At 37.7% G+C, this 144,179-nt stretch overlaps 1 protein-coding gene across 1 annotated transcript; it reads left to right on the forward strand.

Annotated features, from left to right (window-relative positions):
* The first annotated feature begins 35,672 nt into the window (after nucleotides 1–35,672).
* On the forward strand, nucleotides 35,673–80,224 carry ZC3H12D (zinc finger CCCH-type containing 12D). Its single transcript, XM_053709111.1, has 5 exons — nucleotides 35,673–36,190; nucleotides 59,263–59,399; nucleotides 72,560–72,794; nucleotides 77,705–77,811; nucleotides 79,022–80,224. Exons 1-5 carry the CDS (start codon nucleotides 35,880–35,882, stop codon nucleotides 80,059–80,061), a joined length of 1,830 nt encoding a protein of 609 aa, XP_053565086.1. The 5' UTR covers nucleotides 35,673–35,879; the 3' UTR covers nucleotides 80,062–80,224.
* The last annotated feature ends 63,955 nt before the right edge of the window (nucleotides 80,225–144,179 follow it).

Consider the following 144,179-nt stretch of genomic DNA (forward strand, 5'->3'; position numbering starts at 1 on the left):
TGTGCCTACAAATCTCTTCCTTAATATGTATAGGTCCTCCATGTTATAAAGAGTGGCGCGTGGTATAGGTCTGATATAGCTGTTACCTCCAAGTCGAGGGCTCAAAGATGGCTGCCGTCCTGGGCCTCAACGGACCCGGTCAGGTTGCCAGGGTCATAAATTCAGCAAAAGAAGGTGTTCTTCTGAATGCTGGAACCCAGTACTCTTGTCTACCGTAGTTCCTCCACAAATTTGTTATCTGTATCTGATATAAATCGTCTGATTTGCCTAGAATCACCCAGAGCTCCTGAGTATGCGACTGTATGCCCTTAGTTCCTTCTTTAATTAACAGAATCATATTGTTGCTCTTTCTAAACTTAATGATTTTGCAAGATGCTTGGCTGATATCCCTTGATACCCCTGATAACCCCTGTTATTATAGAATCTGCAAAATACGATGAGTACATTTAATTTTGAATATAATAATCATCAAACAGATTAGTTAATGTGCCTACAATCTTTTCCTTAATAATTTTATAGAATTCGGCGGACAGACCATCTGGACCCAATGTTTTGTTAAATTTGGCTTTTTTGATGGCAGTTTTAACCTCGTCTTCTGTAACAGCAAGATTGATTTGCCGTAATGCTTCCCCAGATATTTTAGGTAGATTAATTTTTCTCCAGAATTTATTTTTCTCCAATTCACTTATGGGCTCCTTAGCATATACATTTTGGTAAAACTTATAGAAAGCGATACGAATTTCTATAGCTTTTGTGTGTACTTAGTTCCATCTTTAATTAACAAATCATATTGTTGCTCTTTCTAAAGTTAATGATTTTTGCAAGATGCTTGGCTGATATCCCCTGATACCCCTGATAAAAGGCTTTCGTCTTTAAGTCCTCAAATGCACATTTTTCTTTCAGAAAGATTTCCCTCTGAAGTTTGGCCTCAGCATATCTCTTCCATGCTATTATGTTTGGATTGTTTAAATATCTACTGTACATATTCTTGAGTTGATTTGCCTATTGAATTTCTCTATTTTTACTTTTCTTTTTCATTTTTATCATACATGCTTTAATTTCGCCTCTGAGAACAGCCTTACCCGCCTCCCAAAAAATTTCAGTTTTATTGATGTATGATTTATTTAATATATAATATTATTTCTATCTTTCACTTAACCAATTTGAGAACCTCTTGTTGTTTATCATGTAGTTTGGAAAGCAGAATGAATTAAGATTTTTCTCTATATTAAATAATGATTTAATTTGTAAACTAATTATAGCATGGTCTGATAAAAATATCTCTGCAATTTGTGCATCAATATCTAAAGACATCAGCTTATCGTCTTTCAGAAACATATCTATCCTCAAAAAATTTCTATATGATTTGGATTCACAAGATAAGCTACGTGTATCAGGATGTTGTAAACGCCATGGGGTCGATTTATGAAGCAACGAATGCTGCTTCCGACCCACTCCACTTCAGGTCCGCCTGAAGCAGAAGTTAAGAAGCAGCGGTCCTAAGACCGCTGCTCCTTAACTCGTCCGCCACCTCTGAGGTGGCGGGCAGCAATCAGCCTGATCGGATACGATCGGGTTGATTGACACCCCCTGCTAGTGGCCAATCGATTGGTCGCGAATCTGCAGGGGGCAGTATTGCTTTAGATTTAACATCTTACCTAATTCCCTCCGAAATGTTGCCTCCCTCTGATATAGATGTTTTTGTTTTAATCAGAACCTATATAAGATAGGGAGCAACGAGTAGTAGTAAATGGATCATACTCAGATTGGACAAAGGTAATCAGTGGAGTACCCCAGGCATCAGTGCTGGGCCCTATTCTTTTTAATATTTTTATAAATGACTTGGAGCTAGGATTAAATAGCGACATCTCTATTTTTGCAAATGATACTAAGTTAAGTAAGGTCATTAGGTCAGAGCAGGATGAACTTTCGTTACAAAGGGACCTGCAAAAATGAGAAGTATGGGAGGTAAATGGAAAATGAGATTTAATACGGGAAAATGCAAGGTTCTACATTTTGGAAGTTAAAATAAGCAGGCAACGTATTATTTAAATGGGACAAGACTTAGCCAAACACAGGAGGAAAGGGATTTGGGAGTAGTAATAGATAACAAGCTAAAGATGGGTGCACAATGCAGGGCAGCGGCTTCAAAGGCTAATAAGATACTAGCATGTATTAAAAGAGGCATTGACTTAAGGGAGGAAAGCATAATTCTGTCACTATTTAAAGCCCTGGTAAGACCTCACCTTGAGTATGGAGTGCAGTTCTGGGGACCAATCACAAAAAAAGATATTGCAGAACTAGAAAAAGTTCAGAGAAGGGCCACAAAGCTAATAAGGGGATTGGAGAATTTAACCTATGAAGAGAGGCTAGCCAAACTGGGTCTGTTTTCTTTAGAAAAAAGGCGCTTAAGAGGTGACATGATTACTTTATATAAATATATTCAAGGCCCATATATAGAGATGGCAGAAGGGCTGTTTATTCCAAGAAAATTGTTTGTGACCAGAGGTCACAATTTAAAGGGACAGTATACACTCATTTTCATATAACTGCATGTAATAGACACTACTATAAAGAATAAGATGCACAGATACCGATATAAAAATCCAGTATAAAATGGTTTAAAAACGTACTTAGAAGCTTTCAGTTTAGCTCTGTTGAAAAGGCAGTTGGAAAGCCCACTGCAAGTGTGAAATAAGACACCCCCCCCCTTCTTTTGCATATGAAAAGACCCTTTACACAAACAGGAGCAAGCTGGAGAAGGTACCTGACGGTATTCAAATAAAACTTTGTGGCTTGGTTAGGAGTCTGAAAATCAGAGCAATGTTATTTAAAAATAAGCAAAATTATACATTTTAAAAACAAACAAACTTTATGGGCTTTATAAATAGATCATCTATAAAACATTTATGCAAAGAAAAAATGAGTGTATAATGGCCCTTTAAGGTTGGAGGAAAGGAGATTTAATCTCCTGCAACGGAAACGTTTTTTCACTGTAAGAGCAATAACATTTTGGAACTCATTACCAAAGGAGGTAGTGAATGCCAATACCTTAGATACATTTAAAAAATATTTCAATACATTTCTGTCTATAAACAAAATTCATTGTACGTTAGTATTAAATGAGTCACCTTTTAGTGGGATTATTTAATCTTAACTGGAGCTTTTTGTATATATTTTAGATTTGTATAGGTTGAACTCGATGGACTTCGGTCTTTTTTCAACCTCATCTACTATGTTACTATGTTACTATGTTACTATCCATCTCTGGGTGCATAGTCAGATTAAAATCTCCTGCCAGGATTAGATTCTGACCCAAATAGGGTATTAATTTGCTTTTGATTTTTAGCCAAAATTCAGAATCGAATTAGTTTGGGCCATAAATGTTGCAGAAAGACCAGATTTTTTTGTCAATTTCAACTTGGATGATCAAATATCTACCTGTTGGATCCTATTCTTGTTTTATAATATAATATGAAATTCTTTTGTAGAAAAGTATGGCTACTCCGCATTTTCTTTTATAGCAAGGGGTCGCTATAATTTCGGATATCCAGTTAACTTTTAATTTAAGAATTTCTGTGTCTTTCAAATGTAATTCTTGAAGCAGAATAATGTCTGGACTATGGCGTTTAAGCATTTTTAAAATATTCTTCCGTTTAATGGGGGAGGTATATCGCTCTCCACATTCCACGAGACTAAGTTTAAGGTTGACTGCATTTAATTAAAATCAGTCTAGTTAAAAACAGATTAAGAGTTTTTTTTATAAATCTCTAAAAGCGGGGGGAGACCAGAGGCTGGATTGAAAAAACAAAAAGCCAATAATTTTTTTTTTTTAAAATCCCCAACACAATACTGCAACATTGCATATGAGGGTATGTTTCTACCGAGCCGATAGTATCCTCTAGAAAGCATATATATCATTTAAAAAATTATCTATCATACATATTTTCATATAAAATATAAAATAAAAGAAAATACCTGTACACATCTAACATATCCACTTTAAATGCAGACACACTCTGTAGGTCGATACTCTAAATCACCTTAATCTTTATCTGGTTTACACCTTGATATTATTTTTTGCACAGAAGGTTTTGGCCTCCTCTGCAGAATTCAAAGTAATGAGACTCTCTGCACCGGCTATTGTTATTTTTGCCGGATATTTTAAGATGGCTTTTATCCCTGCTTTTATTAAGCCTGTGCAGAATGGTGCCATAACTTTTCTTTTTGTTGATGTGTCAACTTAAAAATCTTTAAAAATTTAAATCTGTTTTGTGCCTATCATTACTGATTGGTTCTTCCTGTTCTGTCTCATTATATTGATTTTGTCCTGGAAGTTTAAGTATTTTATCATGACCATCTGGGGTCTTATATTACCATTAAAATATTTCTTACTGTTCCCGTTCTATGTGCTCTCTCTACCTGTACTTTATCTGTTTGCAACTGTAACCCCAATAATTGAGGCAAGGTACTTGCCCCAAAGGTTAATAAATCCTCAAATTCCTGACTCTCAGGTAATCCCTTAATCATGATATCATTACGACGAGATCTATCTTCAAGATCATCGATTTTAGCTTGTAATATTTTTATTTTATCATCATATTTTATGGTATTTTCTTCTTGTACGTTATATCTGTCCTCTAAATCAGAAACCCTCAGCTCCACCTCTATTATCCTTTTAGAAAATTGTTTAATTTCAAACGAGAGTCCGACTATCTCTTTTTTTAACTGAATCGAATTGGGGTAATAATAATTCAGCTAATTTATTGGGTGTCAATTGTTTTTCTTGGCTATTTGTCATGTGCGTTTGTGCTTCTAAGGGGCCTTCTAGGCCTATATCATAAGCCATTTTTTTTCTTTTTTCAGTGGCATGGCAGGCGATCTTGTTTTTGTCATAGGCAAAGGAGAAAGAACAAACGATGGCACTACATGGGTTGTTGCCTATAACACTATTAAAATTATGTTCCCAACAGACTTGTATGGAACTGTATAAACTTATATGTTAGGCCGGTACTGTACACAAAAAGAGAGCAAAATACACAGAAACCAGTGAATTACCGGCAAAGTGTGTACATATATAGCACTCAACAACACTGAATTGAGTCAATCAAAAAAACAGACATAGAGGAAAAGATGTTTATATTATACATCCGAATAGAGGGAATGTGGTTAAGACTTAACTTTTATTGGTTATATGGATAAAAATACAAAATTAAAAGAAAAACGTAAAAACACAGTAGGAATGATCCTTACACCGCTTATTACAACACTGTAATTATTAGATGGGATATTGGGTCATTAAAGTATATAAATGTACCCAGGTTATCAGGGACCACTGCTTCAGGTGTTAAGATTGCAGGGGTTGTAGTAATTGCGTCCCCCTTATATGGGTCTCGGAGTAATTCTATTAAGGTATGGGTACTTGGTATAAGGATGCTGGCGTAACTGCTGAGTAGGGTGAAATAACAAATAGGGTTGAAATGCAAGCAATTATTATAATGACATATTACTGGTAGTGCCTTCAGTAACACAGTTTATTAGAATAAAATGCTGGCCGTAAATACAGCCCATATAATTGAATGCTTTTGGACAATGCAGTTATAATTATCTGTGTTCCATAAAAGGCTGAACGCTCTAGTATTCCCAAGTGTGCAATAATAGTGCCAATGAAATACAAATGTAAGTATCTAGTAATCCCCATGCTAGGGAAACCACTGATTATCAGCAAGTTATTGTTATGTAACTGACCAGATCAGAAATGACTGAACACATATAACTAAAGGTTACTGAGGTTTATAATGGGAGGGGGTAGACACACAGGCAACTATTAAGATAGCAGAGTACTGAAGGAGTCCGTGGTAACACAGGTTATTCAAATTAGCAGCTAAACTAGGATACAGCCCGTGTATTAAGGGCTTTAAGGCCACACAGAAACAATTCTTTGTGTTTTATATTAAACACGGCCCTCAATTGCTCCTAAGTAGCAGAAATAAATGCTAATATAATATAATGAGTATCTAGTAACCTCCGTGATAAGGGGACCCCCTATTTGTGAGTTGTATATAGAGAGCGGCACAGGTTATTTAAATGTACTGGTAAACGTAAATAGGACCCATGCATTAAGGGTCAGAAATATACACATATAATGGATTCCTGTATAATTCAATGTGCCAGGCCGTTCTATATTACCCACTAGATGTAGCCCATAGTAACAGTGTTGGATCAGGTAAGCCCTGAGTAACAATGTAAGTGAATATCTATATAAAACAGGGGATTCAGTGGTTTCAAATAATGTCAACTAAATTTGGAGCTCCCACTCCTTCCAGTTGTCTATGTCTTGTAATTATTTGTGTAGATATTCTTGCAGTTTTATCCCCTCTAATGAAAATATTACGATTTGTCTGTAATAATTGTAAGCCTTGAAGTGACACTTGGTCTTCATCAAAATAAATATAGAGTATAGAAATCTAGGCAGGTCATTCATTTTTATTGAGGATAATTGTCCAATTCAGGAAAAGTGATAACTTTTCCAAGTCAAGTATTTTCTGATAGTTTTGTACATTTGGGTGAAGTTAGCTGTATATAACTCTCTAGAGTGAGGATTGAGTTGGACACCCAAACACTGTAATTCATTTTTGGCCCAGGAAAAATTTGCTTCAATCAGTTTTTATGTGTGGATGGTGGAGATTCCATAGCAGTTCCTTGCATTTATCAATATTTACTATGTAAAAATCTTGTATTATGCTATATAAATTAGTCAGGGAGAGTAATGGTTTGGTCAGGGTCATACCATTTAATATGGGTATAGGTTGGGATTAGGGTCCTGTCGCTCTTACTGTGGCTGATGGTGTAGAGTATATTTTCTTAGTAGTGTTCACGTAAGGTCCTGTAAGGCCTATCGTGTCCAAAACTGTGTACATATATTTCCAATCTATCCTGTCAAACACCTTCTCCGCATCCAAAGATAGGAGCAGAGAAGGGGTCTTAGTCAAATTTAGATGGTCTATAGTTGAAATTATACATCATACATTGTCAGGGGCCTCTCTATTTTTAATAAATCTGACTTGGTCAGGATGTATCAAGTGGGAGAGAATACTTTTCAGACGGTTGGCCAATATCTTGGTAGAAATCTTCATATCCTGATTGATTAATAAAATTGGTCTGCTGTTTTTGTGAAATTTGGGATTTTTCCCATGTTTTGGGATTACCACTATTTTAGCATGTAGTAAATCTGGTGGTATTGTTTAACCTTTTATAATATGGTAGCAAAATGTTACTAGATGTGGGATAAGGAGATTTCTAAATAATTTGTTGTATTCCCCTGGAAATCTATCGGGACTCGTCGCTGCTTTTCCAGGCCTTAACTCTTTAAAAGCTATCATAACCTCTGCTTTAGACATGTTAACGTTTAGAGTATCCAAATCCTCTTCAGCTAAGGTAGACAGATTTGCCCTGTTATGTCTAAGTTGATGCTAAGTTAGTTTTAGCTTAGTATGTAGTCATGGCAATATTGAAATACCCCGCTAGAAAGCATTGGCATTTTAGAACACAAAAATCAAACCAAAACACAGTCAGAAAAGATTGTGACTTATAGACAGGAGGGAAAAAGGTAATTTTTGATTTTATTTAAAAAAAATTAATTAAAAAGTTTGGATTTCAGAAGTCTAGATTTGTACTTTTAATAGACTTTAACAATTTCATTATTAAAATAAATTATAAAAATCAGAGATATTGAAAACACTTTTCACAATTGCTTATTTTGGTACTTGCTGTAAACTTATTTTTCCTATGCCAATGATGTGCTTTAGAGTAAAAGGGGTGATGAGGAGCTTGATGCTTTAAAGGGATACCCAATTATTTTCTTTCATGATTCAAATAGAGCATGTGATTTTAAACAACTTTCTAATTTACTTCTATTATCAATTTTTCTCAGTTCTTTTGGTATCTTTTGTTGAAAACCAGGGATGTATGCTTAGGATCCAGCCCATTTCTAAAGCACTATATCACAGCTGTTTTGCAAGAGCACTAGATGGCAAAACTATTTCCTGCCATGTAGTGCTCCAGATGCCTACCTAGGTATCTCTCTTTAACAAAGAATATCATGGGAACAAAGCAAATTTATAAATGGGAAACTTTTTAAAATTGGTTCCTCTGTCTGAATCACAAAATACATTTTTTGGGTTTTATATCCTTTTAACCTGCATTAAAGGTTAATACGTTAAAGCAATTTTCTTATTGCACTTTTACTTACATATAACCATGTGTTTAACCCCTGCAAAGTTATTAAACACATAATTAAAGTTCCAGAGCAGCAATGCACTGTTGGGAGCTAAACACAAATGGTGAGCCAGTGACAAAAGGCAAATATGTGTAGCAACCAATTAACATCTACATCCCAGTAGTGCATCACTGCTGCTGAGGATTGGTACACATCCTTTTTAACAAAGTTACCCAAAAGAACAAAGTAGAAGTGAATTTAACAATTACATGCGCTGTCTGAATCATGAAGGTTTAATTTGTCCCTTTAAACTTAAATCAGTATGGTGACATTATACTGCTAGAATTTTATGTGCTTGTTTTGGGGGGATTTAAATTTTTTTTAATGTTAGTGTTTTTAAATTTTTATAATGTTAGGTTTTTTTTCTAATGTACGTTTTTTAATTTTTTGCATTTTTTCGTGCACGGGAAAGACAGAACGTGTGACTTGTAATATGAAATCAATGACAATTCACCCCGCAAAAGACCATATTGCGAGCAGAAAAGCCATACCATACAACTTGTAATCTGGGCCCAAAGTGGTTCTATACAGAAAAGCTGCCACCATATTTGTACAAGAAGGCTGCATAGAAGCCCCCAATATGACTGTGCTTCACTTTAGAATGGGCATAGGGCACTAAAAACATAAATATGCCACTATTTAGTCTGTCTTTTTAACATAGATTAATCTATTTTCTGGTGAATTGATCAGTGTTTCATTAATCACAAAAAAATAAATGTTGCTTATATTTTCCTATACTATGCATGTAATTTTAAAAGATCTATCAGTCAAATACTTTTATCAGATGTATGTTGTTCTCTTAGTATCTTTTGTTGAAAAGCAGACCTAAGTAGGCTCACTAAAAGTAATGCACTACTGGGATCTAGCTGGTGATTGGTGGCTACACATATATGCCTCTTATCATTGGCTCACCAAATGCATTCGAATAGGTCCCAGTAGAGCATTGCTGCTCTGAAGCTGGCTTTAACTACAGGGAGTGCAGAATTATTAGGCAAGTTGTATTTTTGAGAATTAATTTTATTATTGAACAACAACCATGTTCTCAATGAACCCAAAAAACTCATTAATGTCAAAGCTGAATAGTTTTGGAAGTAGTTTTTAGTTTGTTTTTAGTTATAGCTATTTTAGGGGGATATCTGTGTGTGCAGGTGACTATTACTGTGCATAATTATTAGGCAACTTAACAAAAAACAAATATATACCCATTTCAATTATTTATTTTTACCAGTGAAACCAATATAACATCTCAACATTCACAAATATACATTTCTGACATTCAAAAACAAAACAAAAACAAATCAGTGACCAATATAGCCACCTTTCTTTGCAAGGACACTCAAAAGCCTGCCATCCATGGATTCTGTCAGTGTTTTGATCTGTTCACCATCAACATTGCGTGCAGCAGCAACCACAGCCTCCCAGACACTGTTCAGAGAGGTGTACTGTTTTCCCTCCTTGTAAATCTCACATTTGATGATGGACCACAGGTTCTCAATGGGGTTCAGATCAGGTGAACAAGGAGGCCATGTCATTAGATTTTCTTCTTTTATAGCCTTTCTTGCCAGCCACGCTGTGGAGTACTTGGACGCGTGTGATGGAGCATTGTCCTGCATGAAAATCATGTTTTTCTTGAAGGATGCAGACTTCTTCCTGTACCACTGCTTGAAGAAGGTGTCTTCCAGAAACTGGCAGTAGGACTGGGAGTTGAGCTTGACTCCATCCTCAACCCGAAAAGGCCCCACAAGCTCATCTTTGATGATACCAGCCCAAACCAGTACTCCACCTCCACCTTGCTGGCGTCTGAGTCGGACTGGAGCTCTCTGCCCTTTACCAATCCAGCCACGGGCCCATCCATCTGGCCCATCAAGACTCACTCTCATTTCATCAGTCCATAAAACCTTAGAAAAATCAGTCTTGAGATATTTCTTGGCCCAGTCTTGACGTTTCAGCTTGTGTGTCTTGTTCAGTGGTGGTCGTCTTTCAGCCTTTCTTACCTTGGCCATGTCTCTGAGTATTGCACACCTTGTGCTTTTGGGCACTCCAGTGATGTTGCAGCTCTGAAATATGGCCAAACTGCACGCTTGACTTTTCTCAGTTCATGGGCAGTTATTTTGCGCCTTGGTTTTTCCACACGCTTCTTGCGACCCTGTTGACTATTTTGAATGAAACGCTTGATTGTTCGATGATCACGCTTCAGAAGCTTTGCAATTTTAAGAGTGCTGCATCCCTCTGCAAGATATCTCACTATTTTTGACTTTTCTGAGCCTGTCAAGTCCTTCTTTTGACCCATTTTGCCAAAGGAAAGGAAGTTGCCTAATAATTATGCACACCTGATATAGGGTGTTGATGTCATTAGACCACACCCCTTCTCATTACAGAGATGCACATCACCTAATATGCTTAATTGGTAGTAGGCTCTCGAGCCTATACAGCTTGGAGTAAGACAACATTCATAAAGAAGATGATGTGGTCAAAATACTAATTTGCCTAATAATTCTGCACTCCCTGTATGTGTTTAACCCAATTGAAGCAATAGTGTAATAACAAAATGCTCACATTTTATTACACATATAAATAAATTGCTACAATTATTTTTAATTTATAGTTCTGATGTAAAACAACATGGAAATGCTTGGTATATGTTATTTTTTAATGGTAGTTCAAAACTTAAATTAAATATGGCCACCAAAAAATAAATAAAAATAAACTTTCTGTTGCTAAATGAAGAGTTCCTGGGCAAGGTGGTGCAGTCATTTTTCTATTGTACGTTGGGTGCAATGTTTGAAGAGAGCATATATACTGTTGTTTTTATATATATATAGTTTGAATTTCCCTTAAAGAGAGATGAACTCATTCAAGCATTTTCTGTTGCACTAAAATCTCCCTTTTCTTTTTTCACATCAACACAAAAAGTACAGATCACAACAGAAAATGTTTTTTCAATTCAATTTGCAGGTTTCATTTTATATAAATAGACAAAGGTCAATGTAAATCCCCCAACAATATGGTTCAGTATTAAATATAACTCAATTTATTTTTACACTTTGTATATTATTTAATTTATTTAGCAGTACATTTAGGGCCAGATTACAAATGGAGCACTAAATATTAGGGATCCACTGAGTAATACCAGCGCACGATAATGCGCTATTACAAGCGCAGCGTAGGGGGTAAGTAGCGCAGAATTGGCAGCAAATATAAATAAATATATATGTATACAGTATAAGCATATAAATATATATGTGTTAATATGAGTACATAAACATATAAACACATACATCAGTGGTGTATTTATGTTTTGTGCTGCCTTTTTTGGCCTTAATATATTTTTTTCATAACAATTTTAAAGTAAAGGTTAACCAGGGCTTGCAAAACACTTGCATACATTCAGGTGAAAGGGAGAGAAAGAAGGGAGAGAAAGGGAGGGAGGGAGATAAAGAAGGGAGGGAGGGATAGAAGGAAGAGAGGGAGGGAGAGAAAGAAGGGAGGGAGAGAGAGAGAGAGAGAGAGAGAGGAAGAAGGGAGGGAGAGAGAGAAAGAAAGAAGGGAGGGAGACAAAGAAGGGAGAGAGAGAAAGAAGGGAGGGGGAGAAGGAAGGGAGGGAGAGATGGGAGGGGGGAAAAGGGAGAGAGAAGTGAGGGAGAGGAGGGAGCGAGAGGAGGTAGGGAGAGAAAGGAGGGAGGGAGAGAAAGGAGGGAGAGGAGGGAGGGAGACAAAGGAGGGTGAGAGAGAAAGGAGGGAGGGAAAGAAAGAAAGAAAGAAGGGAGGGAGGGAGGGAGGAAAAGAAAGGAGGGAGGGAGAGAAAAAGGTAAGGCTGGATTTAGAAAAGGGAGGGAGAGAAAATATCTATATCTATCTATCTATCTATCTAATCTATCTATATATATAATAACCAGTGGAGGGACACAGACAGCATATTTTTTACTTTTTCAAGTTTTTTTTTTATTAAGAATTCAAAGAGGAACAATAATTACAAATGAATGTCGGTTAACAGATTACAAACAATTCTGTTTGCAATATGCTGGAAATAGCAGTAATAAATGTGAAAATAAGATTGTACATCGTGGATTCTTAGTTTTCAAATTTTGTAATATAATAAACAATAACATTAACCTTTGTGCCTCAGTGTCTTCAATAAAACATTTGTGTTAATCCAATAGTGTATCTGGTCATGGCAGGTTAGAATATGTAATCAAGTATCTAGCATGCCCCTATATAAGAAATCCTAACACTCTAATCGTGGACAGGTAATGGAGGTGGGTAAGAGGTGATTCTTTTTGTGTATTGTTCCCAGGTGTTTTGCAGTTCAATGAATGGGTCCCTGGTTCCAGTTTTATAACAGCTATATTCTTCTAGTTCTATCAAGTTCGTGACTTTGTTTCACCACATCTCAATATTGGAGGCTTCCGCTGCTTCCAGATTTTGGCTATGAGGATTTTAACACTGTTTATCATTATTTTTAAAAGAGGTCTGTAGTGGCTCTGGGGAAGTTTAATGGATTTGTTAAGCAACCAGATCAGAGGGTCCAATGGGAGAGAGGTTTGAAAAATATCTTCAATCTCCTTAATTATCTCTCCACAATGTGTTAATCTGGGAGCACCACCACCACATGTGGCTCATCCCACTGCCCACATGCCCACACCTCCGGCAGCTTTGGGGAATAATCTGTGGATTCTTTTAGGAGTCAGGTACCAGCAATGTAATATTTTATCATTTATTTCTAGGATGGAGGAGGATGTGGAAGATGATTTCGTGTTATGAAAGATATTTGTTGCGGTTTGAGGGGTTATAAGTTCCTTCTCCCAAGATTTAACCGAATGAGGGAGATTGCCTGGGGGAGGGTTGGTATATAGCTTGTGTATATATGTTAGACTATGACTGATGGGCGGGCTAGCATCAAAAAGTTTTTCTAGGTTGGTTAGTGGGCGAGTTAAATTGCATGATTGTCTGTGTGTAGCTATGTAATGGTGTGTCCTCCTGTATGTAAACCATTTGTGGGCCCAAGAGTGGCCCCTGTCTGTTAGTTGTTCTTGTGTGCAGATTACATCGTTATTTGTTAAATGGTGGATAGCGATGTCTGTCCTTGTGGGATCTGTGTGAATGCTTGTCTCCATGTCGTATAATTAGAATTCATTGTTATGAAGTAGTGAAGTTAGAGGGTCTGGTCTAGAGTAGAGAAGAGGGTTCATTTTATTTGCAGTTTCTCATATTTGTAGGGTCTCTTTTGTGATAGGATTGGAAACTGAACTAGTTATGAGTAGAGGGTGCCAGTATATTGTCGGTAAGTTTATTTCAGGGCTTAAGTTTTCTTCTAAGGTTATCCAATACTTATGTTTCTTATGAATCCTCCAGTCCAAAATTCTTTGTAAGAATATGGAATGTCTGTAGGCTTCTATATCAGGTACTCCCAGCCCTCCCTGTAAGGTGGAGCGTGACATTACGGATTTGTTTATTCGAAGAGGACACCTGTTCCATATGAATGAGCTAAATAATTGTATTATCTGTAAGGTATATTTAGGGGGAATTGGGATAGGGAGAGTATGCAAAAGGTATAGGAGCCTTGGAAAAGCATTCATTTTAATGGTATTGATCCTACCTAGCAAGGAGAGATTCTTATTCCAGGAGGATAGGTCTCGCATTAGGGCGGTCTAGAGATACAGCATATTTTTTAATAACTAAGTGACACAGTATATTTTACAAGATGAGGAAAAAGGAAGACACCCTGGGTCTTTAGAGTATATACACCAATTTATTTGGGTACAGGTATTCAGCCAGGTAAACTCTTTATCTGACGCGTTTCACGCATGTGTACATGCTCTTCATCAGAGATAATTGTTTCTACTGCTGTGGGTCCTATTATAGGTGGTTAAAGCCTATAGGGTTGAAGGGATGTGTATCTATATTGATTAATTGGTGATAGATGTCATAAATGTATTGACTTCAAATGTAGGTTAACCCTTATTTTATAAATATGTGGTCTGATGTTTGTCTGTTTTACTTATTGTACTGGGATGTTTTGAATTATGTTAAAAGATAAGAAACCACATTTGATTAGGAGCCACAGCAATTAGAGATATAGAGAACAGAGCAAACACTAGAATCTTATATTGATACAATTACTAGACTTTTGTTCTTACTAGCATGTTCAACTATTAACATATTTATCTAGTGTATAATTATAATGATCTAAAGTGAAATTGCTTAACTAAATCAACTAATAAACTTAAAATAACATTGCTTATAACATAAAAAAATGATATTGCTGATAACATAAAATAATAAATGAAAGGAGTTGAAAAAAAGTAGTAAAAAAATAGTTAAAAATAGTAAAAAAAGAAAAAAGTGAAAAAGTAAAAATGTGTATAAAAAGTAAATGGAAAAAAATAAAAAAAAGTAAAAAATATTGCATTATTGTTTACTATAAAAATAACATCAATTGTTAGTTATGTAACATTTGTGTTACTTCTTTTGTGTATGAACATTTGCTTTTTCTACCAAGGTATGATTCTTTCCAATCTTGTTATCCCCTCTTCTAATTTTGGGTATTTTAGTACATGTTTTTGTAATTTTTATTCTAATAGTAGATACCTTTCTGCTGTAGTCTAGTCATTGGGGCATATGTATCAAGCTCCGAATGGAGTTTGATGCCCCGCTCTGAGCAGGCGGACAGACATCGCCGGAAATCAGCCCGATCGAGTGCGATCGGGTGGATTGACACCCCGTGCTGGCGGCCCCTTTGGCGCGAGTCTGCAGGGGGCGGCGTTGCACCAGCAGCTCTTGTGAGCTGCTGGTGCAATGCTGAATACAGCGAGCGTATTGCTCACCGTATTCAGCGAGGTCTTGCGGACCTGATCCGCACTGTCGGATCAGGTCCGCCAGACCTTGATAAATAGGGGTCATTGTGACAGATATCACTAATTGTGACAGATACAGTCATACTCATTTGATTATTAACCTAATATCTTCTTCTGTACTTTATATTGTATTTTTTATTGATGTTACTGATGAATTCTGTAACCTATGAACTTTAATCTTATCTTGTTTTTATGTTTACAAGAAAGATAAAAAAAATGTCCCTGCATGTTTTTAAATGAATAAAGACTATGTAAGTATCTATATATGAAGACAACCGGGTTGTAAAGATAGACTTGTTGGTATCTATCAAGTATGAGTCCCACCTTGCTGCGGTACATGCTCAATATTTAGCGTTCCCCTCAGCATTCTCTGCTAACTTGTAGTTTATCCAACAGGCCATTCGGCAAAGCTTAAGAAAGATACCGGTCATCGTCTCACAGATCAGTGTGGTCGAACTTGAAGCGCCATAAGAAAAAAATGAGTGGTTCCAGCAAAATTAAGAAACTGTAAGTTAAAACGTAGCTTTTATTCCAGTACAGTAAAATATAAGACGTAGAACAGGGCGCAGCAAAACACGGTACTGTTTAACTAGTACCGTGTTTCACTGTGTCCTGTTCTATGGCTTATATTATACTGTACTTGAATAAAAACTTTGTTTTATCTTTTATACAGTTTCTTAACGTTGCTGCAGCCACTAATTTGTTTCTGTAAACAATAAAAAGCACTGGTGTCAGTGGGGGACACTTACCTTGAATATCCATCCCATGCTGCATTGTTTCTCTTCAGTCAGTGAAAACTACAGCTCCACCTCGCTTTGTCTTTTGGCCAGCCGCCAGATTAAACAATGTGCGCAGCGCAGCACAAGCGCGCCTGAGATAATAAAGCAATGCCTTAGGTGAATGGTACTTGCCGCTCTCCCAAATCTGCTGCCCCTCCCAAATCTGCCACGATAGGCACGGGCCTTGTTGGCCTAGGCCATAATACACCCCTGACTAGACATGTGCGATTCGGTTCAGTTCGATTCGGAAATTCGGCAAATTCGGAGATACGGATCGAACCGAATCTCTGAATTAAAATAGTGCCGAATCTACCGAATAAATCCGAATTACTTCGGATTTATTCGGATTTATTCGGTAGATTCGGATGGCCATGGATTACACTAGTATTGTACAGTATATTAGGTTATATCACTCTGCTATGGGTTACACCTAATGTACAGTACATAATACTAGTCTAATACACAGCACATCCCACCGAATACTTACCGAAATTCCGAACCGAACGTAGCTGGGTTCACACAATGTCTCCACAAAAGCTAAACCTTAGACCCCACCACAAATATTTTTCACAACTGAGCAGTCATTTTATCCCCTTGGTTGCTGGTAACATGTAGAGAGCAGTGATGTGACCCCTTGGCTGCTGGAGGTACACACCCAGCAATGATTGAACACCCGCATGGTTGCCTCAACTTGCCTGTAACACATATAATAGAAAATGCACAGTGTAGCTTCTTTTTGAGCCATATTTCTAATGCATAAAGGCCTAGAAGGCCCTTTAAATTTAGCTGACAGGGGTCTTTAAAAATACTGGACATTTAATAGTCCAGTATTTTTGTAGATATTTTAATGGACAGACTGCTAAAATACTGGACTGTCCGATTGAATACTGGACACCTGGCAACCCTAATATATACACACACACACACACACACAAGTATACATATACACAAAGGCGCATACACATACATACAAGCATGCATATATATACACACACACACAAGCATACATATACACAAGCATACATATACACACACACAAGCATACATGTGCACACATACAGACACAAGCATACATATAGACACACACACATACATATACACACATACACACACACATCTACACAGACACAAGCATACATATACACACACAAGCCTACATACACACACACATATGCCTTGCAAAAGTATTCACCCCCTTTGACTTTTTACCTATTTTGTTACATTACAGCCTTCAGTTCAATGTTTTATTAATCTGAATTTTATGTGATGGATCAGAACACAATAGTCTAAGTTGGTGAAGTGAAATGAGAAAAATATATACATAAAACTATTTTTTAGAAATAGAAAACAGAAAATTGACATGTGTGTATGTATTCACCCCCTTTGTTATGAAGCCCATAAAAAGCTCTGGTGCAACCAATTACCTTCATAAGTCACATAATTAGTGAAATGATGTCCACCTGTGTGCAATCTAAGTGTCACATGATCTGTCATTACATATTCACACCTTTTTGAAAAACCCCAGAGGTTGCAACACCTAAGCAAGAGGCACCACTAACCAAACAATGCCTTGAAGACCAAGGAACTCTCCAAACAAGTAAGGGAGCACCATCAAATCTATCATAACCAAATGGCAAGAACATGGCACAACAGCAAACCTGCCAAGAGATGGCTGCCCACCAAAACTCACGGACCCGGCAAGGATGCCATTAATCAGAGAGGCAGCACAGAGACCTAGGGTAACCCTGGAGGAGATGCAGAGTTCCACAGCAGAGACTGGAGTATCTGTACATAAGATGACAATAAGCCGTACGCTCCATAGAGTTGGGCTTTATGGCAGAGTGGCCAGAAGAAAGCCATTACTTTCAGCAAAAAACAAAATGGCACGTTTTGAGTTTGCGAAAAGGCATGTGGGAGACTCCCAAAATGTATGGAGGAAGGTGCTCTGGTCTGATGAGACTAAAATTGAACTTTTCGGCCATCAAAGAAAATGCTATGTCTGACTCAAACACATCAAATCACCCAAAGAACACCATCCCCACAGTGAAACATGGTGGTGGCAGCATCATGCTGTGGGGATGTTTTTCAGCAGCCAGGACTGGGAAACTGGTCAGAGTTGAGGGAAAGATGGATGGTGCTAAGTACAGGGATATTCTTGAGCAAAACCTGTACCACTCTGTGTGTGATTTGAGGCTAGGACGGAGGTTCACCTTCCAGCAGGACAATGACCCCAAACACACTGCTAAAGCAACACAATCCAATAGAAAATCTGTGGTCAGACTTAAAGATTTCTGTTCACAAGCTCAAACCATCCAACTTGAAGGAGCTGGAGCAGTTTTGCAAGAAGGAATGGGCAAAAATCCCAGTGGTAAGATGTGGCAAGCTCATAGAGACTTATCCAAAGCGACTTGGAGGTGTGATTGTTGCAAAAGATGGCTCTACAAAGTATTGACTTTAGGGGGGTGAATAGCTATGCACATTGACTTTTTCTGTTATTTTGTCCTATTTGTTGTTTGCTTCACAATAAAAAAAAAAACATCTTCAAAGTTGTGGGCATGTTCTGTAAATTAAATGATGCAAATCCTCAAACAATCCATGTTAATTCCAGGTTGTGAGGCAACAAAACACGAAAAATACTTTTGCAAGGCATTGTGTTTTTATATATATATATATATATATATATATATATATATATATATATATATATATATATATACACACACACACAAGCATAAATATACAGAAATGCACATACATATACACACATGCACATACACACACACAAGCATAAATATACACACATGCATATACACACATGCACAAGCATACTGTACATATACACACTAGGGTTGCCAGGTGTCCAGTATTAGACCGGTCTGTCCAGTATTTCAGGGTACTGCCCGGTAATATTATTTCCAAAAACCGGACATAGCCTTAGGTAGTTAAGATGTGTGTTTTTATTTTTTTAAATGCTTTTACTATTTAATTCTGTGGCCGCCGGAGTCCAGGCCGCATTCGGCTATAGCTAACCAGTACCATAAGTAACCCAGCAGTTACGCCCAGCCCTGGCAGCCAGTGTCCACCGGCACCCCTTCTAGCCCTAGACTCGTCGCTCAGCTGTAGCGAAACCACCCTCTGCCTCAGCCGGCGCTGTGCGTGCTGCCTTGCTGTGTGAGTGTGAGACAGTCGGACGTCACGTGATCACGCATGTGACGTCATGACAGCAAGAAGACCCGCAGGCTCTGCGATGTCTGCAGAAGTCTACACATGCATTGCTGCCTGCTGCTGTCTGCTGAGAGTCCTGTCTCACCAACTTGTTACCCCTCTTTTCACCTCATAGTTGTCCTCTTCTCCCCTCACACTGTCCCTGTGCCTTGTGTAGAGGTTTTTATGAGATATAATAATTTTAACTAGCAAACTCAGGTATGTAAGTTGCATTCTCTACAAGATTGCTTTATTTGTTGATGCAGTGGTAATAATTTATTGCTATATCTTCATAACAGAGTTGAATAAAGACTGTGTAACACGCATTAATTGTTAGTACTTAGTAAAGGGTTGGATAATTTATAAACTAGAGATGAGCCATATTCAGTCTGCTTAATGAGTGTTCATATATATATATATATACATATATACAGTATATATATTATTTATAAAATATTTTACCAGGAAGGATACATTGAGATTTCTCTCGTTTTCAAGTATGTCCTGGGTCCACAAAACATTGCCTTGATACAATAGGGTACAATAAAATACAAAAACAATAATAATACACAATATTTGCAAAATGTAGGAAATATATAATCAACCATTACAGGTGCATTCTGTTTTGAGATATGTAGAGAGGGATCTCCTAAAGGATTTTAGGCTTGGGGAAGGTTTGAAAGTGTGCGGGAGGTTGTTTCATAATTGTGGCGCTCTGTAGGAAAAGGAGGATTGAGCTGCTTTCTTTTTGTATTGAGGCAAGCTAAATAATGTGCTGGTACTGGATCGGAGGTTATGGAAGGTGGGAATAGCCGGGGAGAGCATTCTGCTCAGGTAGGGTGGGAGATTCCCAGAAAAGCTCTTAAACACAAGGCTGGAAAGATGGAGTGTGCGTCTGGATTCCAGTGACAGCCAGTTTAGTTCTTTTAGCATGTCACAAGGGTGGGTTATGTAGTTAAATTGTAGCACAAAGCGACAAAATGAGTTATACAATGTACTAAGTTTATGTAGGTGAGTTTGCGGTGCAGGTGCATATACTACATCCCCATAATCCATGATTGGCATCAGCATTTGCTGTACAATCTTTTTCCTTTACTATAGAGGCAGGAATTGTTTCTGTACAGGGAACCTAGTTTTGGATAGAGTTTAAATGCAATTATTTCTATGTGGAGGCCAAAAGATTGATTGGGGTCTAACAACATACCCAAGTATTTGAAAGAGTTGACTGCGGTCAGCGTACAATTTTATTTTGTTTTGATGCATAGATGGGAATTTTGTAGTTTGTGTAATTTAGGTCCAGATCCAAAGATCATTGTGACAGTTTTGTCAGTGTTTAGGAAGAGTTTGTTTTTTGAGATCCACTTTTCTACCTCTGTGAACTGGTCTTGGAGCACTGCCTCAAGCTACGGCAGATCAGATTTGTTTGCATAGATTACTGAGTCATCTGCGTACATGTGTACAGTTGAGGATTTGCAGACATTTGTCAGATAATTTATGAATAATGTGAATAGTAGGGGGCCGAGAAGGGAACCTTGGGGAACCCCACACGTGACTGGGAGAGGGAGGGAGTCGCTGTCAGAAATGGAGACATACTGTGATCAATCCGATACATATGATCGAAACCAGGTTAGCGGACGATCACCAATACCTGAGTTTTTCAGCTTGATCAGTAGTATGTCGTGGTCTACTGTGTCAAAGGCCTTTGCAAAATCAAGGAAAATTTTTCCAGTTAGGTCTCCTTGTTCCATGCCAGTTTGGATAACGTTGCAAACTTTTAAGAGGGCAGTTTTAGCGGAGTGATTTGGGCGAAAACCTTATTGAACAGGGGTCATATAGTTAGATTGTTGGTAATACTCACATACTTGCGTATGGACAAATTTTTCTAAGATTTTTGACAATACTGGGAGCAATGATATTGGGCGATAGTTAGTAACCAAGGTTAACTCCCCACTTTTATGGATAGGCACTACTCTTGCAGTCTTCCAAAGTTTGGGTATGTAACCAGACACCAAGGATTCGTTAATTAGGGTTGTGACAGCTTTAGCAATTGCTGGCGCACTGAGCTTCAACAGCATTGCTGGGATTTGATCAGGTCCAGACTGGTTTTTCATTTTTTAGATTATTAAGGTGTTTCTTAATGACATTGATGGGTACAGGTCTAAAATTGAACTTTTCTATATTGGGTCTTTGCAGATTTAGCGGGGCCAGATCCACATTTGTAGTTTCAGGATGCGTGTCATTTATTAGTTTGTCAATCAGGGTGGTGGAGCATTTGCTACTTCTAAGGGAAGTTGCAGGGTTTGGTTGTCCACTTTGACAGTGGAGGGTTGGGAGTGGATTGGGGGAGTGTATAAGTTATTTATGACTTTCCAAAGCTTTCTAAGGTTTGATATGTTATTGTTCAAGATTTTCACAGAAATATTGGGCCTTGGCCAATTTTGTTTGTTTAGTGCATATATTTCGCCATTGTCTATATACACAGTGATCGTTCATAGAGCAAGTATGCTTGTACTTTGAACACAAAGAATCCTGAAACTGGTACATTTGAATGAGGTCAGCTGTGATCCAATTCATATGTGCTCCTTTTACTCTCACCTTACGCAGCGGGGCATGCAAATTACAAACTTGTAGGAGTTCGGACTGAAAGAATTCAACTATATAAACAGTAAATCTTGGGGAATGCTTTTCACTAGGCAGTACATGGTGTGTGTATTTGTATTTTCTGAACATAGTATGCATTAGCTGTAACTTACGTTCCCTGTGTGGGATGGAACTTGTTGTAGTTTTATTTCTGGATTTTATTTTTGTCTTTGGAAACTATTTACTAGCAATACAAGAAAAGAATTATAAGTTTATTCCTGGATTGCAATATATATATACACACACACTTAAAAAAATTGTACCCATTTTCTCTCGCACCCCCAGTTATTTGTCCAGTATTTTTGTGGCGGGCACCTGGCAACCCTAATACACACATACACAAGCTCTTCCCTCCTGACCTGCGCGCTGCCTGCCATACGCTGAGAAGATGTGACGTTATCAGGACAATCACATTTCCTCCCATCGCTTGGCTGCAGTACAACAGGAGGCGGGGACAGTTCAACAGGAGCCTCAGACATTTCCGGGGACATAATTTTTCCGGGGACAGTCTCCTCAATCCGGGGACTGTCCCCTAAAATCGGGGACGTCTGGTCACCCTTATTTACAGGGAACACAGTTCCTAAAGATCGCAATGTAAAGGCCACTCTTGCCAACTTTACCCCCAACATACTGCCTAGTGCAGTTATTTTATTAAAAAAATAAAAATGGTACAATTTGTATTTTTTAATAAAATACACTACTCTGTATTTTGGGGCATATTCATAAAAATAAACCAGAGATCTGATCTCTGGTTAATTTTATAAGCGCTAATTGCTACCATGAGCTTGCGGTAGCAATAACTAGCCACTTGTAATGACTGCTAATTTATCGAGCTCCTGCAAACAGGCAAATTTGCCAGTTTGCAGGCGTGTGACAAATTAGCGCTCCACTTGTAATCTAGCCCTTAGAAAGCACTTTACATTATTTACATTTGTATTGCAATGTGTTTAAAATAGTTTTTTGCAGTGTCAGTGATTGAGCTGAGCAAGGCACTCATTGTGAATGCTGATTTTGCAACTCTCAGCAAATGCAATAACCCTGTTATGTCTGCAGGATTTGCTCATATCTTACTATTGCTGTCCTTGGGAGGTTGTCTAAAAATAATTTACAAACTTTCTATGTGTTATTATTTTTGGGAACAAAAATGCAGATCTGTGATAACAATTTAATTGTACTTCATTTCATTGTTTTTTTTAGAGTTAGAGTTTCCACTATGTTAAAGGAACTGTAAATTTTTATAAATGTCTGCCAAAATACGGTTTTGCACCCCCAGCGATGCTTTATTTCTGTTCTACTGTCTGACGCGCTCCCTAAACCTTTGTTTTTAACCCCTTAAGGACAAGGCCATTTTTCAATTTCTTTCCCTTAAAGGCAAGGTAAAGTTTGCAACGTTTGAAAAGTTGTTTACTTTTCTATTTAGCCTTGCAATGCAGTCGCTAAGTCCTTTTACATAATTGCGGTTTTATTTTCCTGATAATCATTAAAATATATAAGTACCGTTTATTGTTTTACTCCTCCCCGCTGCTACTTCCTATATTTCTGCTCTCATCTTAGAGACCCAACCCACCCGCACTCTACGTCAGAATTTTGCGCGTTCACGGACCTAAAATTATATGCGCATGCGCAACTTACGATACTTTCTATAGACAGACTCGTCTGCATTGCTTCCTCGCGATTACCAAGTGTAATACCGAGACGTTACTTGTTAGGCGCATGCGCAGTGCGGTCCGATGACGTCGGATAAGCTGTGTTCACCACCACATGGAGAAAGCGGTGATTGGACGCCACAAGGTGAAACAAGTGTCAATCAATTTAGTAGCAAAGTCGGGCGGACGAGGAATCGTTGCAGGACAGCAGGTAAATAATAAGATTTGAGGGTTAAAAAAATAAAATAAATAATAATGATGAATTAAACTTATGCTAAATTTTGATGTTAATGATAAATGCCTTGCCTTTAAGGACCAGGGCTATTTTTACATTTCTGCTGTGTTTGTGTTTAGTTGTAATTTTCCTCTTACTCATTTACTGTACCCACACATATTATATACCGTTTTTCTCGCCATTAAATGGACTTTCTAAAGATACCATTATTTTCATCATATCTTATAATTTACCATAAAAAAATTATAAAATATGATGAAAAAATGGAAAAAAAACACCTTTTCTAACTTTGACCCCCAAAATCTGTTACACATCTACAACCTTCAAAAAACACCCATGCTAAATAGTTTTTAAATTTTGTCCTGAGTTTAGAAATACCCAATGTTTACATGTTCTTTGCTTTTTTTGTAAGTTATAGGGCAATAAATACTAGTAGCACTTTGCTATTTCCAAACCATTTTTTTTTTCAAAATTAGCAAGTTACATTGGAACACTGATATCTGTCAGGAATACCTCAATATCCCTTGACATGTATATATTTTTTTTTAGAAGACATCCCAAAGTATTGATCTAGGCCCATTTTGGTATATTTCATGCCAACATTTCACCGCCAAATGCGATCAAATAAAAAAAAAGTTAACTTTTTCACAAACTTTTTCACAAATATTAGGTTTCTCACTGAAATTATGTACAAACAACTTGTGCAATTATGGCACAAATGGTTGTAAATGCTTCTCTGGGATCCCCTTTGTTCAGAAATAGCAGACATATATGGCTTTGGCGTTGCTTTTTGGTAATTTGAAGGCTGCTAAATGCCGCTGTGCACCACATTTGTATTAGGCCCAGCAGTGAAGGGGTTAATTAGGTAGCTTGAAGGGAGCTTGTAGGGTTAATTTTAGCTTTAGGGTAGTGTAGTAGACAACCCAAAGTATTGATCTAGGCCCATTTTGATATATTTCATGCCACCATTTCACCGCTAAATGCGATCAAATAAAAAAAATCGTTAACTTTTTCACTAACTTTTTCACAAATATTAGGTTTCTCACTGAAATTATTTACAAACAACTTGTGCAATTATGGCACAAATGGTTGTAAATGCTGTTCTGGGGTCCCCTTTGTTCAGAAATAGCAGACATATATGACTTTGGCATTGCTTTTTGGTAATAAGAAGGCCGCTAAATGCCGCTGCGCACCAAATTTGTATTATGCCTAGCAGTGACGGGGTTAATTAGGTAGCTTGTAGGGTTAATTTTAGCTTTAGTGTAGAGATCAGCCTCCCACCTGACACATCCCACCCCCTGATCCCTCCCAAATAGCTCTCTTCCCTCCCCCACCCCACAATTGTCCCCACCATCTTAAGTACTGGCAGAAAGTCTGTCAGTACTAAAATAAAAGTGTTTTTTTATTTTTTTAAAATTATTAAAAAAACAAACAAACATATTCTGCTTTGTAGGATCCCCCCTTAGCCCCAACCTCCCTGATCCCCCCCAAAGAGCTCTCTAACCCTCCCCCCACTAACTATATAGCCACCATTTTGGGTACTGGCAGCTGTCTGCCAGTACCCAATTTGCAATAAAATAGTATTTATTTATTTTTAACCTTTTTCTTTTTTTAACTTTTTCTGTAGTGTAGCTGCTCTCCTCCATACCCTACCCCATCCCCCTCCCAGATCACCCCCTGATCACCCCCAGATCACCCCTCCTCTGCACCCACCACCCTCTCCCCGCAAAACATTTTCAACCAGCAATTGGTTTCTGGCACCTCCAGCGTGCACCCGGCATCAACCACAGCCGGAAGGAAGTAGTGATGGGCCGCCCACCCAACTCCCTACAATGGCTCCCACCCACCAACGATCGGCACCATCACTGGCCGATGCAGAGAGGGCCACAGAGTGGCTCTCTCTGCATCGGTGTACCTAAAAAGGTATTGCAGTGATGCCTCAATATCGAGGCATCACTGCAATACCTTGAAAGCGTCTGGAAGCGATCAGGATCGCTTCCAGCCGCTTGAAACCCTTAACCACGTATTGAGTACGTCGCTGGTCTTTAAAGACCAGCTTGTGTAAGACGTACCCTGTACGACATGTGTCGTTAAGGGGTTAAACCTAGTGTTAGTGGGCAGTGTAATGAATAATGGTTTCTTCCAGTTGTTGCTGTTTATATTTGTTGCAGTTCATATATTCTAACACTAGGGACAAGCATGAGTTATAACAGTGAAATGGTTGTGTTATCTTCAGTTAATAAAAAGTTCTTGAAGTTGAACAAAGGTGCATTTATGAGTTCTGTGCATTCTATAACAGGAGATCTTTACAGGCGGTACATCCAATTAGATGCTGTTCTGCCCGCTACAGACACATTAAGGCCTAGATTTGGAGTTTTGTCGGTAACGACCCGAAAAACTAACGCCGGCTTTTTTCTGGCCGCACCATAAAAATAACTCTGGTATTGAGAGTCCACATAAAGGCTGCGTTAGGCTCCAAAAAAGGAGCGTAGAGCATTTTTAACGCAGCTTCAACTCTCGATACCAGAGTTGCTTACGGACGCGGCCAGCCTCAAAAACGTGCTCATGCACAATTCCCCCATAGGAAACAATGGGGCTGTTTGAGCTGAAAAAAAAACAAACACCTGCAAAAAAGCCGCGTTCAGCTCCTAACGCAGCCCCATTGTTTGCTATGCGGTAACCCTTCCTACGTCTGCACTTAACACTCTAACATGTACCCCGAGTCTAAACACCCCTAACCTTACACTTATTAACCCCTAATCTGCCGCCCCCGCTATCGCTGACCCCTGCATATTATTATTAACCCCTAATCTGCAGCTCCGTAAACCGCCGCTACTTACATTATCCTTATGTACCCCTAATCTGCTGCCCTAACATCGCCGACCCCTATATTATATTTATTAACCCCTAATCTGCCCCCCACAACGTCGCCTGCACCTGCCTACACTTATTAACCCCTAATCTGCCGACCGGACCTGAGCGCTACTATAATAAAGTTATTAACCCCTAATCCGCCTCACTAACCCTATCATAAATAGTATTAACCCCTAATCTGCCCTCCCTAACATCGCCGACACCTAACTTCAATTATTAACCCCTAATCTGCCGACCGGAGCTCACCGCTATTCTAATAAATGTATTAACCCCTAAAGCTAAGTCTAACCCTAACACTAACACCCCCCTAAGTTAAATATAATTTAAATCTAACAAAATTAATTATCTCTTATTAAATAAATTATTCCTATTTAAAGCTAAATACTTACCTGTAAAATAAATCCTAATATAGCTACAATATAAATTATAATTATATTATAGCTATTTTAGGATTAATATTTATTTTACAGGTAACTTTGTATTTATTTTAACCAGGTACAATAGCTATTAAATAGTTAAGAACTATTTAATAGCTAAAATAGTTAAAATAATTACAAATTTACCTGTAAAATAAATCCTAACCTAAATTAAAATTAAACCTAACACTATACTATCAATAAATTAATTAAATAAACTACCTACAATTACCTACAATTAACCTAACACTACACTATCAATAAATTAATTAAATACAATTGCTACAAATAAATACAATTAAATAAACTTGCTAAAGTACAAAAAATAAAAAAGAACTAAGTTACAAAAAATAAAAAAATATTTACAAAAATCAGAAAAATATTACAACAATTTTAAACTAATTACACCTACTCTAAGCCCCCTAATAAAACAACAAAGCCCCCCAAAATAAAAAAATGCCCTACCCTATTCTAAATAACTAAAGTTCAAAGCTCTTTTACCTTACCAGCCCTGAACAGGGCCCTTTGCGGGGCATGCCCCAAGAAGTTCAGCTCTTTTGCCTGTAAAAGAAAAAATACAATACCCAAGCCCCCCAACATTACAACCCACCACCCACATACCCCTAATCTAACCCAAACCCCCCTTAAATAAACCTAACACTAAGCCCCTGAAGATCTTCCTACCTTATCTTCACCATACCAGGTTCACTGATCCGTCCTGAAGAGCTCCTCCGATGTCCTGATCCAAGCCCAAGCGGGGGGCTGAAGAGGTCCATGATCCGGCTGAAGTCTTCATCCAAGCGGGAGCTGAAGAGGTCCATGATCCGGATGAAGTCTTCTATCAACGGCATCTTCAATCTTCTTTCTTCCGGATCCATCTTGCAGACCTCCGACGCGGAACATCCTGCTGGGCCGACGGACTAAAGACGAATGACGGTTCCTTTAAGGGACGTCATCCAAGATGGCGTCCCTCGAATTCCGATTGGCTGATAGGATTCTATCAGCCAATCGGAATTAAGGTAGGAATATTCTGATTGGCTGATGGAATCAGCCAATCAGATTCAAGTTCAATCCAATTGGCTGATGGAATCAGCCAATCAGATTGAGCTCGCAATCTATTGGCTGTTCCGATCAGCCAATAGAATGCGAGCTCAATCTGATTGGCTGATTGGATCAGCCAATCGGATTGAACTTGATTCTGATTGGCTGATTCCATCAGCCAATCAGAATATTCCTACCTTAATTCCGATTGGCTGATAGAATCCTATCAGCCAATCGGAATTCGAGGGACGCCATCTTGGATGACGTCCCTTAAAGGAACCGTCATTCGTCTTTAGTCCGTCGGCCCAGCAGGATGTTCCGCGTCGGAGGTCTGCAAGATGGATCCGGAAGAAAGAAGATTGAAGATGCCGTTGATAGAAGACTTCATCCGGATCATGGACCTCTTCAGCCCCCCGCTTGGGCTTGGATCAGGACATCGGAGGAGCTCTTCAGGACGGATCGGTAAACCTGGTATGGTGAAGATAAGGTAGGAAGATCTTCAGCGGCTTAGTGTTAGGTTTATTTAAGGGGGGTTTGGGTTAGATTAGGGGTATGTGGGTGGTGGGTTGTAATGTTGGGGGGCTTGGGTATTGTATTTTTTCTTTTACAGGCAAAAGAGCTGAACTTCTTGGGGCATGCCCTGCAAAGGGCCCTGTTCAGGGCTGGTAAGGTAAAAGAGCTTTGAACTTTAGTTATTTAGAATAGGGTAGGGCATTTTTTTATTTTGGGGGGCTTTGTTATTTTATTAGGGGGCTTAGAGTAGGTGTAATTAGTTTAAAATTGTTGTAATATTTTTCTGATGTTTGTAAATATTTTTTTATTTTTTGTAACTTAGTTCTTTTTTATTTTTTGTACTTTAGCAAGTTTATTTAATTGTATTTATTTGTAGCAATTGTATTTAATTAATTTATTGATAGTGTAGTGTTAGGTTAATTGTAGGTAATTGTAGGTAGTTTATTTAATTAATTTATTGATAGTATAGTGTTAGGTTTAATTTTAACTTAGGTTAGGATTTATTTTACAGGTAAATTTGTAATTATTTTAACTATTTTAGCTATTAAATAGTTCTTAACTATTTAATAGCTATTGTACCTGGTTAAAATAAATACAAAGTTACCTGTAAAATAAATATTAAACCTAAAATAGCTATAATATAATTATAATTTATATTGTAGCTATATTAGGATTTATTTTACAGGTAAGTATTTAGCTTTAAATAGGAATAATTTATTTAATAAGAGATAATTAATTTCGTTAGATTTAAATTATATTTAACTTAGGGGGGTGTTAGTGTTAGGGTTAGACTTAGCTTTAGGGGTTAATACATTTATTAGAATAGCGGTGAGCTCCGGTCGGCAGATTAGGGGTTAATAATTGAAGTTAGGTGTCGGCGATGTTAGGGAGGGCAGATTAGGGGTTAATACTATTTATGATAGGGTTAGTGAGGTGGATTAGGGGTTAATAACTTTATTATAGTAGCGCTCAGGTCCGGTCGGCAGATTAGGGGTTAATAAGTGTAGGCAGGTGCAGGCAACGTTGTGGGGGGCAGATTAGGGGTTAATAAATATAATATAGGGGTCGGCGGTGTTAGGGGCAGCAGATTAGGGGTACATAAGGATAACGTAGGTGGCGGCGCTTTGCGGTCGGCAGATTAGGGGTTAATAAGTGTAGGTAGGTGGAGGCGACGTTGTGGGGGGCAGGTTAGGGGTTAATAAATATAATACAGGGGTCGGCGGTGTTAGGGGCAGCAGATTAGGGGTACATAAGGATAACGTAGGTGGCGGTCGGCAGATTAGGGGTTAAAAAAAATTATTCGAGTGTCGGCGATGTGGGGGGACCTCGGTTTAGGGGTACATAGGTAGTTTATGGGTGTTAGTGTTCTTTAGAGTACAGTAGTTAAGAGCTTTAGAAACCGGCGTTAGCCCAGAAAGCTCTTAACTACTGACTTTTTTCCTGCGGCTGGAGTTTTGTCGTTAGATGTCTAACGCTCACTTCAGACATGACTCTAAATACCGGAGTTAGAGAAATCCCATTGAAAAGATAGGATACGCAATTTACGTAAGGGGATCTGCGGTATGGAAAAGTCGCGGCTGAAAAGTGAGCGTTAGACCCTATTTTGAGTGACTCCAAATACCGGCGGTAGCCTAAAACCAGCGTTAGGAGCCTCTAACGCTGGTTTTCACGGCTAACGCCAAACTCTAAATCTAGGCCTAAGTCTCTGCGCTACTGTATCTGACTTCTCAAAAAATAGACAAGCAGTGCTATAGGATATATGTGACTAGTTAAATTAAATTAAACTTTCATAAATCAGATAGGGATAGAATTTTAAAGGGACAGTGTACTGTACAATTGTCGTTTCCTTAATGAAACTTGCTATTCCAGCAGCAAAGCATAAAATGTACGCAAAATTACCTATTTAGGCTTATTTTTGCATATGCAATAGCTGGTATTTTTCTTTAAAACCCCAATCCATTAAAATGGGTTGAGCTTGCGGGGAAATCAGATTTCCTTATTTTATCACTTTTCTTTATACACAGATGCTTATTTATTTTTTCCCTGTCTATTTATCAAAGCCCAATACTTAGAGAGAACAGTTGAAAATAACATTATATTGCTTATCTCTCTTACATCACACTGGGAGTGTAATTTATTCTGCTGGTTATGATTACACAGTTTTTCTATAGCCATTACTTAAGTATAAATGCTTTCGGTATAGGTAGGTTACCACAAGCAAAATCAGCTATTTAAAAAGCCAAAATAAAGGTAAATAAGGTATTTGTAAACAATTTAATACACTGGAGACGGTAAAATGGATACTTGGAAACACATTAAAGGGGAGAAAATGTTAGGGTAAACCTTCCCTTTAAGAGGCTTTTCAGTTTATTTATATTACCATATTTACTTTATTCTCTTGGTATTCTTTGTTAAGAAGCATATCTAGGCTCAGGAGCAGCAATGAACTACTGGACTCTAGCTGGTGATTGATAGCTACACACATATGGTTCTTGTCATTGGCTCACCCGGTGTGTTCATTGCTGGTCTGGAGCTGACTTTCGGGGAAAATAAAACCTACAAAAATGTCTTTCATGATTCACAACACATTTCTAATTTACTTATATTATCAAATGTACTTGAAAAGCAGGTAGGTAAGTTTAGGAGTGTGTACATTTCCGGAGCACTGTATGGCAGCAGTTCTGCAGCAATGACAGCACTGGTGGTCCACTAGAAGATGTTGGTGGTTCTTGACACCATCAAGCAGGAATTAATATCCTCTGATGGTGTCACCCCCGTCACACCGCAACTCCCTACAGTGCCTGGCTGGACATCAGTGAAAACGGACGGGGAGGAGTTAAATTGCAATCTTCCCTACACACGTTGCGTAGTACAACTTGCGTAGCTAGATTGTATTTTTAACTCCTCCCACCTGGTGTGCTGCTCAGAGGAAGATGCTTCCATTCTAAAGCCAGCAGAGGTTGGTATAGTCTTGGCTTGAAATAGTGGAATTAAACTATATAAAAAAAAGAAAATCTTAAAAAGAAAAATTGTCTCTTATATTTTATTTATTTTCTTCCCTTTATCTGTCTCTTTGTAGTAGTTTTCCTAATTCCTTCAGATGGACTTACATCACTGCTTGCCTTCCTCCCCTCCATCTTTTTATTAAATATGAATTATTTTTCATTCTAATAATTGTATTCCACTTAAATATCAGTAATTGCCATCCAGCAGATCAGATCAGCCATATCCCACCAGTATTATAGTAATTGCCAGTGACATCAGTCATGGTTAGCTCACATACATATTGAGAGCTTTCTGATATAAACTTAATGTATGGCTCCAATGTCTGTCCATGACCATAAGTAGTTTTGAATAATTCCTAACTGGGGAGGTAACTTGAAAGTCTTGTGGTCCTTTTAAACATAATTATTTTTTTCCCACTTTCTGCCAATCTGTTTCCAGCTCAAAAGTTGGCACTCACCCTTCATCTGTCATTTGTAAGTATTCTCTCAGTTCTGTCATTCAGTTAATTCTAAAAAAATAATTCTTAAAAATGTGTAAATATACATAATGTAAACTTAGCTATGGTTATACTAGTAATGTACAGTATGTGTGTATATATATATATATATATATATATATATATATATATATATATATATATATATATATATATATATATACACACACACATTATAGAGGTTTGTACCTTTTTTAAAATAAATCACGTTAGTGGTCCACGGATTCAAAATTGTGAGTTTATGTCCCGGAGGTCTGAAAGGTTGGCGACCCCTGCTCTAGACAGTGCACGCTACCTATCTATATATCTCTTCAACAAAGAATAACTTGAGGACAATGCAAATTTGATAATAGATTAAATTGGAACATTTAAAATGCATTCTCTATCTGAATCATTAAAGAAAAATGTTGTGTTTCATGTCCCTTTAATTATGAATCTAACCCATTTGCCCGGGTCAAACACATAGTTATAGTACATCCCATTTACCAGAGAAGGGTTAGTGCGTCTGACAACGCTCTAGCTCAAACCTATACTTTCAATGGAGATTGCAACCATGCCAACTTTCTCTCATATTACAAGTTAAACGTTATAGTTTGCGCTCAAACAAAAGCCAAACCTGTGCTAGAATATTTAGCGCAACTTGAGACCTTAAGTAAAGTGTAAGGGTTAAAAAAAAGTTGTACAAAACACATATTAAACATATTAAAATAAACTATTACACTCATATATGCACTTTTTATGTAAAAACATAATTTAAATATTCATAAAAAGGTTTTAAAAGGGTTAAAAGGGATATGACTCCTGAAAAAATAACAGTGCACTGGACGGGCATCACAGCCCGAAAACGTTCACTCTAATGTTGAAATAAAAGCACTTTGATATTTACGGAGCGTGCCTCTGTTCATTGAACCACCAATATATATTTAATATTTTGAGTGCACCCCGGCATTTTTGGATCTATTATTGCGAGTGCTGGTAATTTTGGACTTTATATATATATATATATATATATATATATATATATATGCACACAACAAATGTTGGGCACAAGAGGTAGCATTTTATATGGCTGTCTAGCCAGTAGAGGGTTAATAACACAGCAATACAAAAAATATTTATGTATAATTAGAGGTAAAGCTTTCTAGACAGAATGGTATTGCAAATCCAGACATCTCTAAAACATAGAGAGCGCAATCCTGCCAAGTTTGAATTTCATCATTTGCAGTAATTTTTCATATTCAGTGACATCACAGTCAGTAAGAGACGTCATAAGAAAAGATGTCACATGAAGTAAAGCAAAATGCAAAACCAGACTTTTAAAAATGATAAAGTATAAAAACAATTATTTTACTTTAGGATTTGTACCAGTAAACAGAAAATAGTCTGCATCTCTAGTCAAAATGTATTAAAGTGTCTAATCTAAACAAATAATACATGTGCACAGATATTTAAAGAGACAGTAAAGTCCAAATTAAACTTGCTTGATTCAGATAGGGCATGTAATTTTAAACAACTTTCCAATTTACTTTTATCATCAAATTTGCTTTGTTCTATTTCTAAGGGCTAATTTCTAACCCCTTAACCCCTTGAGAGCCGTTGCAAATTGTCTCAGGCAGGTGCTAACGACGGCTCAGAGCCATCTCTAGCATTCTCCCACCTTGAGGGAGATCTGGGGGCTCCCACCCGCTCCTACCCATGCAATCTAGCCTGCATAGTGACAGGCATCGCCGGGGGTTCACGTTTCGCTTGATGACATCACCACGCAACTTCATTTAAAAAATACAATAGACAGTATAGGGAAATGTGGCATGCTGCTTAGAAGCCTGTATCTCAGGCATCAACAGCTACAGACCCCAAGACCCACCGTTGGAAAGGTAATCACCTAATCTTTCCAACGGTATAAGTCTTGGGGATCTGGAAAAAAAAAAAAAGTTAAAAAAATATATATTTAAAAAAATAAAAAAATGAAAGGGCCATAATAATACCCAAATGTTTAAACACTTGAAAGTGCTGCAGCATAGCTGTAAAAGGCTGACTAGAAAATATCACCTGAACATCTCTATGTAAAAAATAAAGATATTTTACCTCAAAAGTTTCTCCGTAGCCACATCCCATTGTAAAGGACTTCTAAGCAACAAATCAGTATGTCTGTCCCGGGACAGAGGAAGGAGCGAGCTTTCGTGCATATTCATCTTATTTCCCTATTCAGTGTAAAGAAGTTTACAATGAAATCTCATGAGAGTTAAGTCAAATCTCATGAGATCACAGTAAAAGAGTTCATGACCTTAGCACTGTTGATGCTGATTGGCTGCTGTTCATTTCTTCATTTGTTATTTTTTTTACCTGCAGCTGAGCAGCAGCTGAGTATAACATTTTACACAGAACTTACTCTGCTGAGCTGAGGAGATTGTGAGTTAAAATATCTTCCTTTTTTACATAGAGATGCTCAGGTGATTTTTACAGTTATACTGCATCAGTTTCAAGTGATTTAGCATATGAGTATTATGTCCCTTTAAAACCCATCAAATCCAGCTTAGCACCCAGGTGGGAAAGTGCTTAGCACTCAAAGGGTTAAAGGCCGCCTCTTATGAATTAGACAGTTTTTCACAGCTAGATGGCATTAGTTCATGTGTGTCTTATAGATAACATTGTACTCATGCCCGTGGAGTTATTTAAGAATCAGCACTAATTGCCTGAAATGCAAGTCTGTCTAAAGATCTGAGATAAGGAAGCAGTCTGCAGAGACTTAGATACAAGGTAATAACAGAGGTAAAAAGTATATTAATATAATCGTGTTGGTCATGCAAAACTGGTGAATGGTAAATAAAAGGATTATCTATTTTGTTAAACAATAACATTTTTGGTGTTTACTGTCCCTTTAAAAAAAAAAACTTTTACTATTAACATTAATTAAACATTGATCACTCAGAGAAGGTGCAGCAAGGAGTCCCTGCCTAGACCTGCTCAGAGTATGGCAGCTCCTCCCCATTCACTTGTGTGACACATACCCTAGGTCAGCTGCAGCCCTGTGAAGAACATAGGAATGCAAAGTATTCCTAACGCACCTTCAGCTTAAGCGAAGTCTAGCACAGTGTCGAGCTAGTTGGCGAGTGATAACTAATAGGCATTTCTTCAGTGCACCATAAAAGTCTATGGGGAGGAGTTAGCGCTGTTGCGGTATCCAAAGTCCTGCGCCTGAGTCTTTCACTCCCGTGAAATAAAAATAGCTCGTCACTTGTAATCTGTCCCTAAGTATGTTGTTGACATCAATATGCGTTTGAACAAAATACTAGATAATAAAACTAAACAGTGTAACACAATAAGTTTAACAGTTGTTGAAATTGTACTGAATGTTAATTAATCATATTTTTATGTCGCTGTGCATAATAGTAAAAACATTACAATGCTGTTTTTGGCAAGTCATCTACAGTGAGTAACTGAAAATCCCCTTCTTGTTATCGTTAAAATTAGTTGGATTTCCTGAACTGCTGCAGACAGAGAACAGCAGAAGCATGTGGTAGATTTTTATAGCACATTGTACTGCATAATAACTTGTTGTTTTTTTAATTTCAGGGTGAAGCTATATCTGGGGCATTCAAAGCCTTGAAAGACACATCAGATATTTAGATCACAAATAATGAAGGAAAAGCAAGAATTTTTGTGAAGATTTTCATACTGATCATCTGGCTCCTGGCTTACGATGGAACACATTTATTTCAATCTTAATTTAGTTTTTTGAAAAATCTCAGGATGTTATTTCAAACTTTGGAATGCTTGAAATTTTACTAAAACAGCAAAACTGCTCATATTTTATAACAACAAGTGATAGTCTATCTCTTCCACAGAAACAATTGCAAAGGAGAGTTTTAATTCGATTGGTACATCCAAATTGACAAAATGGAAGACCAGTATAACAAAATTGTCTTTTTTCAAAAACTTGGCTATAAGGAGCTGGACATTAGAAAAGTTTTGGAGAAATTTGGAGAAAAAGCACTGGATAATGACATTTTACAAGAACTTATACTTACTGGAGAGAGACCGTATATAGAGAATGTATCATCCGACCACTGCACTTCTGTAAGGCTTGTGGCACGTGGGTGCAGTGGAACTAGCAATACCAAAATGATTCATCTGGCAGAAGAGGAAAGCAGTGGTCCGACCTGCAACTTGCGAGCGATTGTCATAGATGGCAGCAATGTTGCAATGAGGTAGGAATTAACTTACTGGTGTTATGAATATCAAGTTTTAAAACATAAACTGATGCCTTGGTGATTTAGGTAATGATTTTAAAACTGGCATGGCTAGATATGCTTTGCGTTTTCTACTTCTGTTTAAGATAACAGTTTGCTTCAAAATTTTTAGTCCATGTAAAACAAAGGTCTGATTATAAGACTTTGGTAATTGATATTAATTCGAATTTTGTGATACTTGTCTACTGTTTGAACAACTTTACAATAATAATACAAAAAAATATGCATAGGTATTTTTAAAGCCTGAAATGCCATATAATTTGGTAGATTTAAAGAGATGAAGACATTTTGTGGCAGCCCCTTACTCTGTTGTACCTGACCAAGGTGAAACAGTCCCATAACATTTTTTGGGCAAGATTACGAGTGGAGCGCAAACATTTGAGCACAGTTTTTTGTGATAGTTTGCACAGGTTAAATTGCGCTCGTATTATGATTTGATCGTAAACGAGATCGCGTGAGCACAATCGAGATTTACACTAGGATGATTACCGTGACTTGAGAGTTGGGGTTAACTGTTTTGTGAAACATAAAAGTTGTACAAAACACATCCAAAAACACAAAGTACACTTACACTCATAATAACACCACCTAATAAAAATTATTTAAAACAAATATTACACACAAAAGTTTTAAGTGCCCAAAGGTATGTGGTCTCAGGAGTTAGAAAAAAAGGAAGGCAAAGGGCTTTAACCTAGAGATTCATACATATACAGTACTACAGTACATCTCTAAAGATATATATAATCTCTAAAGATATATATAATCTCTAAAGATATATATATATATATATATATATATATATATATAGCGGGGCAAAAAAGTATTTAGTCAACCACCAATTGTGCAAGTTCTCCCACTTATTTTCCACCATAATATGCAAATAAATGATTTCCAAATCAGACAATGTGTTTCCACATTTTGTCTCTCATAGTTGAGGTATACCTATGATGAAAATTACAGGCCTCTCTCATCTTCTTAAGTGGGAGAACTTGCACAATTGGTGGCTGACTAAATACTTTTTTGCCCCACTATATATATATATATATATATATATATATATATATATATGCAGCCAAAAGAAAATGCACTCTCAGGACTTTCATAAACAAGTTACTTTTATTTCTGTAACGTTTTCGGAGGTCTTGCCTCCTTCATCAGCATGAATAAAATGAAAACAAACAAACTCTTAGGGGTCGATCCGATAAAAATCGTCGCCCGCAAAAGCCGGCGACGCCAATAATTGCGCGGATTTGGTATCCTATATACGGCGTAAGCTAGAAGTTACGCGCGTATATTTCTGCCGTCGCCCGCAGTTTTTTGGGCCATAGGCAGGTATACCAAACCCGCGCAGTTTGGTATCCAATATGCAGCGTAAGGACTTACGTGGCGAAAATGGAGAAAACTTACTCCATTTTCACCTCGCCACAAAAAGCAGCCGTAAAAAGCCTTACGCTGACTATTGGAGCCCCGTAACTCCCTAAACTAACTAGAAAATAAACCTAACACCTAACGCATGCGCAATGTATATCTCCCTGTCAACCGCGATCTGCTAAAATAAACCTAACACCTAACGCATGCGCAATGTCTATCTCCCTGTCAACCGCGATCCCCCCCCCCCCCCCCGAAATCCCTAATAAAGTTATTACCCCCTAAACCGCCGCTCCCGGACCCCGCCGCCATCTACATAAACTAACCCCCTACTGTGAGCCTCTAAAACCGCCGCCATCTACCTTATCTATCCCCTAATCTGACCCCTTACACCGCCGCCACCTATATAAAAATTATTAACCCCTAATCTAATCCCCCTATACCGCCGCCAGCTATATTAATATTATTAACCCCTAATGTAAGCCCCTTACACCGCCGCCATCTCTATTAAAATGATTAACCCCTAATTTAATCTACCTACCCCGCCGCCAGCTATATTATCTATATTAACCCTAAGTATATTATAGTTAATATAGTTATTACATTATATATATTAACTATATTAACCCTAATTATATTAGGGTTAATATAGTTACTATAGTATTTATATTAACTATATTAACTCTATCTAACACTAACACCCCTAACTATATTTATATTAAATTAATCTAATTAATTTATAAACTAAAATATTCCTATTTAAATCTAAATTCTTACCTATAAAATAAACCCTAAGATAGCTACAATATAATTAATAATTACATTGTAGCTATGTTAGGGTTAATATTTATTTTACAGGTAAATTGTTAATTATTTTAACTAGGTATAATAGATATTAAATAGTTATTAACTATTTAATATCTACCTAGTTAAAATAATTACCCAATTACCTGTAAAATAAATCCTAACCTAAGTTATAAATACACCTACACTATCAATAAATTAAATAAAGTACAAACATCTATCTAAAAATACAATTAAATTAACTAAACTAAATTACAAAAAAAAACAAACACTAAATTACAAAAAATAAAAAAAAGATTACAAGATTTTTAAGCTAATTACACCTATTCTAAGCCCCCTAATAAAATAATAAACCCCCAAAATAAAAAAAATTCCCTGCCCTATTCTAAATTAAACATATTTCAAAGCTCTTTACCTTACCAGCCCTTAAAAGGGCCTTTTGTGGGGCATGCCCCAAAGAATTCAGCTCTTTTGCATTCAACAAATACAATCCCCCCCCCCATTACAACCCACCACCCACATACCCCTATTCTAAACCCACCCAAACCCCCCTTAAAAAAGCCTAACACTACCCCCCTGAAGATCTCCCTACCTTGTCTTCACCACACCGGGCCGAACTCCTGATCCGATCCGGGCGATGTCGTCCTCCAAGCGGCAAAGAAGAATTCTTCCTCCGGTGATGTCATCCTCCAAGCGGCAAAGAAGAATTCTTCCTCCGGCGACGTCTTCCTCCAAGCGGCAGCAAAGTCTTCATTCTTCCGGCGGCATCTTCAATCTTCTTTCTTCGCTCCGCCGCCGCGGAGCATCCATCCCGGCCGACTGCTAAACTTGGAATGAGGTACCTTTAAATGACGTCATCCAAGATGGCGTCCGCCGAATTCCGATTGGCTGATAGGATTCTATCAGCCAATCGGAATTAAGTTAAAAAAATCTGATTGGCTGATTGAATCAGCCAATCAGATTCAAGTTCAATCCGATTGGCTGATCCAATCAGCCAATCAGATTGAGCTCGCATTCTATTGGCTGTTCCGATCAGCCAATAGAATGCGAGCTCAATCTGATTGGCTGATTGGATCAGACAATCGGATTGAACTTGAATCTGATTGGCTGATTCAATCAGCCAATCAGATTTTTTTAACTTAATTCCGATTGGCTGATAGAATCCTATCAGCCAATCGGAATTCGGCGGACGCCATCTTGGATGACGTCATTTAAAGGTACCTCATTCCAAGTTTAGCAGTCGGCCGGGATGGATGCTCCGCGGCGGCGGAGCGAAGAAAGAAGATTGAAGATGCCGCCGGAAGAACGAAGACTTTGCTGCCGCTTGGAGGAAGACGTCGCCGGAGGAAGAATTCTTCTTTGCCGCTTGGAGGATGACATCGCCGGAGGAAGAATTCTTCTTTGCCGCTTGGAGGACGACATCGCCCGGATCGGATCAGGAGTTCGGCCCGGTGTGGTGAAGACAAGGTAGGGAGATCTTCAGGGGGGTAGTGTTAGGCTTTTTTAAGGGGGGTTTGGGTGGGTTTAGAATAGGGGTATGTGGGTGGTGGGTTGTAATGGGGGGGGGGGGATTGTATTTGTTGAATGCAAAAGAGCTGAATTCTTTGGGGCATGCCCCACAAAAGGCCCTTTTAAGGGCTGGTAAGGTAAAGAGCTTTGAAATATGTTTAATTTAGAATAGGGCAGGGAATTTTTTTTATTTTGGGGGTTTATTATTTTATTAGGGGGCTTAGAATAGGTGTAATTAGCTTAAAAATCTTGTAATCTTTTTTTTATTTTTTGTAATTTAGTGTTTGTTTTTTTTTGTAATTTAGTTTAGTTAATTTAATTGTATTTTTAGATAGATGTTTGTACTTTATTTAATTTATTGATAGTGTAGGTGTATTTATAACTTAGGTTAGGATTTATTTTACAGGTAATTGGGTAATTATTTTAACTAGGTAGATATTAAATAGTTAATAACTATTTAATATCTATTATACCTAGTTAAAATAATTAACAATTTACCTGTAAAATAAATATTAACCCTAACATAGCTACAATGTAATTATTAATTATATTGTAGCTATCTTAGGGTTTATTTTATAGGTAAGTATTTAGATTTAAATAGGAATATTTTAGTTTATAAATTAATTAGATTAATTTAATATAAATTTAGTTAGGGTTAGATAGAGTTAATATAGTTAATATAAATACTATAGTAACTATATTAACCCTAATATAATTAGGGTTAATATAGTTAATATATATAATGTAATACCTATATTAACTATAATATACTTAGGGTTAATATAGATAATATAGCTGGCGGCGGGGTAGGTAGATTAAATTAGGGGTTAATCATTTTAATAGAGATGGCGGCGGTGTAAGGGGCTTACATTAGGGGTTAATAATTTTAATATAGATGGCGGCGGTGTTAGGGGCTCACTTTAGGGGGTTATAGATATAATATAGCTGGCGGCGGGGTACGGGAGCGGCGGTTTAGGGGTTAATAACTTTATTAGGTTGCGGCGGGGTAAAGGAGCGGCGGTTTAGGGGTTAATAGCTTTTTTATTGTTAGGATAGTGAGAGGGGATAGCGGATAGAGGGTTAGACAGTGCGGGCTATGTTAGGGAGGCGTGTTAGACAGTGCGGGCTATGTTAGGGAGGCGTGTTAGACAGTGCGGGTGTTTTAGACTTTAGTCAGGTTTTATAGGCGCCGGCAGATTCTAACGTGGCGCAAGTCACTGGCGACGCCAGAAATTTGTACTTACGCAGATTTCTGGACATCGCTGGTTTGTGAGACTTACGGCACGTTAGCATCTGACGGCGACCTATATGGGATGGCTCGAGTTGCGAGCTGAAACTGCGGGCGACGCCGGTTCCCTCGCTTGCGCCGCAAACTGCAATCGATATCGGATCGCGCCCTTAAATAGTGACATACTCACTCCAAATCATTTCAAACCACTATCTGTACTGGCGCCAAAGTTACCGGTGTTGGACCGCATAGTGCGTTCCAAACGTGCTAAGTGGCGGAAGTAGTGCGCCAAACTACTTCCGGTTGTCAAAATTCTGTAGCCGTAAAAAATCGGCTTAATATGTGTAAATGCCATTATTATAAAACCATTATGGCATATTATCTTAGAAACATAAAAAACTCTTAGCGTGCAAAAGATTGTGCTATTACACTAAATAGTGATAGTAAGTGTTTGACTACAATATGTGTGTTTAAAGAAGGTGTATGTATTGAAAAAAGAGGATGAAAAGATCTATTTATGAGTCGCGCCAGCTGGCATATTGTGCTATATACATGTTGCTGTGTTAGCTTATATTGAGGATATTAAGCCAGTCTACCCAATATTCATAGAGGAGTCTCATATGGAGATGTTCAATCGGAGGTATACATCTCCATATGAGACTCCTCTATGAATATTGGGTAGACTGGCTTAATATCCTCAATATAAGCTAACACAGCAACATGTATATAGCACAATATGCCAGCTGGCGCGACTCATAAATAGATCTTTTCATCCTCTTTTTTCAATACATACACCTTCTTTAAACACACATATTGTAGTCAAACACTTACTATCACTATTTAGTGTAATAGCACAATCTTTTGCACGCTAAGAGTTTTTTATGTTTCTAAGATAATATGCCATAATGGTTTTATAATAATGGCATTTACACACATTAAGCCGATTTTTTACGGCTACAGAATTTTGACAACCGGAAGTAGTTTGGCGCACTACTTCCGCCACTTAGCACGTTTGGAACGCACTATGCGGTCCAACACCGGTAACTTTGGCGCCAGTACAGATAGTGGTTTGAAATGATTTGGAGTGAGTATGTCACTATTTAAGAGTTTGTTTGTTTTCACTTTATTCATGCTGATGAAGGAGGCAAGACCTCCGAAAACGTTACAGAAATAAAAGTAACTTGTTTATGAAAGTCCTGAGAGTGCATTTTCTTTTGGCTGCATATCTTCTACAAATTTGCACCCAGGCAGTTTTCCTTTGTGGGCGAGTTCTGGTGTTTTGGATACCTATATATATATATATATATATATATATATATATATATATATATATATATATATATATATATATATATGTGTGTGTGTGTGTGTATATATATATGTGTGTACATATGTATTTATGTATTTATATGTGTATATATGTATTTACAGACATATAAACACATATGATAGACATATATAAGTCCATTGAAGCCCTTTGCAGTTAAGTAGAGGAAAACAATTAAAAAACATATTTATGCATTTTATGCAATATTCATATTTAATAAAGTGTTGTACTGTGTATTTACTGTTAATATTTGACATTCCAATGTTCTAGACATAGTAGAATATATTCTATGTATTTTTAAAGATATATATATATATAAATATACCTATATATAATCATTTATTATTATATATATATATATATATATATATATATATATATATATATAGTTATAGATTATATTGTACCAATATACCATCAGATATATGTAGAAATATGTATTTTTGAATAAATAGAACATATTTTGCTATGTGAAGAACATTGGAATGTTAAATATTCATATTTTCATGTCAGGTTAGTGCTTTTGTGAATATGCGGTCGGGTTAGAGCATATGAGTACGGTGTTAAGTTTTTTTCCCCACTTTTTTTCTCCATTGACTTTTCGAAGTAAGCTGTTTGCGCTCATCGGGTTAGCACGAGAGCATAAACTTTTTACTTACAATTCATAATATGAGCGCAATTAGCACTTTAGTGCAAGCACTGAATAGTGCCCCACTTGTAATCTGGCCCTTTGGGTATAGTAAAGGCTGCTTCATAAAGTCTTATTCATAAAATAGCATCAGCTTAAACACCTTCAGTATGATTTACTGGAATCTATGGGGTTAAAATCTGTGTGCTGGCACCATCAGGTAGGCATATTGGTGTTTAGGCAACCCCACCTTGCTCAGTGTGTTATTCATACTTGATATAGGAAGGTGCAAGAGTAACATGACAATATACTTGAGGAGCAGTGAGGGTATGGATAATGGAGTGCTTGGGTTGCAGTTTGTAGTTAATGAATACTAGAGATGTTATAGTTGTACATCCACCAAGTTCCTTTTTACTTTAAAAAAAAGGTGTGTGTAACATACAAAAGTTAATGTAGGCTTCCCAAATAACATAATAGAAATAAATCGCTTAAATAGGTAATACGGTATAAGTATATTCACTGACAAATCTAATCCAACATTAAAAACCAGTAACATATTCCATACTTTGTGGCCTACGTCATAAAAATAGAATTGTAACTGCCATAGTTTCAAATTAATCAAAACTTTATTGAAATATTCAAAACTGAAATGAAACACGCTTGGGGGAAAAGTAAAATGTGTTTTATTGTTGTGGACTTAATCAATTGTTTCATTGTATGCTTCAGGGATTATGGACATAATGCCTACATGTAATAAAAAAACAGGTATAAGTGCTACTATGTGATACCCCTAGGATTATAACCCTATAAAATCCAAATCGCTCTACTATTCATTCAGTTAAAAATACTCAGTCTCTGTGCTCCAAAGAATTCTGCAGGTCAAAACGCTGCTCTATGCCAAGCACCTTGCTGTGTTAATTTAATTAAGCAACAGCCGAAACGCATTATATGCGGGAGGCCATTTGTGATTTTGAATGCAATGACCAATAAACATATTGTTTTCTGAAGAGAGGCGAAATAAGTTTTTTTGTGTTGGTGTCTGCTATGGATTCCACAGTCAGATTACGTTATTTTTATTAAACAATAGATGTATTTAAAAATAAAGAAAAAAACCCCACAGGTATCTATCCATGGTAGTAAAATTGTTCATACATTAGATAATGCATAAAGATGTCCTCCGATAACCTATGGCTGATTGTAAAGGAATCTCTACGTAAAAGGGGCATAGTTCTTTAGTGAAATATAGTCACAAGAACCATGTCTAAACATGTGTTTGTAAAATATGTGAATTTTTTTTCTTATTTCTGTTTTATTAGTTCAAGTATTTTCCGTCCACTGTTGCTAAATAATGGCGAGAATGAATTCGCTCAGGGAGTTTCTCTTTAATTTGAATTATACACTATTTTTAAACCTACGTTTAGAAACTTTGAATATGTTAAAGAAAAGATGTTCTTTAATAACATTAATTTTCTCTATTTTGTTTTGTTTTTCCAAAAGGTTGGTTTTCAACTTTTGTTGTTATTTTCCTCAGTTGGTTTGTCTAATAATGGGTAAAGAAGACAGTTGTGTACATTTTTAAAGTAATGAAGGTTTTTAAAAATTGAGGAAAACATATAGATAACTATTTCATGCAATGATACCAGAATTTATTAAAGGGTCAGTATTCACTATTCTGTGCTTTTTTTCTCCTTTAATGGGTTCCCAATGATCCATTTACCCTGCTGGAGTGATTGCAAATGAATGTGAAGTGCAGGGCAGCATGTTAAAGAATGTTATTGCTTACATAAAATAAACGTGACTTTTAAAGCATTTCTTTTACATACAATTTCCTACTGTTAGTAAGTAAACAGTGTAGCCCCAGCGCTTGGTGTATAAACACCTATAGCTCCTTGGAGAGGGTGCATAGCTTACCCCAAAGGGGTTAGTACAAATAAAATATTACTAGGAATGCCTAAAAAGTCTAAGGTGATATAAAAGAGTATTAACATTTAATTACTCAAAACCATAAAAATAACAGGTATATACAATCATAAAATTAAAACATATGTTAGCATCTAAACTCAACAGTTGGACATGGATCCATGTAAAAGAGTTAGTTAAAACATGAGAGATGTCCAGAAGAAAGCACGTGTATGGTATTAGTCTATCACTCCAAGTGTAAAAAGATAATTTGTGTGGAAGGTGAGTTGATCCTTAAATGGTGATTCCCGGTAGGTGTGCAGAACTAGAATAGAATAAAAAAAAGAAAAAAAAAAAAAGTAAAAAAGTAAAAAAGAAAAAAATGAAAAAGATAAAAAATGAAAATAAAAATAAAAATGAAAATAAAAAAAGTCCCAATCCAGGGGGAAGGGAATAAAAAATGAAGAGCGTCAATCCTTATTGGATAAATGCAGAGGAGTCCAAAACTATCCCTCTGTGTACCGTGTCCTTGATTCCTATAAATAGAAAAGTGAAATAGTGCAATATAGCTACGATAAATATAAGGTGCTCAGGATTAGGCTTACCATATAGTGTCAACATGTTTTGGCATGTTAATAGTTAATAGTGTCAAAACACGTTGACACATAGGGGGGTAGTTATCAACGTGTCAACTTTCCTGCCTTCGCCGGCCCAATACGCCCGCCTAAGCTCGCCTCACATCGCCGCCGCTGACCTGAAAAATTTCGCCTAAGTTATCAAATAAAGCTGTCAAAAAGCCGCGGGCCGATGAGCAGCGGACTGTGAGAGTTATCACACATCTGATCTCGCTGCTCTTCGGCTGTTTGACAGCTTTCTTGCTAGCCTGTCACTAAGCACTCACACTAAACTACACTGTTCTACCCCCTATACCGGCGCCCCCGGAGCCCCCCGCAACTAAATAAAGTTACTAACCCCTAAACCGCCGCTCCTAGACCCCGCAGCAAGTCTTATAAATGTATTAACCCCTAAACCGCCGCTCCCGGACACCGCTGCCACCTACATTATACCTAGTAACCCCTATCCTGCCCCCCCTATACCGTCGCCCTCTATAATAAAGTTATTAACCCCTATCCTGCTGATCCCGCACCTCGCCGCAAATAAAAAAATAGTTTAACCCCTAAACCACCGCTCCCTGAACCCGTCGCCACCTATATTAAATTTATTAACCCCTATCCTGCCCCCCCTACACCGTCGCCACCTATAATAAATTTATTAACCCCTATCATGCCCCCCACTACACCGCCGCCACTGTAATAAAATTATTAACCCCTAAACCTAAGTCTAACACTAACCCTAACACCCCCTAACTTAAATATTAATTAAATAAATCTAAATAATATTTCTCTTATTAACTAAGTTAATCCTATTTAAAACTAAATACTTACCTTTAAAATAAACCCTAATATAGCTACAATATAAATAATAATTATATTCTAGCTATTTTAGGATTTATTTTTATTTTACAGGTACCTTTCAATTTATTTTAACTAGGTACAATAGCTATTAAATAGTTATTAACTATTTAATAGCTTACCTAGCTAAAATAAAGAGAAATGTACCTGTAAACTAAAAACTAACCTAAGTTACAATTACACCTAACACTACACTATACTTTAATAAATTATTCCTATTTAAAACTAAATACTTACCTGTAAAATAAACCCTAAGATAGCTACAATATAATTAATAATTGCATTGTAGCTATCTTAGGATTTATATTTATTTTACAGGTAACTTTGTATTTATTTTAGCTAGTTAGAATAGTTATTAAATAGTTATTAACTATTTAATAACTACCTAGCTAAAAGAAATAAAAAATTACCTGTAAAATAAATCCTAACCTAAGTTACAATTAAACCTAACACTACACTATCATTAAATTAATTAAATAAATTAACTACAAATAACTACAATTAAATACAATTACATAAACTAACTAAAGTACAAAAAATAAAAAAAATAAGTTACAAACATTTAAAAAAATATTACAACAATTTTAAGCTACTTACACCTAATCTAAGCCCCCTAATAAAATAATAAACCCCCCCAAAATAAAAAAATGCCCTACCCTATTCTACATTAAAAAAGTTCAAAGATCTTTTACCTTACCAGCCCTTAAAAGGGCCTTTTGTGGGGGCATGCCCCAAAGAATTCAGCTCTTTTGCCTGTAAAAGAAAAATACAACCCCCCCACATTAAAACCCACCACCCACATACCCCTAATCTAACCCAAACCCCCCTTAAAATAACCTAACCCTAATCCCCTGAAGATCATCCTACCTTTAGTCGTCTTCACTCAGCCGAGCCACCGATGGAACTGAAGAGGAGACCCGGACCGGCAGAAGTGATCATCCAAGGGGCGCTGAAGAAATCTTCCATCCGATGAAGTGATCCTCCAAGAGGCGCTGAAGAAATCTTCCATCCGGGCAATGTTATCTTCCAAGAGGCGCTGAAGAAGTCTTCTATCCGGGCGAGGTCATCTTTCAAGCCGGGTCTTGAATCTTCATCCCGCCGACGCGGAACATCCTTCTTTCCCGACGGACTACCGACGAATGAAGGCTCCTTTAAGGGACGTCATCCAAGATGGCGTCCCTTCAATTCCGATTGGCTGATAGGATTCTATCAGCCAATTGGAATTAAGGTAGGAAAAATCTGATTGGCTGATTGAATCAGCCAATCAGATTCAAGTTCAATCTGATTGGCTGATCCAATCAGCCAATCAGATTGAGCTCGCATTCTATTGGCTGATCGGAACAGCCAATAGGATTGAACTTGAATCTGATTGGCTGATTCAATCAGCCAATCAGATTTTTCCTACCTTAATTCCGATTGGCTGATAGAATCCTATCAGCCAATCGCAATTGAAGGGACGCCATCTTGGATGACGTCCCTTAAAGGAGCCTTCATTCGTCGGTAGTCCGTCGGGAAAGAAGGATGTTCCGCGTCGGCGGGATGAAGATTCAAGACCCGGCTTGAAAGATGACCTCGCCCGGATAGAATACTTCTTCAGCGCCTCTTGGAAGATAACATCGCCCGGATGGAAGATTTCTTCAGCGCCGCTTGGAGGATCACTTCATCGGATTGAAGATTTCTTCAGCGCCCCTTTCATTCGTCGGTAGTCCGTCGGGAAAGAAGGATGTTCTGCGTCGGCGGGATGAAGATTCAAGACCCGGCTTGAAAGATGACCTCGCCCGGATAGAATACTTCTTCAGCGCCTCTTGGAAGATAACATCGCCCGGATGGAAGATTTCTTCAGCGCCGCTTGGAGGATCACTTCATCGGATTGAAGATTTCTTCAGCGCCCCTTGGATGATCATTTCTGCCGCTCCGGATGTCCTCTTCGGTTCCATCGCTGCTCGGCTGAGTGAAGACGACTCAAGGTAGGATGATCTTCAGGGGATTAGTGTTAGGTTATTTTAAGGGGGGTTTGGGTTAGATTAGGGGTATGTGGGTGGTGGGTTTTAATGTTGGGGGGGGTTGTATTTTTCTTTTACAGGTAAAAGAGCTGAATTCTTTGGGGCATGGCCCTTTTAAGGGCTGGTAAGGTAAAAGAGATTTGAACTTTTTTAATGTAGAATATGGTAGGGCATTTTTTTATTTTGGGGGGGTTTGTTATTTTATTAGGGGGCTTAGATTAGGTGTAAGTAGCTTAAAATTGTTGTAATATTTTTTTAAATGTTTGTAACTTATTTTTTTTATTTTTTGTAACTTAGCTTTTTTTATTTTTTGTACTTTAGTTAGTTTATGTAATTGTATTTAATTGTAGTTATTTGTAGGTAATTTATTTAATTAATGTAATGATAGTGTAGTTTTAGGTTTAATTGTAACTTAGGTTAGGATTTATTTTACAGGTAATTTTGTATTTCTTTTAGCTAGGTAGTTATTAAATAGTTAATAACTATTTAATAACTATTCTAACTAGCTAAAATAAATACAAAGTTACCTGTAAAATAAATATAAATCCTAAGATAGCTACAATGTAATTATTAATTATATTGTAGCTATCTGAGGCCTAGATTTAGAGTTTGGCGGTAGCCGTGAAAACCAGCGTTAGAGGCTCCTAACGCTGGTTTTAGGCTACCGCCGGTATTTGGAGTCAGTCAGGAAAGGGTCTAACGCTCACTTTCCAGCCGCGACTTTTCCATACCGCAGATCCCCTTACGTCAATTGCGTATCCTATCTTTTCAATGGGATCTTTCTAACTCCGGTATTTAGAGTCGTGTCTGAAGTGAGCGTTAGAATTCTAACGACAAAACTCCAGCCGCAGAAAAAAGTCAGTAGTTAAGAGCTTTATGGGCTAACGCCGGTTTATAAAGCTCTTAACTACTGTGCTCTAAAGTACACTAACACCCATAAACTACCTATGTACCCCTAAACCGAGGTCCCCCCACATCGCCGCCACTCGATTAAATTTTTTTAACCCCTAATCTGCCGACCGCCACCTACGTTATACTTATGTACCCCTAATCTGCTACCCCTAACACCGCCGACCCTATATTATATTTATTAACCCCTAACCTGCCCCCCACAACGTCGCCGCCAGTTACCGACAATAATTAACCCCTAATCTGCCGACCGCCACCTACGTTATCCTTATGTACCCCTAATCTGCTGCCCCTAACACCGCCGACCCCTATATTATATTTATTAAGCCCTAATCTGCCCCCCTCAACGTCGCCTCCACCTGCCTACACTTATTAACCCCTAATCTGCCGAGCGGACCTCACCGCTACTATAATAAAGTTATTAACCCCTAATCCGCCTCACTCCCGCCTCAATAACCCTATAATAAATAGTATTAACCCCTAATCTGCCCTCCCTAACATCGCCGACACCTAACTTCAAGTATTAACCCCTAATCTGCCGACTGGAGCTCACCGCTATTCTAATAAATGTATTAACCCCTAAAGCTAAGTCTAACCCTAACACTAACACCCCCCCTAAATTAAATATAATTTAAATCTAACAAAATAAATTAACTCTTATTAAATAAATTATTCCTATTTAAAGCTAAATACTTACCTGTAAAATAAACCCTAATATAGCTACAATATAAATTATAATTATATTATAGCTATTTTAGGATGTATACTTATTTTACAGGTAACTTTGTATTTATTTTAACCAGGTACAATAGCTATTAAATAGTTAAGAACTATTTAATAGCTAAAATAGTTAAAATAATTACAAAATTACCTGTAAAATAAATCCTAACCTAAGTTACAATTAAACCTAACACTACACTATCAATAAATTAATTAAATAAAATACCTACAATTATCTACAATTAAACCTAACACTACACTATCAATAAATTAATTAAATACAATTCCTACAAATAAATACAATTAAATAAACTAACTAAAGTACAAAAAATAAAAAAGAACTAAGTTACAAAAAATAAAAAAATATTTACAAACATTAGAAAAATATTACAACAATTTTAAACTAATTACACCTACTCTAAGCCCCCTAATAAAATAACAAAGACCCCCAAAATAAAAAAATGCCCTACCCTATTCTAAATTACAAAAGTTCAACGCTCTTTTACCTTATCAGCCCTGAACAGGGCCCTTTGCGGGGCATGCCCCAAAGAATTCAGCTCTTTTGCCTGTAAAAAAACACATACAATACCCCCCCCCAACATTACAACCCACCACCCACATACCCCTAATCTAACCCAAACCCCCCTTAAATAAACCTAACACTAAGCCCCTGAAGATCTTCCTACCTTATCTTCACCTCGCCGGGTATCACACCGATCGGTCCTGGCTGCAAAATCTTCATCCAACCCAAGCGGGGGCTAGATATCCATCATCCGGCGGCTGAAGAGGTCCAGAAGAGGCTCCAAAATCTTCATCCTATCCGGGAAGAAGAGGCGATCCAGACCGGCAACCATCTTGATCCAAGCGGCATCTTCTATCTTCATCCGATGAGGACCGGCTCCATCGTGAAGACCTCCAGCGCAACATTACAGAGATTTCCACCCCTTCAACCCCTTCTCCTTCCAATGAATCCCAGCCAATAAAAGATGACAAATGGAAACTTTTCTCAAAGAAAAATAGAGACAAAAATTTACATAATACTAGATATTCCAAGCAATCTAATCCATCAAATGGGATGAATTATTATGATAAAAAACATATTAACAATACACATAGAAATTCTAATACAAACTACGAAACTCCTGACTGGAGATCAAGAGAAACTAACCAACAGAATCAGCATAATAATGAATGTAGACATTATAAAGAGAATTATACATCTAATAGAAATTATAAAGAGAATTACACAACAAATAGAAATGGATATTATAATTCAGGGAACCAATACTCCAATAACTATCATCCAGAAAATTGGAGAAATAGAAGGACATCTGTTAGAGAAGGTTTTGTTAATCATTCTTATGGTAGTGATACCAATAGATCAAGAATGAATAATCACAACAATGACTACAATTACACTAGACCCAACTATAGACCAACCCAGTCTAATCACAATTATTGGAACACCCCTCAAAAAAGATATGAAAGAGAAGATACATGGCAGATACAAACACATAATAGATTTAATCCACTATTAAATGAACCACAGTATAACAATGGTGATGAGTACAGACAAAATCAACCCCCAATCCAAAGGGGATCCTTTAACCAACAGAACCCCTCTAGGTCTTTTTTAGAGGAGGATCCCAAAATAAAAGAAAGATTAAAATTAAAAAAAGAGCAAGAGAGGATGCAGAGGAAACAGACCATCTGGAACAACAAAAAAGAATGAGATAAAAGATTATAAAAATATCTTTAATCTAAGTTCTGTAACATTAAAGGAGGAAGAATATAATGTATTACAAAAAGGCCTATCCTTTGCACCTTCAACCAAGATAAATAAATTCAATACTTTAATCAACATAAATCAATTTATCAGAAGTGCAACCCAGAAAAGATACTTTCTTAAAAATCCTATAACAAGAGGTCTCGAACAAAATCATCTAAATAGAAATAAAATTAATTTCCAACAAACAAATTTGAAACTGAAGTCTAATTTCTATCCCACCACAGAGAAAGGAAAAAACCTTGAACTTTTTGAAAAACTGGTAAAGGAAGATGTTGAAAAAATAAATACAGATAAACAAGTTAAGAGGAATCTAACGAAAAAAGAAAGGGAAACTATAAATACACTAAAATCTAATAAGAATATTGTAATAAAACAAGCAGATAAAGGGGTGGCATTGTCATCCTAGACAAAGAGGCCTATAAAAAAGAAGCTCTGAGATTATTAGAAGACCCCCTCACATACAAGAAAATTACTTCAAATCCTATCAATAAGCAAAAAAGAGATTTAGAAACCCTATTAAAAAAAGCATACAATACAGGTATTATCAATAATAAGGAATATGATTTTTTATTTGTTAATCATCCCATCACTCCCACCTTTTATTATTTACCCAAAATTCACAAAAGCCTACAGAACCCACCAGGTAGGCCTATTATTTCAGGGACTAATTCATTAACAGCCAATCTTTCTGAATACATAGATTTTTTTCTCCAGCATTATGTTTTAAAATTACCTTCCTACTTAAAAGATTCAACAGATTTCCTAAATACTCTGCAAACAGTGAAATGGAAAGAGAGCTATACACTCATCACTTGTGATGTCTGTTCACTGTATACCAGTATAAAACACAGTTTAGGTTTAAAAGCTATAGACTATCATCTAGTCAAAGAAGGTGAACTCCGCTCTGAACAAATAGATTTTATTAACACCTGCATAAAATTCATTTTAGAAAACAATTCTTTTATTTTTAATGATCAATACTTCCTACAACTACAAGGGACTGCGATGGGCACCAAGTTCGCCCCAAGTTATGCCAATTTATTCATGGGACATCTTGAAGACATGGTCATCTACAACGGCACTTGGGAGGCGAACTTGGTATTCTATCGTAGATTTATAGACGATATTTTTATCATTTGGGAAGGGGATCTAGAATTATTTGAGTTACTTTTAGATGACCTCAGCACAAGCACTTTTGGCCTCAACTTTACTTATGAACATAGTAAACACTAATAATTATGTACACAGTCAAAGTTGTCACTATAGAAAATGGATAGAGAACATTCCATCAAACCAATTCTCTAGAATTAGAAAGAATTGCACTACATTAGCCAATTATGATGAACAGTCATCATATTTAGAGAGGAAATTCCTTGAGAAGGGTTACAATAAAAGTAAAATAGAGTCAGCTAAAATCGCAGCTCGAGATAAGAATAGAAGTGACCTTTTAAAGAGAAGGGATAAGACCAATACAATTAGTAACAATACAGGTGTGGACCCACTCTGGATACCATTTATAACTGATTATAACATTCACCATAATCACATTAGATCCATTCTCAATAAACACTGGTATATTTTACAGAGAGACCCAATTATCGGTGAATTATTAAAAAGGCAAGAAATTTAAAAAACATATTAGCCCCCAGTGCTTTTAAAGATTCAAAGAAAAAATTTATTGAAGGGGATTTTGAATCCCACAAATTAAAAGGGTTTTACCCGTGCATAAATTGTAAAGCCTGTAAATTCAGCAATAAAACAAAGTGGATAAAGTCTACTATCACCAATAAAGACTTTGAGATAAGGGACTGTATCAGATGTACTGACATCAATGTGGTATATCTGATACAGTGTCCTTGTTTTAAACAGTATTTGGGGGAGACCTCACGCCCCCTCAAAGACAGAGTCCGTGAACATCTCTTAAACATCGAACACGGATTCACAGGGCATTTACTATCTAGACATTTCAAAGAATGTCATAATCAAAACACAATGGGTCTAAAATACTGGGGCATAAGAAAAATCACTAACAATTGGAGAGGTGGTGATCTCAATAAAAAGTTGCTACGTGCTGAAGCTGAATTGATATTTCAATTCAAAACCTTAGAACCATTTGGTTTAAATGCAGAGCTAGATTTAAATTCTGTAATGCATTAATAAATCGTATGTAATTAAAAACAAATAAAAACTTTCTTACATATTATATCTAGTTTCAGATTGAACAATATAACTTAGGGTTTAAAATAAACATGAGTTTTCACTTTTTACTTATTTTATTTACTATTGATTATTTATTTATCTATCATCAACTATATATTCTTACATTAGACAATAAGAAAATACAAAAACTATTTAACATCTTTAAATAGTCAGTTAGTTCAACTAAGCTAGGGATTTATACACTATTAAGGGTGACCATTTTTAAGTATATAATCTTCCCCAATCATAATATTCACTAAACACAAGATCAAAATGACATCACTAGTTTGTATATTTGCCGTAATATATATATTTTTCACATATTGGCAATATTATTATTTTTTTTTTTTCTTTATATATTAGATTTTTTTCACTCTTATTTATTATATATCAAATTACACTGATAAGATCAGTTTCCACAATTTATCTAAATTTATCAAATTCATTAAATTTATTAAATTTGTTATATGTATATAAGTTTATGCAATCATTTATTCACAACACAATAAGATCCTTTTCACATTATAGATCACTGCAAGATAAAACACATGTTTTTTCCCCAGATATGAACTTGATAAGGAATTTTATTTATGTTTATTTATGCATAATTCACCATAACAGTATTTGCTTTTTATTCACATTTTTATTCACATTTTTACACATGTGATTCATACATGTGTATATATATTATTTATGCTCCTTTTTAAAAATGAGAGTCTGCTATTTATGGAGAGACTGTTTGAACCATGGAAAGGATATATCCCTTTAAGAAAAAACTGAGCACCTAACAAGGAGGAGTCCTAAACAATTATCCTCAATAAAAGGAGAGCAGCAAGCAGTCTGAATTCATCTTGAAAAAGGCTACATCAGCTGAAACGCGTTGATCCGCAACACTGTGATTGTTTTACTACCAAGTCTATACTAACATACAGAGCGCTCTGTTGTTTTCCACTTTGGAACTCTACTAAAACAATCCCAACTGCAATGTAACATTGTTTCCTATCTTCTATCATCAAGCTGGGCTAACTGTGACTCCTAGAATCTGCAGATATCATCGACACGCTGATCTACAGACCACCCGGTAATCCGTGCATCTGATTGGAACAAACCATCACGTGACCCCGCATACGCTGCACAATCCAGCAAACCACAGTACACGCTGGAGCTATACTGTTCACCAGAAATTTAATCTCCTGTCTATCAAGGGTCTAACGTGTTCACATCTAACCAACTACACTTGTACACGGAGAAGCATAACAGAAAATAGCTTTGTATTCTGGGTGAGTCAAGCTTGTAAAACGAATCATTTATGGCACAGACTTTTCTACTTTAACGCAGATTGTCCTTTTAGCCACCGACTGAACTTTTACTTGAATGTTACATTGATCCAGTCACACAGACTGACTCTGCTGCTTTCCATGCTCTCACTTAACTTTGCTATTTTTTTAGCCTGCATTTTTTAATCATTGAACTTTGTTTTTTTTTTTATTCATTTTTTAAAGCCCACCACGGACTTTTATTTCTATCCCCTGATTTTCTTACCACCGGTGGGTTTTTATTTTACTTATTTATTTATTATGTATTTTTAAATGCTAGTTTACATGTACTAGGGTTTATTCAAATATATTAAAATATATTTTATTGTATTAACAACATTTATGAGCCATTTCTTAACACTAGCTTATTTTTGCATATATTAGCTTTATTCTATCCTCTATTCTATCATATTAGCAGCTTTCATTAGCGCACCCTGTATCTGGTTTTTAATAGTTACTGTTTAGAGGTATTTTGGAACTAACCTCTTTTTTTCAGGGTAGCCATTTTTGTGCTAATTCACAGACCTCCTTTTTACCTTACTTGGAATACAAGGGATTACTCTGCTATACTACACTGCGGACAGCAGATTCTCTGTGAATAAGGATGGATATTTGCTTTGCATATAATACTTATTGCTCTGCCCCAGCATGAACTGCCACTGCTAACTTTTCTTACCGCAACTTATCACAATAAAGGCAGCTGCATTTGCAGGACTGAATCTCTTCACTATAGCTTGATTGAACACAGGTCTTTTTACTCCTGCGTGAGGAAGGTATATATATTATTTCTTTATGTTTGGTGCAGTAACCTTATAAAATTTTTGTTATAGGCAATAAAGGGTATTTGTATATACTTAGCACAGTTTCATGTCTGCTTAATGAGTCAATCTCATCTATTCAGATATATACTAATTATTAAAGAGTGTGTGCTGGTTTAAAGGTACTCCTTTGTTGTTCTTCTCTTATAAAAAATAAATATATATATATATATATATATATATATATATATATATACGTGTAGATATATATATATGTGTGTAGATATATACCTATATATATATAGGTATATATAAAATTATCTATCTATCTATCTATCTATCTATCTATCTATCTATCTATCTATCTATCTATATATATATATATATATATATATATATATATATATATATATATTAGCAAAATACCATCAGATATATGTAGAAATATGTATTTATGAATAAATAGAACATAATATTTTGTTATGTGAAGAACATTGGAATGTGAAATATTCATATTTTCATGTCAGGTTAGCGCACTTGAGAATATGTGAGAAGTGTGAGTAGGGTGTTTTTATGATCCATTGACTTCTGTGGGGGAATACGTTAGCGTGATTGTGACATTCTTAGTTTGGCTTAATGTGCGCATCGGGTTATCGTTCAAGTGAAAACTTTTTACTTTCGATTTGTAATACAAGTGGTACCTGACACTCGCATAAGGCTTACTTCTAGCGGAGTTAGCGTGGGAGATTTAAATACTGCTCTACTTGTAATCTGTCCCTATGTAGGTAAACTATTGTGAGGGTTTTCTGGTAAGCTTTATAATACATTAGAATGCAATATAGCAGGATGTAGTTTAGCACATGCATGGACAGTTGCTTCCTGGTAAATTAAATCAAATAGTTTTATTGGCCAGCAGAATTGATTTGACATCTGCATATAAAGAGAGGTTATGGGGCATATTTATCAATGTGGGAGCGGACATGATACGAAGTAGCGTATCATGTCCGCCGCACATCGATAAATGTCGTCAGCATACGCATTTATCATTGCACGAGCAGTTCTTGTGAACTGCTTATGCAATGCCGCCCCCTGCAGATTTGCGGCCACTAGCAGGGGGTGTCAATCAACCCGATCGTATTATATCAGGTTGATTTCTGTTCGCTGCCTCAGAGCAGGCGGACAAGTTATGGAGCAGCGGTCTTTAGACTACTGCTTCATAACTTCTGTTTCCGGCGAGCCTTAAGGCTCGTCGGAAACAAGGGGCATCAAGCTCCATACTGAGCTTGATAAATATGCCCCTAAGTGTTCTCTTTAACATGTTTTTTGATTTTGTATTATTTTTGAATATTTTGGAAAATTATTTGCATTAATAACTCAAAGTTATATGGTGAATCTATAAAATGTAGTTTATTTTAACTAATGATATGGCAATTGTTCTAAAGAATTGCATCTTCTAGTACAGGTATACTGCTATTTTAGTATTCAGTTGATTCAATAAGAAGACAAACATCTCATCTATATAGTAGTTAGTGCCTTAACCACTCCAGAACTAGGCAGGTAAATATGTCTGGACAGAGCAGCAGGGGTGTTCCGGTGGACGGTCAGAAACTCCAGATTGTGCAGTGTGGTAATCCTTAACCACTGTTATCCCAGATGTACCTGGAGTGCCATAGCGTAAGGCGGATCAGACCAAAAAGTAAAGTATAAGAGAAAGAGGTTGCAGGCACTACTGGTTAGTTAAAATTGAAAAATGTATTCATTTTGGTTTAAAACATGAAGTGATCCCAGACAGGGACACACACAAAAGTGAGGTCTTACGCGTTTCACGGCCCCTAGTGGCGAGTGGGATCACTACATGTTTTAAATCAAAACAAATACATTTTTCAATTTTAACTAACCAGTAGTGCCTGCAACCTCTTTCTCAAATATGTCTGGACCCCAATCCGAATGTGCCAGCCATAACCCCTATCAAATGTGATTATGTGTAGAAAAAGCATCCTGTCCCCAAAGGCTTACAAATGTACTGTAGACCATTATGGGATTAGGAACCATGAAGCCAAACAAATACCTCTAAAAAGACACATCTGTAACCTTAGAGAGACCATAACCCCTGTCCATTTGCAGTATGCAAGCAATTAAGGATTGCATTTATCTTGTGTAGTTTTGGTAAAGGGGGCCTTTTTTGTCTGCATTAGGCTTCCCTGCATGCCTTAATGGATAAGATGATATTAGCTGTTTAGAGCAGTTTGAGCAAGATAAGCACTGTAGTTAAAGTTGTAGAAAGCTGAATTAAATATAAATTGTATAAAGGGCTCTATGTATGTGTTACTATAACTGTTGTGAATGTAGCCATTAAGGCTAAGAGCCAAATCACAATATTCATGCAAAGCTACACAACATAGAATGACACCATGATGTAGTCCCCTTCTTCTTGAGGTTGCAGACAAGAAAGGTCAAGCTGCGGGTTTTGGATTATACTGTTGCTACTAAAACAGTCCTCATGTCCCTGGGTGATCTAACTTGTAACCATGCAGAAGAACCACTGACAATAAGTCTCAAGCCTTTTAGAATGTTTTTGTGATGATGTCTTAACTCCAGTCTTGTCTAGGTGAAACTCATATCTTCCTTAGTAGAAGACTGTTGCATTATATACTTCACAAATAATAATTCATTTCTTAAGAAATTGGTAGCTAAATAATGATCATGTAATACAATAACATGAACAAATGTATGTATCCTTCTCCTACTGAATAAAATAATACTAACATAATAATTATATATACCATTGTCTGGACCTCTGTCTAAGGGGGTAGGGTGTATTCTTAACAGTATAGGTGATACAACTGGTGATCAATTATTAAGTTTTGCAGTCCCCATGCAGTGCTTTTAAAGACCTTGAACCAAACGAAGTTAGCTTCAATAGTGATAGCAGAGAAACATCTTATCATTGTTATTAGTTATACTAGGGATAATATTCATATAACAAAAAAAAAAAAAAATATATATATATATATATATATATTTAATTAAAGAAAGTCATAAAGTGTATAAATAACTATAAACGATGACATTTAAATGTAGTTTTCTTCACTTTTCTCTAGTCATGGACACAAGGAGCACTTTTCTTGTCGAGGTATTCAGCTTGCGGTAGAATGGTTTGAACAGAGAGGACATGACTACATTAAGGTTTTTGTTCCTTCATGGAGGAAGGAAAATCGAAAAGATGCAGCCATAACAGGTAATTACGTTTCTGTTAAATTTGTAATTAATCATAATAATTAATTTGCAAAACTTTTAGATACCAACATGATGCATCCACTGCCTGCTAGCTCAGCACATGATGTGATTTTCTGTTGAATATCATTAGATACAATTTTTTTCTAAAGGATTGTGATTGACTTCTAAATGTTAAAATGATTTAACATTGTTGTTGTAAGCCTAGTTTACAAGGTAATTAAGAACATTTCAGGTATACACCCTTGAAAAGCCTGGTGGAATTCATATTTCTGGTCTTCTTTTCTTGGGCCAATCAGGACAGATGTAAATGAGCTATTGGTTCAGACTAATTTCACCAGCCTCTCTTTGAGCAAGAGGAACAAGCATAACCTTCAAATATATTTAAAAAAAACAAACAAAAAAATAGGGGCCTAAATAATTTTTATGGGAACAGAAAAAGCCACAATTTCTCTTGTAAGGTGTATCCAGTCCACGGATCATCCATTACTTGTGGGATATTCTCATTCCCAACAGGAAGTTGCAAGAGGACACCCACAGCAGAGCTGTAATATAGCTCCTCCCCTAACTGTCATAGCCAGTCATTCTCTTGCAACTCTCAACAAGCTAGGATGTTGTAGGAGAGAGTGGTTAAATATAGTTAGTTTATTTTCTTCAATCAAAAGTTTGTTATTTTTAAATAGTACCAGAGTTGTGCTATTTTATCTCAGGCAGTAAATAGAAGAAGAATCTGCCTGAGGTTTCTATGATCTTAGCAGGTTGTAACTAAGATCCATTGCTATTCTCAGATATGTCTGAGGGGATTACACAGATGAGGTAACTTCAGCGAGAGAATGGCGTGCAGTTTATTCTGCTATCAGGTATGTGCAGTTATAATTTTTTCTAGAGATGGAAAACACTAGAAAATGCTGCTGATACCGTATTAATGTAAGTTAAGCCTGAATACAGTGATTTAATAACGACTGGTATCATACTTACTCCCAGGGGTAATACCCTTATGATATTGCAATATAAACGTTTGCTGGCATGTTTAATCGTTTTTATATATGCATTGGTGATAAAACTTTATTGGGGCCTAGTTTTTTCCACATGGCTGGCTTAAATTTTGACTAGAAACAGTTTAACTGAGGCTTTCCACTGTTTTAGTATAAAAGTTACAGTTGGTGCAGTTAAAATTACAAACTGTGACATCCAGCTTCCCTCAGGAGTCCCCTGTATGCTATAGGACATCTCTAAAGGGCTCAAAGGCTTTCCAAAGTTGTTTATTGGGGAAGGTAGGACTACAGCTGTGGCAGTTGGTTGCACTGTTAATTTCGTCGGCTAAAACTAGACTAAAATGACTATAAAACTAAAGAAATTCTAATGACTAAAATACGACTAAAACTAAAATGGCATTTTAGTCAAAAGACTATGACTAAAACTAAATCAAAATTACATTTTAGTCAAAAGACTATGACTAAAACTAAATCAAAATTTGCTGACAAAAACATTTTATGCAAGGTGTTATAATCAATCCATATCCAATTACTGCTCTTTTGTAAAATTTACGAAACTTCATTTTATTAAATTTTAAGAAAAATAAAGACATGTTATATATCACAACAGTTAAATATGTTAAATCTGTATTGCATGTTAAAACCTTAATAAATATTATAAATATTTATATTAAACCTTAATAAAAACAGTTTAATAAACCTTTACTCCAGGAGTATATAAAGTTTGGAAGTTCTAGAGCAGTGCTAATATCGTTGCCGAAATTTTTTCGAATCTGTGAACAATCAATTGATTCTTCCTATAGAAATAAGCATAACCTATGAACATGGGTTTAAGTTATGCTGTGCCTGTGCTAGCTGCAGAAACTTTTTGTTGTGTTGAGTTACTTGATACTTTTTTAAATTATTAACAGAGAACTGTTAAAGTTTTTATATTGTTTAAATAATGCATTACACTTTAACTACACCCCTTAGATTTTAGTAGACTAGTCGACTAAATCTATTGGAAAGATACTGGAGATTTAGTCGACTAAAATCTACTGGAGATTCAGTCGACTAAAATACGACTAAAACTAAAACAATTTAGATGACTAAAATACGACTAAAACTAAAATGGCATTTTAGTCAAAAGACTAAAACTAAGACTAAATTGAAACTTGCCGTCAAAATTAACACTGGTTGGTTGTGACTGTTAAAAAAAAAAAACAAACAAACAAAAAAAAAACGTCTATTTCGTTTTTTTGGTCCGTTTTTTGAACTAAGGGGTTAACCATCCATTTGCAAGTGGATGCAATGCTCTGCTAGCCTATTACATACACTGTAAAAAATTTGTTTCTCTTAAAGGCACAGTATCGTTTTTTATATTTGCTTGTTAACTTGATTTAAAGTGTTTTCCAAGCTTGCTAGTCTCATTGCTAGTCTGTATAAACATGTCTGACATAGAAGAAACTCCTTGTTCATTATGTTTAAAAGCCATGGTGGAACCCCCTCTTAGAATGTGTACCAAATGTACTGATTTCATTTTATGCAATAAAGATCATATTCTGTTTTTAAAAAAATTATCACCAGAGGAATCTGACGAGGGGAAAGTTATGCCGACTAACTCTCCCCACGTGTCAGACCCTTTGACTCCCGCCCAAGGGACTCCCGCTCAAATGGCGCCAAGTACATCTAGGGCGCCCATAGCGTTTACTTTACAAGACATGGCGGCACTCATGGATAATACACTGTCAGCGGTATTAGCCAGACTACCTGAACTTAGAGGTTAGCGAGATAGCTCTGGGGTGAGACAAAATGCAGAGCATACTGACGCTTTAAGAACCATGTCTGATACTGCCTCACAATATGCAGAAGCTGAGGAAGGAGAGCTTCAGTCAGTGGGTGATGTTAATGACTCAGGAAAGATACCTGATTCTAATATTTCTACATTTAAATTTAAGCTTGAACACCTCCGCGTGTTACTTAGGGAGGTTTTAGCTGCTCTGAATGACTGTGATACCATTGCAGTGCCAGAGAAATTTTGTAGACTGGATAAATGCTTTGCAGTGCCGGTGTGTACTGATGTTTTTCCAATACCTAAAAGGTTTACAGAAATTATTAATAAGGAATGGGATAGACCAGGTGTGCCGTTCTCTTCCCCTCCTATTTTTAGAAAAATGTTTTCCAATAGACGCCACCACACGGGACTTATGGCAGACAGTCCCTAAGGTGGAGGGAGCAGTTTCTACTCTAGCAAAGCGTACTACTATCCCTGTCGAGGACAGTTGTGATTTTTTAGAGCCAATGGATAAAAAATTAGAAGGTTACCTTAAGAAAATATTTATTCAACAAGGTTTTATCCTACAGCCCATTGCATGCATTGCCCCTGTCACTGCGGCTGCGGCGTACTGGTTTGAGTCTCTGGAAGAGGCTTTACAGGTAGAGACTCCATTGGATGACATACTTGGCAAACTTAGAGCACTTAAGCTAGCCAATTATTTTATTTCTGATGCCATTGTTCATTTGAATAAACTAACGGCTAAGAATTCTGGTTTTGCTATACAGGCGCGCAGAGCGCTATGGCTTAAATCATGGTCAGCTGACGTGACTTTAAAATCTAAGCTACTTAACATTCCCTTCAAGGGGCAGACCCTATTCGGGCCTGGTTTGAAGGAGATTATTGCTGATATCAAGGGAGGAAAAGGTTGTGCCCTTCCTCAGGACAGGTCCAAATCTAGGGCCAAACAGTCTAATTTTCGTGCCTTTCGAAACTTCAAGGCAGGTGCGGCATCAACTTCCTCTAATAATAAACAAGAGGGAACTTTTGCTCAATCCAAGACGGTCTGGAGACCAAACCAGGCCTGGAAAAAAGATAAGCAGGTCAAAAAGCCTGTTGCTGCCTCTAAGACAGCATGAAGGAACGACCAAATTAGGAAAAAGAGCGGCAGGCACTGCAAAAACCAAACGGGCTCACACTAAAGTTTGAAAACCAAAAAAGATACTTTAATGTAAGTTATCTCAAAAGTATACAGATATGGCAAGACACAAGTACAGGGGGGTGAAAAAAGTGTGACAAGAGAGGCCTGACGCGTTTCGCGCCCCCTAGTGGCGCTTAATCATAGGCTACAGCACTAGGTAAGAGATACCTATTTAAAGGGAAAACCATTAACCCTAGATGTGCAAGGAAATATTTTAAAAAACATTATAAGTTGTTAAAAACATTGGCACACTTACAATGGGATCAATATACAAAATAGTATATATATATACAAGTTCTATGAACACCAGCAAGCAACAAGGTTTGAACTTAGACTGCCTAAATTAATATATATTAATAAATATTAATGTACAGAGAGGGGTTTTGTCTGAGTTAATAAGCTGTAAGCTTGAAAACTGAAATGGTCAATTTGCTTAATTTTAAAAATGAAGATGAAAGAATGAAAAAGGTATATATAGATAATTAACTATATTATATGTCTATCTAACAGAACTTAATTGTCTATTAGGTAATTTACATCACATTCTTTGTTCATTCCAAAGGGTTGACGTGTGTTTAGTTTTATTATCCAAAATATTTCCTTTTTATCTAATATATGTTGTCTATTACCTCCTCTAATAGGAATTCTGGCTATGTCTATAATCTGAACGGACATATCTGCCAAATGTGTGAAATGTAAACCATTAAAATGACCTGCTACTGCAGAGTCCTTACAATAATTTTTGACATCTCTCATATGTTCTCCAAACCTTGTTCTGACTTCACGAGAGGTTTTTCCCACGTATTGACATTTACAAATATTACAAGTCAGAAGGTAAATAACAAACTTAGTTTTGCAGTTAGCATAAAAATCTATAACATATTGCTTATGATCTACACTAGAGGAGAATTGAGTGCCTTTAATAAGGTTAGGGCAAGTATTGCAGTCCCTACTTCCACATTTGTGGACTCCCTTTCTAGATAGCCAATCCCCTGACGGGATAGTATCCAAGACCAAACTAGGAGAAAGTACCTTCCCCAATGTCTTTGGTTTTTTCGGGACATATCTGAAATTTTTTACCAGAGGTTTAAGGATGTCATCTCCCAATAATAAATGGGAATGTTTCTTTAAGATTTTAATCACAGCATTGTAATGCATTGAGTATTCTGTGGTAAAAATAATACTCTCATTAGTGCCCAGTTTAGACTCATTTTTGTTGTTAATAGGTTTATTCTTATACTTTTTTACTGCTAGTCTCGATTGTTCAAGTTTTCTTGGGTTGTAACCTCTCTTAATTAACCTCTCTTTCAATTCTAGAGACTGTGTTTCATATATAAGATCGCTTTTCGTATTCCTGCGTAACCTAATAAACTGCCCTCTTGGTATAGCTTTCTTTACATGTTCTGGGTGCTGTGATGCCGCATGCAGAATGGTATTTCCTGCTATTGGTTTCCTGTATGTTAGGGTCACAATTTGATTATCTATGATTTTCAATGTTAAATCTAAGTAATTGATTTGCAACCCATTTAATTCACCTGTAAATTGCAAACCCATTAAATTATCACTTAGATAAGACAGTAAATCATCCAAAACAACAGATTTCTTCTCATTGTTAACAATCATAACAATCATTAACAAAATTTTCTCTAAAGCTGAAAGTGATATTGAGGAGTCTAGCTTAAAAGCCAATTTCAAAGCCTTACAAAACATTCTAATCTCTGACTTACGTTTGATGTGGGATATTGTTGCATTTAATAAATATGTGGAAGCGGAGAGAATCCCAAGGGGTCTTAGAATTAAGAAATATCCATCTTTTGACTTTGAAGATCCTCTGGATATGGAGGATTGGAATATAGCACTCACAGAGTGCTCATTTAAACTCATCAAGGTATTGATTAGAGTTAAAGAGAAAAAAAGAACGAAGCTCAAAGCTGAAGTGGATAATATTAAAGAGGACCTCAAACCTTTGGAAGTAAGCTCCAAATATTTAGAGCATAAGAAGAAACTGGATGAGACCCTTAAGAGATGTGATCAGGAACAAGCCTCTAGAAAGGGAACAAAATTTATACGAGACAAAGATGACTATGATCAGGATAAAGTCTATAACTGGGCAGAGGTGCGCCAACAGCAACGTGAACGAAAAAACAAATCGTGGAAAATTAAACAACAGATGAAAAATAAGCACAAGGATAAAGAAAATGATAAGGATCTAATTAGGCAAATTCCGAAATCTATTCTTAAAAATAAGAACAAGAAAGCCAGGAAAGTGGCATTCAGTGCTTCAGAGGGAGAGTCCACGGATTCAGAAGCTAACATCTCAGCAGTTTCCTCTATTTCTTCTTTCTGCTCCTCGACTGCTTCATCTTCTTCTCCTGCTTCTTCTCCTCCTTCTTCTCCTATTCCTCTACCCTCATGTGCTTTTTTACAGGTGCAGTTGGGGGAAGATTCGGAAGAACAACCGGTGACACGTTTGAAAATAAGGAAAAGCTCAGAAAAAGGAAAAAATACAGAAGAAGATGGCGTAAAGGAAGAAAAAAGAAAGATCAAGATGAAAAGGGGGCAGAAGCAATAATTCCAACATCATCATACACGGAAGAAGGACTTAATGTTATTAATATTTCAAAACATCAGTTGAAAGATAATGAAATTGCTGTGTTATCAAAAGGTTTGGGCTTTGCTCCAACTAATAGGCTTTCATGCTTTAATACACTTTTGGATGTGAACAAATTCATACGAAAGCTGTCTCTGAAAAGGTTTTTTGCTTTGTCTAACACCAATGATAATCAGGATAATATAAGGTTGCCTATTCCGAAATCTAATGTAGTTTCTCCACATTTACCATTTATAGATGCATGCTCTGTAGCAACACTTAATGAGTTATACAATGTGGGGGGCACTGACCAGGAGAGCTCAATAGAAAAACTAGAAAGACCAAACAAATATAGGTCTAAGTTTTATCCTATCAATTTTAGGGGCCCTATGGTCAATGCCTACCACAGATTAGTCCAAGAGGACATACTCAAACTTGAAGCAGATGTCAGTGCAGGCGGCGATGCTGCCGCCCGGAATCTGAAATTCACAGAGCGTTCAGCTATCAATACTTTGAAAAATAACGATGACATTGTCATTAGAAATTCGGATAAGGGTGGCAGCATCGTTGTCATGGACAAATCATACTATTTTGAAGAGGCCCAGAGGCAGCTCTCAGATAATAGTGTCTATAGGTTGTTGCCATACAACCCAGTACATACTTTTAAAAAAGAAATGGCTAAGCTTGTTGCCGATGGAGTTATCTTGGGCATTTTCAAAGAAGAGGATGTAGATTTATTAATTCCAGAACACCCAATTACTCCCCTGTTCCATCATGTACCCAAAATACATAAGAACATACAACATCCACCGGGCAGGCCTATTATTGCGGGCATAGGGTCTTTACTGGAACCTTTAGGAGAATGGGTTGACACTATACTACAACCGATTGCACAAAGACAACTTAGCTACTTAAGAGACACATCTCATTTGCTAACAACATTGGACACCATACAATGGCAGTCCAACTATAGTTGGATAACTGCAGATATAGTTTCTTTATATACCAGCATACCCCAGCACTCAGGTATTAGTGCTGTGGATTATTTTTTAAAGAGAGAAACAAACTTGAGTGATCAGGAAAGATACTATATATGTGAAATTTTACAATTTTTGCTCTCACATAATTATTTTATGTTCAATAAAGAGTACTACTTACAAATAAGGGGGACCGCCATGGGGGCAAAATTTGCCCCGGCATTCGCCAATATTTATGTTTCATGGTGGGAATTAACATATGTTTTTTCAAGTAATAACCCTTGGATGGATGAAGTAGTTCTTTTTGTTCGTTACATAGATGATTTGCTTATGATTGTTAACAATGAGAAGAAATCTGTTGTTTTGGATGATTTACTGTCTTATCTAAGTGATAATTTAATGGGTTTGCAATTTACAGGTGAATTAAATGGGTTGCAAATCAATTACTTAGATTTAACATTGAAAATCATAGATAATCAAATTGTGACCCAAACATACAGGAAACCAATAGCAGGAAATACCATTCTGCATGCGGCATCACAGCACCCAGAACATGTAAAGAAAGCTATACCAAGAGGGCAGTTTATTAGGTTACGCAGGAATACGAAAAGCGATCTTATATATGAAACACAGTCTCTAGAATTGAAAGAGAGGTTAATTAAGAGAGGTTACAACCCAAGAAAACTTGAACAATCGAGACTAGCAGTAAAAAAGTATAAGAATAAACCTATTAACAACAAAAATGAGTCTAAACTGGGCACTAATGAGAGTATTATTTTTACCACAGAATACTCAATGCATTACAATGCTGTGATTAAAATCTTAAAGAAACATTCCCATTTATTATTGGGAGATGACATCCTTAAACCTCTGGTAAAAAATTTCAGATATGTCCCGAAAAAACCAAAGACATTGGGGAAGGTACTTTCTCCTAGTTTGGTCTTGGATACTATCCCGTCAGGGGATTGGCTATCTAGAAAGGGAGTCCACAAATGTGGAAGTAGGGACTGCAATACTTGCCCTAACCTTATTAAAGGCACTCAATTCTCCTCTAGTGTAGATCATAAGCAATATGTTATAGATTTTTATGCTAACTGCAAAACTAAGTTTGTTATTTACCTTCTGACTTGTAATATTTGTAAATGTCAATACGTGGGAAAAACCTCTCGTGAAGTCAGAACAAGGTTTGGAGAACATATGAGAGATGTCAAAAATTATTGTAAGGACTCTGCAGTAGCAGGTCATTTTAATGGTTTACATTTCACACATTTGGCAGATATGTCCGTTCAGATTATAGACATAGCCAGAATTCCTATTAGAGGAGGTAATAGACAACATATATTAGATAAAAAGGAAATATTTTGGATAATAAAACTAAACACACGTCAACCCTTTGGAATGAACAAAGAATGTGATGTAAATTACCTAATAGACAATTAAGTTCTGTTAGATAGACATATAATATAGTTAATTATCTATATATACCTTTTTCATTCTTTCATCTTCATTTTTAAAATTAAGCAAATTGACCATTTCAGTTTTCAAGCTTACAGCTTATTAACTCAGACAAAACCCCTCTCTGTACATTAATATTTATTAATATATATTAATTTAGGCAGTCTAAGTTCAAACCTTGTTGCTTGCTGGTGTTCATAGAACTTGTATATATATATACTATTTTGTATATTGATCCCATTGTAAGTGTGCCAATGTTTTTAACAACTTATAATGTTTTTTAAAATATTTCCTTGCACATCTAGGGTTAATGGTTTTCCCTTTAAATAGGTATCTCTTACCTAGTGCTGTAGCCTATGATTAAGCGCCACTAGGGGGCGCGAAACGCGTCAGGCCTCTCTTGTCACACTTTTTTCACCCCCCTGTACTTGTGTCTTGCCATATCTGTATACTTTTGAGATAACTTACATTAAAGTATCTTTTTTGGTTTTCAAACTTTAGTGTGAGCCCGTTTGGTTTTTGCAGTGCCTGCCGCTCTTTTTCCTAATTTTACCATTTGGGCGATCCTGAGTCATATCGCAGGCTACGGCACTCTCTCAGCTTTTCTCATTGGAGGACTTCATGTAATTTTTCTACTTGCCGGTTCCGGTTCCGGATGCAGCTACACCGCGCTCACCTTGGTTTCAGCATGAAGGAACGACCCCCTATCCGGTAACGGATCTAGTAGGGGGCAGACTTTCACTCTTCACCCAGGCGTGGGCAAGAGATGTTCAGGATCCCTGGGCGTTGGAAATTATATCCCAGGGATATCTTCTGGACTTCAAAGCTTCCCCCCCAAAAGGGAGATTTCACCTTTCACAATTATCTGCAAACCAGATAAAGAGTGAGGCATTCTTACACTGTGTACGAGACCTCCTAGTTATGGGAGTGATCCATCCAGTTCCAAAGGAGGAACAGGAACAGGGTTTTTACTCAAATCTGTTTGTGGTTCCCAAAAAAGAGGGAACCTTCAGACCGATTTTGGATCTAAAGATCTTAAACAAATTCCTCAAAGTTCCGTCGTTCAAGATGGAAACTATTCGTACCATCCTACCACTGATCCAGGAGGGTCAATATATGACTACAGTGGATCTAAAGGATGCTTATCTTCACATTCCGATACACAAAGATCATCATCGGTTTCTCAGGTTTGCCTTTCAAGACAGGCATTACCAGTTGTAGCTCTTCCCTTTGGATTAGCTACAGCCCTAAGAATCTTTACAAAGGTTCTAGGGTCGCTTTTGGCGGTTCTAAGGCCGCGGGGCATAGCAGTAGCCCCTTATATATACGACATCCTGATACAGCCGTCAAACTTCCAAATTGCCAAGTCTCATACGGACGTAGTACTGGCATTTCTGAGGTCGCATGGGTGGAAAGTGAGCGAGGAAAAGTGTTCTCTATCCCCACTCACAAGAGTTTCCTTTCTAGGGACTCTGATAGATTCTGTAGAAATGAAAATTTACCTTGACGGAGTCCAGGTTATCAAAGATTCTAAATTCCTGTCGGGTTCTTCATTCCATTCCGCGCCCTTTGGTGGCTCAGTGTATGGAAGTAATCGGCTTAATGGTAGCGGCAATGGACATAGTGCCGTTTGCATGCTTGCATCTCAGACCGCTGCAACTATGCAGGCTCAGTCAGTGGAGCGGGGATTACACAGATTTGGCCCCTCAACTGAATCTGGACCAAGAGACCAGGGATCTTCTTCCCTGGTGGCTATCTCGGGTCCATCTGTCCAAAGGTATGACCTTCGCAGGCCAGATTGGACTATTGTAACAACAAATGCCAGCCTTCTAGGTTGGGGTGCAGTCTGGAACTCCCTGAAGGCTCAGGGATCGTGGACTCAGGAAGAGTCTCTCCTTCCAATAAATATTCTGGAACTAAGAGCGATATTCAAGGCTCTTCAGGTTTGGCCTCAGTTAGCAACTCTGAGGTACATCAGATTTCAGTCGGTCAACATCACGACTGTAGCTTACATCAACCATCGAGGGGGAACAAGAAGTTCCCTAGAGATGTTAGAAGTTTCAAAAATAATTCACTGGGCAGAGATTCACTCTTGCCACCTATCAGCTATCCATATCCCAGGTGTAGAGCACTGGGAGGCGGATTTTCTAAGTCGTCAGACTTTTCATCCGGGAGAGTGGGAACTCCATCCGGAGGTATTTGCACAACTGATTCTCCGTTGGGGCAAACCAGAACTGGATCTCATGGCGTCTCGCCAGAACGCCAAGCTTCCGTGTTACGGATCCAGGTCCAGGGATCCCAAGGCGACACTGATAGATACTCTAGCAGCGCCCTGGTCTTTCAACTTGGCTTATGTGTTTCCACCGTTTCCTCTGCTCCCTCGACTGATTGCCAAGATCAAGCAGGAGAGAGCATCAGTGATTCTGATAGCACCTGCGTGGCCACGCAGGACCTGGTATGCAGATCTAGTGGACATGTCATCCTTTCCACCATAGTCTCTGCCTCTGAGACAGGACCTTCTACTTCAGGGTCCTTTCAACCATCCAAATCTAATTTCTCTGAGGCTGACTGCCTGGAGATTGAATGCTTGATTTTATCAAAGCGTGGCTTCTCCGAGTCAGTTATTGATACCTTAATACAGGCACGAAAGCCTGTCACCAGGAAAATTTACCATAAGGTATGGCGTAGATATCTTTATTGGTGTGAATCCAAGGGTTACTCATGGAGTAAGGTCAGGATTAATGGGATTTTATCTTTTCTCCAAGAAGGTTTGGAAAAAGGATTGTCAGCTAGTTTCTTAAAGGGACAGATTTTTGCTCTGTCTATTCTTTTGCACTAGCGTCTGGCAGATGTTCCAGACGTTCAGGCATTTTGTCAGGCTTTAGTTTGAATCAAGCCTGTGTTTAAACCTGTTGCTCCACCATGGAGCTTAAACTTGGTTCTTAAGGTTCTTCAAGGAGTTCCGTTTGAACCTCTTCATTCCATAGATATCAAACTTTTATCTTGGAAAGTTCTTTTTTTTTTTTTGGTAGCTATTTCCTCGGCTCGTAGAGTCTCTGAGTTATCTGCCTTACAATGTGATTCTCCTTATCTGATTTTTCATACGGATAAGGTAGTCCTGCGTACCAAACCTGGGTTCTTACCTAAGGTGGTATCTAACAAGAATATCAATCAAGAGATTGTGGTTCCATCCTTGTGTTACACAATCTGGACGTGGTCTGTGCTTTAAAGTTTTACTTACAAGCTACTAAAGATTTTCGTCAAACATCTGCTTTGTTTGTTGTCTACTCTGGACAGAGGAGAGGTCAAAAGGCTTTGGCAACCTCTTTTTCTTTTTGGCTAAGAAGCTTAATCCGCTTAGCCTATGAGACTGCTGGACAGCAGCCTCCTGAAAGGATTACAGCTCATTCCACTAGAGCTGTGGCTTCCACTTGGGCCTTTAAAAATGAGACTTCTGTTGAACAGATTTGCAAGGCGGCGACTTGGTCTTCGCTTCATACTTTTTCAAAATTTTACAAATTTGATACTTTTGCTTCTTCGGAGGCTATATTTGGGAGAAAGGTTTTACAGGCAGTGGTTCCTTCCATTTAAGTTCCTGCCTTGTCCCTCCCTTCATCCGTGTACTTTAGCTTTGGTATTGGTATCCCACAAGTAATGGATGATCCGTGGACTGGATACACCTTACAAGAGAAAACACAATTTATGCTTACCTGATAAATTTATTTCTCTTGTGGTGTATGCAGTCCACAGCCCGCCCTGTCATTTTAAGGCAGGTAATTTTTAAATTTAAACTACAGTAACTACTACACCCTATGGTTCCTCCTTTCTCGGCTTGTTTTCAGTCGAATGACTGGCTATGACAGTTAGGGGAGGAGCTATATTACAGCTCTGCTGTGGGTGTCCTCTTGCAACTTCCTGTTGGGAATGAGAATATCCCACAAGTAATGGATGATCCGTGGACTGGATACACCACAAGAGAAATACATTTATCAGGTAAGCATAAATTGTGTTTTCTAGAGATTGCAAGAAACGACAGCAAAATAAATATTGAAAGTGTATGTCAAATTTCTTTTACTATGTTTAATTAAATATTTTAATATAATCTCCATGTGTCCCTTTTGAAGACCATAGTAGACTAGGCATATTATGCATTATGATAAGTAAGTCACACTTCTTCCTATTTCCATTTCTAGATCAACATATTCTGGAAGACTTGGAGAAAAGAGCCATTTTAGTTTACACCCCATCTCGAACCACAAATGGCAAAAGAATTGTTTGCTATGATGACCGTTACATTGTTAAGTTGGCCTATGAAATGGATGGCATTATTGTATCCAATGATAACTATCGTGACTTACAGAGTGAAAATGCAGAGTGGAAGAAGTTAATTGAGGAAAGGCTGCTTATGTACTCTTTTGTAAATGACAGGTATGCTTCTTTAGGTCTACCTTTTTCTTTTTTTTCTTTTTCATTAACAATGCTCCTAACTGTTCTGCATATTGTGAGATTGTCATGTTTGAGAAGCTCTGTTCCCTTTTCCCTCCTATAGATGTGAACAAAAAAGAAAAAGTAGCATTCTCAAGCACTAACATTCTTTCAATATTAATTCCCATATCAGAACCTATCTCTGTGACCAAAATAGGGTAGGGAAATAAAACATAACCTTTAATTAACCACTTAAAATATTTGTGTATGTTAAAAACTACAAAAGTATAAGCACAACTCCAGGGAAATAGAAAGTCCAAAACAATACACCATAGAATAATTAATCAAGATAAGCACAACATGGATAAGCCTTTGGTGAAACACGCTTCAGGCATGTGAGCCCAACTCAAGGAGAGGTTTTTGTATTTTAATTGGAAGGAATAACCAACTAATTTTAAATAATTAACATATATAACCCATGTGAGCACAGGAAGATCGCCATCCCATATTTTATATACGAGTCACAGATGTTTATCTTTCTTAACTCATGGTTTCTGCATTAATGGGGATAATTATCCTTGTTGTGCTTGCCTTAATTGCTTAATCCAAGGTGTATTGATTTGGTATATCTAATTCCCTGGTAAATTGTGCTTCTACTGTTGTAGTTTTTAAGTGTTTTTAATATATATATAATTATTTTAAGTGTTTAATTAAAGTTTATTTTTTTTCTACCCTTTTTGGTCAGATAGTTTCTAATATGGGGATAAATATTGAAAGTATGTGAGTGCTTGAGGATGCAACTTTTCCATTTTTTCTTTGGTTGCATTCTAAGTTATTGTATTAGCATCCATCACTTACAACAATAGGGGACATATTGTTGGTTTTGTATACCCTAGGTAGGATTAGATATTTTTACCTTTTCAGCCTCCTATAGATGTCCCAGTTTCCAAAGTGAAACCAGGCAAATGTGATGCATTTTTAGTTAATCTAACTAAATGTAATTTCATGGTAAAACCACTAAACCATCAGAACTAAATGATTAAACACTGAAAGGTCCTCCATTATTTGCAAAGAGGTTATGAGGAATTAAATTATATATGTTGGGATAAGATACATATATATGGTACATGTATATTTAAATATACATATTTAGGCTGGAAAGATAGCTCATTGTGCTAATGCACTTTTACAGAGATCTGTTCAGTGTCCCTTTAACTAAAAATGTTATTAAAAAACAATTGGTGAAGTCCCCCCCCCCCCCCACCTTAAGCAGCTGCAATATAAAAAATATTATACCACCAGTATAAAAAGTTTAATTCAATATACCACCAGTATCAATTGTTTTGTAAAAAGTCCAAATAGAATGTCAGTTGATAGAAGTTCACATTAATGTTTACAGAAACACATACACCTTTTGGATTAATGTGTATCTTTCCAAGCTATTTTTCAAAATATAAATTTTCAAGTATGTATATCTTATGTATAAAAATCTTATAGTCCATTTCCAATCTGTCAGTATTACATATAGTAATGTGCTATTTCAGTCATAATAAATACTTTAGATATGTTGCCTCCCAGGGGTCAAGTAGGTCTGTCTATCTGGTTCGCTTCCTGCAGCAAGTCTACACACCACACCTTCTTCTCAAGACCTCCTCCGGTGTTCTCACCTGATGCGGTCTGGTCACGCGACCCAGCTAGCTCTCAGTTTTTTCACAGCATAATGTGCCATATAGCAACCAAATAGGATATATGTTCACCCAATGGTCTAGTGCAATTAACCTTATGTGGGGGCCAAAAAGAGTTTTTTTTAAAAAAAATCATAATATTTTATTGAGGTTTTAGTGGATGACAACAAATAACACATGAACTTTCGAATAGAAGCAGGTGTTCATGTCAATTACAGGTCAAAATAATAAAGTACATAAGTAAGTGAGCATACATTGGATATAACAATAAAAGAATATTAACCTGCCGAAAAGATACACAAAGTAACACATGGGCATTAACAATAAATGACAAAAATACAGTTGTACACATATAGCAGAAACCTACTTTTTTCCCCTGGATAATATACCTCTCAATACAAAGGGGATCACTCTTGGACCTGGCTAAGCTTGTGGTACAAAGTAGAGGTAAACTAGCATTTGTACTGGTCACTCTTGGACCTTAGTACAAGTATTTTAAAGAAATTGGCAACTGATATTACAGATAATATATGTAATATTTTGGATGATATGAGAAAATATAAAGTAATGATATAGATAAATGTTTAACTAAATAGCAAGAGAGTAATAAATGAGTGTAAAACAACTGGTGAGCAAGATAAAAACTTGACACTAATACTGTCTTGTATAATAAATATGGTGGGCTGTTGATTACTAGTGTACGGTGCTAGTAATGTGAACTCTTACCGGAGCGTAACATGAGACCACATTCAATTTGTTATTATAAAGCTATACTTTAGATATTGGAAATATGTATTTGATGAAGGATAATACTTTTGAAAGTTAAAGTCTACAGTGAACATGAATCCTTCTACACAGTACATGTCAAGAACAGAACTTCAAATTGCATTAGTTTAGGCGCATGTCAATAGCGCAAGAAAATACAAAGCAAACAGAACTATATATTTATTTAAAACCAAAGCCATCTGGAAGGAGATGGACCGCTCATTGAAAATACCTAAAAGCCTATGATGGTATATGTCTATTATTAATAACATGAAGTAATTGAAATATGGGAAGACATATAAATCAACTGTTATCCGTGTGAGGAAGCAGAATTAGTAAGACTCGTCCTTATAAGATATATATCACCATATCTTCATTAAGTATTACTAAACAGATATTTATGTATTAATATTCATAGCCAAAAGAACATGCCACCACATGTACATATATACGAACTAGAATCATATATTGATAAACATGAACTATGTGACTGATCTAAGCAACATCATACAAAGTCCATCTTACAAATATTCAGCTTGGAATTGCTGTTTAACTATCACCCTTTGTCCTATCCCACAGTCATCAAGCTGGAGTATGAATTGAGGGTAAATATGTGAGAGATTAGAATAGGGGGGACCCTCCAAGACCAAACGAAGAACCAACAGTACCAGTTCAGAAAGGACCGCAAGGGACTATGTAGTCCCCAGAATACATTTAAGGCAGTTGAAGATCAGCTTGTAAACATGGATATCAGGATGCCAAGGAAGCTCCAGGTCACCCCACCAGGAGTCGGCTGCCCTTCCCCCCGGGGTACTACAAGAGCATACCAAAGTCTCCCTCCAGTGAAAATAAGCTTGAGTGTAGTGAACTGACTTCCGAGCTCTGGAAGCATTTGTGTCAGCTTGAGAGCCTCCTTGTACATGCCAGGTCATCCTCTCAGACCTTAAGGGAGGTAGGCTATATTCTGACTGCAACTCTGTTTGGGCTGTGTATCTTTCACTGGGAACTATGTACTCCTCTTGTAAAGTTTGTTGCTTAGATAGTTGTTGGCCATTCTGTGGGGTAGGTATCTCTTCAGACCTCTCCGTAGCTGGTAGTAAGGCATTGTAGACCTGATCGCCATGTTGGAGAGTCTTAAGAAGATCTTCAAATTTTTGGCACATGTTAGACTCCAAATCATCTAGGAGGGTAATACTTCATGAAACACCTTTATTATGAGCAATTGTGCCAACAGTGCAAAGTTATCTCCCATTGTTGCAGGGAACATGGAAAGTTATCTGCCAGCAAGCGAGATGTATGTTCCAACACCAGTAATATGCTAAACTCCTTGAAGTGATCATAGATCTACATGTTCCATATAAAGTGCACCTTCTTGTTTGTTGGTAATATAGTACTGTCCAGCCACTAATAGTGTCAAGTTTAAATCACAGCAGGATGAAACTGCTTGAACCCAGATTACCAGGGGGGGTTGAGAATTGCAGTATGAGGCCTCCGTCATCAAATTCCAATGATCTGGATTAGACTCTCTGACTTAGAAAATGTAGGCTAATTTATCATTCGACTCAGTAACTCCTTTTGCATGAGCAGATATCAATTGGTAAGCAGGATGACATAATTGAAGGATGATAATCTGCGGATTATCTGAACTGTAGACAGAGCTTCTAATTTTTGCATCCTGACATGGATGCTGCCCAGATACGCCCCCCAAAATAACTTTAATCCAATGTGACTATGGCTATATATATATATTGCAAAGTTCCCAGCAGTAATCTGGTTTTTATTATCACTTTACTGTTGTGAACTTTGCAATACTAAATTGTGCAACACCAAGGTATCTTGCAAATATTGGGGGTATGTATCATGTGTGGATCTATACAGCTGTAATTTAAAAGTAGTCCCACTGTTTTGTTAATATGTTTATATGCATTTTTAAGCAATTACAAGTTCTGTCCATAAATATATTGAAATACTATTCTGTTGTGCCTGTCAAAACTGTGTGTTAATAGATGTTAAACTCATAATTTATAATGTCCCTGTAAATAGGGTGTGCATTAGACCTGATTCTGAGAAGACCCAAACTCCAACAAATAAGGAGCTGTACCACTTAATAACACAGTCAGTTTCCTTTCCCAAATATATGTCACTTCCATGCTACAGTGATTTCTATTTGTCTTAAAAAGCACAGCTGAGATGGCCAGGTGTGTGTTTTTCAAAAAAGCAAGTTGCTAATAAAGATCAGGGCCATAGGCCTGCATGTGTTACTTTGCTTTTTTTCAAGTTATTAACCTGTCAGTCAAAAAATAGAGGATGTAATGGAAATTATCGTATTACTTTGCACACACAGTCTGGGAAACTCAACACAATGTGATCTCCATTACTAAAGTAATCTGAAATAATTCTCTATGTGTTGTAGACAGTTGTCCTTTTCAGAAATGTAATCATTTAAAATATTTCTTATTATAGATTTATGCCTCCAGATGACCCATTAGGGCGTCAAGGTCCATCTCTGTATAATTTTCTACGGAAAACACCTTCTCCGTTTCATTCAGACAAAAGGCTTTGTCCATATGGTATGTTTTATTTTTTCTATAATGCATAGAATTTAATAGTACTATATAAAGATTCACAAAAAAAGGGAAATTGAGATAAAAATTAAACTTTCATGATTTAGACCTAGTGCACAATGAAATAAAATAAAAAAATACAATTTACTTCTGTTATCAAATGTACCCATGCCATGTATCTCACAAATGGCCTCTTTTATTAAACTCTTTGAATATATATTCTTATAAAAACCATTATCAAATTAGCATCACTACAATTTTATAAGAATCTTATACCGCAAACAACATGCGCTGTTATTACTTTGTAGGGTATTTCCTGTGGCCAATCAGAGGCTGCTCTAGGGGGAGAATTTGAAACTCATCTGAAAGTTATGAAATACAAAGACAATCCTAGGATATCTGCATTCTGCCCTCAGGTCTCAGTTCCTCTGGTGCAGGATTAAATGCCCAATTTACTGAGTGAAATTACAGGAATGGGAAACGAAAATTCTGATTGCAGATTGTAATGATTTTCCCTATGTTAATTAGACTTTTCTCAATTAAAGTTTCTGTTTAATCTCCCATTTACAATAAGTTTGAATATCAAAATGATTTCCTATTTTATTTAAAATTGTTAATTATGTCCTTGATATACTGAAAAAATAAAGGGATAGGAAGTCAAAATTAAACTTTTATGATTCAATAAGAGCGTGTAATTGTAACACAGTTTTAAATTGACTTCTACTTTTAAATTTATTTTGTACTCTTTGTATCCTTTGTTGAAAAAGAACATACTCTACGCTATTGGGAGCTAGGTGGTGATTTGGAGCTTAATACATTTGACTCTTTTTCATTTGCACACTAGATAGCTAGGTCCCAATAGAGCATTGGTGCTCAGGAGCTGACTTCAACCATGTGTTTAATCTCTTTATACAAGTTAAACACAATTATATACAAGCAGTTGTGAAATAATAAAATGCTCTAACATATTAGAGTTTTTTTCCCCTTTTACATTCCTTTAAAGAACTTTTTAATGAGCAAAATTGATTGAAAAACATTGCCTTAATTGAAACTTGTCTGAATTATCAATAATCTAAGCAAGCGTTTCTTTAAATTTTATTCAGTTTGTGTTTTTAGTTTCAAAAGTTATTTTTGAAATACACATGCTCTCCAATACTAAATAATACTTTTTATAATTATATTATATTAATCTAAAATGTAATGTTTTTCATTGAAGGGAAGAAATGCACTTATGGAATGAAGTGCAAATTTTACCACCCAGAAAGGCTAAATGATCCACATCTGTCGGTTGCTGATGAACTTAGAGCTAAAACAAACCAAGTTTCCACACAATCAGGAGTAGATAAGTTGTTAAAGAAGGGTCTTCATGACACATGTTATGCCGCATGCTCGGAGCCAAATGTTTGGAAGAGGCCAGAGCAGCTTCAGAGAATGAGAATTCCATCTCCGGGTTTCCAGATGAATCAGATGAAATTTCCTGAACAAAAGAGACAGCTGGGACATGATATGTATGAAAGGAACAACTGTAGCTACCAACATGGAGTGGTTGGCCACAACCTCCCAATGCAAAATCATACAAAATGCAGAGATTTAGAGGCAATTGAAAATTCCTTCTCAGGTATGTATGTTACAACAAAACCTTATCTGCACGAAGCCTCTGAGCAACTTAAGGGCAGAATGGCACAAGTACCATGCATATGTGATCAATCTAGGAATAATCACACATCAATTTCCATACCTCATACACATAGCTTGGATTGTGTCTGCATGAAGCAATGTTGCCTACAAAGAACTTTCATGTCAGACAGCTCTTCACACAACATGTATCAGCACAAAACAATGGAGCATTGCTGCTCTTTAAATCAATCTCAGGTACCACAGAATATTTTATTTCCAAATTCAAGCAAATTTGGCATGGTCATCCAGAGTCCAGTAACACCCACCATGTTGTACCAACATGATAAAGAATATATTTATAGTCAGCAAGTAGAAAAGTGGCTCAATCTTGGCCGCCTTCCTTATCAACAACCTTGTCACATAATGAAAAATGGCTGTTACCCTCTAAGCTTGGAAAATGGTAGGAACCACTCTAAGGATGTACAATACAAAATTCGAAAAGAAATTCACACTGCATTATGCGGTATTTTCTCTGTTGATGAGGTAAATAATGCTATGACTCTCTTACCCACCACTACTGACACCAGACTCATAATTGAACAGATTCAGAGATCTAGAAGTTCACAGGCATTGGGTTGAACTAAAAAAAAAATGAAAGGAAAACACAAAGAATATGATTGTGCTCACAACCACCAATTATTTGGCAGTTATTTACTGCATAATATTGGGCAACCACATATTGAATTAAAAATTCTGATATTCATGATTATTCCAAATAAATCTTGGATGTCATACCATGAATAGCCATAGATCGCTCACTGTTAATAATTTTATGGATTATTTATAGATGCTTTGTTATTTTTTGACTTTGCCAAATACTGATATGTTGATTTCATTATTGTTTATGTCTATGTGTTTAGGTGATTAGGTCCCTGTCATTGCGGATCATTTACCCTTTTTCTCACTATGTTATCAGAGGAAGGGCAGTAGCCTTGAAATTTTACTCTCCTTGTTGCTCCACTGCCTTTTCTATAATGCAATACATTTTATTTATTGGTGTGCCTACCAATTTTCTTTTGAGGAAAAATATGCGGCTCAAGCTTAGTGAAACTAAGTACATTCTTCCAATTGCGCCAGCAAAGTCACTTAAAAACAGGGTGGCTAAAAATCAATGATTTAAAAAAAATAAATGATTTTTTAAAATTTAAATTAGATTTTTTTTTAATTTAAATCTTTTTTTTTAAATAAAATGCTTTTTGAAGAAGAATCTATGTAACAATTGTTTATATTTAAGATACATTCTAATCCAAATGTTATTCATCCTGAAATATAGATTTGTTTTTAATTATATAGCAAAATACTGTATATTCATGGATGTAATGTTTTGTATGTGTGTAAATTAATTCCATTAATCCATTCACAATGTCATGCTCACCCAAAAAAAGGTTTCTGTCAGATTGATTTGGACAATTTTTCTATCTTGAAGATATTATCACATACTATTGGTTTTGTAGTTCTCAAAACTGTGAATTTGTGTCTGTAGCAATAACATGCACCTTCTTCACAGCAAAATGTTATACATTTGACATACAGGGTTGATAAATAAACCTTAAAGGGATATAATCATGAAATATAACTTTTGGGATTCAGATTTCAGACTTACTTCTATTATCAGATTTGCTTCATTCTCTTGGAATCCTTTGTTGAAGGAGAACAATGCTCTACTGGGGCTTTGCTGAATACATTGTGTAAGACAGTGACAAGCAGCTATCTCACAGTAGTGCACAGTAGGCTTTTCAACAATGGATATCAAGAGAACAAAGCAAATTAGATAATAGAAGTCAATTGGAAAATTGTTAAAAATTGCATGTTCTAAAGATCGTGAAATTGTAAAAAATTGCATGTTTTTTCTGAATAGTCAAAGTTTAATTTTGACTTTATTTTTCCTTTAATTCCATTGCCCCCCTGCAAATCTACTGTATGTACACAGAATTAACCCATACTAAGTTTTAAGAAGCTCACTGAATAGAAGATTTTTTGGAGTGGAATAGATCTGCACAAGGACCTAAGTGTGAGGAGGGAGGGGCAAGCATTAAAAATGAAAAATAATGTTATTGTTTTAGTTAAATTAAACTATTTCAGTTGTTTTTATTAAAGTAATTATTATTGTTCTCTTTCTAATAAAGTACAGGTGAAAAGTTGATCAAATATGAATGATTAACCAATTAAACTGGAGATAGTTCACCTCTGAATAATTTCAGTCATTTCAATGGATTTATCTATGCATATCTAATGATATATAACCAAATCAGTAATGGTCTGATATAACTGGAAAAAATAATCCGAAAACATATTATTCTAAAAATTAAAACTGATTTAAATCAATCTCATTGACTAATGATCTAAATAGTGATCTAAATCATGATTTAAATCAATTTGATTTAAATCAAGTTCACCCTGCTTAAAACTCAGAAGAACTGATTAGTAATCATACTAGTTAGTCACAATATCCCATATCATTGGTCCCTAGCAAACTAAAGTCATCAAGATGCAGCCAATCAAAGAGTGCAAAATAAGTTTCTGGAATGAGATCCAGCAAACATTTACAAACCAAACAACTTTAACTTTTTACTTTATTGTAACTGTACAATACATGCAATACTTATTCTGTTTTTGGTTTCTATGTTTGCATTATGTAAAACACTTATCTCCATATCATCTTTCAAATGATTGGTAGATATAGGGCCCCATTGTCCTAAGTAAGGAATCAGACAAATTTAAATACTTTAAAGATATTTATTTTATGCATTAAAACCTGTGTTTCATTTCTTAGTAAATATATTTTTTATCTATATTACATATTCAAGTATTTTTTATTGAAATGTCTTTTTCCTTTATATGTTAGTTCGTTATCAGAGATCTAGCACTTTCAAACAGAGAAAGCCTTTTGACAATTCACATCCTATTGAAATAAAAGATATTTATCAGGGCATACAACTGTAGTCTTATGTTTGCGTCTTTGTGTTATTTATTTATTTTTTGGCACACAACCTATCTCCAGTATTGGAGAATGTAGTACACTCTGCCTTCATATTGGTTCACCTCCCAATCTAGCCCTCTTGTGGTACTGCAGCAGGAGAGGCGGGGCCATGATTGTGCAGTGAACATGATGAGGCGTGATGTAGGCAGGGTCAGGCGGAGTCAGAACATGCCATGGACGGACATTCCATGGCAGTCCCTGGAAACCAGGACACTGACTGGGGAAGCTGTGGGGCGAATAGAGAGCAGATCTTCCTACCCCTGATAATCTTTAAAGATATGGGATGGTTGGGAGGTCTGTATTAGGGGCAGGTTGATTGTACTTGAGGCATAAAAAAAAACAGAGCTCTCTTTTCAAAGACACATTCTTGTGCATTTATGTATTTATGTAGATTGCAAAATGCTTCTAAAACTGTGATTTTTACATTCCATTTTTATGTCTCAAAAGCAGGAATACGGAACGTTTTCATATTGATTTAAACTGTTATTATATATATATATATATATATATATATATATATATATATATTGGTATAAGTATTGCTTCCCCAATTACTATAAGATAATAGCAGAAATTAAAATGAATCACATTTCCTTCTAATGGCAGTGAGGGTTCCCGAAAACATTCATAACCTATGGGAAATACTTCACCTGGCCACTAGGAGGAGGCAAAGACACCCCAAACACAACATTGAAATATCCCTCCAACGTCCCCTACCTCAGTAATTCTTTGCCTCGTCCACAGGAGGTAGGCAAAGATGTTGCTCTGCTGAAATCTGGATTGTATTGCTCCAAATGGATTGTGTATAACCATATATTTCCCCTGTCTAAACCTCCCTCATGATTTTACGACACCCCTCCTCCCCCTGCTTTCAGACCTATGTAACACTTTCTGTCTTTTTAGCCATCCTATGTTTTAAAATATAATCAGTAAATTCAATCAAATTGGTCAGTATTTCTTTAGACTTGAAAAAGGAAGACATTCTTCTGAAAGCTTGTCATCTTATAAATGTATAGTTAGTCCAATAAAAAAGTATCATTGCTCAGTGCAATACTCTTGTTATTTTGATATCTAAATCTCTGGACTAACACGGCTACTCCAATCGATATATATATATATACATACACAAACATGGAAGGGGACTGCACTCTCAGACCGAACCGATTACACATCCCATGACCCTGCAACATGCACAGCCCTGGGTGCACAATAGCACTCTCAGGAAGCTACACTGTCCCCAGAATCACAGGCAGTTAAGCCCAGGCAGGTCTGGGTGCAAGGCCCATAGGGGAAATTACTAAACAAATTAATACAGCACACAGAGAAAGTCCAGCACTCACTTACAAGCTCTCCTCAGCTTAGATTAAAAGCAAAAATGGAAGAGTTAGTTACCACATCTGGCCAAATGGGATAAGCCCAGGTACCACGTCAAGGTCTCTTCCAAAACCTAAATCCCTAAACAGCCACACAATGCAAGCTCTCAATCCAACAAACTGGGAACAAGTGAAGGGTGCACAGGCTTATGTAATCACCCTAGACATATACAAAACACGGAAGGTGACTGCACTCTAAGACCGGACCGGGTACACATCTCATGACCCTGCAACATGCACAGCCCTGGGTGCACAATAGCACTCTCAGGAAGCTGCACTGCCCCCAGAGTCACAGGCAGTTTACCCCAGACAGGTCTGGGTGCAAGGCCCATAGGGAAAATGACAAAACAAATTAATACAGCACACAGAGAAAGTCCAGCACTCACTTACAAGCTCTCAGCTAAGATTAAAAGCAAAAATGGAAGAGTTAGTTACCGCATCTGGCCAAAGGGGATAAGCCCAGGTACCATGTCAAGGTCTCTTCCAAAACCTGAGTCCCTAAACAGCCACACAATGCCAGCTCTCAATCCAACAAACTGGGAACAAGTGAAGGGTGCACAGGTTTAGGTAATCACCCTAGACATTTACAAAACACGGAAAGGGACTGCACTCTCAGACCGGACCGGGTACACATCCCATGACCCTGCAACATGCACAGCCCTGGGTGCACAATAGCACTCTCAGGAAGCTGCAATGTCCCCATAGTCACACTGAGGTGGCCTTATCAGCAGGGGTCAAGTCCTACAAAAAAAAAGTGTGGAAACTTACCACAACTTCCACCCTCCCTCACAAAGAATATTGTTTTATATATATATATATATATACAGTATATATACAGTGGGGCAAAAAAGGATTTAGTCAGCCACCAATTGTGCAAGTTCTCCCACTTAAGAAGATGAGAGAGGCCTGTAATTTTCATCATAGGTATACCTCAACTATGAGAGACAAAATGTGGAAACAAATCCAGACAATCACATTGTCTGATTTGGAAAGAATTTATTTGCAAATTATGGTGGAAAATAAGTATTTGGTCAATATCAAAAGTTCATCTCAATATATATATCCTTTGTTGGCAATGACAGAGGTCAAACGTTTTCTGTAAGTCTTCACAAGGTTGTCACACACTGTTTCTGGTATGTTGGCCCATTCCTGCATGCAGATCTCCTCTAGAGCAGTGATGTTTTGGGGCTGTCGCTGGACAACACGGACTTTCAACTCCCTTCAAAGGTTTTCTATGGGGTTGAGATCTGGAGACTGGCTAGGCCACTCCAGGACCTTGAAATGCTTCTTATGAAGCCACTCCTTCGTTGCCCGGGTGGTGTGTTTGGGATCATTGTCATGCTGAAAGACCCAGCCATGTTTCATCTTCAATGCCCTTGCTGATGGAAGGAGGTTTGCGCTCAAAATCTCACAATACATGGCCCCATTCATTCTTTAATGTACATGGATCAGTCGTCCTGTTCTCTTTGCAGAGAAACAGCCCCAAAGCATGATGTTGCCACCCCCATGCTTCACAGTAGGTATGGTGTTCTTTGGTTGCAACTCAGCATTCTCTCTCCTCCAAACACGACGAGTTGTGTTTCTACTAAACAGTTATACTTTGGTTTCATCTGACCATATGACATTCTCCCAGTCCGCTTCTGGATCATCCAAATGCTCTCTAGCATACTTCAAACGGGCCTGGACATGTACTGGCTTAAGCAGGGGGACACCTCTGGCACTGCAGGATTTGAGTCCCTGGCGGTGTAGTGTGTTACTGATGGTAGCCTTCGTTACGTTGGTCCCAGCTCTCTGCAGGTCATTCACTAGGTCCCCCCGTGTGGTTCTTGGACATTTGCTCACCGTTCTTGTGATCATTTTTACCCCACGGGGTGAGATCTTGCGTGGAGTCCCAGATCGAGGGAGATTATCAGTGGTCTTGTATGTCTTCCATTTTCTAATTATTGCTGCCATAGTTGATTTCTTCACACCAAGCTGCTTGCCTATTGCAGATTCAGTCTTCCCAGCCTGGTGCAGGTCTACAATTTTGTTTCTGGTGTCCTTCAACAGCTCTTTGGTCTTCATTATAGTGGAGTTTGGAGTGTGACTGTTTGAGGTTGTGGACAGGTGTCTTTTATACTGATAACAAGTTCAAACAGGGGCCACTAATACAGGTAATGAGTGGAGGACAGAGAAGCCTCTTAAAGAAGAAAATACAGGTCTGTGAGAGCCAGAAATCTTGCTTGTTTGTAGGTGACCAAATACTTATTTTCCACCATAATATGCAAATAAATTCTTTCCAAATCAGACAATGTGATTGTCTGTATTTGTTTCCACATTTTGTCTCTCATAGTTGAGGCATACCTATGATGAAAATTACAGGCCTCTCTCATCTTCTTAAGTGGGAGAACTTGCACAATAGGTGGCTGACAAAATACTTTTTTGCCCCTCTGTATATAGTATATATATATATTTATATACACACACTATACACACACTGTATTTATATTTGTATATATATATGACTTTGGCTAATAAAAGCAAATGGTGCAGAGTCTTACCCGCTTAAGGTGCAATTGTTCTATTTCTGCTGAGGGGAGCTAAATAACCCCAGAGCAAGCCATACAGAAATGTAAGCACCATGTGTAATAAAAGATAATAAAGATAATATTCATAACAGGGGTGATAACACAGTAGGACTGCTGACAGTCTTAAATTTAGTGTATTTTAGGAAATGTTACTGCCCATTACTAAAGGATCTCACTATCCCTCTAACCAGACTGTGGTCCAGCTCCTCCCACCAGCAGCAGCAGTGTTTATTGAAGTGTTTCTGTTCTCTGTCCAGAGGGAACTCTGTTCCCGTCCGACTTGACCCCTGCTTATCAGCATGAAAAGTGTGTGCTGATACGGTTTTATTTTATGAAAAATACGAGTATCTGGTGGTTTATGGCCCCTTTTAAGTGTCTACCATTTTTGGCTATCTACATAGGTGTAGTGCTGTGGCTCTCTTTTTTTCTAGTACTTATATATGGCAGAAGATTCTCCATATTCTTTTCCTTAACAGCACCTAGGCGTATACTGTATTTTTTTAAATTTATATGGTAAATGCTCCTAGCAGGGGATTTATTAATTCCCCATACTTGTGTATTACATTACAATGCCCATGTAGCTTGGTGGTCTTGCAAACAAGAGGTTTGGGTTCAGCTACGGCTTTTCCCTCTTGCACATCCTTCAGGGCTTAAAGTGACACTCAGGTTCAGATGGGGCAGGCAGTCATAGACAACTTTCCTATTTACTTCATTGTGTGCAGTTTTGTTGTATCTGCATTTTGGGTCTGCAGTTCCTACTGAGTATGTGCAGAAGTTTGCAGCATATCTGCTGCTCATTTGAAGTTCAGACTAGTATATTGAATTGTCTTGTTGTTGTGTATTGGTTGATTATACTAATCTACCCAACTCAGAGCTCTGCTTAGCAATCTCACTCTAAATCTGACATTGTCATTACATTGTTAATGCAATGTATTTACTGGTCCTTTCAACATAATTTTTCTTATATGATAAAGGGGCATATCTGGTGATAACCAGTCTTAAGTACTTAAATCTTGTATAGGATATAATCTCAGGGTTTAGAGTATCCTCTCCTTGGTGCATTATTATATTGCATATGTCTGTACAACAATATGTTTTTTTTTTCTGAATTATGATTTATTTGTATCTAACTCAGTAGTTAGCTCTACAATCAAATGTCAGAGCTATGACTTTATATTTTGTATTAATGTAATTTTTAGTACTTTGCACAAAGTTCAGTTTTTCCCCCTGTTACGTGTACTTTGCTGGCATCTAGTGGCCATTGTGAATACAACTGCTTGGGAATATTGTATTTTTGTCATATTCAGGGGCCTGTGAGAACTGTTAATTTTTTCACCTTTTTAGTGTTGCCAGAGTCAGATAACCAATGCTCTCTCCTTGATTTCCTTAAAGGGACACTGAACCCAATTTTTTTCTTTTGTGATTCGGATAGAGCATGCAATTTTAAGCAACTTTCTAATTTACACCTATCATCAATTTTTCTTTGTTCTCTTGCTTTCTTTATTTGAAAAAGAAGGCATCTAAGCTATTTTTTTGTTCAGAACCATGGAAAGCACTTGTTTATTGGTGAGTGAATTTATCCACCAATCAGCAAGAACAACCCAGTTTGTTCACCAAAAATGGGCCGGCATCTAAACTTACATTCTTACATTTCAAATAAAGATACCAAGAGAATGAAGACAATTTGATAATAGGAGTCAATTAGAAATTTGCTTAAAATTGCACGCTCTATAGATAGGGAAGATAGGGAGGCTCCTCTCTATAAATTGCAAGGTCTCTAAGTATCTTCCCCTTATGGGGAATCCACTATTCCAAGCTGGGCTGGACTCCGCAATTTTTAAGAACTGTCAATCAGTAGGGCTGAACAGGATTACACAATTTATCGATGGAGAGAAAAAATGTATCAAAACATTTGAAGAAATTAAAAATAGCTTTAACCTCCCTAATAGGGAGTTCTTTGCTTATTTGCAAGTAAGGAATTACGCATTAGAGCTAATGAAGGAGGCAAAGTGGCAATGGGAACTAGGAGGTCTAGAGGAATGGCTCATGTTAGTTAAGAAGAGTCGTATGTCCATTTCTCACTGTTGTTATCTTTTAGGAGCTGGAGAAGGGAGACATATCCTCGAGAAAATTGCTCAAGATTTGAGCTTAACTTTGGCTCAGGAAAATATTGATTATAAACTCGTACAAAAATCCATACATAAAGTGGCCCAGGCCACCCTCTCAGCAACATGGAGAGAGGCACACCTTAAGTTATTACATAAATTTCACTACACTCCGGAAAAAGGTCATTAGCTCCACAATATGAATTTTCATAAATGCCCTAAATACTCCTTGGTTGCAGCAGATCTCATACATATGTTGTTTAGTTGCCCGTTGATTAGGCAATTTTGGCGCAATCTAGAATTCTGGATCAATACTTCCCTTAAGATTTCCCCTCTGGAGCTGTCGGTAAGTTTGATTATGTTTTGTTTTGATAACCAGAAAGAACAACAATTAAATGAAAAGATAATAATTGTCTCTAATCTGGCAGCTAGGTACTTAATATTTAAAAAATGGAAGACTAGAGAAATACCTAGTGTGGCAGAAATAAAAAACTATCTAAAAAAACAATGCATCCTAGAACGGCGAGACACTAATATAAACAATGAGCCTGACATTAGAACATTTTTTTGGTAAGTGGGCATCATTTATCAAGTCTCTCCCGATCACAGAGATAGACTACATTATATTTCCCTTTCAGAATACAGAGTTGGTACTATTAGGGATATGGTAACCAGAAATGATCCGTAGGAGTGACTGGGGGAGAGGAAGAGAGGGGAAAACTTCTCCCTTTTTTTTTTCCCCCTTCTTTTTTGTGTTCCTTCCTAGGGTGGTTTTGGAACTTATAATGCTTCAGCAATATATATCTGATATTAGAAGATTTAATGGAAATTGCTGTGAGTTAGATCACGCTAATATTTTTACTTTTTTGCTCTTTTTGTTGTTTTTTGAAGGTCTAATAGTTATGATCTTAAGTGCATTAGTAATATAACAATGCTGATATAATTTTGACTAATAATTGATTCGTCTGTATGTTGATCTTAAAGTATATTAATAATACAACAATGTGGACATAATTTGTGATTATCATTTGTTGGTGGAAGTTGTGTCTTGTAGGACATAAATAATATGTTGGAATTCTTATTTTTGAATGTATATATATGCTGAAACAATAAAAAAAATTGTAAAAAATTGCACGCTCTATCTGAATCACAAAAGAGAAAATTTGGGTTCAGTGTCCCTTTAATGAAGGAGACTTCTCTGCTGAAGAGAATAATTATATCTGGCTTATTAGCATTTTCAGGTGCTTCTTGTACTTATATCTGTGGTGGAATATATATACATATATAGGTTTTGTTTACCTGACTTACTGCACTTACGAACAGAAATATGAATGGATTAATTTTCTTTATTCCTGAGAAAACTATTATTTGAGATGAGAACTTAAACATTGCAAATGTGAAATTCTCTCATTCTGCAGTACAAAAAATAACTTTCTAGGTATTCCTGGGAGATCTGCAGTATTTTTTTATGTCGTGGCCATGTCGACCCTTTGTTGTGGCGTTCCCATTTTTTCTTCTTCTCTATACGCAGCCCTTTTGGTCTACTATTTATCTCCACTTAACTGGTAGCTATCAGGGTACTATGTTACTCAATGTTAGTGACATACCAACTCTATCAGTGTTTTAGTCATTCTTACTCTTTATTGGAAAAATTAGAATGTTTATCTATAATATCAGAGACTCCTTTTCCCTGTATCTGGTTTAATATTTGTACCAGTACTTTAATATTCTGTCTTATTTCATAAATAAGCATTCTTGTAGTTTAATAGCCTTACTCAGCGTTTACATGCATTTTTATTCGGAATCCAATAAGTGTTGATTACAAATGCTTACTCATTTTATGAATATATGGTGAGTTTTGGCTTTACATATACCTAATCTCTGATGAGGACATCATGATATTTGTGATGTAATAGCATTTTGCATGTTTAGTCGCACTTATTCTGATACAAAGTATATTTAGTTCCGAGATCTATTGGCATCTCAACTGCTTAACCACTCTTTGTTTGTGGTAGAGAATAAATGCATAGTTTTTCCTCTATGAGATTTCCTACTATTTTTCATGTGATCAGTCTTCCGGTGACTCTGTAATAGGCTCTGGGTTAACCCTTGGGAGACCAGAGTTTTATGTTCTGTTGTGAGCAGCCTTAAAGAGGCTTACCCATGCTTTTTTCTTCAAATGAAAATACTTTCTATGGTGCTTTTTTAGCCTTGGGAAGGCTTTGCTGTTCTTTTTTTGGTGGAAAGAATGTTAGTTTTTCTGAGTAGATTGTCTCCCCACTCAGGGGTATGATCCCTACTCTAGGAGGTGTTCTGTGAGGTCAGCCTAGGTGTGGTTGTCAAGAGATAGGCCTTGGCTTTCTGTTTCCTTGTCAATTTCTGAGGTTTGGGTTGAAAGACACTCAGTCAGAGCTAGTGGCTGCTCTGGCGGTCCCCTGGTATTTATCTCTAGTGTTCTGTTCCCTCTCTTCATGCTGCTGCCTCAGTGGTATCTCAGCTCAATATAGAGAGACTTGTCTCCATTCTTCTGGTTTCTGAGCATCCTCTCAGGCTTTGGTATGAGTAGTGATTTACCCTTTCTAGGCAATTATGTCCAAGGCAATAGGTTTCATTCCCAGATGGTAACATTGTGACCTAATAGGTCAAACTGTTTACAGACCTAAAGAAAATGTCATCAGTTCCTTTGTGGGCTTCTTGGTTGTAGAGCCGTGGTTAACCTGTCTGCTTTGCTAGCAGAAGGCGGAGAGTTTAACGGTTGGCTCTGGGGCTGGACCTTCTAGTGAAAGGTCTTTTCTTCTATCAACCTCGGTACTTTGAGAATGTTTGCTGGAGGTTGATCGGCTAGTCTTTGTCTCAGAGGGGTTCTCTGAGAAGGTGACCAATTCTCCCTTCTTGGATGCAAGTCTGTTCCTCGTTGTATTTATCTTATGGTCTGTACTTATGGAATTTCTTGCCTTGGTTGAGTATTCTACGTATCCTGCAGTTATTTCAGGATGATCTGGAGAAGTGCTTGTCGACTTTCTCGTTCTGCCAGCTACTCTGGTGTTGTTTAGGTTATTGCTAGGTTTAGTCCTATTTCCATCCTGTTTCTCCTCTATGGAGCCTTATCTGTGTTTTGAAACTATGCATCTGTTGATATCAAGTTGTTTACTTGGGATGTTATCCTTATTAACTATTTCTCTCTTTTCGGAGTGACTAATTTATCTGAGTCAAATCTGTCCTTTTTCTTTATCTTTTTTTTAAATAAAGATTGTTTCATAATTTGGAGGTGGTTAGAGCGTTATCGTTCTTCCTTTTCTTGCTTCTTAGGATAGAAGGCCTCAGTTGTTTCTCTTATCTTCTGGCTTTGAATCTTAATTGCATGGCTTCTCAGGAATGGTCCAGCAACTTCTATCTTGAATTTGACTAATTTTGCCTGTGCGGTACCTTTTTCTTGAACCTTCTCGAATGAAGTCTCTGTTGTACAGATTCTTAGGTCTGCTACATGTTTCTATTGTATATAGATTTATTGTTTTTGTTTCGGCTGAGACATCTGTTGGGAGTAGGATGTATTAACAGTTTGAGATGAAAATAAAGATCTTAAAGGCTATGTTAAGAGCAACAGCACTGGATTACCAATAGCTTTGTATTCTGTTAACTCCACAAATATTTTGCATTGAAACAACTCATCACTAGTATAGAACAAGGTCTTCTCTAATAACCAACAACCTGACTACTTATTTGAGTGCATTACTTCATAAAGCCAAACGTTACCTATTCTAACTCTCTTTGCTACTATTATGAACATTAGACATGTGCAATTTGTTTCAGCCAAATCTTGTTTTCGGACGATTTTTGGCTGACTCAGAGACACCATAGCTAAAATCCTGAAAAATCCTGAAAACGAATAACTGTTTCCGAATTTTTGGATCTATTCTTTATTCATATTCATCTAATCTAATTCTAAAAACTGCTGTCCACCCACATCGCTAAGAGTACACTAAATAAATCTATTATCTCCTAAACCGCCACCTCCCCACATTGTCAACATTAAATAAACATATTAACTCCTAAACTGCCGTCCCCCCACATCTCCAACACTAAATAAAAACCTATTAACCCCTAAACCGTCGTCTCCCCACATTGCCAACACTAAATAAAGCTATTAACCCCTAAACCGTCACCCCCACACCGCCAACACTAAATAAACCCATTAACCTCTAAACCTCCATCCCACATCGCAACTACCTAAATAAAACTATTAACCCCTAAACCGCCATCCCCCCACATCGCAACTACCTAAATAAAGCTATTAACCTCTAAACCACTGTCTCCCCACATCCCAACTACCTAAAAAAACTATTAACCCCTAAACCACCGTCCCCCCACATCGCCAACATTAAATAAACCTATTAACCACTAAACCTCCGTCCCCCCACATCTCCAACACTAAATAAACCTATTAACCTCTAAACCATTGTCCCCCCACATTGCCAACACTTCATAAACCTATTAAACTCTAAACCGCTGTCCCCCTGCATCGCAAACACTAAATTAAACTATTAAAGGGACGGTCAACACCAGAATTTTTGTTGTTTTAAAAGATAGATAATTCCTTTATTACCCATTCCCCAGTTTTGCATAACCAACACAGTTATAATAATACACTTTTTACCTCTGTGATTAACTTGTATCTAAACATCTTCTGACAGCCCCCTGATCACATGACATTTTATTTATTATCTTTTGACTTTCATTTTAGCCAATTAGTGCAGTGTCTGCCACAATCCACGGGCATGCTTACAATGTTATCTATAGGGATTACCTGAACTAGCTCCCCCCGCTGTGAAAAGCAAATACAAAAGCATGCGAATAGAGGCGGCCTTCAAGGGCTCAGAAATTATCATATGAGCCTTTCTAGGTCTAGCTTTCAACTAAGAATACCAAAAGAACAAAGCAAAATTGGTGATAAAAGTAAATTGGAAAGTTGTTTAAAATTACATGCCCTATTTGAAACATGAAAGTTTTTTTTGGACTTGACTGTCCCTTTAACTTCTAAACTGTTGTACACCCACATCGCAACTACCTAAATTAAACTATTAACCACTAAACCTAACGTTAACATAATTAAAATACAACTAAATTAAAGTTACAATATTACTAACTACCTAGTTTTATTTTTATTATTATACTTTATTTATGAAGCGTCATCATATTCTGCAGCGCTGTCCATGGATACAGTTCATTTAAATAAAACAATAATATAAAACTTGTAAGAGACAGGACAAAATTTACAAACACATACAGGAGGAATTGAGGGCCCTTTTCCCGTGGGAACTTACGATCTAGAAAAGGTAGAAGGTTGAGAAACAGGAGGTGATGACTGCAAGATTGAGAAAGATGTTAATGCAGAGTTAGATGAGGGAAATGTTGTTAGGTAAGAGAAATATTATTGAGTTGGGTGGTAGGCTTCTCTGAACAGAAAAATCTTCAGAGAGCATTTAATGGAAGAAAGATTAGGGCAAAGCCTGACAGCACGAGGGAGAGTGGTCCAGATGGTAGGTGCTGCACGACAGAAGTCCTGCAGTCTAGCATGAGAATAGGTGATAGTCGTAGATGCAAGGAGCAGGTCATTGTTGGATCTTAGTGGGCGGGCTGGAGTATACATGTTGATTAGAGAGGATAGGTAGAGGGGAGCGGTGTTGGTGAGCGCTTTGTATGCAAGGGTGAGATTTTTTAATTTAATTCTGCTGTGAATGGGGAGCCAATGAAGGGACTCGTAGAGAGGTGCAGCAGATACAGAGCGATGGGAAAGGTGGATCAGTTTGGCAGAGTCATTTAGGATGGATTGCAGGGGGAGAGGCGGGAAAGAGGAAGGCCAGTAAGTAGGTTATTGCAGTAGTCAAGTCGGGAGATAACAAGAGAGTAGTTTATTTGCTTTGTGGTGTTAGCGCACAGAAAAGGTTGAATCTTGGAAATATTGTGTAGATGGTTGCGGCAGGATGTAGAAAGCGATTGTATATGGGGGACAAAAGACAGATTTGAGTGAAGTGTAACTCCGAGGCAGCGGACTTGGGGTGATGGGGAAATGGTGATGCCGTCAACAGGGATAGAGAAGTCACAAGTCAGCGTAGAGCTTGAGGTGGGGGATAAGAAGGAGCTCAGTCTTGGACATGTTAATCTTTAGGTGGTGAGAGGCCATCCAGGAAGAAATACCAGATAAGTAGTCGCTGACAAGAGAAAGGACAGAGGGAGAGATAGTAGGGGTGGAGATCTGGGTGTCATCAGCATAGAGGTGATATTTGAAACCATAACTGTTGATAAGTTTACCCAGCAAAGCAGTATAAATGGAGTAGAGGACCCAGAACAGATCCTTGAGGTACTCCATCAGACAGAGGCATTGGAAAGGAGGTGTCACCGGCAAATGACACAGAAAAAGACCTATGAGAAAGATAGGAGTGAATCCAGGAAAGAGCAGTGTCACAGAGGCCAAAATAGCTAAGGATCTGTAGGAGGAGGGGGTGGTCAACTGTGTCAAAGGCACCTGAGAAGTCAAGTAAGATGAGTATAGAATAGCATTTATTACACTCATAGGCCTGTAGTTATCAAGCCGTCAACCTCAAATATGGTGGAAATCCGCAGCGTATTTGTGGTGAGGCTGATTCACCCTAGTTATCAAGCCCTACACACCGGCAAAAGTAGAATTTAGTGACGTAAGCTTCGATCCGCCGGACTCAGTCCGACACAGATCGATTCTTATGTCACTACAGATGTTCACAAGTTCGGCACAATCTGACTACTTTTGCTAGTTATCAAAAAACTAGCAGGTACGCTCGGCACTTTTCTGGCCCAGCGTACCTGGTTTTCAAGCCGCCGCCCTGGAGGTGACGGATCCCATAGGAATCAATGGGAGTCTGACCATAGCGAAAGTTCATGTTCGCTGCTGCCCGACATCCCATTGATTCCTATGGGAGCTGTCTACACCTAACTCCCTAACATATACCCTGAGTCTAAACACCCAAAATCTGTCTCCCCCTACACCGCCGCACCTAAATAAATGTATTACCCCCTAAACCGCTGCTCCCGGAGCCCACCACTACTCTAATAAACTGATTAACCCCTAAACCGCCGCTCCCAGACCCCGCCGCCACTATAATAAATATGTTAACCCCTAAACCGCTGCTCCCGGACCCCGCGGCCACTTACATAATACCTATTAACCCCTATCCTGCCCCCCTACACTGCCGACCACTATAATAAATTTATTAACCCCTATCCTGCCCCCCCTACACCGCTGCCACCTATAATACATTTATTAACCCCTATCCTGCCCCTCCTACACAGCCGCCACCTATAATACATTTATTAACCCCTATCCTGCCCCCCCTACACCGCCGCCACTATAATAAAATTATTAACCCCTAAACCTAAGTCTAACCCTAACACCCCCCTAACTTAAATATTAATTAAATATATCTAAATATTATAACTCTTATTAACTAAATTAATCCTATTTAAAACTAAATACTTACCTTTAAAATAAACCCTAATATAGCTACACTATAAATAATAATTATATTGTAGCTATCTTAGGATTTATTTTTATTTTACAGGCAACTTTCAATTTATTTTAACTAGGTACAATAGCTATTAAATAGTTATTAACTATTTAATAGCTACCTAGTTAAAATAAAGAGAAATTTACCTGTAAAATAAAAACTAACCTAAGTTACAATTACACCTAACACTACACTATACTTAAATAAATTATTCCTATTTAAAACTAAATACTTACCTGTAAAATAAACCCTAAGATAGCTACAATGTAATTAATAATTACATTGTAGCTATTTTAGGATTTATATTTATTTTACAAGTAACTTTGTATTTATATTAGCTAGTTAGAATTGTTATTAAATAGTTATTAACTATTTAATAACTACCTAGCTAAAAGAAATACAAAATCATTATCACTATCATTAAATTAATTAAATAAATTAGCTACAAATAACTACAATTAAATACAATTAAATAAACTAACTAAAGTACAAAAAAATAAAAAATAAAAATTACAAAAAATAAAAAAAAATAAGTTACAAACATTTAAAAAATATTACAACAATTTTAAGCTACTTACACCTAATCTAAGCCCCCTAATAAAATAACCAAGCCACCCAAAATAAAAAAAATGCCCTACCCTATTCTACATTAAAAAGTTAACAGCTCTATTACCTTACCAGCCCTTAAAAGGGCCTTTTGCGGGGCATGCCCCAAAGAAAACAGCTCTTTTGCCTGTAAAATAAAAATACAACCCCCCAACATTAAAACCCACCACCCACACACCCCTACTCTAACCCAAACCCCCCTTAAATAAACCTAACACTACCCCCCTAAAGATCATCCTACCTTTATCCGTCTTCAGCCAGCCGACCACCGATGGAACAGAAGAGGACATCCGCAGCGGCCGAAGTCTTCATCCAAGGGGCGCTGAAGAAGTCTTCCATCCGATTGAAGTCATCATCCAAGGGGCGTTGAAGAAGTCTTCCATCCGATTGAAGTCATCATCCAGGCGGCGTCTTCAATCTTCATCCATCCAGAGCGGAGCCATCTTCAGACGAGCCGATGCGGAGCCATCCTCTTCTACCGACGGACTAACGACGAATGACGGTTCCTTTAAGTGACGTCATCCAAGAGGATTTTATCAGCTAATCGGAATTAAGGTAGGGAAAATCTGATTGGCTGATTTAATCAGCCAATCAGATTGAGCTCGCATTCTATTGGCTGTTCCGATCAGCCAATAGAATGCAAGCTCAATCTGATTGGCTGATTGGATCAGCCAATCAGATTGAACTTCAATTTGATTGGCTGATTAAATCAGTCAATCAGATTTTTCCTACCTTAATTACGATTGGCTGATAGAATCCTATAAGCCAATCGGAATTCGAGGGATGCCATCTTGGATGACGTCACTTAAAGGAACCATCATTCATCGTTAGTCCGTCGGTAGAAGAGGATGGCTCCTCGTCGGCTCGTCTGAAGGTGGCTCCGCTCCGCTCCGGATGGATGAAGATTGAAGACGCTGCCTGGATGATGACTTCAATCGGATGGAAGACTTCTTCAGCGCCCCTTGGATGATGACTTCAATCGGATGGAAGACTTCTTCAGCGCCCCTTGGATGATGACTTCAATCGGATGGAAGACTTCTTCCACGCCCCTTGGATGAAGACTTCGGCCTCTGCAGATGTCCTCTTCTGTTCCATCGGTGGTCGGCTGGCTGAAGACGGCTAAAGGTAGGATGATCTTCAGGGGGTAGTGTTAGGTTTATTTAAGGGGGGTTTGGGTTAGAGTAGGGGTGTGTGGGTGGTGGGTTTTAATGTTGGGGGGGGTTGTATTTTTATTTTACAGGCAAAAGAGCTGTTTTCTTTGGGGCATGCCCTGCAAAAGGCCCTTTTAAGGGCTGGTAAGGTAATAGAGCTGTTAACTTTTTAATGTAGAATAGGGTAGGGCATTTTTTTATTTTGGGTGGCTTTGTTATTTTATTAGGGGGCTTAGATTAGGTGTAAGTAGCTTAAAATTGTTGTAATATTTTTGAAATGTTTGTAACTTATTTTTTTTTATTTTTTGTAACTTATTTTTTTGTATTTTTTGTACTTTAGTTAGTTTATGTAATTGTATTTAATTGTAGTTATTTGTAGCTAATTTATTTAATTAATTTAATGATAGTGTAGTGTTAGGTTTAATTGTAACTTAGGTTAGGATTTATTTTACAGGTAATTTTGTATTTCTTTTAGCTAGGTAGTTATTAAATAGTTAATAACTATTTAATAACTATTCTAACTAGCTAAAATAAATACAAAGTTACCTGTAAAATAAATATAAATCCTAAAATAGCTACAATGTAATTATTAAGTACATTGTAGCTATCTTAGGGTTTATTTTACAGGTAAGTATTTAGTTTTAAATAGGAATAATTTATTTAAGTATAGTGTAGTGTTAGGTGTAATTGTAACTTAGGTTAGTTTTTATTTTACAGGTAAATTTCTCTTTATTTTAACTAGGTAGCTATTAAATAGTTAATAACTATTTAATAGCTATTGTACCTAGTTAAAATAAATTGAAAGTTGCCTGTAAAATAAAAATAAATCCTAAGATAGCTACAATATAATTATTATTTATATTGTAGCTATATTAGGGTTTATTTTAAAGGTATTTAGTTTTAAATAGGATTAATTTAGTTAATAAGAGTTATAATATTTAGATGTATTTAATTAATATTTAAGTTAGGGGGGTGTTAGGGTTAGGGTTAGACTTAGGCTTAGGGGTTAATAATTTTATTATAGTGGCGGCGGTGTAGGGGGGCAGGATAGGGGTTAATAAATGTATTATAGGTGGCGGAGGTGTAGGGGGGGCAGGATAGGGGTTAATAAATGTATTATAGGTGGTGGCGGTATAGGGGGGGCAGGATAGGGGTTAATAAATTTATTATAGGTGGCGACGGTGTAGGGGGGCTGATTAGGGGTTAATAAGTTTAATATAGGTGGCGGCTGGGTCCGGGAGCGGCGGTTTAGGGGTTAAACAATTTATTTAGTTGCAGCGGGGTCCGGGATCGGCAGGATAGGGGTTAATAAATTTATTATAGGTGGCGGCGGTATAGGGGGGGCAGGATAGGGGTTACTAGGTATAATGTAGGTGGCGGTGGGCTCCAGGAGCGGCGGTTTAGGGGTTAATACATTTATTATAGTTGCGGCGGTGTCCGGGAGCGGCAGTTTAGGGTTAATAACTTTATTTAGTTGCGGGGGGCTCCGGGGGCGCCGGTATAGGGGGTCGAACAGTGTAGTTTAGTGTGGGTGCTTAGTGACAGCTTGTCAATAAAGCTGTCAAAAAGCCGAAGAGCAGTGAGATCGGATGAGTGATAACTATCACAGTCCGCTGCTCATCGCCCCGTACTTTGTGCGCAACTTTTTGACAGATTTATTGATAACTTTGAAGAGTGTATTCAGGTCCGCGGCGGCGATGGTAGGCGAGCTTAGGCGAGCGTATTGGGGCCGGCGATGGCAGGCAAGTAGACACGTTGATAACTAGAGGCCATAGTATCTATCTAATGAGATATAAATAAATAGATCTTTTGCTCATATCAGTCACCTGGAATAAACTGTGAACCAGTCACAGATAGTATCTATCAAATGAGATATAAATAAATAGATCTTCTGCTCATATGAGCCATCTGGAATAAACTGTGAACCAGTCACTACCAATTATTTGTGGGAAAATCTATAATCTTTATTGTGTGTGCACAAACATTATATTTTCTGTGTCCACTCAACCTAAGATTTTTTTGCTCATATTAGCAACTTTGAACAACTGTGAATCAGTTACAGTTAATTAATGTTGATATTGTTGCTATCCCTCAAAATCTTTAATAAGATCTATGAACTATGAGAATTATAGAATAATCAGGACTAATAATACTGATCAGTTTCTTGATAGACCACGTTATTTACACACATGTTCTATCTCATATCATAGATGTGTATGTCCCATTGAATCATTTGGCTATCTACCAGATTGAAAAATTCCAGCCTTTTAGAACCACAGTGTTTATTTCAATATCTGGACAATCTGAACTTTCACAGGTCTAAACATTCTAATGTGTTTTTAATACTTATGTTGTTTGTGTTCTATGATTTTAATACAGACCAATAAATGTTACATTTTAAACATATCACCCTATCACATCTCCAGATAATGATGTTTAATCCATCATAATTTAAGAGGGAGTGTGAAGTGCTAGTCAGATGCATATTTTTGCCAAATTTCTCTTTATTTGACAAATTCACACTAAGATGAGTATAGAGTAGTAACCTTGGTAAGGGCAGTCTCAGTTGAGTGTTTTGGGCGGAATCCGGATTGCAGAGGGTCAAGCAAGGACTTGGTGGACAGGAAGTGGGTGTCAGGAACTTGGGTTAGGTTGTACACCTTTAATTTTTCTCAACCAATAATATCATCACGTCCCCTTTAAATCACCTGTGCACACCTCAATCTATGCTTAGTAATTTGTGATCTGCTTGGAAGACACGTTTTCACCTAAGCTGGAATAAATAACCTGATCTTTAACACTTTGGATTTCTCCTTACCTAATTCTGCTATAGTCTATTTTGTGTGTGCTTTACAGGGTTTCAACCTCACTTGCTTTTGGCATTGTAATCATCTGGAATTACTAACAACTTCAACCTTAAGGCTCCGGATTCAGAATCATCTTTATAAAGGTACTTATAAGTTATATAACATCTGAACTATATATTAGTACCTTGTCTTATACTTTCTCCTCAGCGTTTTTGTTTACTCGAGACAAGTGTGTTGTGACGTCACACGCCGAAGCTCAAACTTCCAACGGCACCGCTATAGTAAAACTCCTCCCACCTTGTCTTTAACTAAACACCGGAGCTGCTGTAACATCCATCTTACAACTTTTGCAAGTAAGTGCTGAACTCCTCTTTGTCAAACGCTGTTTACCTACTTCAACTGATACAAAGGATATTGCACATAATATCGGAGGTGTTAATTCTTTATTCCAATGCCTTATAAATCTGACTGTTAGCTAACAGTTCAGATTCACTATGATCCTAACAATTTCTTTCTATTAACACACTAAGAACTGAGGTGTCACTTCCTATAGTGCTCACCCTTTAAATTGGTGTAACAAAACAATATTTTGTTTAATATTAATACCAGATAGTTGGAATATTATACTCTGTCAAATATGTTAACCTTGTCACATAATCTTAAAAAGTATTAGGATTATTATATTTGTACTCTGCTTTGCATGCTAACCTTGACACATAATCCTAAAAAGTATTAGGACTATTACATATTACTTAGCCTTTAAAAGTAATAGGAAGAAACCAGCATGGACCCTACTGAACTTCCACAAATTGTGTACAATTTAAGCCAAAAGGGGCAAGCTATACTAGATTTACAGGTGGAGAATCAGGTGTTGAGAGAACTGATTAAAGATACCAAAAGAACAACGTGTAATTTCACCTGAACCACAGGTATGTTTACCAGAAGTATTCTCAGGGGATAGAAGGAATTATAGGCAATTCAAAAATGCCTGCTATCTGCTATATAACCTAAAGCCTAACACTTACCCTAATGAAAGGGTGAAGGTACTTACCACTATCTCATTCTTAAAGGGACAGTATACACTCATTTTAATATAACTGCATGTAATAGACACTACTATAAAGAATAAGATGCACAGATACTGATATAAAAATCCAGTATAACACTGTTTAAAAACTTACTTAGAAGCTCTCAGTTTAGCTCTGTTGAAAAGGTAGGTGGAAAGCCCACTGCAAGTGGGAAATAAGACACTCCCCCCTCCCTCTACTTTTGCATATGAAAAGACCCTCTACACAAACAGGAGCAAGCTGGAGTAGGTATACATCAGTATTCTCCTAAAACTTTGGGGGTTGGTAAGGAGTCTGAATATCAGAGCAATATTATTTTAAAATAAGCAAAACTATACATAAAAAAAACAAAAAAACTTTATGGGCTATATAAATAGATAATCTACAAAACATTTATGCAAAGAAAAAATGAGTGTATAATGTCCCTTTAAGAGCAGAACCCAGGCGATGGGCAGATCAACTATATGAAACCAATTCCCCTATATCCCCTATACTGAGTTCAGACTGAATCGCTCCCCAAGACTCAAGCTTCAGGCTATACAACACAAACCTCTTCCTCTTCAGATCATACAACTCCAATGGAGATTGGAGTGCTCCGTGGACCACTCACTGCCGAGGAGAGATTAAGAAGAAGAACAAAACAGTTGTTTATGTACTGTGCAAGCCCGAGCCATACTGTTACCGATTGTCCCACACTACGCAGGAACAAAAAGAGTAAGTGCATTTATTTACATACCTCTCATTACTCTAATAAATCAACTACTTATTGCAACCTCTCTCTCTCTTACTGCAGTGGGACCTTAGAATATTTAAAACAGAATCCATCATAGACTCAGGAGCTTTCGGCAACTTTATAGATTCATCTATTGTGACAAACAATAAAATACCTACTGTAGAGGGACTTCCGGTAGGTGGCGACCCAAGATAGCCACGGATTCTTGAGGCTCTGTGCAACCTTAGGCAAAAAGTGGGTAAATATTTCGCCATCCGCATATCCCTTGGCAATTTTTGTGCCCGGGAACTCCCCTGGATCAAGGTACACCACCCCTTGGCCGCCGAAAAGCAGATTAAAGCTGAAAAGCCCGTTTGGCGCTGTGGCATGCTTGTTACTGCCATGCTGTATATAATTTCATCTTACCGCAGCTGCATATAAACCTCCTTACTGATCCTAAACAATGGATATGCCGACCGCTAACGAAGCAGGCAACGACAATGGTATACTTGCTGAAATTACGGCCATATTCTTACCCAGGTTGGATAGACTCCTAGCATCCTGTATGGACCTATGCACAAAAGTTAAGGCACCGGTACAACCACCCCGACCACAGAAACATGTATCCACCTCCCGGACTATGGCAACCACTACCACATCCTATGCCAGTGGTGCAGATGACTGCCTCAGGGTCTTGGCCCCCTCACGGAGTGGTGAGGTAATAGCGACAACGGAGATCGGAACAGCCTTCACCTACCTGAACCTGTTGGAGCCTAACATGGATTCCATCTCCTTCCCGGCGACTGCACCAGACACAGTCCTTGGATTCAGAACGGCAGAGGCAACCATTTCCATTACCTCTATTCTAGCAACAGCGGCAGAGGTCCCTCTCAGCGCGCAATGTGTGAGCGCGGTGGAGTGTGGGGACTCGCATGATCATCATATGTATGTATACGCTACCAACCTCAGACCGGACATATTTATCAGGGAGGTTACGGGTTATAAAGTAAAAAAGGAGCAGGACACAGACCTGCAGAGATCACCGAATTGCTATTCCCATAAGATGTACTACTGCTGGAGACAGTGTAGGACCCGTCTGGCTAAGGGTATTGGCTGAATTACAGGCCTTTCACTATAGTTATTGTTCATGGATACTGATAAGGCAGCTTGTGTATATTGCTGAAGGACCCTAATGAGATTTTTTTTCTTAGTTTTAACGTTCTTGCCACATAGGCTGCATGCAATGCTCGTTTGTCAATGTGCCTGAATATGGATGTATGTTGGACTCGATATTAGCACCCATATGCTTTATCTTATTCTCTTATACTCTATGTATAGTCGGTGGCATAAATGTAACAGCTAGCAATAACTTCTTTTTAACTAATGTATATAATTCTAAGACAGTTCAACAGCACCAGGCTGTATACCACCCATTGCAGTAGAATGAGTCAATCTATTTTTACATACTCAGTCACTGAGAGTTAGCAATGCCTCATATACAGAACAGCAGGCTTTTGATATTAAAGTCATACTAGGCTTTAACCCCTCGACTGCTTCTTTGCCACGGATATAATGTATACAGAAACAAATCTCAATAATCAGTGATTGGGTCCCAAACATACAACTTGTTCAGTTTACTGACTTGTCCAACACTATCTCTTCTTCCTCAAAATTTAAGCACTGCATTATGTCCCTCAGAACTGTTTTTATAAAAATGTATATCAACTGAAGTGACGTGGTAATGTTGCTGGATTTTACAAGTTGACTCAGCATATTGTATAATATTTGTAATTTCACAACTGTATCGCATGCCCTAAGCCAAGATGTACTCTGAAGCTTTATGTAAACGCAAATATATTTCCTAGTTTTCAAACTTGAACAGCGTTACGGAACCTAGTTAATGCAATGGTCCTACCTGGAAAACATGGGGCAGGACGAGTTAGGTTCACAGTGTGTTTGTAGTTTAGTTGAGTTGTTTGCTTCACTCCCTAGTATTTAGGTCAATGTGTAAACTCATTTCACGAATTAAGTAGCCTCTTGGCTGGCGGACATGTTGATTTGCATGCCCAATTACATCACAAAGCATTCACAATGCACAAATCTTTATCTTAGCTACATAATCTATTGCATAGTATTAAAGTCGATGTTATTTTATTTAATAGCGCGATTGAACCAGGCCGCAGGAAAGCTAGTTTCATGTGCACCCTATCTATTAATACTGGGCCAACACATACTCTAACATCAGCGTAGATTCACTCCCCGCCAGATCAGCATCCATTATATAGGGGTTTAGTTTAATTATAAGTATACTAATAAAACCTGACAACATTTCCAATGACTTGAATACTGGACTTCGGAGAGGAGCTATTGTGTAACAAACATATAAAGATATGGAGCAAATATTCATCATATAAAGCATATAGCAGCTGCTCTGAGCTTTGCACTGAGCTTTACTCTGAAGTCCTAATAGGGCCACACAGGTTTCTTATAGACTGTACATAGGGTATTCCATTTGTTTTGTTTAGTTTTTGTTTAGTTTGTATGTTAAAGTTTTTTAAAAAAAGGAGAGAGTTCGGGTAATAGTTACTGGGGACACCTTGGTGGCCATGTGCAACAAATGTATATGCTTATGTATTATATACACCTCTTCTACAATTCAAATTACTGTATACTCTAGAAAGGTACCTTTATATGCACACATCACTATCATGAGTCAGCAACTACTGTCTCCTAATTTCATGTATTTTGCATCAAGTGTTTTTACAATAATGTCTACTGTAGACTTTTTGAATGTGACTTTAAATACTGCCGAAATATCTGTATACATGTAGTACATGCCTGAACTCTCTTTAATAAAAAGAATTTAAAAAAAAAATACCTACTGTATTAAAAAAGATCCCTGTCTCTCTTAAGGTTATTGATGGGTCAACACTCACCAAAGGCCCTATCACACACCATACAATTCTGCTTATTGTTACCACAGACAAGGGTCACACAGAATATATTACGTTTGATATCATTCCCTCACCTCATTTTCCAGTAATATTAGGTATCCATTGGTTACAATTGCATAATCCTATCATAGATTGGTCTATTTTCCAAATGTCACTTCAGTCACCCTACTGTACAAATACGTGTTATCCACAACAAGTACTTCTGCAATCAGCTACTGAAGACATAACAATTCCTGAACACTACAATGATTTTTAGAAGTCTTTAGTAAAACAGAAGCTGAAGCACTACCACCACATCGGGTATACGATTGCCCTATAGAATTGATTCCTGGTTCTACTTTGCCTGTGGGACACCTCTATCCTTTAAATCAACCAGAGCTTGACCATTTGAAGCAGTATTTACAAGATAATTTGAAGAAAGGATTTATTCGCCCTTCTTCCTCACCTGCTGCAGCAGGCATGTTCTTTGTAATGAATAAGGATTCCACTTTGAGACCAATAATCAACTATCGGGAGTTGAATAAACGCACAGTCAAGAATCGATATCCACTACCACTTATCCCGGAACTGATAGAGAGACTTACCAACGCCACGATTTTTACTAAGCTCAATTTATGCGGCGCTTACAATCTTATACGTATAAGAGAAGGTGATGAATGGCTCACTGCGTTCAGAACCAGGTATGGACTTTTTGAATATTTAGTGATGCCATTCGGCCTTTGTAATGCGCCAGCAGCATTTCAACATTTTATTAATGACATCTTTCGAGACTTACTGGATATCTGCATCGTCGTATACCTGGATGATATTCTGATCTACTCCAACTCAATCTCAGAACATATCAAACACGTGCGCTGGGTTCTAGCAAGATTAAAGGTGCACAAACTATACGCAAAACCGATAAACAGAAAAAGTGGATTCTGTAAGAAATTGGCCAGTACCAACAAATAAGAAAGAGTTACAGAGATTTCTTGGGTTCGCAAACTATTATCAAAAAATCATTAGAAGTTTCTCTGGTATTGTGAAACCACTCACTCAACTCACGGGATCATCTGTTCCTTTTGTTTGGACACAGAAACATTCTGAAGTTTTTCAGCTACTGAAACATAGCTTCACTACAGCTCCTATTCTGAGATTCCCTAACAGTAATCTACAATACATATTGGAAGTAGACTTTTCAGACCTTGCGATAGGCGCAGTGTTGTCACAACGTATAGCACCAAACAAACCTCTACACCCAGTATCTTTCTTCTCCAAAATCATGACACAGGCTGAAAAAAATTACGCAATTGGAGATAAAGAATTGCTAGCAATTAGAAGGTCTCTCGAGTTTTGTAGACATTTGTTGGAAGGCGCCCTACATCCTATAATGATCTACACAGACCATAAATACTTACAATACTTCCAAAATAATAAAACACTATCTGCCCGTCAGGTACGATGGAGCCTTTATTTCGCCATGTTTGACTTTCAGATCATTTACCGTACTGCCACTAAAAATGGCAAAGCAGATGCTATCTCCAGGCAACCACACAAAATAACAGAAGAACCATCCCCTACGTCTATCATTCCTACTGAAAGATTCATTGAGATTACATCCGATTTTCTTTACTGAAGTTAGAAATTCCACAACTCATCTACCTCCTGTTAATAACAAGAAAACAACTTACAGAGATGGAATTTACTATTACAATCAGCGGATATTTTTACCAATAGGTTTACGACCAAAAATTATAGCAGAACATCATGACTCACCATTGGCTGGTCACCCAGGAGTGAAACGAATATTGGAATTACTATCAAGGACCTTTTGGTGGCCACAGATGAAGAATACAGTATCAGATTATATTAGGAGTTGTGTTACCTGTCAGACTTCGAAGTCTGACAGATCCTCACCATACAGTCTCCTCATGCCTCTACCTGTAGCCGATAAGCCTTGGCAACAAATTGGGATTGATTTTATTGTTGAGTTGCCTCCTTCGAAGACTCAAACTACAATATTGGTTGTCATTGATATCTTCACTAAGATGGCCCATTTCCTGCCGTTTCAAGTTACCCACTTCCTCAGAAACTGCCACATTATTTCTGGAAAACATATTGAAACTACATGGTCTACCCTCTATTATCATTTCCGATAGGGGTTCTCAATTTACCTCACGTTTCTAGAAGAATCTCTGTACCATTCTAAACATCAAACATCATTACACTACCTCTTTTCATCCTCAGGCAAACGAACAGACAGAGAGATTGAACCAGTGGTTGGATGAGTATTTAAGATGCTTTTGTTCATATCAACAAAATGAGTGGGTTAAATTTTTAGCTTACACAGAATATGCTTATAACAATCTAACCAATACATCAACTAAACTATCTCCATTCTATGAAAATTACGGTTTCCACCCCAATTTCACCTCCATCTCTTCAAACCCTTCTAATTCACCATTAGTAGATGAGATCAAGAATACCATCTTAGATAACTTCAAATTTATTAAGGAGAATATCTTAAAAGCTCAAGCTTCCCAAAGGTATATTACGATTTACAACATAGGAAACCCCCGGAATATAAAATTGGTGATCAGGTATAGCTATCAACAAAAAACTTAAAAATCCATCTACCCAGTAGAAAACTTACTCAAAAATTCTGTGGGCCCTTCTCTATCACAAAGATAATCAATGAAAATGCTGTCACGCTGGAGCTGCCTGCCTCTATGAAGATCCACCCTACCTTCCACGTCTCCCTACTCAAACCTTATAACACAACCAGAACTTCAGCACCGATGTTACCCACCCCAATGGTACCCTCAGAATCAGATGTTTTCGAGGTACAACGGATACTGGATTCTCAATATTGTAGAGGTGTCCTCCAGTATTTGGTTAGATGGAAAAATTTCACTGAGGAGGAGGATAGTTGGGAGCCTTCTACTAACCTGTCTGTGCCTCGATTGGTGTCCCAATTTCACCAAAGAAACCCAGATCGTCCTAGACCACAAGCGGAGGATCAGCTTGCTTGAGGAGGGGGTCATGTCGGGAACTTGGGTTAGGTTGCACACCTTTAATTTTTCTCAACCAATAATATCATCACGCCCCCTTTAAATCACCTGTGCACACCTCAATCTATGCTTAGTAATTTGTGATCTGCTTGGTCGACACGTTTTCACCTAAGCTGGAATAAATAACCTGATCTTTAACACTTCGGATTTCTCCTTAACTAATTCTGCTATAGTCTATTTTGTGTGTGCTTTACAGGGTTTCAACCTCACTCGCTTTTGGCATTGTAATCATCTGGAATTACTAACAACTTCAACCTTAAGGCTCCGGATTCAGAATCATCTTTATAAAGGTACTTATAAGTTATGTAACATCCGAACTGTATATTAATACCTTGTCTTATACTTTCTCCTCAGCGTTTTTGTTTACTCGAGACAAGTGTGTTGTGACATCACACGCCGAAGCTCAAACTTCCAACGGCACCGCTATAGTAAAACTCCTCCCACCTTGTCTTTAACTAAACACCAGAGCTGCTGTAACATCCATCTTACAACTTTTGCAAGTAAGTGCTGAACTCCTCTTTGTCAAACGCTGTTTACCTACTTCAACTGATACAAAGGATATTGCACATAATATCGGAGGTGTTAATTCTTTATTCCAATGCATTATAAATCTGGCTGTTAGCTAACAGTTCAGATTCACTACGATCCTAACAAATTTCTTTCTATTAACCCACTAAGAACTGAGGTGTCACTTCCTATAGTGCTCACCCTTTAAATTGGTGTAACAAAACAATATTTTGTTTAATATTAATACCAGATAGTTGGAATATTATACTCTGTCAAATATGTTAACCTGGTCACATAATCTTAAAAAGTATTAGGATTATTATATTTGTACTCTGCTTTGCATGCTAACCTTGACACATAATCCTAAAAAGTATTAGGATTATTACAGTGGGTTGGGCGATTGTAAACTAGGTTTTCAAGGAGTTTTTTTGATTTAATAATTTTTTATTGAGGTTAAAATAGCAGGTTCACAACAGTCTCATGAAAAGGTAAAACTTCACAGGATACATTCTACTGACATGACGTGACATTTAAACACCTCATTTTGTGAGTCTAATAGATTCGCAAAGTCCTCAGATTAACAGGTCCAGTCAAGGGACCAGAAGTCAAGCAAGCATTTGAGGACATGTTGACATAGATAATAGTACAAAACACAGTTCCAGCATATATGAAGTGATACAGATTGTGGAATGAACATACAATATTCAAATAAAACAGACTTCAGTTTCTATTCTAAATCTATTAACTGATAACACTGAACTTGTATTAGAACGTATGGATGATTAGGACTATTATCATATATAAACTACAGAGAAGCAGGAAATTCTAACAAAGTTTAATTACCTGATTTTAAACCCCGAGAGCCGTTCTATGAAAATACAGGAAAAACTAAGTCATGGCTCTACGGGTTGGACAGAGACTACCTAACTCTGTCAAAAGATATGCGGGGAAGAAATAAATCATCCCTAACGCACATAGATAGTGGGGGGCGGAGGGTAGGCCGCAAATAGCATACCGCTCTATTGTTATTGTGCTTATCTAACAACTTTAATATTCATCTTAATTAGCCTCTTCAAACATATGTGAAAGCTATGTTGTGTATAATGTGCTCAAACTACGCTGGAAAACATGGATATTTAGTGAGGCAACTTAACAACAGTTAAAGCTGAGGATAGGGAAGTAGTTAACGGAGGTTCACAGTTCTGAGAGGTGGGAGCTGAATGCATTAGGCTTATGTGCTGTTTACAAAAGATTAATAGGGAAATTTATATAAAATCATTGCCCTAGGGATCACAGGATATATGATATTCTATAGGTGACTGTGTATGAGATAAACTGAGTGACAGTACAGTCTTAACACCTGAACCAGAGCACTGCAGCGAGGGTAATGTCTTCTACTTATATCTCTACGGAGGTACTATGTGCTATGAATCGCCCAACTACTTAAGGGCAGATAAACTAGATAATGGACCCTAGGGAATTTAAATCTAACCCTACCTATAGTGCATTTACATTGTGTTTAACTCCCATTAATCAAAAATGATAGTACAGATGCATGTACCATTACACAAAAATTTCTGATAGTCTTATAGCCTGAGATATGCAGCTGATTTGAGAAGCTTAGTGAGAAATGTTAGAATTGTGGGATCTGCATAGTCTCAGAATATGTGTTTAAAGATAGAATTATAGAAAAACTCATATAAGTTATTAAAGTGTGGTGTGCAATATGTATGCGTACAGCATCATTCTAGAAGTTGTAAAAAGAATAACACTCCAACACAGCAATCACTCACTTAACAAGCAAGCTAAATATTCATGGCATAACGTAGATTATGAACTAGACTAACACAAACCATTGCATGCAAAAAAACAAAGAAAAATTATGCTCTACCAAGCCTGTAGCTCTGTGTCAACCGTAATGTTTAGTGCACTATTTCGTAGGTACATACTACTTATGAGGCAGGCCAGCCAACTATGTTAGCAAGTGGCTAACTATAGACAACATGTACACCCTTGCAAAAAGGCTACTGAATACCTATGTATCTGGCATGTAGCCGACCCCACTGGAAAAAAGTGCAGCATAAGAGAAAAAACAGACCAACAATAACAAGAAACACAGTGTCCAGGCTATGCAATTCAGTATCAGGCTGGTAGTTATTCACTGATAAACATATGAATATCTGTGCATATGGGTAAATACAACAGTATCTCATTCAGATGAAGATATAGAGAGACTCTTCTCCTCAACTAGACAAATCCAAAGACATCTTTCTGCTTGTCCTATTCAGGGCTGCTGATGTAGAGATACACCACAAGGCTGTGCAAGTATGTCCAGAAAACTAGATCAAAGGGAGGGGAGCGGATCAGTTCACAAGGTGGGTAGGGTGCTAGTAGAGGGCATAACATATGGTAATCTTGTAACAGGGCAGTCTGAAAAGGCTATCCACATTCCCTCAGGTAGTAGACAGAGTCAGCCCACTCCTGTTCTGTTGCGCCCCTCAAAGTCCCAGAGCACCTGGCCAGCCATCACCAGGTACCAAATATCCACAAACCTGCATGCACATAGATATTTAGCCCAGTTCAGTGTAGCCTTACATAGCAAGGCATCTGCAATATCTTTGGAGCAGGCACCGTCCCCTCTGTGTAGTAGGCTCCGTCCGATATAAAGCTGTCTGTCGCTTCTGGTAGAATCAGCAAGAGCCTGTAAGTCGCTGCACTGCAGGGCACTAGTACCTCCTGGATTCTGTACCTGCACTACCCAGACTCCAGGGTGCTCCGTCTGGCATGACAAACCCTCTGCCACAGTTTTTACTTTCTGCAGGTCAGGTGCGCTGGCAATCTCAGCCGTGCAGGGTAATGGGGCATCTCCGTTCAGAACCATACTTCGGCAGAGTGCAGTGAGGCTGTCAATCCTTTGACAGATTCTATATTCAAAATCCTCCAGGAGGCAGCGGAAGGCAGAACACAGGTCCGCCATGCTGTCATGTGGTGTCCGATTCAGTCCGTCATGCGGTCCGCGCTGCATGTAAAATGGCTCTGCTGAAAGCGCTTGCGGTCTCAGCTGCCTAGTCCGTGCTGCTTCAGAGATGCGGCTTGTGAGAAAGCTGTTACCTTCGCTCTGTACTCGCTATAAGATGTCGGCAATACTATATCTGTCCCATCATGCAGGGCCGCTTATATGAATAGAAATGGCGTGGCACTAGGGACTGCATAGGCCCCAGCACTCAATCTTTAAATCAGCGTGTTGTACAGGCCCATAATTCTTTTCGGAAGCACCACAGTCGTTTAATTACTTAAGTGCTTGATGGTTGTCCTCATAGGTGCTGCATCGTAGTAGAATTAACAACTTTTGGGCCAGTTAGTAAGAGGAGCCTCAGTATGTTGCGACCATCTTGGTCGGTGGCTCGCTCCGCCCCCCTCTTTCAAGGAGTTCTGATGTTAGTGGGAGCAGTGATATGGGGCGGTAGCTTTCAGGAGAATTAGGGTCGAGGGAGGGTTTTTTGAGTATGGTAGTGACTTTTGCGTGTTTGAAAAAGTAATTTAACAGCTATTTTGCCTATAAAATAAACCAAATAGTACAAATACCCCCTAACATTACAACCCTCCAACCCCCCAAAATAAAAAAAAACTAACTAAGAAAAAACTAATCTACCCATTGCCATTGCATTTGTATGGGCATTTTCCTTAAAAGGACATTCAGCTCTTTTTCAGCCCATTAAAAATAAAAAAGCCCTAAGAGTCTTGATAAAGGCTTTCATAGCTGAAATGCGTAGAGGCGGACCCTGACTGGCAATCACCTGTTCTTTCATCAGAAAACCAGCTGAGAACTACAGCTGGATTTTAGACATCCGGTATACGACTTCACTTACAAGGGAAAAGAAGAATATACAAAGGTTTCAAGGAAATGAACGTTCTATTCAAAAGCATCACCTCTAAGCACAAATAGAGCAACAAAGAATCCTTCCAAGTTGCCCCTCATGGATCGTAGTGTGATCACGCAACTCCAAGGAGCTGACACAGCTGACACACTGGATCAGGAGGGTAATGCTAGTATATAGCGATCTTCAAGATAAACTAGTATCTAAGTTTGCACAACAGAGGAGGTTTAATTTATCACGTTCACATCTCGGTTTTCACAAACTGCATTCCTGTATACTAACACTGATATTCAATATTCAACTATAATTATCACCATATATTGGTCAATGCACTCAATAACATTAAAGGGGCCCATTTATGAAGCTCCGGATGGAGCTTGAGGGCCCATGTTTCTGACAAGCCTTCAGGCTCGCCAGAAACAGCAGTTATGAAGCGGCTCCATAACCTGTCCACCTGCTCTGAGCAGGCAGACAGACATTGCTGCAATTCAACTGTGAATCTGCAGGGGGCGGCGTTGCACGAGTAGCTCACAAGAGCTTCTGGTGCAATGCTGAATACGGAGAGCGTATTGCTCTCCGCATTCAGCGAGGTGTGGCGGACCTGATCCGCACTGTCGGATCAGGTCCGCCAGACCTTTGATAAATATCCCCCAAAGAGTGTGGCACATATGTTTGTTTGCACATATATATCTTTGCAAAGACAGCAAAACAAGTGACATCACTTCAAATAATATTTGGGACTCTTTATTTGCAACACTTTATATATCTTGAAAAACCCATTTTGAAACACTTACTGTTTTTTCTCAGAAGAATCTCTACTTATAAATAATTTTTGTATTTTTGCAATTTTGCAATTTTTATTTTTATTTTTATTCTTTATTATATTTTTTCTTGAGCATATTACATTTTTCACCACTTGGTCCCTTCATTTTAAATTATTTTTTATATTTTTAGTACCTCCAATATTCAGGTATTTTATGGTTCATTAGAACAATATTATTAGTTATATCCGGATATATCTTAGTATATTGCTATGTTTTAATACAATTGATGTATGTTATAATAAATATTCCATCATTTAACTCTATACCTATTGCACTCTTTTTATTGCTTCCACTAGAACATATAAGGATGTTATAAATCGAACATATGGATATAAACAGGTGTATATAATAATACATGTTCATAGAATATCACATATATATAGAGAGATTGAATATTCGGACAACTTTGATATACTTACATTGTTTCACATACAACAGATTGAGATTAATTTGTTTATCTGTATATTAATCAGACAGATCCTTTATACGTAGTATCAGATATATAGATATATATTTCTATCCCATAGTGGGTCCCCTAAGTGGGTTCTTTAATCACTTTTTAGCGCTGCCCTTTTTTCTTGTATGTAGTAATACAGTCATAAGATGAAATGGTTTGAAAGAACATTTAAAATTGTATAAAATTCTAGGCATTTACTTTGATAACTAAGGTTTTAGTATAATATGATCTGATGTTAACAACTCTATGGGGCAGATTTTTCAATGTCTGTCCGACATGATACGCTGTCTGCATTTAGCATTGCACAAGCAGTTCTGGTAAACTGCTTGTGCAATGCCACCCCCTGCAGATTCGCGGCCAATTAGTCGCTAGCAGGGGGTGTCAATCAACCCGATCGTATCTGATCGGGTTGATTGATGTCCGCCACTCAGAGGCAGCGGACCAGTTAAGGAGCAGCAGTCTTAAGACCGCTGCTTCTTAACTGCTGTTTCCGGCTAGCCTGAAGGCTCATGCGGAAACAGGGGGATCAGGGGCCATTTGGCCCTTGATAATCCGGCCCCTATGATTTTAAATGATAAAGGAACATGTCACTCAGCATACATTTTCCTTTATCCCTGGTACAAACATGAGAAAGACATTTTAATGATTTATACCTGGAATTACTTTATGCTTTATTCAAAACTCCTCTGTTAGAAGTTACTATTTGTTACGGTACCAACAGGATACCAAGGGTTAATACCAGGGAACAACGTCCTGCATAGGGAATCAGCAATTCACAAACCAGCCAGTTTTCAGGTTTAAACAGAATATCTTTATTAAAGGCTGAATGCCTAGTATTTATACAGGTTTTGACCCCAGATGGGGGGGTTGAATATAACCCTGGCTTCAGGTTACAGAGGGCATTGGTTAAACAGTAAAGCAAACATATGAACAATGCATCAAACCTCTAAGAATTGTCTATTCACAGGTAAAACAGATTAACATATTAAGTACTCAGACAATCTGATGTTGGGCAGTCTAGTTAACATAATCACACAAGGACACAATCAGTTTACCTAGACAGACTCCTGAGACACAATCAGATCTTAAACATACATAGAATACATCTTATTACAGAATATAGGAACAGTTCTTATTAGCTATAAAGTATTTTATTCCCACTTGGCTTATAGTGTCACAATTGCTCCCACAAGGGGCACTCACACCCTGTACCCATCCTGTATTTATGGATACAGGGTGACATAGACATAAGACAGAGTTATGAAAGTACATGGGGTGTCCAGCATATAAAATTCCATATTTCATGCAGTCTCTGGGTATTCTTAAGCCCATGTACCTCCAGCCCAAAGAATGTTCCATAACAGGCCCTCCAATGTACAGTGGCGAGATTGGTTTTGTCACATCTCTCCCCTTTTCCAAACAGACTAACAGGGTATCTGACCTCCTGCCGGTCAGTGCCCTGGTTAGTCCAGCAACCCACCCATAAAACACAATTAGTAGTACAGCCCACCCACAATAAATGGTTACTACACCTGAGTACGGGGAAAACTTGTCCATGTCCAGGTGCCTCACCACAGCTGTGTGGGGGACTGGTACGCTGAATTGGTGGGTTGCGAGGTGGGCAGAGACCAGCTGTACTCTGCCCGGGTGCCAGCACTACCATGGAAGTTTCCTGGTGGGAGCCTGGTTGCTGGAGGGGGAGACCGACTGTCTCCCCTTTGGATACATAGCTGTGCTGCTGGAGGGGGAGACCAATCGTCTCCCCTTTGGCTAAACAGCCGTGTTGCTGGGGGACAGGACCAACTGTCCCTACCCCTTGTAACGCAGCCTGCCGCTGGGGAATGGAGTCTGGGCTCCCAATTCCCTGTATATTCCTCTGCTGCTGGGGGACAGGACCATCAAACTCCTCTCCCTCTGGTTTTGTCATGCTCGGCTGTCCAGGGTATATACTGTGCCATATACCACCAGAGCGCCTGGTAGGCATGTCAGTTTGCTGGGACAATCCATCTGTATTCCCGTTATGAGAGAGAATTCCTGTCCATACAAACAAGGGTTCAAATTCCTCAGTGCCCAGACCAGGGCCAAACAGTCCTTCAAAATCCCATCAGCTTCTTTACGAGTTTTCTGTACCTGCTCTTTATAGGTATCCACAATCCCTTCATACTGACATAGGGTGCCCTTGAGTTGCTGCACCTCACTATGAGCCAGCGTCAGCTTCTCCTCAAGTGTCGCTAAGTTTGTCTTTAAGGTTTCATGTCCCACTCTCAAGCTGGTGTTTTCTGCAGTCTGTCGGTGCAGCTTGTCTAGCAGAGATTCACGTTCTAAACGTGCTTTTTCCTCTGCGCTCCTCTTCTCCTTCATCAGCGCATTGTAACGGGACCTCCACATATCAATAGCGGATAGAGATTTACTGAGCTCAGCGTCCTGGGGCTTAGCAGCAGGTGGGTCAGTCTCTGCTGCACGGATCTGGGCACGGGTAGTCACAGAGTTAACATCAGCGGGACCCATAGGAGCGTAGGCAGAAACAAGGGGGGCCAAGTCATTTCCAAGAAGAACATCAGCAGGTAAGTCCTTCTTGACCCCCACATTCACAGGTCTAGCGCCCACTCCCCAATCCAAATGTACCCTGGCAACAGGTAGGCTGAACACATCGCCCCCTGCTACCCTCACAGCCACAGTGTCTCCAGTGTACTGTTTCTCAGACACCAAGTTCTTTTGAAGCAAGGTCATGGTAGCACCAGTATCCCGTAGACCACTGACCTTCTTCCCATTCACTTTAACCAGTTGCCGGTTATTCCGGTGGGCAGCTTGCACAAGGTCTGCCTCATGTAGGATGCTCCAGCATTCTTGCGCCTCTACGTAGCGGGCCGCAGGCTGAGGATTACGTGGGATTCCGCCGGCGGGTCTTCTCCAGGACTGCGCTTGGTTCGCTGCGTTTAGGGGACACTCTGGTCTTTTGTGCCCTAGTTGCTTACATCTAAAGCACCGAATAGGTTGTGAGTAGCACCGCAAATTGAACAGGGCTCTCTGAGGGTAGTTCGTGGCCGGAGGCCGTGTGGTGTAGCGGTGCGCCGGGGTTTGGTAACTGGCAGCTGCTGGGGTGACTGGGGGTCTGTACTCCACTCTAGCAGGGGGCTTAGTGGTAGCAGTGTCCAGTTTGCGGGCATCCGTATACTCATCTGCCAAGCGAGCCGCTTCCTGCAGGGTGGAGGGTTTACGGTCCCGAACCCACTCTCGAACTCCTGCGGGTAACTTGTCGAAGCAATGTTCCAACAGGAATAGCTGCAGCACCTCTTCCCCAGATATGGCTTGGCACCCCGCTATCCAGTGAGCTGCTGTGCGGTGCACCTTACATGCCCACTCAAGGTAGGAATCTCCAGCTAATTTAACAGTGTCTCTGAACCGCCTCCGGTATGCCTCCGGTGTAACCGCATACCTGGAGAGCAGAGCCTCTTTTACAGTATTATAATCCCTGACTTCCTCATCTGGAATGGCCCGAAAAGCCTCTCTGGCCCGGCCGGATAATTTTCCAGATAATATCGTGACCCAGTCCTCTGCGGGTACCTTGTGTAGTGCACATTGCCTCTCAAAATCCGCAAGGTACCCATCAATCTCTCCTTCTGTTTCCAGGAAGTTTTTAAAAGCTGCAAAATTTACTTTTCTCTTTTCCATCTTAGTCAGTATTGTAATAATCCCCCTCTTCCTGAGGTTACTGGCTTGTGTAGTTGCTCTTCTGGGCGATAAGGTTCATCCCACCGCTGCCACCAATTGTTACGGTACCAACAGGATACCAAGGGTTAATACCAGGGAACAACGTCCTGCATAGGGAATCAGCAATTCACAAACCAGCCAGTTTTCAGGTTTAAACAGAATATCTTTATTAAAGGCTGAATGCCTAGTATTTATACAGGTTTTGACCCCAGATGGGGGGGTTGAATATAACCCTGGCTTCAGGTTACAGAGGGCATTGGTTAAACAGTAAAGCAAACATATGAACAATGCATCAAACCTCTAAGAATTGTCTATTCACAGGTAAAACAGATTAACATATTAAGTACTCAGACAATCTGATGTTGGGCAGTCTAGTTAACATAATCACGCAAGGACACAATCAGTTTACCTAGACAGACTCCTGAGACACAATCAGATCTTAAACATACATAGAATACATCTTATTACAGAATATAGGAACAGTTCCTTTTATGCCCACTTGGCTTATAGAGTCACAATTGCTCCCACAAGGGGCACTCACACCCTGTACCCATCCTGTATTTATGGATACAGGGTGACATAGACATAAGACAGAGTTATGAAAGTACATGGGGTGTCCAGCATATAAAATTCCATATTTCATGCAGTCTCTGGGTATCCTTAAGCCCATGTACCTCCAGCCCAAAGAATGTTCCATAACAGGCCCTCCAATGTACAGTGGCGAGATTGGTTTTGTCACACTATTCAAGTCCGCTTCTTAATTTTGGCCCAGATTACAAGTGGCACACTATTTAGTGCTTTCTGTGTTAACTTCTTATACCCATAGATTATAATGGAGCACCGCGTTAGACCAACTGTGCTAATCCGAAGGTAGTTATGAATATTTTACATATGTTCTTCACATAGGATAAATGTTCCATTTATTTTTAAATACATATTTATATATATATATATATATATACATATATATATATATATATATATATATATATATAAATGTTTTTTGTTAAATATATATGTATGTGTATATATATATATATATATATATAAAAATACTTATAGATATAGATTATACAGATATTTATAGGAATATCTATTTAAAAATACATAGAACATATTCCCCTACGTGAAGAACAATTTAATTTAAAATATTCACAGTAAATACACAGTAAAACACATTTTAAAATATTAAAATGTATTACAATTGATTTTTCCTGTTTTTAGTGATTTAAGTGTAAAGGGCTCAAAAGTGTATGTATATATATATATATATTCAGTCGTGCAAACCCAATGAACACAAATGTAGTTTGCGCTTGTACGGTTGCGTTTACTTTCAACTTGTAATACACGTGCACGTTAACACAGGTACGATAATTTTCTCCTTTCATCAGTGAGATAGAGCATGCAATATTAAACAACTTTCTTATTTACTCCTATTGTAAAATATTATTCATTCTCTTGACATCCTTTGTTAAAGGAGCAGCAATGCAATAAAGGGAGCTAGCTGAACACATCTGGTGAGCCAACAAAAGGAAGAATATATGTGAAGCCACCAATCAGTAGCTTGCTCCCAGTAGTGCATTGCTGCTTCTGAGCCAACCTAGATATGTGTGCTTTTTAACAAAAGATTCCAAGAGAATAAAGCAAATTAGATAATAAAAGTAAATTGGAAAGCTATTTTAAATTGCATCATAAAGGTACATGATACCTAAATAAATAAAGTATACTTGAAAGCGATGCACCATAGCTGTGAAAAGGTGACTAGCATCTCTATTTAAAAAAGGAAGATATTTACCTCAAAATTTCCTCAGTATACACATGCCATTGTAAAGGGACTTTAAGCAGCCATTCAGGATGCTAGTCCCGGGACGTGCAAGGGAGCGTGCATCTGGTATGTGCAGGCACAGTTATGTTATTTTCCTCCTCAGTTTAAGGAAGTTTTTTTTTTTTTAAACTTTATTTTTGAAAAATGAAGTTTTTTTTTTTTTAAACTTTATTTTTGAAAAATTTTCCACAGAGAAACTTGAACAGCACCACACAGTTGTGCACAATATTTAACATAGTAAGACATGATGTAGGCAACAAAGTACGGTCTCGTCACCATAACAAAAACTGCTTAGAGTCCAAAAGTCTATTCTTGAACCATGTGGGGTGGCCAAGCTCCGTGTGTTAATATAACATTTAAATAAACAAAACAACAAATAAAACAATACAAAAACATAAACAGATATTGACAGATATTGATCATTGGTATTAGTTGGGTTGCATACCTTTGGGCATAACCAGGCGTATTAGGGGAGGGGGAGAGATGAACAGGGAGGCGTTGTTTGTACAACAATGAAGTTACTTATTAACACTGGTGTAAGGCTCTTCATATGATCCTTTTTGTTGTACCTGTTCAGATCCCTTATGCTGGATACTGGAGTATGCTCTCCGTAATCTATGAGGTAGTCGGGTGCGATACTATCAATAGTAAGGGAAACAATGTTAATACCATTTTATGTATGAATACTTGTATGCATATGCATCTGCGGATGGGTTTAGTCAGTGGCCCCAGGCCCAGTCATTCAGGCAGTTAGTCACTTGTTATGTCAGTCATGTTCTGTCAAGTATCTGATTCAGGGGTCAGCGAGCACCATCGACCATGTAGGTTTTCGTTAAGCATGAATATAGTATTCTGAAAGGGGCGTAGGAGTCTTTCTCTTAAGTCTTTCGGTAAATATAACAAGTACGGTTCCCACTTGTTTATAAATAATTTTATTCTGGCATCGCGGTCCCCTTGTGCGTCTACTTGTTCTACTAAAAGCTGTTGATACACTGCGTGAGTCAGTTTTTTGAAGGGGGGTTCCCTGTTTCTAGCCCAATATTGTAACATTAGTTTTCTGGCCATTAGACAACTAGGTTAAAGAACTTTTGGCGTCGAGAGGGTAAGTCAGTGTCTTGAAAGAAGAGTATGTTTGCTGCGGCCAAAGATATGTTAGTTTTGAGCATTGTTGACAACCAGAATTTAACTTTGCCCCAGTACCTTTGCAATTTGGGGCAATCCCAGACCAGGTGTATCAGGTCCGGTGTGGGAGCCATACACTTAGGACATGTATTAGATGCCTCTGGGACCCATTTCGCTCTAGTTTTAGGTGTGATATATGCCTGGTGCAGGAATTTCACTTGTGTTTCACGCAGGTTTGAAGACAGGGTGGCTGCTCTGACTGCTTGTATGCTATGGGTGATTTGTTCCTGCGTGACCTCAGGGATTCTTTGTCCTTGCCATTTAGTTACTATTTCCTGCAATGTCTGTGTCTCATTGTGTGCTACTATTTGCTTATAGATAGGTGTAATGGAGTGCGTTCCTTGAGTAGCCAGGTTGCAAAGTGCGGCTATCTTAGTTAACCCTGGCGAAGTTAGTCCTGCAGGTAGGATATTCTGTGCATAGTGCCTACTTTGAAAGTAGGCGAATCTGTGCGTGTTGGGGAGAGTGTATTGGGCTTGTAGGTCAGAGAAGGTGAGTACCTGATGTGTGGTAGGATTGAGTAATTGTGCCACCATCTTTAGTCCCTTGCGTTCCCACATTTTAAAAACTGCTGTAGTGTATCCTGGCATGAAATTGGGGTTGCCCTGTAGAGGCAGATATTTGCTGAATGTGAAGTCCATTCCCCATATTCTGCAGAGTTTAGCCCAGGCCCTCATCGGATCCCTGAATAGTATGCTGTGTTTTATATGCGGGGGGAGGGATGAGAGCTGTGTGTGTGGCAAGAAAGCTGGGTGTATTGGTGCTAGTAAGTCACCTTCTATGGGGGGACAAAAATAGTCTGATTGGGACAACCATCCCACCACAACCTTGATCAGGGATGCCCAGTTGTACCATCTAATATTGGGGAGGCTAAGCCCACCTGAGTGGATTGGCATTGCCAGTTGAAGTCTGTTTATCCTTGGTTTCCCTTGATTCCAGACAAACTTGCAAAATAGGGTAGTTAGACCATTGAGATCCCGCTTTGTCATTAGGAGAGGGAGCATCTGAAGGGGGTAAAGCAACTTTGGTAGGATAATCATTTTTAAAAGATGGATCCTACCCGTAGTAGACAGGGGTAGGTTTCTCCACCCCTTCATTTGATTGTGAATGAGGGTTATTGTATTTTCTATGTTGAGGTGGTATAGTTTGTTAGTGTTTATATGCAAGTGGATCCCTAGATATGTGAAGGTTCCTGTGGTCACTTTCAAGTCTGTGCCCTGTAATGGTTTTTTTTGGGTGTTAAGCAGCCATGTTAATTCAGATTTATCCGTGTTGACTTTGTAGCCCGTGAATTCCCCAAATTCGTGTAGCATGAGCAGCAGTTTGGGTACATTAGTGTGCGGGTTGGGGACATATAACAAAAGGTCGTCGGCATACAGAGATAAGTGCATTATCTGTTTATGGATTTTTAAGCCTTCACTGCATTGGCGAATATAACATGCCAATGGTTCTATCGCTAAGTTAAAAAGCAGAGGAGACAGGGGGCAGCCCTGCCTGGTTCCTCTCTCTAGAAGGAACGGTGAGGATAGTTGGCCATTAATGATTATAGAAGCTGAAGGTGACGTGTATAGTGTTTGGAGCACGGTAAGGAAATTCCCAGATATGCCAAACTTTTCCAAGGAGGTGTACAGGTGGTCCCACTCTATTCTATCGAATGCCTTCTCGGCATCGATGGCGAGAAGGCACGCGTCAATGTTGGGTTTCTGTGTGTCCATGTAATGTGGGTTATTATAATGAGATATAACAGCTAGTGTCTTTCTGATGTTGATCACTGAGGTGCGGTGTTTGATGAAACCAGTCTGGTCAGGATGTATTATGTTCGGTAGTATGTTTGCTAACCTGTCTGCCAAGATTTTAGTGAACAGCTTGTAGTCGCTGTTGAGCAATGAGATCAGTCTGTACGAGGAGGGTTGTGTATGGTCTCTGAGTGGTTTCGGAAGTATGCGAATGTTGGCATCTGTAAACCTTGCATCTGGCGCGGCTTTCCCTGATAGGTAGGCAGAATATGTAGTGGCCAAGGTTGGGGCTATGTCTGTGCTAAGAATCTTTTAATATTCAATTGGTAGAGAGTCTGGGCCTGCCGCTTTCCCTAGTTTGGAATTTCCAATAGCTTGTAATACCTCTTGTGTATGTATGGGAGAATTCAGGCTGTCTCTCTGAGTATCTGACAGCTGGGGTACTTTAATTTTTTGCCAAAACATATCCTTATCCACTTTCCTGATGTTTTGCCTGGTGTACAAGGATTTGTAATAAGATGTGAATACTTGCATTATATCTTTAGTGTCTGTTTTGAGATGGTCCCCTGACTTAATGGCTGTTATAATGGATTTGGGCGTGTGTAGTCTTACTAAGTTCGCCAGGAGTTTGCCAGCTTTGTTGCCATGGCGATAGAACCTGCCTTGCCTGTGCAAGTTAAATTTATGGTCTAGAATCTGTAAGTGCGTGTCTCTGTCTTTATTAACCGTGTAGTATCTTTGGCGATTGGTCTCTGTAGGGCTTGCTAGGTAAGCATTGTATGCAGTAGTTAGATCTGGAAGGAGTTGTGTGGTAACCTTCTTTTGGGATCTAAAATGGTGGGCTGTATATGCTGTGATTTTGCCTCTGATGACCGCCTTAGAGGCATGCCAGAACAGGTCAGGGTTAGGTTTGTGTTGCTCATTATCCAGGGTGTATTCAAACCAATATGCCTTTAGGTGTTGTTTAAAATCTGCATTGGAGTATAAGTGTGAGGGAAACCTCCATTTTCGTTCTTGGGATTCTGTTCTGAAAGGTTGAAGCGTTAGTCGTATGGGGGCATGATCTGAGATCGTAATTGGAAGGATAGATGTGTTCAGTATGCTAGGGGTGATTTGGGGGGATGTGAGAAAGTAGTCGATTCGGGAGAAAGTATGATGCGTCTTAGAGACACACGTGTAGTCCCTTTGGTCGGGATGTTGAGATCTCCATAAGTCGTGTAACCCCAATCCGTCTCTAAAATTAGTTATGATTTGCGTTTCTTTTCTATGTTTGGAGTGGGTTCCCTTCTTTGTGCTTGGGTGTGATGGGTCAAAAAACCTGTCCAGTGGGAGGGCTTGCGCCATGTTGAAGTCCCCACCTACTATTACTGGTGAATCCGAATGTAGGGCAATGAGTGACTGGAGGGATGACCAGAAGGCCTGGTCAGAGTGGTTTGGGCCATATACATTACATAGCTGGAAAGTGCTGGTGTGAATGTGAAGCGTGGTGAATATAAAGCGGCCTTGTTTATCGATTTTGGTGTTAGAGAAGGTCAGTGGTAGGTTTTTTCGTATTAGAATTGCTACCCCACGCTTTCTCCCCTCTGACGGCGAGTACATAATTTGTCCCACCCATCTAATCTTTAATTTTTCATGTTCTTCTGCGGTGAGGTGTGTTTCCTGTAGCAGTGCAATGTCTGCATGTATGGAGTTAAGGTACTGGAGGATTCTACTTCTTTTAGTTGGGGATGTTATTCCCCCTACATTCCAGGATATCACATTAAGTTTCGTGGTCATTGGAGTAATTTGTGGGGGGGTGGGGGCAGCAGGTATATTTGTCGGTGGGGGGGTGGGTTACTTCCACCAGTCGTGTGTGTGTGTAATGTGTCAAGAGAGAGGTGGAGGTAAGACAGGGTGTTGGTTTGCATGTGGCATGATATGTAGTGTGATGGAGGGAAGAACTCACAGGCATCGCTGAAAAGTAATTGATCTGGGTTATTCATCTGAGGTCTAAGTGTCAGTCTCCAGTCAACCCATCCGCCGAGCATAACAGCCATGCCCTCTGCTATAAGGAAAGGAAATTGATTAGTTATACATATGACATTGTTGAGACATATAGGTGACGGGTGTTTCTGGGGTGGTGCATCATAGGGGTCAGACTTTACACTGTAGTTTAAGGCCAGAAGGGGCACCTTGATATTGACTAGGCAGAGCAAATACGCAGTACATTGAACATTACAAAATTTGGAAATAAAAAAACAAAAACAAAAATGAACAAAAACAATAAAACACACAATAACCAACATTTTCTACAAACTTATTTATTGGTGTAGTAACAGTCCCAGGATTGAGAGGGTGAGTTCTCTGAGGAACCCCCTCCTGAGGCAGAACAGCGTCTTGAGGAGTGGTGCTCCAAAGAGTAACCACAGTAGTGATGTGGCGTTCCTCGGCCGCCAGTGCCTCTTGTGTCCGGAGACACCTATGTCCAGAACCTCCCATCTTAAAAAGAGTCTTATATGTATGTAAGTGAGGGAAGCGACATGTTCTATGGGTCAGTTTGTTGCTGCTTTTCTTCTTCTAGATAAGCTTTCAATTCTTTAGGGGAACGGAAGAACTTGGGACCCCTAGGGGTCTGTAGCCTGAGTTTGGCGGGGTAAAGGAGTGCAACTTGCCTACCTTCTTCATATAGTTGGGAGCAATAAGGGGCGAATTCTTTGCTCATTTTGGATACATCTGCTGAAAAATCTTGAAATAGCAGGAGTTTTTTCCCCTCGTAGATGATATCTGCCTTGTGTGACCTGTAGGCCCGTAGCAAAGTCAGTTTTTCTTGGTAGTTTAAACATTTAAATATGACCTGTCGGGGTTTTGTGGCATTGGCAGTAGAGAGGCCGTTGTCCGGGCCGATGCGGTGCGCTCTTTCCACATCTATTGGAAGGCGATCCGGGTCTATGCCTAATAGTCTGGGAAACGTGAGTGCTGTGAACTCCAATAGATCTTTGTTCTTGATGCTCTCTGGTATTCCAATTATACGGAGGTTATTGCGTCTACTACGATTCTCCAGATCGTCGACTTTGTCTTGGAGCGCCTGGTTTTGGCGTAGTAATTGTCGGAGGGAGGTAGAAGTGGTATCTTGGTTCTGCCTGATTCATCCTTGTTGAAAAATGGCGCACCTCAGTAGTTAAAGTGTCCATGCCTGCCTGGAGAGATTCCATCTTAGGCAGGAAGAAAGATTTTAGTTCTTGCATGAGGTTTGTGGAATCACTAGCTGGTAAGTGAGAGGAACTTGGTGAGGGAGGGTTGTCAATCTGCGCCTCTGTGGCGTGGCGTTGTTTCCTATCTGCTTGTTTAGATTTTGAAGTCATCTTGTTCTCAAATGCACTAGAAAGAGGCTTAAATATTTGTCAACCTTCATATGAAGGGCAGGAGAGAGGGAGAGTATAATAGCAAAGTTCAAATGATTTTATTTTCAGCGTTATGGCTTTATGCCTTTATGTGGCACTGCTGAGCTGCAGTCGGAGGGCAGCTTATATGATGTGTGAAATAGCTAGTTGGTATAAAAGTTGTTAAGCCACGTGGGTGAATCATGCAGGCCTTGTTTGTGCTTCAGCGGCACTTCAAAATCTGGTTCTTTCCCAAAGGCAAAAGGACAATCTTTATAATGGTGCAATTAGCAAACCCTCATACAATCTGTCTCTGTGCTGGGGTGTCGGTGGGTATGAGAGATAGAGTCCCAAGGAGTGGCAGATAGTCTGTATAGTAATAGTGCACCTGTTAAAGCTGTGTTGTGGTGAAATAAAGCAGGTGTTGCAAGCATCCCCTTTGTGCCTTTCTCTTGCGGTGGCCAGTTGTGCTCCTTCCACAGTGAGTGGTGTCTTAAGTGATTGCAGAATAGGTGCTCCCAGCTAGGTCTGTAGATTAATGGCTGTGAAGTGGGTTTCTGTGTAAGTACTTCCCACCATTATTGCCTGCCTAATTATACGTAGGTAATTTAACCCCCTCTGTGTGACAGATCTGTGATGGGTATAGCAGGTCCTGAACTATTGTGCTTTGTAATGTAGTGAAGCTCCTCTGCACTCACCCTCCTTTCCGATTACTTTTGTGATGAGAGACAGGGCTTTCACAGCTTCCGATAAGCTGCTGCGTGTCACGATCTAATATGGCGCCCGCGGCTGGTGTTCCGTTGCGCACTTTCAGTGCTTCAGGGGGCAAGGGCAGTTGTTGGCCCTTCACACCACTTGGCCAGTTGAGGATGATGTCCGGGTGTTCCCCCAACAAGGCTAAGGTGTGGGCAAAGGTGTCCGGCAGCAGATTAAAGGTTTTCTCAGAGCTCCATGTACGGAGCTCCTTCTCTGCACTGCCGATCCTCAGCTCCACCCACCGGAAGTCCCAGTTTAAGGAAGTTTACTTTAAAATCTCATGAGATTTCAGTGAATTACTATTACTATTGTGAGCTGAATTTTAAGGTAAAATATCTTCCTTACTTACATAGAGATGTTCATGTGATGTTTTCTTGTCAGCTTTTTATAGTTATACTGCATTTATATATATATTACATACAAATAAAGAAAAAGGAAGAAATCATGATACACTTATTCTAAAAAGTAAGGGAAATCAGCACACAAATTTATTTTTTATTATTCAAAATTTATATAGTTATATAATTGATTCTTTAATTCTCTCTTGTCACAGCATGAAAATCACAGAAAGTGCACATATAAACATCCTACAAAGGCACACATAAAGAAAAAAATACTAATCAATATCAAAAAGTCATACAAGATTAAAATTCCTCATCAGCTTAAGGGACTAGCAACACCCAACTAACCACACCTCACCAGAATGCAAGTGAGATATGCTTGCTCAGTATAAAAATGGCAATTATGCTATCCCAAGCTGTAGGGAAGAATTTGACAGCTCTAAAGGCAGAACAAATGTCAAAGAGCAATTAAAGGCGAGCAAACTAAAATGCATGGGCAGGTCTATTCTAAGCATTCCCAAAGTGCTTTCTAGATAGGCTGACCATATTGCAGCTTTAAAAAGAGACACACATGAAAAATACATAAGTCAGGGTTCTCATAATCGAACATTATTCCAAAACATTTCTTTAAACAGCCCTGACATATGTATTTTTCATATGTGTCCCTTTTTAAAGCGGCAATATGGTCAGCCTATTTCTAGAGAAAATGAGTATACTAGAGAAAGGAGGTATCAACGGCACTACTAGCCTAATGTGGCTTGAATATTTCTAATTCCCAATTTAACCCCTGTTTGTCCTTAGTATATGTGGGGATAATTCCCTTATAAAAATGTGGACTACTGAAGGTGCTATGTAGTTTTCAACATGTGAAACTTGGTAGAGAGAGGCTCTAACTCGACAGACTACATATATAGCACTCTTGGGGGTTAATATAGGGTATAGTTCTAAATGGTATGAAAGACTTTGTTCCTTTAGGCAAATTAGAGTTACTGATGGTCTAGTGAGTTTGTGTGTTCAACGTTAAAACATAACTTTTATTGTGTCAAAATTAATATAAAATACTGGAAATAAATTTAAAAACACACTTAGATGCTAAAGACTCAGTGGTTAACCTGTTCTTTTTAAGTAGATTCTAGCCAGGTAGGTTATAGGTTATACTGGTAACCTTCTAAAGTACAATTGCATCAAGTTAATTGAACCTGATGCAGACTTATAACAAGAGGTCATGTAATAGTTGTGTGTATATCTGTGTAATAGACCAAACAGAGTAAAATATTCTGTAGTCTTAAATAGTAATAATCTTAATAAGACATCACTTTGTTATACACAACAGTTACTGTGTATTACAATTTGACCATTTGTTAATACAGCTCTAATTCTATTGCATCACTTCAATACTGTCTACTGGTGGATATTATACTTTGTATGCTAACATGGGGTGATAAGAGTACCACAAATCTTATTAAGGAGATTAATGGTGCTGTAGTCAGCAATTTTTAACCCAATGTGTTCATTCTGAATGTCAGATTAATAATCCACATACAGACAGCCCCTACTATCTTCATAGGATTATTGTAGGCTCATGTGTTTGGCGTGACACTTGTGCTTCATGACTCACATATATTGGTTAAAAATTATTAATATACAGTTATAACCCTTAAATAGGGTGTGCTGAAATAGTTTTTAGATTTATTGTGGGTTCATGTATTTTTATATAGCTCATATGTACTATAAGTTAATATTGCCCACTCGTATAAATCTACCTACAGCCCTTTAATTTAACAGTTAGTATGTTTAGTATACTGCTAATGTTGCATCAGTACCCACTTTCTTGAAATACTTGTTGTGGTATCATGTATCATACTATATATTTTTGTTATACGCTTATATATTGGCACACTATTTGTATGTCATATACAGGAGCTCAACTCATGCATTATTCAACATATTTGTTGTTGGTTCGTGTGTTTAGTGCAATATTTGTTTGTCGGAGCAGGGCCCCTATGCACAATTGAAAATTCCGTGCATGTGCAGGTTCAAGGCTATAGATATTCAGATAGAGCTAGTCAATAAATATATTATATTATGTTTACAGATATTAGTGATACCACCAACTTATTTGTAGACTTATTATTATAACGTAACCGTTATTGTCAAATGAGTGAGAGAGGTAATCTTTAGTTTGATATAGATGTACACTTTGTATACCGTGTTTTCAAGGCAGTGTTAATTCTCAAAATGAAAATTCAGTATACCTATGTCCTACACGCTATAACTACTCAGGTGCAGCTCATCCGTTTTGGTATACAGTGTTACAATTTAAATTACTGATGATACCACACGTTGGTTGTAAGTTTGTAACTGTAGCATAGCGGTTATTGCCAATAGGTGACAGAGCTGTTTGCTGATTATATAGAGAGTTTTAAGTGCAGCTAACTCGAACACAAATGCTGTCTAATTTCAGCACACACATGCAATGCCGGTTTTACCAATTCAAATGGGGCTACTGCTGACCACACCACTCGGTATATAGCCGGTGGAGTAGATGCAATCTTACCCAGTAATCATTAAATTGTATGCCAGTATTATATATTTAATATTTAATTCCCAGCTTGCAGGTAAAAGTTTATCTGTGTCGAGTAGCTCCTACCGCTCTGCCCCACAGCTAGATATACAGATTTGGTATCGTTTGCACATCAAGTCTATTAAACGAATATCGAGCGTGTAAGAACAAACATAGTTAGATTTTAACCAGGATAATAACCACCTAAAGCTAGTGTTTAAGTGAATTTAGAACAGGTTTAGTAATATAGCATTCTAAGGCTCATCTAAAAATACAGGAGCTCCAGGACTCCTCACCAATTCCCTAACGTCCCTAACATGTTTCGCCCTAACGGCTTTCTCAAAGGGTGAGCGCGCCGCTCACTGACTGGTTATTTAAAAGGTTTTGGGTCCCGCCCTTCTGATGACGTCACAATTCTACTTGTAACTAGATGCTTCCTATTGGACCACCTTATCATTACTGATGAAAGTTACATTTTGTTGTTAATACATTCAGATCCATGTCAGAAGACTGTTGTATTCATATCAGAACTGTCAGTCTATTATTTAAGACCATTAGATCTAACCACGGTCTTTTAAACTATTATAACATTCGTTCCCATAACGTTGTTTTCTTGAACATATATTTTATAAAAACAAAGATTTATTTTTTTGTATCAGAGACAATGCGATTATTGTCATCCTATTTTCCTTGCTTTTGACTTACTTTTATGGAGTAACAGCTGTTAACTAAATCTTATAATGTAACATTATATTATTGACTACTAGATGTGCAGTGCTAATGTCGGAAATTGTATTGTTGTGACAAAATGGTGACAAATAAAAAATATATAAATAAAGAAAAAAGTAAACAATAAGATGCAGAATAAGGATTATAGTGCTCAATTTGTGAAATGGAGTGTGCTATCGTGAATATTTGTGTTCATTTTGTTAAGGATGAATCAGTCTAGTTATGTGACTGTGTTGTGCAAAAATTGCTCAAGAATTTAAAAGATTTTGTATATTTACATAGATACCATTATTATTAAGTGATGATATCTATTGTGTAGTATAAATCTTACAAAAAAGTATCAATTTTTATGTGAAATTTACTAAAGTTAAGTGAGTTGAACTTAATTTGAAGGATTTTTATTAGAAGTGATTGTGACAGTGTTGTGTTTACTGACTTTGATGACCAGGTTTGAAATGTTACATTTTGATAGTTGTAGTAACCAGTTTTTTATAGGAATATGATATTTTTTCTGTATATGGTTAGGTCTTATATTTAGTAGTGACTATTGGTATGTGATTCTGAAATATATAAATAATTCAACAGATACTGACAGTAGTCTCCACATTGATTTAGCCAATCTAATCAATAGTTGTATGATATTTCCAGGATTGGGGTCCTATAGGGTTATGAATATTGACCCCACAGTTGGGGTCCTGTAGAATTGTGAATTTCAATCTTTACAAGAAAGATGAGAAGTTGTTATTCTCATTAAGACCTGAGGGTTGGACTGAATTCATTAAGAAAATATATCTACTTTCCGCTTGTAGTAGTTTGTTTTCTAGGTTTCCACCCCTAATACCCAGGTTTATTTTTTGTAGTCCAAAGCATTTCAGATCACTTTGTCTACAATTGTGTTTTTTCATAAAATGTCTTGCTACTGATGTTAATTGTTTTCCTGCTTGTAGGTCTTTTGCTGCATTTTTGATGTTTCTAAGATGCTCTTGCAATCTTGTTCTTATTTTTCTGGTTGACATCCCTATGTAAAATAGGTTACATGTACATTTGATTGCATAGATGATCCTCTCTGTTTGACAGTTAATATGTGAGTTTATTGTATGGGTTTTGTTAAATCGGTCCTTTACTGTGTGTGTTTTCACCATGTGACAACATGTTGAACATGTACCACATTTAAAGGATCCTTTGGTAAAGGCCGTTGCTGTTTTTTTACTTTGCAGATGACTAGGGCTAATTAGATCTTTTAGATTGCTACTTCTCCTATAACCTGTTAGGATTTTTGGTCCTAGAAATGCAATTGTACTTTAGAAGGTTACCAGTATAACCTATAACCTACCTGGCTAGAATCTACTTAAAAAGAACAGGTTAACCACTGAGTCTTTAGCATCTAAGTGTGTTTTTAAATTTATTTCCAGTATTTTATATTAATTTTGACACAATAAAAGTTATGTTTTAACGTTGAACACGCAAACTCACTAGACCATCAGTAACTTTAATTTGCCTAAAGGAACAAAGTCTTTCATACCATTTAGAACTATACCCTATATTAACCCCCAAGAGTGCTATATATGTAGTCTGTCGAGTTAGAGCCTCTCTCTACCAAGTTTCACATGTTGAAAACTACATAGCACCTTCAGTAGTCCACATTTTTATAAGGGAATTATCCCCACATATACTAAGGACAAACAGGGGTTAAATTGGGAATTAGAAATATTCAAGCCACATTAGGCTAGTAGTGCCGTTGATACCTCCTTTCTCTAGCAAAATTTGTGTATAACCTGGTTACCAGGTTTTCTCATCAACAGAGCACACCTATATAAACTTCACAAAGACCCATTGCACATCATGTCTTCCAAATGGGAAACAGATAGAGCATCTAGGCAACAAAAAAGAGAAACTGATTTAAACTTGGTTTTTGAAAATCCACAAACTAACACCTCACACAACCCAGACTCTATGAACCAAACATTAAAGGAAATTCACAAATGTACAAACAGGACAAAGTATGGTGGAACCATCATTTTTTTGGAGGAACAAGTATAGAGTGAGTGCACCTAGTGTGTGTATATTTAGAGATAAATAATTTTTATCTAAAGAAATAGTTTTTGTAACCTCGCTCTGTACCCTACAATAATTGACAGTTGTTCCTTCAAACGACTGTCTAATAAATGAAACGTGAATTAACCAAGGTGAGGGGAGCTTATGGTGTGGGTTAAGAAAGTTGTGTCAGAGTGTTTTTCACTATGTGTATTATCACAGTAGAAATGAAAATAAAAGTAATAGTAATGAAGCTTATATATAGATAGTATTTATTTAAAATACTTAAAACAAGTTAGAATTGTAAGTATAGAGCTCTAATACTTTAAAACATTAAAAACAATATACAATTAATATAAGGACAACATTGGAGAATTATGAACAGTCTTTTTGATTTGTTTTCAATTTGTTCATATAGTCTGATCAATTAATTTGATTGAATTCGTTTTTTGTTTAGAAAGTTTTTTATATGAATGTTTTACTTTTACTCACGTTTTTGTCTTGGATAAAAAACTTTTAAAATGGCCTTAATATATGTCCAGGATAGGCCGTTGAGGAGACAAAAGGAAATAGATGACAGTCTTATGTTTAAGACGCTCTTTATCTTAAAAGGTCAAAAATTGCAACTTATGAAAAGAAAAATTGTAACGTTGTTTCAAATTTTTGCAAGTCTTTTAAGAGGAGAGACAATTGGTGTTTCTATATTGGATATATCTGGAGAAATCGATGTGCTTAAGGTTTCTTTGCCAATTTCACTTGTGGATGTGGTGTTAGATATTTGATAAAAGGAAGGACTCGTTGGTCTCCGAGACTTTTTACCCTGTTTTTGGTAGATTTGATGTATAGGGTTTGCAGGAGTCTCTAGGAGGCTTGTAGTGTTTGTTGGTATTTGGGTCTTTGGTTAAAATCGTGATCGTTGGTCTCTGAGACTATTTACCCTATTAATATGGTGAATTTGATGTTCAGGGTTTGCTGGAGTCTCTAAGAGGCTTGTGGTATTTCTGGATGATATTATCTTGGATCCTGATATCAGTTTCAGATACAGGTAAATTTACTTTGAGGTTCTGAGGACCGGGACAATTTTATCTGTCCGTAGAGGTTCTTTGTAGTTAATTGCTTCTTTTTTGCGTTTGTCAGCGTTCAAACGTTAGTTATGGTGAATCCGCTTATAAGTTCAACATCCCACAGTGTGGGCATATAGCATCAAAAGAGGGTGCACACTCAGGAGGGCAAATCTACGCGTTTCGGCGGGTGCCTTTATCAAGATCACATCATCATTTTTTTGAAAAATATATCGAACTCAACTTAATCCCAAGAGGATTAAGAATCCAACTGTTCCCTGCTTTCGAATTTAAAAATCCAGAGCACAGTATAGAATGGGAGAAAGCTCTTTCAGAGTGTTCAGCAAAATTAATGCAGATACTAATTAAGCATGATAAAGCTGAATATGATATTCTAGAGAGTAAAATACAAGAAATTAACATCAAACTACAAGAGTTTGAAAAGTTACAAGAATTTGAGCCACTTTACAAACAATATCAGAAGGAACTGGACAAATATGAAGAGGAAATAAAATCAACTAAACAGGGTAAACTATCCAGAGACAAAAATGACTATGCTAACAACAAAGTATACAAATGGAAAAAGAAATTTAACCCTAATACTAACAAACCCTCCAGGGTAAACATTGTACAGAGTGATGTCTCGGACACAGAAGGAGAGGAATCAGAAACACATGAATCTGATAGTGAACCATCAATTCCAGTAACAGATAGCCACATGAGAATCACAAGGGGCAAAAGGAAAGATTTTTTAGGAGGAAAGGCCTCTTCAAGTTCAGACACACCAGAAGAGGCAGGGGGAAAGGCAAAAAGAAACAACAAAAGCCAACCACACAACAAAACAAACAAGAAAGGCTGGAAACCATACCAGAGACCCCCAAGTCCCTTCTCACAGATGAAGTAGACTCCCTAAGAATTATCAACTTATCCTCAAAACTCTTAACAAAAGATCATATTGAGGTTCTCACGAAAGGCATGACCTTCTGCCCGACCCCTGTAATAGATAGATTTGAAACAATTAAAGACATTCAACTTTTCCTCCGGAAGATTGCTTTGAAAAGATTCCATCTAACTAAAAATGGAAGTGACTCAGACTCACTCTCAGACGAAGAAAGAACCACTTTGGAAAACTTAGAAACTCTCCTTTCTGAAAGTGAAATGCAAACTGTAACTGAAACAGGAGAACTGCAAATTTCAACTGAAACAGGGGACAATTGGAGAACTAAAATTAAAAATAAATCCTCTTTCATGCCTAAAATGTGTTCCCAACTACAAGTCTACAATGATATAGTCTGTGCAAAGATAATGTCTATCCCTAAAAATAACAAAAATGCCAATCAAAATCTAACATTGAAAGAACGTAAGGCTTTAAAAGATATGCAATCTTGGCAAGACGTCATCATAAGAAATTCAGATAAGGGGGGCAATATTGTTCTGTGGCCTATGAACATGTACAGATTGGAGACAGATAAGAGATCAGAGATGTTATTCAAAATTGGGGTACAACCCAACTCAAGAATACTTGAACAAGTATATTAACTTGATACAAGTGGCCAAAAATGATAACATCATAGATAATAAAGAGTATAATTTTCTTAAAGTCACAAAACCTACAGTGGCAACCTTCTATCTGATCCCCAAAATTCATAAGAACAAACATCATCCCCCAGGCCGACCAATTGTTTCAGGGATAAACAGTCTTACTGAAAAAGCAAGTCAGTTCGTAGCTTACAGATTGAGAAATTACCTAACTCAAATAACATCCTATGTCCAAGACACCACAGATGTACTAAAAAGATTGGAAAATATTCACATTTCATCTGAAACATGGTTGGTAACTGCGGACGTAGAATCATTGTACACATGCATTGAACATGATTTGGGCTTAGAAGCAGTGAGGTGGTTCCTAACTATGGGATCAGAGGAAGACAGATTACATGATGAGTTTGTATTACATCTACTCCAATTTGTACTCAAACATAATTATTTTACCTTTAATAATGGCTTCTTCCTACAGGAAAGAGGAACCGCGATGGGTACTGCTTGTGCCCCTACCTACGCCAACATATTCTTAGGATGGTGGGAGCAAAAATATGTCTTCTCTGATAAAAATTCACAGTTCCTAGAGAAAATTCCCCTCTGGATAAGGTTTATAGATGACATACTGTTCCTTTGGGAGGGCACCAAGAATGAATTAGATCTCTTTCTCCAAAATCTCAATAGGAATAGGCTCAATATTAAATTAACTCATGAAACCAGTCTAACAAAGATCAACTTTCTGGATTTAGAAATCAGTAAAACTACAGAAGGACTCCTATCCATGGATGTACACAGAAAACCAACAGCAACTAACAGTGTCTTACACAATACAAGTGCACATGCACCAAACACTATACAAGCCCTACCGGTGGGCGAATTCCTCAGAATGAGGAGAAACTGTTCCTCAGATATCAACTACAACAAAAGGGCCAAAGAAGTAACAACAAGACTACTGGCCAGAGGTTATAGCAAAAGATCAATTAAAAAAGCAGAACATCGAGCTAGATGCACTGACAGGAATGAGCTCCTACAGAAAAAACAAAAATCCCAACAGGAAAACATCAGATTTATTTCTACATACAATCCAGCTAGTTCACATGTAAGGAAAATCTTACAAGACAATTGGCATATTGTACTATCAGATCCTATCCTAAACAAAATTCTAGGACCAAAAATCTTAACAGGTTATAGGAGAAGTAGCAATCTAAAAGATCTAATTAGCCCTAGTCATCTGCAAAGTAAAAAAACAGCAACAGCCTTTACCAAAGGATCCTTTAAATGTGGTACATGTTCAACATGTTGTCACATGGTGAAAACACACACAGTAAAGGACCGATTTAACAAAACCCATACAATAAACTCACATATTAACTGTCAAACAGAGGGGATCATCTATGCAATCAAATGTACATGTAACCTATTTTACATAGGGATGTCAACCAGAAAAATAAGAACAAGATTGCAAGAGCATCTTAGAAACATCAAAAATGCAGCAAAAGACCTACAAGCAGGAAAACAATTAACATCAGTAGCAAGACATTTTATGAAAAAACACAATTGTAGACAAAGTGATCTGAAATGCTTTGGACTACAAAAAATAAACCTGGGTATTAGGGGTGGAAACCTAGAAAACAAACTACTACAAGCGGAAAGTAGATATATTTTCTTAATGAATTCAGTCCAACCCTCAGGTCTTAATGAAAATAACAACTTCTCATCTTTCTTGTAAAGATTGAAATTCACAATTCTACAGGACCCCAAATGTGGGGTCAATATTCATAACCCTATAGGACCCCAATCCTGGAAATATCATACAACTATTGATTAGATTGGCTAAATCAATGTGGAGACTACTGTCAGTATCTGTTGAATTATTTATATATTTCAGAATCACATACCAATAGTCACTACTAAATATAAGACCTAACCATATACAGAAAAAATATCATATTCCTATAAAAAACTGGTTACTACAACTATCAAAATGTAACATTTCAAACCTGGTCATCAAAGTCAGTAAACACAACACTGTCACAATCACTTCTAATAAAAATCCTTCAAATTAAGTTCAACTCACTTAACTTTAGTAAATTTCACATAAAAATTGATACTTTTTTGTAAGATTTATACTACACAATAGATATCATCACTTAATAATAATGGTATCTATGTAAATATACAAAATCTTTTAAATTCTTGAGCAATTTTTGCACAACACAGTCACATAACTAGACTGATTCATCCTTAACAAAATGAACACAAATATTCACGATAGCACACTCCATTTCACAAATTGAGCACTATAATCCTTATTCTGCATCTTATTGTTTACTTTTTTCTTTATTTATATATTTTTTATTTGTCACCATTTTGTCACAACAATACAATTTCCGACATTAGCACTGCACATCTAGTAGTCAATAATACAGGGAGTGCAGAATTATTAGGCAAATGAGTATTTTGACCACATCATCCTCTTTATGCATGTTGTCTTACTCCAAGATGTATAGGCTCAAAAGCCTACTACCAATTAAGCATATTAGGTGATGTGCATCTCTGAAATGAGAAGGGGTGTGGTCTAATGACATCAACACCCTATATCAGGTGTGCATAATTATTAGGCAACTTCCTTTCCTTTCGCAAAATGGGTCAAAAGAAGGACTTGACAGGCTCAGAAAAGTCAAAAATAGTGAGATATCTTGCAGAGGGATGCAGCACTCTTAAAATTGCAAAGCTTCTGAAGCGTGATCATCGAACAATCAAGCGCTTCATTCAAAATAGTCAACAGGGTCGCAAGAAGAGTGTGGAAAAACCAAGGCGCAAAATAACTGCCCATGAACTGAGAAAAGTCAAGCGTGCAGCTGCCAAGATGCAACTTGCCACCAGTTGGCCATATTTCAGAGCTGCAACATCACTGGAGTGCCCAAAAGCACAAGGTGTGCAATACTCAGAGACATGGCCAAGGTAAGAAAGGCTGAAAGACGACCACCACTGAACAAGACACACAAGCTGAAACGTCAAGACTGGGCCAAGAAATATCTCAAGACTGATTTTTCTAAGGTTTTATGGACTGATGAAATGAGAGTGAGTCTTGATGGGCCAGATGGATGGGCCCGTGGCTGGATTGGTAAAGGGCAGAGAGCTCCAGTCCGACTCAGACGCCAGCAAGGTGGAGGTGGAGTACTGGTTTGGGCTGGTATCATCAAAGATGAGCTTGTGGGGCCTTTTCGGGTTGAGGATGGAGTCAAGCTCAACTCCCAGTCCTACTGCCAGTTTCTGGAAGACACCTTCTTCAAGCAGTGGTACAGGAAGAAGTCTGCATCCTTCAAGAAAAACATGATTTTCATGCAGGACAATGCTCCATCACACGCGTCCAAGTACTCCACAGCGTGGCTGGCAAGAAAGGGTATAAAAGAAGAAAATCTAATGACATGGCCTCCTTGTTCACCTGATCTGAACCCCATTGAGAACCTGTGGTCCATCATCAAATGTGAGATTTACAAGGAGGGAAAACAGTACACCTCTCTGAACAGTGTCTGGAAGGCTGTGGTTGCTGCTGCACGCAATGTTGATGGTGAACAGATCAAAACACTGACAGAATCCATGGATGGCAGGCTTTTGAGTGTCCTTGCAAAGAAAGGTGGCTATATTGGTCACTGATTTGTTTTTGTTTTGTTTTTGAATGTCAGAAATGTATATTTGTGAATGTTGAGATGTTATATTGGTTTCACTGGTAAAAATAAATAATTGAAATGGATATATATTTGTTTTTTGTTAAGTTGCCTAATAATTATGCACAGTAATAGTCACCTGCACACACAGATATCCCCCTAAAATAGCTATAACTAAAAACAAACTAAAAACTACTTCCAAAACTATTCAGCTTTGATATTAATGAGTTTTTTGGGTTCATTGAGAACATGGTTGTTGTTCAATAATAAAATTAATCTTCAAAAATACAACTTGCCTAATAATTCTGCACTCCCTGTATAATGTTACATTATAAGATTTAGTTAACAGCTGTTACTCCATAAAAGTAAGTCAAAAGCAAGGAAAATAGGATGACAATAATCGCATTGTCTCTGATACAAAAAAATAAATCTTTGTTTTTATAAAATATATGTTCAAGAAAACAACGTTATGGGAACGAATGTTATAATAGTTTAAAAGACTGTGGTTAGATCTAATGGTCTTAAATAATAGACTGACAGTTCTGATATGAATACAACAGTCTTCTGACATGGATCTGAATGTATTAACAACAAAATGTAACTTTCATCAGTAATGATAAGGTGGTCCAATAGGAAGCATCTAGTTACAAGTAGAATTGTGACGTCATCAGAAGGGCGGGACCCAAAACCTTTTAAATAACCAGTCAGTGAGCGGCGCGCTCACCCTTTGAGAAAGCCATTAGGGCGAAACATGTTAGGGACGTTAGGGAATTGGTGAGGAGTCCTGGAGCTCCTGTATTTTTAGATGAGCCTTAGAATGCTATATTACTAAACCTGTTCTAAATTCACTTAAACACTAGCTTTAGGTGGTTATTATCCTGGTTAAAATCTAACTATGTTTGTTCTTACACGCTCGATATTCGTTTAATAGACTTGATGTGCAAACGATACCAAATCTGTATATCTAGCTGTGGGGCAGAGCGGTAGGAGCTACTCGACACAGATAAACTTTTACCTGCAAGCTGGGAATTAAATATTAAATATATAATAATGGCATACAATTTAATGATTACTGGGTAAGATTGCATCTACTCCACCGGCTATATACCGAGTGGTGTGGTCAGCAGTAGCCCCATTTGAATTGGTAAAACCGGCATTGCATGTGTGTGCTGAAATTAGACAGCATTTGTGTTCGAGTTAGCTGCACTTAAAACTCTCTATATAATCAGCAAACAGCTCTGTCACCTATTGGCAATAACCGCTATGCTACAGTTACAAACTTACAACCAACGTGTGGTATCATCAGTAATTTAAATTGTAACACTGTATACCAAAACGGATGAGCTGCACCTGAGTAGTTATAGCGTGTAGGACATAGGTATACTGAATTTTCATTTTGAGAATTAACACTGCCTTGAAAACACGGTATACAAAGTGTACATCTATATCAAACTAAAGATTACCTCTCTCACTCATTTGACAATAACGGTTACGTTATAATTATAAGTCTACAAATAAGTTGGTGGTACCACTAATATCTGTAAACATAATATACTATATTTATTGACTAGCTCTATCTGAATATCTATAGCCTTGAACCTGCACATGCGCGGAATTTTCAATTGTGCATAGGGGCCCTGCTCTGACAAACAAATATTGCACTAAACACACGAACCAACAACAAATATGTTGAATAATGCATGAGTTGAGCTCCTGTATATGACATACAAATAGTGTGCCAATATATAAGCGTATAACAAAAATATATAGTATGATACATGATACCACAACAAGTATTTCAAGAAAGTGGGTACTGATGCAACATTAGCAGTATACTAAACATACTAACTGTTAAATTAAAGGGCTGTAGGTAGATTTATACGAGTGGGCAATATTAACTTATAGTACATATGAGCTATATAAAAATACATGAACCCACAATAAATCTAAAAACTATTTCAGCACACCCTATTTAAGGGTTATAACTGTATATTAATAATTTTTAACCAATATATGTGAGTCATGAAGCACAAGTGTCACGCCAAACACATGAGCCTACAATAATCCTATGAAGATAGTAGGGGCTGTCTGTATGTGGATTATTAATCTGACATTCAGAATGAACACATTGGGTTAAAAATTGCTGACTACAGCACCATTAATCTCCTTAATAAGATTTGTGGTACTCTTATCACCCCATGTTAGCATACAAAGTATAATATCCACCAGTAGACAGTATTGAGGTGATGCAATAGAATTAGAGCTGTATTAACAAATGGTCAAATTGTAATACACAGTAACTGTTGTGTATAACAAAGTGATGTCTTATTAAGATTATTACTATTTAAGACTACAGAATATTTTACTCTGTTTGGTCTATTACACAGATATACACACAACTATTACATGACCTCTTGTTATAAGTCTGCATCAGGTTCAATTAACTTGATGCAATTGTACTTTAGAAGGTTACCAGTATAACCTATAACCTACCTGGCTAGAATCTACTTAAAAAGAACAGGTTAACCACTGAGTCTTTAGCATCTAAGTGTGTTTTTAAATTTATTTCCAGTATTTTATATTAATTTTGACACAATAAAAGTTATGTTTTAACGTTGAACACGCAAACTCACTAGACCATCAGTAACTCTAATTTGCCTAAAGGAACAAAGTCTTTCATACCATTTAGAACTATACCCTATATTAACCCCCAAGAGTGCTATATATGTAGTCTGTCGAGTTAGAGTCTCTCTCTACCAAGTTTCACAAAATGAGTATACTGTATGTGCAAAATGCTGACAATAGTATAGCCAGCACTCAAATTTCAAGTGTCCAGCACCTGGGTTTCGTCCAGGTCCGACCATCACAAGAGAAGAGGGGTCAGTAAATGGACTAATAGGGACAGATACAGGTTTTCAGGGAGACGTTATCCAGCATGTCAGAGTCTTCAGAGAAGGCAAGGACAGAGTGTAGACAGAGGAAGAATGGTGCACTATCAAGCTGAGAAAAATTAAAGGGAATACTAACAGTTCCCACACAAGATATACAGGTGACTAACCTGTCATCCTTTAAATTAAATTCAACTCATTTGAGTGTTTTAAAGAAAGGTTTATATTTTTGATTGACTATAAGTTTTGATAAATTCAAATTTTTAAATGTCCTCTGTCATTTTGCTAGGTGGGTAATTTTAGCTTAAATTATGAAAAGCAAGAACAATATTGAGATATTGTATTTGAACCTTTGAACGGTGACAGATTGGCCATTGATGATCTTAAAAGTATATTGGCAGAATCCAATGACACACCTATAGCTTTCTCTCATTACTATTAATTAGATACAGAACTTCAGGTGAAGGTAACCAGTCATTTCAGACCTAAATATAGGTTCATGCCATCTCTGAGTATGGCGCCAGTGGTGAACCAATTTGTCAAAAATGTGGAAAGAAATATTTCCAAAATCCCTTTCACATGGGAGGATTTATAGCCAGCTACGTGGAACAGCAATGGGGCAACTTGTGCCCCCACATATGCTTGTCTTCACCTGGGAGATTGGGAAAGAGTAGTAGTATATGCCTAGGTATGGTTTGAATAATGTCTTAATTTGGTTACACTATGTCGATGACATACTGATCCTGTATGATAGTCCTGAGTTAATGTTAAAAGAGGTTGTGTCAAATGTAATATTAACCACTATAACATTTTCCTCACATTGCAGTACAGTGAAGTGGAGTTTTCATTCTTGGACATTAAATAAAGAAACAGGGGACATACAGTGAAGCTGATAACTTTAGAAAAGAGACACCAACAAATAGTTTCCTTTCAGCATCTAGTCATCTTCCTTCCCACAAAAGATTGTGTAGAAATTGTTGCTCTAGGAAAACGTTTGAGGAACAAGCCATTGACATGGAGAATAGATTTCTATCCCATAGATACTCCAGGTGTCTAGTAAAGTGAGCTAAAGTTAGAGCAGTACACACACATAGAGAATATCTTTTTTACCTCACAAGAAAGTAAGTGTATACCCTATACAATTGATAATGCAATATAACTGTCTTTGGAAATATGTTAAAAACATTTGGAAAAAACATTGGGAGGATTTGACTAGCAATGAAGGGATAGCTAAGGAAGTGGGAGACTATCCACATGTGACAGCTAGGCGAGAACCCAGTTTAAAAGACTAATTGGTACATAGTAACTTTTCCTATAAAAACACACAAAAACAGCCAATAGGATGAGAGCTACTGAAATCCTATTGGCTGATTTGAGATTTTTTTGAAGTGTTAGGTTTTTTTAAATTTGTAATTTAGATTTTTTAATTGGTAGTATTTTTTTATTTTATTAGAATAGTTATGTTAGGTTAATTTATAGTTTAATGTTAGGTTTATTTTTATTTCACAGGTAAGTTTTTATTAATTTATTTAAACATAGTTATATTGTAATTTTAATTTAAAGTTAGGGGTTGTTAGGTTTAGAGGGTAATAGTTTAATTTAGTGTTTTGCGATGTGGGGGGCTGGCGGTTTAGGAGTTAATAGGTTTATTTAGTGGCGGCGATGTGGGAGGCCGGAGGTTAAGGGGTTAATAGGTTTATTTAGTGGTGGCGATGTGGGAGGCCGGAGGTTTAGGGGTTAATAACTTTATTATAGTGTTGGCGATGTCAGGGATTGGCGGATTAGGGGTTAATAGCTTTTATTAGTGTCGGCGATGTCGGGGAGCGGCGGAATAGTGGTTAATAACTTTATTATAGTGTCAGCGATGTCGGGGAGTGGCGGAATAGGGGTTAATAACTTTATTATAGTGTCCGTGATGTCGGGGGCGGCGGATTAGAAGTGTTTAGACTTGGGGTTTATGTTAGGGTGTTAGGTTTAAACTAAATATTTTTTTCCCCAAAATAGTTTTATTTAGTGGCTGCGATATGGGAGGCCGGAGGTTTAGGGGTTAATAACTTTATTATAGTGTTGGCAATGTCGGGGAGTGGCAGATTAGGGGTTAATATTTATTTATAAAATATTTTACCAGGAAGGACACATTGAGATTTCTCTCATTTTTAAGTATGTCCTGGGTGCTTTTATTAGTATCGGCGATGCCGGGGAGCAGCAGAATAGGGGTTAATAACTTTATTATAGTGTCAGTGATGTCAGGGGCGGCGGATTAGGGGTGTTTAGACTTGGGATTTATGTTAGGGTATTAGGTTTAAACGCAACTTTCCCCCCCCCAAAATAGGTTTATTTAGTGGCTGCGATATGGGAGGCCGGGGGTTTAGGGGTTAATAACTTTATTATAGTGTTGGTGATGTCGGGGAGCAGCAGATTAGGGGTTAATATTCATTTATAAAATATTTTACCAAGAAGGACACATTGAGATTTCTCTCATTTTCAAGTATGTCCTGGGTGCTTTTATTAGTACAGGCGATGTCAGGGAGCAGCGGAATAGGGGTTAATAACTTTATTATAGTGTCAGTGATGTCGGGGGTGGCGGATTAGGAGTGTTTAGACTTGGGATTTATGTTAGGGTGTTAGGTTTAAACGTAACTTTTTTTCCACCATAGACATCAATGGGGTTGTGTTACTGAGATTTTTCATTCCGCACTTCAGGAGTTTGTTTTTTTTGTAACACT

Source organism: Bombina bombina, chromosome 4, assembly GCF_027579735.1.
Source record: "Bombina bombina isolate aBomBom1 chromosome 4, aBomBom1.pri, whole genome shotgun sequence".
Classification (NCBI taxonomy): domain Eukaryota; kingdom Metazoa; phylum Chordata; class Amphibia; order Anura; family Bombinatoridae; genus Bombina; species Bombina bombina.

Bases quoted from the DNA above. Each gene is read 5' to 3' on its own strand.
- ZC3H12D (XM_053709111.1), top strand. From the start codon at position 35,880: ATGGAAGACCAGTATAACAAAATTGTCTTTTTTCAAAAACTTGGCTAT. The intron at 36,191-59,262 runs GTAGGAATTAAC...ACTTTTCTCTAG, and splicing joins GGCAGCAATGTTGCAATGAG to TCATGGACACAAGGAGCACT. The intron at 59,400-72,559 runs GTAATTACGTTT...TTCCATTTCTAG, and splicing joins AAAAGATGCAGCCATAACAG to ATCAACATATTCTGGAAGAC.